Source organism: Mauremys mutica, chromosome 17 (assembly GCF_020497125.1).
Source record: "Mauremys mutica isolate MM-2020 ecotype Southern chromosome 17, ASM2049712v1, whole genome shotgun sequence".
Lineage (NCBI taxonomy): Eukaryota > Metazoa > Chordata > Testudines > Geoemydidae > Mauremys > Mauremys mutica.
In genome coordinates this window covers 26179682-26285557 of record NC_059088.1, presented here as the reverse complement: position 1 = coordinate 26285557, position 105876 = coordinate 26179682, and the positions used below count along the sequence as shown (strand labels likewise).

Sequence of the window (105876 nt, the reverse complement as noted above, 5' to 3'; positions counted from 1 at the left end):
CAGCTTGGAAAAGAGGAGACTAAGGGGGGATATGATAGAGGTCTATAAAATCATGAGTGAGGTGGAGAAAGTAGATAGGGAAAAGTTATTTACTTATTCCCATAATACAAGAACTAGGGGTCACCAAATGAAATTAATAGGCAGCAGGTTTAAAACAAATAAGGGGAAGTTCTTCTTCACGCAGCGCACAGTCAACCTGTGGAACTCCTTGCCTGAGGAGGCTGTGAAGGCCAGGACTAGAACAGGGTTTAAAAGAGAACTGGATAAATTCATGGAGGTTAAGTCCATAAATGGCTATTAGCCCGGATGGGTAAGGAATGGTGTCCCTAGCCTCTGTTTGTCAGAGGATGGAGATGGATGGCAGGAGAGAGATCACTTGATCATTACCTGTTAGGGTCACTCCCTCTGGGGCACCTGGCATTGGCCACTGTCGGCAGACAGGTACTGGGCTGGATGAACCTTTGGTCTGACCCGGTACGACCGTTCTTATTGCAAAGGCACCCAGAGCAGGCAGGAGACAGGGGAGACGCTTGGCACGTTTATTTCTTTAAAAATAATCAGGCAGAGGGGGAATGAGCTGGGCAGATCTTCCCCAGGCAGCTGGGGGGAGGGTGGGGGGTCTGCCCTGCCATGCACCTTAGGCCAGCATGCAAGGGTTTGTGGGGTGCTGGGGAAGGGGCATCCACCCAGCTCTCTGGCCGCCCCTCAACAGCTGCAGCTGGGTGAAGGCACCTGGCACCACCTTGCAGCCGCTAGCGCATCCGGAGCCGCCATCCATCCCCCCACCAAGGTACCGCTGGGGGGCAGCAGGCAGGGTGGAGTGGGGAGGGGAAGAGACTCATATTAACCCCATGAGTGATGGAATAAACAGAGCCCCTAACGCATTGGGGCAAGTGTGTGTGTGTGGGGGTATCCAGTTGGATTAACCCCATGAGTGCCAGACAGAACAGCCACATGGGGGGGTTCCTATTGGAAAGCATAAGAGGGGTGCAGAAAATGCACCCCAAAAGGCCCTCATGGTGGTGGGGGGGGCTCTGTTTGAACAATGAAAGGGTTAATAGCGGGATCTCTTCTCCCACACCCCCCATACCTTGCCCCACAGACACGGTGACTGGGTGCCAAGGGGCTGCGGGGGTCACCCCAGCCTCAGCTTCTCCTGACGACACGTGTTCCCCTTTCACCAGCTCCATCCGCAGCCAACTCCCTGTCCTCGGGCATCCGGATGGAGAGGGACATGGGGGGGGGGGGAGGAAAAGAGGCAGGATCCCATTTCCAGCCCCCTCCTGCTCCCAGCCGGTCCCTGCCGATCAAAGTCAATGCCCCTTCCCGCCCTTTGGGCCTCAGCAGACAGCGCCCAGCTGTCAGGGTGGGGCCAGGGGTGCCTCATCTCACAGGGCTGTGAGCATGGATCCCCCCTTCCCCACGTCCGGGGGCCGGGGCTGCCCCCCCCAGCTGATGCAGAGGGTGGAGGGGGGGCAGCGGGAGCATGCTGGAGTCTGTGGTTGGGAGACGGGTCTCAGGAGCAGCTGCTTCTCCGCCGGCGCAGCAGTGTCACCGGGTGGGAGGCCTCGTCCTCCTGGTCGCTCTCGCAGCCGCGCTGGAAAAGGGGGAGGCACCAGAGAGGGTCAGGGAGGGGATAGGATGGAGGGCACATGAGAGACGTGTACACACCTGCGTACAGGTGCACACCCAGGCTCCCGTGCACACAGACCTGCCCCCCCCTCGCACACCCAGGTCCCCCCATGCACACGTACACACACAGGCCCCCTGGTGCTCTCACACACACACACACTCACACTCCTGCCCTGCCGCCCCCAGGCAGACCCTGCACACGGCAGGCAAGGTCGATGCCAGCCCTGGGCACCCAGAAGCAGCCGAAGGGCCGGCACGAAGTGTTTCATTAACTAGAGAGCGGCCGGCCAGCGGCAGCCCTGACTAAATCCTCGGGGGGCCGGGAGCTCTGGGAAGGTGGGGCCCATTGGGTACCTGGATAATTAATGCTACCCTGGGCGCTCACCCCACCCCCAAACACTCACCCCACTCCGAACCCTCCAACACGTGACCCCCGACGCTCACCCCAACGTGGAACCTATCCCAGCCCAGAGCCCTGCCCCTGCCCCTGCCGCCATCACTCCCCCGCCCCCTACACAGGGAGTCCGGAGTGGAAGGTCCCAGCGCTCTCCCCCCAGAGCCGCCTGCCCAGGGAGCGAGCACACAAGCTAAGCAGCCCAGCCTCACCAGAGTCTCATCCTCCGTCCTCTGGCCACACAAGAGCTTCAGGCGGCAGAGCCGGTTGCAGGCAGACACCATGTTGTAGGAGAGCTGGGGGGGGGGGGAACACACGCAATGGGGCAGCTTAAGGACCCTCTGAGCCCCCGTGCCCACGTATAAGGAGGGTCCCCCCCACCCACACACACCCAGGAGCGATGTCCCCTATTAACGAGCCCATTGTTATGTGGCCTCTTTCATGCTGAGGGATTCCTTCCCCGCTGTTAAAATGCGGCCACCTCTGGGGTGGAACGCAGCAGCCGTTGAAAAGTTTAGGATGGGAAGCAAAGAGGGATCCTGCACCCAGCTGAAACGAGCCGGGGGATTTTAGGTCACGGAAACATAGCCAGAGCTTGGGGCTTGATGCCTCTGTTGTTTCAAAGAGTGCCAGGGAACAACGAACAGTCTTCCCCTAGTGTCGCACCTGCAAGGGGCAAGTGCCCCCAAGGGCTGCCCTGGGGCATTGGGCTCAGCGGGTTGGTGACTGACCGCGAGGGGGGAGTGCCCCCTATAAGGCACCCACCCCCGCAGCACAACACCCCCTAGCGCCGCACTGGGAAGGGAGAGCGCCCCCTGCAGCACCCCGGGGATGTGCCCCAGAGGGGCCGGGGCAGATTTACCTTCCATTTCCTGCGGGCGTTGAACTTGCGGAAGTTCTTCATGTTGATGGAGGAGCGGCTGCGGTTGGTGGCCTGCTTCCGGCTCAGGGGCTGCCAGGGGGCAAACACGTGAGCCGTCACCCCCAGCAGGTCACCCCAAGCCCCAGCTCGTGCCCACAGGCAGCAGGGAGACCCCGAGCCCGTTTCCCGCAGGGATCTGACTCCTGATGGTGCAGAAAACGGCCCCCTCCGAAGGCTTCCCTGCCACTCAGGGCTCATCCCGCATTCGATGGCCCCGGGCCAATTCTCCGCTGCCAGGCACCTACCTGCTGCCTCTGTGGCCTGCCCCCCGTCTTTGGCTTCGCACCAGGCTCCAGGCCCTCCCCCCAGCCTGGGCCCTCGGGGAAGAATGAAGCTACCAGGAGTGGCTGCCCTGACCCCCAGGGGCCGCAGCAGGACCCACCAGACACCGCCATGGGCGTCCCCCGGCTTGCTAGCCTGGCGGTCCCCACCTCCCCATGCACCCCCACGTCCACCTGGAAACGCGAGCAGCCCCCTCACCTTGATCCACGGGTGGACGAGGCTCTCGGCCGCGCTCATGCGACTCCTGCAGCGGGGAGAACGGGAACCGTTTGCTGCTTTCCCACCGGACAAGAAAACCCTTTCCCCCTCCTTTCCCCTCACGGTGCTTACCCGCCGAGCGCTCCCTGCCCTGCCGAGAACGTCCCATGGCAGGAATCTCCCCCCCGCCCCCCAGAGCATCTCCCCAGCCCGCCCATGTCCCACGTAGTGCAAAGGATTCAATCGTCCCCCTTCAATTTGCCCTCACGCCCCCTCTGCGTGCCAGCCCCTCTCCGGTGCCACCAGGGCACCCAGGCTATCAGACCGGCTGCTCCTCCTGCCCCCTCCAGCATTAACCCAGCAGCACCACCCCCAGCCGGTTACAGGCTGCGGTCCCGGCTGGCCTGCGCCATGCAGGACGGACCCAATCACTGGCCAGCCTGCACCCTCCGGGCCAGCCTCTCCAGCTGGGGCTTTGGGGGGGTACGTTGGCTTGAACAAACCTCCCCCCGCAGCTGGGAATCACTCCTGGCCGAGATCCTTAGGGGTGGAAATCACTCAGTGCCGGGAGACAGAACGAGGCCCCCTCGCGTCCCACCGGAGCCCTCTGCCAGGTGCTTTATGCCGGCAGCACCCAGCGGCGAATGTCACCCCCACCCGGCCTCCTCCAGCAGAGGGATTAAGGGGCTCCTGCTTTCCGAGCTGCTCTGCCAGGGTAGCCCCCTGCCCACGGCTGGCAGGTGCCAGCCTCAGGGTCCTGCTGCCCAGCGGGCTGTGGCGGGTGCCAGGCATTACCCAGGCTCCTTCACCAGCAGCTGCCGGATGAAGTCCTTGGCCATATCGGTGGTCTCGCTGAAGAATTTTTCCTCGAACTCGTAGTTGCCTGCGACGACGTTGGAGAGGGTCTCGGCATCCGTCTCGCCCTGGAACGGGGACATCCCGCTCAGCCTGCATGAGACAAGGATCTGTTGAGAGCCGGCTGAGTCCAAAGAGTCCCCGACCCACCCTGCTCTGTGCCTCAGTTTCCCCACTCTGTATAAGAATATTGACCTCCAGTGATGCGCTTGGGGGTGGTCTCTGGATAAAAAACCGCAAGCAAGGGCTAAAGATGGGAGGGTCAGACAAGAAGAGACACCCAAGAGGTCGGGTACTTACAAGATATAGGTAATAACGCCGATGCTCCTGAAATAAACAAAGATACATTCTAGGTTAGCCAGCCTGCGCCTGGGGACAAATCAGTGCGCACAGGCTACGTTGGTAGAAATCAAGGAGGGGATCCTGGTAAACAAATAGCAGAGCGGGGTAAAATTTCACCCGACCCTTCTCCCAAACCCTGCTGATCCAGCGTCACTCCCTCACTTTTACGGAGCCGTTTTCCACCCTGTGACGTGTTAGCCCGCTGCTCGCTTCCACCATTCCTGGCGTGCGACTGACCCCCCGCCTCCGATCGCACAGCCCCCGCGCGCTCCTGGACGAGACAACAGAACCTCTTTTTTAAGCAGAACGACAAACTAGCGGCAATGGGAGGAAAGTCAGAAAGAAAACAGGCGCCGGTGTTTGCTTCCCCCGACGGCACGTCAAACCCGTCACCTCTCAATCATCGTTCTGAGAGCCGAGCGGACTGAGCTCCTTGAGACAGTCGCTGTCGGAGCATTTTTGTGGCTCTTCAGTGGGCTGCAAGAGGCCGGGGACTTGTCTCCCAGCGGCGCTTGGCGCGTTTAAAACAAAGCCAGGGGACCCGGGAACACTGCCTGGGTGATGCCGAGAACTCGGCTGGGGCAACGACAGCTCACGTTACACCTCTAGCTACGACATTAATGAGGGGCACCACCCAGGCTCCCCGTCCTTACCACATATCTGTCGCCGAGCTCAGGGGCTCGTAGTTAATCACTTCGGGAGCTTGGAGGAGAAGAAAAAACAAAAATAGAAATACAGAATAGTCACTTTGCATCCCCTGCCTGACTCCTTTCGCCCCCTATGGGACACAAGACGTACAGCAAGTCAAAGCAGAAAGGACCTCGCTATATACAACCCCCGGGTCAGCCTGGACGCCCCTCACGCCGCTAAACCCTGCTGGGTTTCCATCTCTAAAATCCAGCCATTCCCACTGCTCCTGAGTGGTGCCAGGGGATGCTGGGCAGCTCTTTCAGACAGGCCAGGAACCCAGAGTCCTAGCCATGGGCGGTCCCTAAGATCCCCTGGTTCTTTGGGAAGGGAAGGGCTGTTCTGAGCCACATCTCCCCTACCCCGAAAACTCTGGTGCCCCCTTACACTCCACCCGCGCTGCAGGTTAGCAGGAAACAAGAGTCTCCTTCACTTCCCGCCCTAAAGCGTCTCTACGCTGCTCGAAGTACAGGTCTGTCGCATGACGCTGGGGTGACGTTCCGCTGTCAGCGCCTAAAGCGAAAATCGCGTAGAGTCAAAATTACATTGAGTGTAACGGCGGGTGGAAGCGCAAGAGACAAGGATCCGTTCAGAGCCGCCTGAGTCCAAAGGGTATTAAAATTGGGGTTTTTCCTTTTTTTGTTTGTTTGTTTTTGCCAACCACGTAAAGCTGAAATCGTGCATGTTAAATGCGCGCAAGATGCGACAGACCTGTAGCTACTGTGTTCTGCCCTAGCGGTGGCTCCATTTTAGATGTGGGTGAAATTCCTTGCTGTCAAGTATTCCCAACACGTGAAATTATTCAAGTCCCTGCCTAAGGCTTTCAGGAATCTTGCTACACCCTGTGCAGGGCCCTGCCAAATTCACAGCCATAAAAAATGCATCATGGACCGTGAAATCTGTTCTCCCACCATGAAATCGGGTCTTGCGTGTGCTTTTACCCTACAGTATACAGGTTTCACGGGGGAGACCAGCGTTTCTCAAAGTGGGGGTCCTGACCCAAAAGGGAGTTGCGGGGGGGGGGTCGGCTCGCAAGATTATTTGAGGGGGGCCGGGGCATTGCCACCCTTACTTCTGTGCTGCCTTCAGAGCTGGGTGGCTGGAGAGAGGGGAGCCCCAGCTCTGAAGGCGATGCCCTGCCAGCAGCCATGCAGAACTAAGGGCAGCAGTACCACAACACCGTGAAATTTCAATAGATTTAAATAGCGGAAATCATTAAATTTAGGATTTTTTAAATACTGTGACCATGAAATTGACCAAAATGGACTGTGAATGTGGTAGGGCCCTAAGCATGTGACTCAACAATATCCTGTGGCAGAGAGTTCCACAGGTTAACCCCAATAGCCTAATATGCCAATGAGTCCCACATGCTCCTGGCAACCTTCCCAGCAGATCATTAGTGCTCAGCTGTTTACCTATGTACTGCGGAGTCCCACAAAGGCTTTTGAAGGTTACTCCGTCTTCCAGCTTTTGGGCCAGACCAAAATCGATTATCTTGATTTTCGGGTTGGGGACTTCTTTCTCCAGCAGCATGATATTCTCCGGCTGTGGGGGAGGGAGACACCATGAGCCCAGTTCTCCGTCACCCCACACGGTCATTGACACCAGTGCAAAGCAAGCGCGGGACCATGATCAGATCGGGATGGGCAGCATCTCACACCCTTTGCACTGGCGCAAAACGGCATAAGGGGCAGCATCGGGGCTTACAGGATCGACTCGGCCGGCAGGCCCCACAGCCTCCCCCGTGCCCACTGCTGGGCTGCGGCAGCAGCGGAGGTTGGAATAGTCGTGCGGCGGGCGTGTGATTGGAGGGGGAGCCAGCAGGGATGACGGTGTGAACACACAAGGGAGCCGGGTTTCCCAGGCGAGTTCCTTCCAAGACTCCCGCCAGGCGAGGCTGAGATCCAAGTGTAGACGTGGGAGATTCATGCAGCCAGGGAGAACAGCCCCACTGTCTGGGCTGGATTTCAGTCCACGGCCCTGGCCCCATCTCACTGCCCCAGAGCAGAGGGGAGATCTAATTTCTACAGCTGCTTTTCAGCGGGGGTGGGGGGACTGCAGGTGTTTGAAACTGGCCTGAGCCTGCAGAGTTACCTCTGGCCAGCAGGTGTCAGTGTAAGCTCAGAGGCCGAGCGAGGAATTCGGTGAGAAGAGAATTGGGGCGAGGAGGGGGGGGGGAGAGTAGGGAAGGGGAGAGAGGAGATGGGACGGGCAGGAGACAGCTTGAGGGGAGAGCAGGCTCTGCAATGGGGCCAACCCACATGCATGGGTCCATTCCGGACCCCCTTGGACATGGGACAAGCCACAGGCTGGGCACCATGGGCCTGGGTCTCTGAGGCTGCTCTTGCAGTGTAAAAGGGCCTTGAAAGGGGTGGAAGCAGCCCCCTGACAGCCCCTCCCCGCTCCCATGAATGGGGCTTCCCTGGCAGGGGTGGAGCTGGTGTAACGGGCCCTGCACCGGCCCAGTCCCCAAAACAAGGTCGGATCGGAGGGGCGGCTGGAACAAGCTGCATTATGGGTATTCTCTGCTCCGCAGGGAGGAGAGTGAGCGTTAGAGCAGCCCTGAGGCTGCTCTGATTTACACTGAGAGCCTTGCAACGCTACAAAGGGTGTTTGGCCCCCTCCTGCATGCAGGGTAGGAGCCGGGAGGGACTGAGAATCAATGGTTAAGGGGGCAGAGGCAGTGCCCATGCCGGGCAGCGAGGGGGCTGGGCACCTTGAGGTCGAAGTGGGCGACGTGCCGCCCGTGCATGTAGGCGACGCCCTGCAGGATCTGCTGCAGGAACTCGATGGCCTCCGCCTCCGTCAGCGTCTCCTTCTCGGCAATGAAGTCAAAGAGCTCCCCACCGCGGATCCTGAGAGCGGAGAGGGAGAACAGGTGAGGCCTAGAGATATCAGAGGGCCCAATCGTGCTCCGACTTACGGCAGGGCCCGGGGAGTGGCTGGAGCCACGCTGGCCTGGGGTGGGGGCAGGACAGCAGCAAGCTCATGCTAGAGCTCCATTGCACCCTGGCATTGCAGGATCTTAAAGCCCTGACATAGGTGAGGTCAGTACCACATCCCTCCTGGGGAAACTGAGGCACAAAGAGGGGAGTGGTTTGTCCTGGGGTCACGGAGCAGGACAGGACAGCGTCGGGAATAGAACCCAGGCGTTCTTAGACCAGTGCACAGCCCACCTGACCACGCCGCCCCAATTCCACGCTGCAGTTCCTGCCATTACAGCAGCCACGTACCTCCTCAGAGGTGGCTGCATTTCAGAGCAGGGTGAGTGCTTCCCTGCTCAATGCTGCTGTTAATCAGCTGCAGTGCTCCACCTAAGAAGTGGCTGCATTTCAGTGCAGGCAGGAACGCGACCCCTGTACAGCCGTCGTGTAGAAGCCTTCTAGACAGGAGGCGCTATCCGGGCAGATTGTCATTCCGTACACACAAGGCAGACGGATACGAGCGTACAGACGGACAAACAGGCATGAATCACGTAGGGTCCTGGTCGCCTTGTGCAGTCACAAGGGGCGTGTGAAAGGTTACCACTACCCAGAGCGCTCAAGGCCAGGAACCCACAGCTCCACCGTGCCAGAGGACCCTACGGTGCTGCGTGCGGGGCGGATCTAAGCAACCTTGGGCCATCTGGGGCTTTGAAACTCATCACAAACACCTCGACTCACCCACGGGGCCGTGGCACAGAGCTCAGAGCCCAGGTATGACACGCTTGGGGACTGGAGCAGCTGTTTCCAGTCAGGTGAAGAGTGGGAGCTAGTGGTTAGAGCAGTGGGGACCTGCAGCCAGGACTCCCGGGTTCTATCCCCATCTCAGGAGGGGGGAGAGTGATGTATAGGGGTTAGAGCAGAGACCAGGATCCAGGACTCCTGGGTTCTTTCCCAGCTGTGCCAATGAATGACCTTGGTGAAAGTCTTGTCTGTTTCTCTATGCCTCAGTTTCCCCATGGGTGCAATGGGGGGATGATCCCCCAGCAGGGAGGGGGGGAGGGGCTATAAACACAGAGCATTATTACAGTGGGGTGAGGGGGAGCCCACGTGCCTGCCCCCCCCCACTCACAGCTCCAGGATCAGCACCATCTCGGCCTTGCTGGCGAAGAGGTCGTGCAAGCGCAGGATGTTGGGGTGCTCCAGCTGCTGCAGGATGCTGACCTCCCGCTCCACCTGCTCGCGGTCCAGCCCCAGCCGGCTCCCCTTGCACTTGCGCATCTTCACGAACTTGGCGGCGTAGAGAGTCCCCGAGCTCCGCTTCCGGCAGCGCTTCACCACCCCGAAGTGCCCGCTGCGGGGACAAGATGGAGAGACACCCTGGTGGGCGGGGGCAGGAGCTGGGCAGTGGGCCTCAGAACGGGTAAGTAGTGCCTCCTCCCCCAGCCACCACTCCCCTCCCAGAGCAGGGAATAGAACCCAGGAGTCCTGACTCCCCGCCCCCTCCCCCCACTCCCTCCTCAGAGCTGGGAACAGAACCCAGGAGTTCTGACCCCCAGGTCCCTGCTCTAACCCCTAGACCCCACTGTCTCAGACGCAGCAGCCAATGAACTACTGAGACGTCAGCAATTGTGTTTTCACCAACGTGATGAAAAAACGTGCAAAGGGGAAGAAGCCCATTGCACACTCAGATTTGGACCAGCCTGGCCTGACAGAGCAGGGGCCCGGCCAGTCACTGCCTGACGCCCGCCACAGCCTTGCCAGGGGTGGGATCTGGCTCCGTGACATGGGACCGCTACAAGGCGTGAGCCATAAAACTCCTGTGAGGAATGTACGTTCAGCATCCGGAGAGCCCTGGCGTTCCCCGAGCGCGGCCGCGCACGCAGCCTGCCGCGAAATCTACAGCTCCATAAACGCCCGGCCTTCCTGGTGTATCACATCGCTCCGTTTCCCCTCGCCGTGCCAGCCACGCTAACCGTTCCGCCGAGGCTTGGCCTGCGACACGCGCTCCCAGCCGCAGGCTAATGCCATCCAGATGTCGGCGGGGCAGATGCAAGCTCTGACATGGTCTATTGGAGGTAGCGTGATCCATGCACAGGAGCAGGCGGCAGAACTCCTGGGTTCTAGTCCCAGCTAGGGAAGGGAGTGCTGCCAGGGGGGGTCAGACCTCTTAGGATTCCCCCCTCCCTAGCTTTGGGAGGGAGTGCAGTGGGTCTAGCACAGAGAAGTGGGAGCCAGGACTCCTGGGTTCTATTCCCAGTGACGGGGGGAGCCAGGACTCCTGGGTTCTATTTGCAGCCGTGGGATGGAAGTGGTTAGAGAAGGTGCTTTAGGCAGTTGCTGGTGCTGGACCCTTGTGAGGCTGTTTGACCCTTTAGCTGCTCGGCTTGCAGAGGAACCCGTCTAGAGGAGGCCCAAAGGGAAAGTCGGAGCCCAGGAGCCAGCAGGCCCCGAGCTGGGTGGGGAGATGGTGAGAAAAAGCTGGGGGGAGGGGGGTTTCCTGTGGGGGCGGATCTGTGACAAGGGCAGGAGGGAGGTGAAGAGGAGTTTCCTGCTGTGGTTGTTCCGCTCCAAGCTGGGGGGAGAGACCCCGTCCTTAGCACCCTCGCTCTGCGTGCGCGAGAGACGCACACGTCCGCAGGAAGAAAGACAGAGCTACCTGAGCTCCCCCCATCGCCTGCAGAGCCCCGTCCAGCTCCCAGGCTGCACCTCCCACCCCCCCACAAACACCCCGCAACAGGGCGCGTGTGCAAAGGATTCTGGGTCGCGCTGGACCAAGAACCAGCCTGGACGCAGCGTGACGACCTGGCCTGCGGCCCCTCACCTGCCCAGCTTCTCCAGCAGCTCGTAGAGCTCCTCCACGCTGCCGGGTCTGAACGTGGCCATGGCGGTGGGGCTCAGCCGCTCCGTCACGAAGACCTCATCGTCCTCGGGCCAGCTGGTCTCCTGCGGAAGGCAGAGGGAAGAGACTGAATGCAACCATGGCTGCCCGGGGGTGGCTGAGCCCCTCCTTTAGCTCCGTGGGTAGAGACCCCTGTACTTGCTGCAGAAGGTCACCCGTTCAATCCACACCGAGCCACAAGCGGTTACAGAGTCCCAGGGGCAGTTCTCTCGCCCTGGCTGTGTGTTTAAGGCTGACAGCCAGGACTCCTGGGTACTGCCCCTGCCCGGGGAACGGGAGCGGGGCTATTTAGTTCAAGCAAAGAGAAGGAGGAGCCAGGACTCCTGCATTCTACTGCCAGATTTGGGACAGAGAAACTGGCTGAGAACTAGGACTCCTGGGTTCTATCCCTGGTTCCAGGAGAGGGGTGGGGTCTAGTTAGTTAAAGCAAAGGAGAGTGGAGCCAGGACTCCTGGGTTCTTTCCTGGCTCTGCTACTGACTCCCTGCATAGCACTGGGCAAATCACTTCCCTCCCCCCTACCCCACTCCCCCATGGGAAGGGGGTTACTAGCAGCAGGGGGTCTCCTGGCTGAAGCTCTTTGGGACCCATGGATGGGAGGGGGCAAAGCCCCCATTACCGAGGTTAACATCAACCCTGCCACGGTCACCCTGGGGGCCCCACGCCTTTAAGGTACCCCAAGAAACCGCAGGGTTTTCCCGCCCTGCATGGCTACAGTAACACAACAGGTTCACAGGCGGGGTCACTGCGTCACACGGATCATGCCTGGGGAATAACAGAGCTGGGGAGAGGGGCTCAGCTGTGATCCCTGAGAGGAGCCTCCTCTGGCAGGCCTGCATTCCCACACGCCATCCTCGGCCGCCCGGCTCGCCTCCGTCCACGCCGGCACGCTGCAGCATCTTCCATCCAAACAGGGCGTCAAAGACCCAGAGAATTCCCCACACAGTGAGGGACGTTAGAAAGCGCTGTCAGTTAGCGCACGCGGGTACCTCCAGGCTACGCTCCCCCCAGGACTTAGGACAGGGCAGCGCTGTGCTCTCTACCGGCAAATAGCGACTCTTCAGCGGTAACCAGTAGATGGGGTGGTTGCAGTGCAGCTACTTCTGGGGTGGGGCGCAACCGCTGTTGAACAGCACATCACACTGCTGCGCAGGGATCGTTCACCTGCCACTGAAAAGCGACCAGCTCTGGGGGGAGTCGCGGCCAAACCGCTCACTGGAACACCGCACTAGAATCATTCCCTTAGCACCAAAACGCAGCCAGCTCTGGGGTGAGGCACAACGGCACGGGAAGAATTGTGTCCCCACCTCACTCTCTAGGAGAGCTCACTCAACTCCTGGCCTCTCTGTCGAGGCTGGACCAGGAGCCGGTTAGCGCCCCATGCAATTGGCAGGAGCAACTGAACAGAGAAGAGCAGCCCAGGCCACCCTGCTGCCCTCCGAGGGTCACGGCTTGGAAGTCAGCGACCCCACGCGACGGTCCGTGTCGGCGAGGAGGCTGAGCCGCGGTTAGAAACTTGCCCTTTACTTTGGGTCAATTTCTAGCCACTCGTTCTGCCGCCACCTGGCAGATTAAAGAACCTTCTTCTACCAGCTGCCTTCTGCCCTGCCTCGTTCCAGGCCCCGGACCGCCCAGCTCTCACCTGGACACAAAGCCATGCCCGTTAATAGACCAGCACAGCACTACCCACCAGACCCTGCCCCTTAGCAGCGGGTCCACAGAGGGGTGAGCGGGGAGCTGGGCTGCAGGGACTGAAGGAAAGTTGATAGAAGCGACAGGCAGCCAAGAGAGGCTGGTCCAGCGGCTAAGCAACTAAGCAGGGGCTGGGGTGACCTGGGTTCAACTCCTTACTCTGCCACAGACTCTGTGTGTGGCCTTGGCTGAGTCACTTAGCTGCTGTGCCTCAGTTTCCCCACCTATACACTGGGTACAGTTGTCCTGCCTCAAGAATATATACGTTACTGGTTGGGAGGTGCTCAAATGCTGCAGTAATGGGCCCAGATAAGTATGTCAGATGCATTTAAAAGCAATTTTTTTAAAAAAAAGGGGCAAGATTAACCTGTGGAACTTGCTGCCACAGGATATTCCTGGGTCCCAGAGCTCTGCAGGACTGACTGGTTTCTGGTAGAGAGCTGTTCCCAGGAGACCCCACCACTCCCCCGCCATCCCCAGACGGGAAAACAGAAGGGGAGAAAGCTCAGCTGAACAGCCAGAACAGGGGTGCGGAGCATCATGCACCCAAGCCAGGACCCCCGGCCCCTCAATGACCCGAGGAGAGAGCAGATCCCAGCCACCAATCACCAGGGTCAACTCTCACCTTGACAGTGTCGGAGGGGCTCCCGGCCCCCCCATTGGCAAGGCCCACGGCCCCACCATCCTCAGCCATCGGCGGCAAAGACAAACGAAGGGCCCGGGTGAGCTGGGAAGAGACGTGGTGCTGAGGATGGGGCAGGGCCCTGCCGTCATGGGCTGAGCCTGGCCGTGAGCAGCGGCGCTTACAGTCACCTGCCAGAGAAAAGCAGAACGTGGGGCTGCGGATACCCCCCAATCCCGACCCACCGGCCCTCCAGCCCTGACGTCCCCCCAGCTCTAACGCCCCTTAACCCCGCCCTTCTGTCCAAGCCCTGAACACACACGCACAGCTCTGCCGATGCCCCTCAGCCCTGACCCAGCCCTGAACACGCACCACCAAATAAGCCCCCGCCTGGGTCCACGTCTCCAGCAGAGGCCACAGAAACTCATTTCACCTGTGACCTTCCCTCCCAATCCGGAGGGCCGGGTGCCCTTTAACCCTTCGCTGCCCCTGCTCCTCTCCAGCCCCCCGGGCTCCGGAGGGGGCCCGACCGCGGGGACGCAGAAGGACGCCCGCGTGAAACGAAATCAGAAGCCGAGACGAGCCAGCGACTCGAGGCACAACGAGGCGGCCGGAAAGCAAAGCCCGGGGAGACCCTGGCGAGCGATTACAAGGGAGATTACTCTGCCGGGTCACCGCTGAGCTGCCGAGGGATTTACAGCGTTACGGTCAGCGGGGGAGAAGGAATTAAAATCCCTGGGGGCGGCGGGGGGGCTCCCCCTCTCCACCCTCGGATCTTCCAATGGGATCACTTCTCCTCTGACTTATCACTGCCCGGAGCTCAGTGGGGCCGGAGCGTCAGCTGCATTAAAGCCCCTTTTCCAACTTCCTGGAGGGGAAAGTCACCAGCCTGAAGGCCCAGGGAAGCTGCTGGAGGGGCCTGGCCGAATGGGGGTGCTGATGGAGGGGAAGGAATCGGCCCGAGGTGTGTGGGAGCTGCTAAGGCTCATCGGGCGGGGGGAGGGGGAGGCCCACAGCCACTTCTTGGCCCTGAGTTAGTCCATGCAGCCTGGACAAAGGCCCAAACGACATCAATGGGGCTTTGCGAACCAGCTTGCAGGATCGGGGCCTTCATCGCTACACCCCCCCGGGCCTGAGCCTCAGTGTCACCAAGGCTCTGCCCAGGCCGCCCTGGCAGCAGAAGGGGGCCTGAGACTCCTGCTGTGCAGGGGCTCCCCAGGCAGCATGGAGCTGGCTGAAGGATCCTGCTCCCAGCCCTAGTGCACTGCACTATGGGCATCCTCTGCTTCCCAGGACCCCTAGGGGGCTGGGCATAAGCTAGAGCAGCCCCAAGGCTGCGCTAAATGGCCCCAAGAGCTGGGAAGGGCCCGCACAGCCTGAGAATACAGAGAGCACAAAGCCCTTAATCCCCACCCCAAGCGCAGGAACAGAGGATCAGCCCCCAACCCCGGGCTGTCGTTCCCCCGGCTCACCCATTGCCTGGGGTGCCTGCAGCACCGACCCCAGAGAAGTCACCCCCTGTGCAGTTTTGGCGACAGCAATTACCGTTTTGTTTTGAATCCCTCGCTGGTGAAGCCCCAAAGGCCCCCAGTGAGGTGAATCACAGCTCCTGCTGGGGGAGGGTCGGGGGGGGGGGGGGATGATGTTTGGAAACCGGACGAGCCAGCGTCTCCGGATTGATTTTTAATTAGATTTCCTCCCCTGAAATTACAAGCCAGCAGGTCTCAAATATCTTCCAGATCAGCTGGACAATAAACTGAAATCGAACACCAGACACCAGGCTTGCCAAGTATCCAAGCTCCACTCCTCCGTGGGGCCTGCCAGAGGATCCCGTCCCTAATGCCTCCTGAATCCCAGAGCCAGGGAGATAGGACAGAGACACAGGGAACCAGGCACGTTTGGGAGGAAACAGACGACGGCCTGTTTGCCTATGCCCCAGAGATCACAACGCTAGATGCCCTGCCACCCCCGCGCCCCATACCGCACATGCTAATTACAGCCCCCACATCCAGGCCACTCAGGCACCTTTCCCACGTGACCGGCCACCTCCTGGCATTGCGACCTCGAACCAGCTGATGGCCAACCTTCCTCTCCGGATGGCAAAGTGCCTAAGGCAACAGATAGGACTCCTGGGTTCCATTCCCAGCTCTGAAGGGGAGTGGGGTCTCGTGGTTAGAGATGGGGTGGGGGCAGGGCTGCGAGTCAGGACTCCTAGGTTTTATTCCCAACTCGACTAATGACAGTCTGGGGGAAGTCCCTTTCCCTCCTGGTTCAGTTTTCCCATCTCTGTAAGGGTGGGGTAAGAATGTTCCACCCTGTAGAGGGGTTGTGAAGCTAAACTCACTGACGTTAACAGGGCCTGGCCGCTCTGGTGACAGGCCCATAAATCCCGTGTGTCAGCAAAACAGTCAGGCACCCAGCCCTCGCTCCACTGACACTGGTGACAAAACCTCCCGGCGCCTCGTTAAACTTCTCCAAACACCTCGGCAGTGTCTGTGTTACCCAGGCGCCAATGACGGGCCAGGGAACCACAGTCGGCAGACAGCCCCACAGCTGAGTCCGGCAGCTATGGGACCCTTCCCCCCGCCCCAGGGGATGGGGGCAAGCAAACCCCAGGGTTCCCTCCCCTTCACCCAGCAGCGCAGGCTAGTGGCTACAGAGCCAGACAGGGAGTTGCGGCTTGTCTACATTTGAAATGCTGCAGAGCTTCAGCCTAGATGCTGCCCACACCGACAGGAGGGGTTCTCCCGTCGGCGTAGCCAAGCCACCTCCCCAAGAGGTGGGGCGGTGGAAGAATTCTCCCGCTGACCTGGGAATGTCTACGCCAGGGGCTGGTCAGTTTGACTGCACCGCTCGGGGGCATGGATTTTTCACAACATAGTGAAGCCCGCTTAATTTTCTAGCACAGACCAGGCCTTCGTTAGCAGCCCTTGCGGCTTTTATCATCTGCGGTGGTCCAGTGAAGCAGACAATGGGCTGGGACTCAGGAGAGCGGGGTTCTATTGCCACCTCCGACACTGACCTCCTGGGGGACCTCAGGCAAGTCACTTGCCGTCTCCGTGCCTTGTTTCCCCCCCCACCTGGAGAACAGGGTGCTGAGACCGGCTTGGTGCTTTGGAGAGCTATGCAAACAGAGCCGCTATCCAGAGCCAAGTGTTATCTGCCCCCTGCAGCAGTTCAACTGCTTGTTCAGCAACCCCAGGCACTTGGATTGGAGCCTCCTCTTTCTTACACTGGGGTAAATCAGGATTCGCTCCCCTGAAATCAACTGGGGTTAAACCAGCATAAGGAAGGGCAGGTTCTATCCAACCCTCAGCCTAGCTGCAAAACCTGTTTGGCACCCGACGCCGCTCACCCGCCAGGTCTCCTATCCAAACCTGGGCCCAGCTACGCAAAAGTGTTCGGACACAAGAAGCGAAAACCCTCCGGGCAATAGCGGAGGAGCGGCTCTGCTGGAGGTAAGGCCGAGAATCACTTGCCATTTAACTGCCGGTTTTAATAAGCGCCCTTAAATTCACACGCTGACTTGAATGGTCTTCAACATCACTGTGCCTCATAGGGGCCCGGGGAAGGATCAGTGGCCCAAATGTTTGAGCCAGGGGTTCCCGACAGAGAGCCCTCCCCCACACCACCACCACCACCACCACCAAAAAGCACATGGTATCAAAATGCTGTGGTTCTCTTAACCCGGGAACCAGGGCCGCCCAGAGGATTCAGGGGGTCTGGGGCAAAGCGGGGGGAGCTGTGGCTCTTGTACTCACCCAGCGGCAGTCTGGGTCTTCGGCAGCATTTCGGTGGCAGGGGGCCCTTCAGTCGCTCTGCGTCTTCGGCAGCAGTGAAGGGCCCCCCGCCACCAAAATGCCACCAAAGACCCAGACCGCCGCCAGGCCAGGGCTCGCAGGGCCCCTGCGGGGCCAGGGGCAAATTGCCCCACTTGCCCCCCTCCCGTGCGGCCCTGCCTGGAACACAAGTGCTTTGTGGCTAGCAATCACCAATCCAGAAAGTGAAAATGACTAGAGGAAGTGAAACTGACCGGCACTGCCCACACAGAGTGAAATGAAAATGTTAGAGTCTCATTGTTCTTCTGGGTCTGATAAGTTCAGGCCTTATCAGCATCACCAACAGCAGCATCTGCCTCCTAAATCTACTTCAGCGGATGGGTAGGGAAGAATAATGGACAAAAGACCCCAATGATTTATGGGGGAAACGATCACTGCATCTGTCATATATGTGATTCCACCCACTGTTGTCCACCAGAGCTTCCTGGTAATGCTGGGGACAGAACTTGGATCCTCCTGATCCAAAAGCATAGATTCATAGACTCTAGGACTGGAAGGGACCTCGAGAGGTCATCGAGTCCAGTCCCCTGCCCTCATGGCAGGACCAAATACTGCCTAGATCATCCCTGATAGACATTTCTCTAACCTACTCTTAAATATCTCCAGAGATGGAGATTCCACAACCTCCCTAGGCAATTTATTCCAGTGTTTAACTACCCTGACAGTTAGGAACTTTTTCCTAATGTCCAACCGTGCATGGGCCACTGCACTAAAGGAGGATCCCTGCTAGCTGTCTAGTGCTTATGACACTCCGCTGAGCAGTTCAGATGCCATTCAGCAGAGGGCAGAAAGCTCAATAGTTGTTCAGAGGGGTCACCCACCCGACTCCAGGGCACCCTCTAGCACCGATTCAGAGGGGAGAAGGCACGTATACCACGTGGTGACACTCACAGCCGTCTCCCACCCAAGAACTGACCAGCCCACACCTGCTTAGCTGAACAGTCCGGAGATGACCACATCCAGAGACAGGACAGATGCAAGAACAAAAGGTGCTACCCTGTGCTGGCCGATCAGCGTCTCCGCTGGGTAGTGCCAGTCCCCTCGGCTCTCAGACACAGCTGCGCCAGCGCTCCCAGACGGTGACACGTTTGGCTGCTCCACAGCCCCTGCTTAATTGGCATCAGCCTGCGTCCTCTCTAGGGAAAGGCAGGGTCAGGTTTCTCCCACGGAGACTTGCCCAAATGCTGTCTAGGAGCCTGGTCAAAGAACAATCCTCATAGTACCCAGCTCTTGCGCAGCGCTCCTCATCAGCAGATCTCTCAGCACTTTACAAAGGACGTGGATTATCCCCAGTTTATAGATGGGGAAACTGAGGCACAGAGAGGGCACGCGACTGGTCACCCAGCAGACCAGTGGCAGAGCTGGGGTAAAGCCCAGGCATCCCGAGTCCAGCCCAGTGCCTGACCCAGGGGAAGCCAGTTTCAGTTTTGTCCTCGTCTCCACTTCCTAAGCAACATTCAAAAGTGCCCAAGTTATTTTAGACTGGTAATTGCTCTAGGGGCTGCAGGAAAGTTCACCAGTGAGATGGGGTGACCACACAGTGATGGATGGCTCCAGGCACCACGTAGCTGGGTAACTATGCCTGCATCTGCGTGTTACAAACCCAGCCGTGCCAGAGGACTTGGAACAAAGACTGACCTTGCAGCATAAAACAGAAGTCTCAGCCTGGCACGGGGGTGGGTGGGGGAGGAGTCCAAGGTCTTAATGCAATTTATAAGACATGGCAAGAGCCAATCTACACTGCAAAACAAAATTAGTTCCCCCAGCACTGTTGCACCTGGGGTCCAGATGGACCCTCTCTGAGGTCACCGTGAAAAGTGACAGAAGCCAAGAAGCCAGCCCTCTGGATCACTGCAAGCAGAATTATAAAGGGACAGCCCAGCAGAGGTTTGTTTCATTTTGAAAAGAACCACCAGATATCAACAATACAGATGCTTCAGGGCACGAGCCACCAGGGGCGGTCAGGAAGAAATCTCTCTTCTTACAACACAGCACCGCACAATCGCGCGCCATCTGCAGAGAGTTACACCTGCCCCTGGCGCACCCACTCACTTCTAGAGAGGGGATACGAGGCTAGGCAGAACGTCCGAGCGGCCTGAGTGCGCAGACCCCAAAGCCCCGACCCCACACGCAGACACTGGGCCCAGGGACAAGGATAGCTTTGACAGGGAGAATTGTTCATTGGAAACATTTCCCCACCTCAGTGAAATCCAGTTTGGGGGGGTTTTGGGGTCTCCAAACAGGACTCCAGGAAACATGCATCTTTGATGACATGGAGGAGGGGGGTTAGTTGAAAAACCAACACAATTACCAGCCAAACCCACAAAAATGTTGGGTTATGGGCTGAAATTTTATAGTTTTTTTTTCCCCCACAACATTTGCTCCATTTTCTGACAAAACAAAAAACAGACCAGCCAACCCACCAATGTAGATGACAAAACCTTTTCTGTTTTCATCTCATTTTTTCTTGGGAACACAAAACCTGATCCCCCAGTCAGCTCTAAGCCTCCTCTCACCCTAGCTCTGCCCCCCGCCCCCAATATCTGAGCTCCTCACAATCTGTATCTATCCCCCCAGCACTGCTGCGAGGCAGGGCCATGTCACTAGCCCCATGGTACAGATGGGGAAACTGAGAAGCTAAGTGACATGTCCAAGGTCGAACACAGAGCCTGTGGCAGAGGTGGGACTTGACCCTCTAATGTCAAAGCCCCAGGCCCCCCCCACACTAACCACTAGGCCATCCTTCCTCTGCTTTGCTCTGCCTCCCAGCCCTGCTCTGTGCTTGCACCGGGGAGGTGCCTCGACCAACAATCTGGGCACAACAGATGCCCTGGGATCAATTATGTCACAGCTCCAAGGGGTGGGACCCTGCTCCCTGGAGCCCTGCTCAGAGCTGAGCTTCCTGCCTTATGGGACCATGTGCAACTGCCCTGTCCCCGAGCCCTGCGGGTGGGAACAGCACAGGATGGTGCTTGAGCGGGAAGATGCCAAGCAGGGATATATCTGCATGGGGGACCTGTAGGAGAGCGGTGCTGTGGTTGGGGGGCGGCAGGGTCTTGGATCAATGGATTTGAGCTAATTGGGGAATCCTCTGTCGTCATCCCCCCATTCCCCTCACCTCTGTAACACACCCACACTCACACCGTATCACTAGATCACACACAGCCCAGCACTGATCTGTAAACACTTTCCCCAAGCAACCCCCCCCCACCCGCCTCTGTGTGTTCCCCTGTGCAACACACGCTCCTCCTTCCCCTGCACCTCCAGGCCGCAGCAAAGATTAGAGACAACTTTCCCCAGCGACACACAACGCTCCCCACGCACAACAGCACAAAGTGTTACACACACACCCCCCTGCAAGTTCTGTATACACACAACACACACCCCTTCCCCAGCCTACACACAATGCTTCCAGTACACACCACACATCCCTCCCTACGATGTGCCCACCCCTGCAAGTTCTGCATACACACAACACACACCGCCATAGATTATATACAACCCGCTTCCCAGCAGGCACCCACGCCACCGCAAATTCTATAGACACAACACACACCCTGCCTCAGCATACCCACAAGCAGCAAAGATTACACACACACACCCCTTCCCCAGCCTATACACAATGCTCCCAGTACACAATACACACCTCTCCCTACAGTGTGTGCACCACTGCAAATTCTATAGACACAACACACCCCTTTCCCAGCAGACACACAACACCGTAAAGAATATACAACCCGCTTCCCGGCATGCACCCACCACTGCAAATTCTAGATACAAAACACACACCCTTGAGCAGCACACACACAATGCTGCAAAGTTCATGTACCCCAGCATAGTTTATATACAACCCGCTTCCCAGCCTGCACCCACCCCAGGCCAATTCTATCGACACAACACCACGCACCTCTTCCGCATCATACACACAACGCTGCAAAGATCTCACACGCACCCCTTCCGCATCACACTCCAACACACAACACTACAAACCCTTCTATGGGCACACCCCTTCCTGGCACACGCACCCCTGCAGCGCTACACCACACACACAACTTACACCGCTGCTGGAACTAGGGGGGAGCTGCCACCCCCCTGGCCGGAGGCGGTTTCCATCCTAGGCAGGGTTTGCAGTTCGTGTCCATGGCTCACAGCACCTCCCCACACACACACACATCGTGCAGGGCGCGGGGACACACACACACACACACACACACACACACACAGAGTTATGCAACACGGGCTACGTTGCAACCGACCCACACACCCACCCACCCCCCGCCCCTTTGCGCGCCTGGGGCTGGATCGGACGGACACACAGACATTTGCAGGACCCCCACCCGGTCCCAGCCAGGCCCTGGGCCCCCACCCACCTGTCCGGGGCAGGATCCCGCCGGGGCCCCCTTAAAGCCATGCCCTGGCCCGGCAGGGAGCCTGGACAAAGTGCTCCCCACGCAGCGAGGCGCAAAACTCCTGCGGGGGGGAGGGGGGGGTTGGCTGCCTGCCCCCTCCCGCCCCTGCTCCCGGCGCACCTGCAGCCCAAGGCTGCCGCTCACCTAACGCCTGTGGGCGGGGGGGGAGGGGGGGGGGAAGTCCCAAAGAGGGAGGTGGAGCCGCAGCGAGGGATCCTCTGAAAATTGTCACTCCCGGGCTGGAGCGTGAAAATCCTGCCCGGGGAGGGGGGGTCCTGGCCGGCCCTCCCTGCACAAGGACAGCCGCCCCCCCCCCGGGCCTGACCCCGAGGGACCCCCCCCCACACACACACTTCTAGGGGCGCTCACACCCCGGCCGGCCACTGGGAGTGTAAGTTTTTAATACAGGATCAATGAGGCAGCTGATCTGCCCAGAACCGGCTGGGCTGGAGGGAAGGGCTGGTGCTGGGCAGGTTTCAGTAAAACAGAAACCAGAGACACCCCCCTCCCCCCCGCCACGGCAGCCCTGCTGTGCTCGGGGCTGTACGGACAGGTGGGGTGACGCACTCCCGGCCCCAAGAGCTTCCAGGCGAGACAGAGAGAACACGTGGGAGGGTGAACTCAGGGGACGGGGCAGGCCCAGGGTCAGGTCACTCCAGCTCTCCTGAGGGTCACGGGGAGGGGGACCTGAGCCACTAGTCCCCACTGCCTCTCCCCTAGAGCGACCTAGGGCCAGAAGTGGGAATGACTCTCGGATCCTCCCCACCCCCAGTCCCACCGCGCACCCAAGGAGGGCTCAGCCTGGAAGCTACTTGTCTGTTCTGTGTTTGTACTGCACCTAGCGCCAGTTGGGGGGAGGGGAGAGTGAACTTAGGGTTAAATCTGGGGCGGGGGCTGGACTGGGGCAGGAAGAGCCCTTAAGATTCTTCCCCCCTCCCCAAGCTACAAAGCAGACCCCTCTCCTAGGACCACTGCAGAGCCGGTGACAGCCTCCGATCCTCTGCCCTCTCCAGGAACTGGTCCCAACAGGGCAGGGAGCCCCGATGCTGGATCATGGCCCAGCTATTCAACCATGGGGCAAGCAGGAGACCCCAAAACTCCTCCCTGGACCCCAATCTGCTCCCCCTACACAACACGACCCCACCACCCCAACTCCCCTTCTCAACAACGTCCCTCACACGCCTGGGATCGGCCCTTCGCAAGGCACCGAGACAAACACAGGTGCTTTGGGATCCATGGGGCAGCCGTCTGGCCGCCTGGCTGCCAGCCCCCTATGGAGAGAGGCCCCCACCTTGCAGGGGGGGTGGACTAGAGGCAGGAGCGTTGCATCGATCAGGATCCTGTCCAAAGCTGCTGGGGAGTGGGGAGCCCCCCGGGACAGGAGAAAGGCCGGGGCTGATAACTCGGGGCAGGGTCAGAGGAGCTCCTGCAGGGAGAGCTGAGTTCGAGGGGCAGGGTGCTTAGGCTGAGGTCCATGTTACGCATGGGGCGTCTGGCCCTCTCTCAGAGGCAGGGGCGAGACGCAGGCCGGGCCCGCGGAGCCTTGGCTTTCTCTACACACCTCCCAGCACAGCTCCCCCCGCCCGGGCCTCCGTGCTCACTTCCCCTTCCGAGGGCTGGAGGCCACCGGCAGGACTTCTGTATTCTCTAGTACCCGGTTCCTGCTCCCCCTCCCCTGCCTGGCTCTCTCGGCGGGGGGGTGGGGGGCTGCAAGGCCGGCTTGAGGTTAGATTAGTGCAATTTGGAGTAACCCTAATGCAGCCAGCTCTGGTGTCTCCACTGCCTGTAATACCCCCTCCGGCATTCACACCCCCTACTGACCCAGCCAGGAATTGCAGCAGGTTATTAGTGTGGTCTGCCCTGTCCCGCACCGAGCAACACAGCTTCAGTCTAGGGCGCTTATCTGAGGCTCAGGCAAACAACACGGCAAGAAAGAACCAATAGCAAGTTACTACGAGAGGCTCCGAGAGACCAGAGCGGCTGGCTCCATCTCACCACCCCCACAACCATTTCTGATGCTTGGTCAGAGCCCGGTGAACCGACAAGTCTTCAGTTCAGTGGCCAGTTCGGAAAAGCCTGGTTTTCAACCACCCAAACCGAGTATTTTTTGTTTAGTTTAGAGGAGGGAGGGTTTTATTTTTTTAAAAAATAGGTTTAATGTTTTTTTAGATCAAGGTGAAGGTAAATTTCTGACTCAACGTGAACCCGTTTCGACGTTTCTCATTTCCCACCCCACCCCCCACCCCAGCCGAAACTATTTAGCACATTCAGCCCAACTTTCCCCCGGCTCCGTTCTCGGTTCCTCCCGAGCTCCGAAAGAAAAGAGGAAAGATCCCACATACAAAAGGAAAATAGAGAATGAGCTTTCTTAAAGCGTATCCTTCCCCTGCCATTCTGCTGGGTCTGGCTCTTGTCTGCATGAGGCAGCACGAGCTAGAGCACGGATCCTCAAACTGGGGGCTGGGACCCTTCAGGGGGTCATGAGGTTATAACGTGGGGGGTCGCGGGCTGTCAGCCTCCACCCCAAATCCTGCTTTGCCTCCAGCCTTTATAATGGTGTTAAATATGCAAAAAAGTGTTTTTCGTGTATGGCGGGGGAGTCGCACTCAGAGGCTTGCTGTGGGAAAGGGGTCACCAGTATGAAAGTTTGAGAACCACTGAGCTAGTGGGTAGAGCAGAGGATTCCTGGGTTCTGTCCCCGACCCTATCCCTGACTTGCTGTATGACCCTGGGCCAGAAGGATTGTTTTGATTCCGGAAGCACCTACAGGGCTCTGTCCCCTAGGCCACCCCTGCCCTGCTGAGCACACACAAGGCCCTGGGTAAACAGCAAGTTCAAGGTAGTTCAGCTGCCTGTTCAAGGGCGGGGTCTTCCCCCAACAGGAAAAAACAACGCCTGGCTGATTGCCAGCCGAATTCCCCAGGCATGGAGCTGAGCAAAAGCCCCGAGATCCTGGGTAGCAGACGACCCATGTCGGGAGGCGCCGAACCGCTAAATGCTAAGAATGCAGCCCTGGCCTTTCCTCCAGGCAGGGCTTGTGGTGCAGGTGGGATTGATGGCCTGTTTTATCTCAAGTGAAAAGGACACAGTGGCCTGGATCCACAACCGGTGCAAATCAGCATCACTCTACTGACATCAAAAGGCCCAATTCTCATCCGTGCGTTGCTCTGTCAGCTGGCGGCATGAATTCCAGTGACACTCACTTCGAGACCGCGTTGCTCTGCCAGAGAGGGGCAAAGGGGTCCCAGCGCAAACCAGAATCAGGGCTTGAGGAGCTGCGTTGTTTGCACTAGCTGAGGATCCGGCCCCATGACTCCAGAAGAGGAAGAAGAGATGAAAAGGGGAATCTGTGGGTGCAGGGAGGGGAAACATGCCAGAAACACGAGGGGGGGTGGGGAACAGGTCTCTGACAAAGGACTAGGTGCTACAGGCTTCAGCAGCAGGAGCTGAAACGCTGCATTGCCCTGGGACTCTCGCAGGGCTTCCCAAACACTAACCAAGTCCTTTTGGGGTCCATCAGTTTTAGCCTCATTTTTCCAGATGGGGGAAACTGAGGCACAGAGCAGGGAAGGGACTTGCTGAAGGTTGCCCAGCGGGTCAGTGGCAGAGCTGGGACCAGACCACAGGTCGTCTGACTCCCAGCCTGGCCCCTGCAGCCCCTGGGCCATGTTCCTCCATTCTCTGATCAGCTGCATCCCCCAGCCCCTGCCCAGAGCGGAACGAAAGACTAAAGACAAGATGCTCATTCTGCCGCAGGGATTTCACTATCAGCCCCGTTGCAGCAGGGGGCTTAGCAGGAGCATCCAGATATGACAGAATGAGGAGAGCTTTGGTCCTGGGACCTGGTTCTCCCAAAGCAGGGGGTGCAGGAATGTGAGGGCGCAGGCTGGCCAGGAGAAGCCTGGAATAGCAGCTGGGAGTCAGGACTGAGGGGCATTGACAGAGCGGTGGAGGGGAGCCCAGGGTGGGATAGCAGGGGGCTGTGGATCGGCACTGAGGAGCATTAGAGGAGCTGCTGGGAACATCCAGATTTTCCAGAACTGTCCCTTTAACTTTAAGCCTGAATACAATGGACAGTCCCTTGATTAAGGGGGTGGGGAGGTGGCCCTAGGCTATATTTACTGACATGAAAATATGTTGCAGTTGCTAAATTCCAGACATTGTTTGTGCTTTAGTGGGATGAAACTTTGATGGGAAGATCTTGGCAACAGTGCGCCAGGCTGCCGAGCCCTCTGCCAGGGGATACAGATAATACACTCCAGTTATCTGACTCCGGGCTAGGGGCTGGGATCCCAGCTGGCTGGTAGAGGCCATGCAGCACTGCCCAGTTCCTGACTGGCCCCCGACTGGTGTCGGTGTCCTGCCCAGAAGGGAGACAACATGGCTAGGGCAACAGATCAGAACCCAGGCATCCTGCTTCCTAAACTCAACTGTGGGAGGAGGGGAGTGTGCTCCAGTGGTTAGAGCAGGGGACTGGCAGACTTCTGGCTTCTAGTCGCAGCTCAGGGAAGGGAGCACAGCTGGACTGGGAGTCAGGACATCTGGGTTCTATTCCTGGCTCCGTTTGACCCTGGCCAAGTCACTTGCCCTCTCTGGCCTCAGTTTCCCCTATATAAAAGGGGGTTAATAACACTCCCGGGGGGTTCAGAGCGTGAATGGGGGCTCAGAGACCACAGCCAAAGGAAACCTGCATCACTTGAATGTGAACGTTCAGCAGGCTTGTTTCTGAGGCAGGAGAGGGATCTTTGAACTAAAACCGAAGGGGTTCCGCCCTCCTCTCCCTCCCTGAAACCAGATCACCAAATATGGCACAGCCCTGCTGCCTTTACTAATAAATATCTACCCTCATTCGTCCCAGCCTCCGCTCTGTCCCTGCACCTCCAGCCTGCTCTCGAGCGGAGCATGAATTAAATGACAGAGCTAGGGGAGTGTTACTGTCCCCAGTCTAACGTTAGGGAAACTGAGGAACGAGACGATCAGGGACGCAACCCCCATGCTCTGGGCGGCCCTAAGCCTCTGACTGCCAGAAGCTGGGACTGGACAACAGGAGATGGATCACTCGCTAATTGTCCTGTTCCGTTCATTCCCTCTGAAGGATCTGGCACTGGTGGAAGACAGGACACTGGGCTAGATGGACCTTTGTTCTGACCAAGCATGGCCATTCTTATGATCCAGAGGCAAGCTCCAGATAACTGCCGTGGGTTCGTGATGCTTGCAGAAGGATGGGGGAAGGAGGGAGGGAGATGGCCGTTTTTTCACTGCCTGGGCTGAGAGTGTCTTGCCGATGGCGTGCGGTGCTGCTGTAATAATCCACAGGAATTCCATTAGGGAACCAGCCAGAAGGGAGGGGAGGCATGCGGAGTGGCTAAGAGCCTGAGCCGTACCCTCGGTTAAGCTTGAAATAGTTCAGCTGTTCCCGAGGAGCAAAAAATACAAACAGACCTTCCAGCCCGTCCAGAGCAAAGTACATTGAACATCATCCTGACCACCTACTGCTCATTGGGCACGTTTTGTCAGCAGAGACAAAAGGGATTTCCAAAGGAAGTCACGATCTTTATCCCCATTTTCCAGATGGGGAAACTGAGCCCCTGAGAGGCGAAGTGACTTGCCCATGGTTATCCAGAGGGCCAGTGGCAGGGCCAAGAACAGAATCCCAGTCCAGTGCACAGTCCACCAAATAGGAAGCACCCAGATTTGCTGCAATTTCAGAGCCGGGTCAGCTACCCGGAAGCCCACTACACAGCTTCCTAGCTCTCACTGGAGCAGCAGGAGACTTCGAAAACATGCAGGGCCAGGTCTTCAGCTGGGCAGCCAACGTTCCTCAGCTCTGCCCTTGCTGGGATCCCCTCAAACGGCGAACGGGGAATTAGTTCTCCGCGACCCAAGAAGATCACCAGCCAGAGCCAGTCAGTTACGTGCCATGTACGTTGACACTTGGCCTGCTGGAAGGCAAGCTGAGACTGACCCATTTCACAGAAGCCACTAGACACATATTAGAGGTTTCTGTTGCTCTTTTGGCCCAAGCATTTAGACAATATTCAGGGCCTCGCTGGGTCATTCAGAAACTGATGATATGAGGCAGGTATATTCTTTGCTGCAATCCTGTTTATTTACAAAGAGTGAGCACAAGGTCTCGTGCCCCTGAACACAGTAGGAACAAACAGTCCCCATTTTCCTTGTTCAGTGATCCTCGCGCCTGCCTCTCCAGTGTGTCCTGTGCCCAAAGAGCTCTGCCTCTGCTCTTTCTCAGTGCCACTCGTGACATTGCTTCTCTTGCTGTCTGCTGTTCACACACCCAGCTTGCCCAACACTCACCTTGCCCCAGCCTTTGCAGTCAAGGAACCCCTCAGCCCACACAATTTAGCATCTCGATCAACCCTTGCCATACATTGCCTTGGGCGGTGGCTTCTATTGTTTCCAGCTCTCACTGTGTAAAAGGGGGCTTACTTACTCCTTCCCTTTACCCTGGAAGAAGGCTGCTTGGCTTTAACCAGGTCTGTGATTGTCTTAGATCAAAGGCCTGCTTGATGGCCATTAACATATCCTGGCATAACAGTAACAACAGCAACCTACAAGAGAAAAGGCTCCATAACCTACACAGACATCGGTTTCCAGAAGGCTTCAAATGGGATTTAAAACCATTCAACACCCGGGGCTGGGGTTTTTTCAGCTGTGTAAAACCCACATCACCGTCAAGCCAGGGAATTGCAAATTAACTCAACAGCACTAGCAACCAAAGCTGTCTGCTCCAAACAGACCCAACCAAGCAAGGCAGAAGCTCAGGAGGTTTCTGCCGCATCTGCCACGGATCCCAGCGACAGGTACCGATCTGCTCCCCGTGATAAGAATCCCCTCCTGGTAGCTGATCCAAAAATACATCAGCACTCCCTGCCGCTGCCCACAGGGGCTGTTTACTGAAATCAGCCTCCTCTCCACTAAGCAGCGGCACAAAATAAATATTATTCGCATCAATCAATAAAGAGGAAAAGAAGCCAGCCAGGTTCCAAATATAGAATCTCACTGTCAGAATATCTTGGTGCCCAAATGAGGAGGGACGGCAGACAACAACCATCGGCGCTGTGGAGAAAGAGATGACTCAACCCTTTGATCCAGACATTCCTCTGTCTCCCTGTCCAACTAGCAAAAAGCAGGAAAAGCAGCCCATGGATGGGCACAAAGAGCTTTGCAAAATTCTGATCCATTCAGGCAAGTGAAAACATCCTTTGCTTTTTCTCTGGAGTGGGCAAATCATTTCTGTGCATGGACTAGTAAATGCTCCTGGCTCAGCAGGGGTGGGGGGGAATATGGACCTCTTGCGGTCCTTCCAGCCCTATATTTCTCTGATTCGATTTCTATGACTATTTTGCAGCCACTGTTCTGAAACTTGCCGGATTAAAAGGATCACAACAAGATGGTAGATCACCTCCCGCACCCCATCCCTGACTGTTCAGAACATCCCCTGAGATCTTCCCCCCTGCAGCAAAACCAGGCAAGGTCAGATCCCCGCTCGGGTAAGTCAGCATCACTCCGCTGACTTTGCTGCAGCTCGGCTGAATTACACCGGCTGGGGGTCTGCTGATTACAAAGCCAACCACCTGTTTGCTTTAGGTGGATGAGAACAAAGTCTGTGTCACGTCCATCCTTACTCACCAAGTTCTCGGCTCACGCTCCTCTTGTTTTTCTTTGGAACTAGCCTCCTGGTGGCTTGTGACCTCGTCCTTTCCAGAAATCCCACCGCACCCAGAACCAATACAGGAGAGTCACTCCAGAATTTTCCTGGACAAGAAGATGTCTTATCTCCCCAGTGTGTAGGCAGCTCAGATGAACCAGCTCTGGTTAGTTTTCTGTTGAGAGGCGATAGATATGAAAGAGCTCGGATCTATGACACCTCTCCTGGTGGGGAATTCTGGCCAGTTTCCTCCGATATTGACCAATCCCATCTGTTTCGTTCCTCCTCCTCCTCTTTATTTAACTACCACCCCCAGACTCAGCAAAGCAGGCTCCAAATAAAGTGACTCAGAGTTCCTAGATTTTCATGGGATTTAAAATAATAATAATAATAATAATAAGCAGCAGCAGCAAACTCTGAAATGAGCAAGATCCTGAGAAAACCTGTTAAAAAATATGATCCTTCCATCAAGTTCCCTTGAGACAGCCCTGAGATAGGTCTGCCCAGTGGAAAATCATGGCCTATAGCCAGCAGAAGCTAGGACAGGTTTGTTAACGTCCCTCGAAGCAGCATTGCCCAGTGCCTTGATTTCTCCCGGAGCTGGAACAGCAAATCCAAGGGAATTTGAGTCCGGCTGTTCCCAGAACCACAGGATCGCCTGCCTTCGACTTAGCAGTTGCTGAGCTCAGAGAGCAGGGCGAATCAGCTGTAAAAAAAGGCGTCTCTTCCCCTTTCTCTGTCTTTGCTCTGTGGCTCAGAAGCTGGGGGATTGCAAACAGGAAACCTGTTTGACAGATAAAAATATTCTAACCAAAATGCCCAGAGGGGAAACAGGGTACGGCTAGGAGGCTGCTGAGGTGTGAAGAGAAAGAGGAGGGACAGATCTCTTAAGGTAGAATAAAACTGCATGTCACATGTCACGGTGAGGGGGGACTGAACCCCCAGCCGGTTAAAGGACATGGGAACTGCAGGGATTCCCCCAACTCAGCCATGCCACAATGGCTCGAGGGTGCATTTGTAGCCCCATCCATAAAGTGCTAGGTGCTGTCCAGGCATTGACGAGGGGACAGAGCTTGCAGTCTTGTCCACCTGGGATAATTGCACTGTGTAATCTACAGAGAGAGTTTAAACTGAGATAGTAATACTGGTATAAGCCATTCTGAGATAAGATAATCTGGTGGACGGAGGTAGTGTGGCCTAGTGGATAGCATACTGGACCGGGACTCAGGTGAACAGTTCTATTCCTGGCTCTGCTGCTGGGCGGCCTGTAGCAAGTCACTTTGCCTCTCTGTGCCTCGGTTTCCCCATCTGTACAATGGCAATAACGACACTGAGATCCTTTGTAAAGCATGTCGAGAGCTATGGATTATAAGACCCAGGGGTATTATTTTTTCCCCAGTTTAATGTATGTTGCTTAAGAAGAGGTTTTAACTAAACAAACAAAAATACTTGGTACTTTGGTACTTGAAACAGTGTGTGCACATGAGGGGTTACGCTGTGGTAACTGGTCAAACTTTCCTGTGTAGACAAGGCGTTATACCAAAGTTATTAACACAGGGCTTCCGCCGATTTCACTAGCCAGACTGAATGAAGCATTTCTGTGCAGAGGGGCCCTGAAATGCCCAGCTGGGTAACTGCAGAAAGTCAGGGAAAGGGGCAAAACCACACACAACAAAGAAGAAATGAAGCTTGTGTTACCCCAGATAACCAGCCTGGCTGTCCAGAGTCACAGAACTGGGAGGGCTTCACAAAGGAGCATTACCCCCATTTCACAGGGGGGAAAGCGCCTGGGATTGGAACCCAGATCTCTGGGAACGATCGCCATAGAAACAGCAAGGCACCCGCTGAAGCGCATGGCATCACCCCTGAGCCAACTAATGCCTGGGGCCAAGGGGCAGGTGATCTAGCCTCAGCTGCCATTTCTGATCTGTTTAAACAACACTTGATGTGCCCTTCGTTACCCCAGGCCCGAGAGATGCAATTCAGATCTCTTTCTCTTCCCAGGATAGCCAGCCAGCGAGCAGGAATCCCGGCTGTCCCCAACTCTCCCTCTGCTTTCCCTTCAGCTGGGCCCACGCACCCCTGAATGTCACTCCAGATCCGCACAAAGGGGAACTCTTCCTGAGCCTCCGGGGGTTCCGCTGCAAACGTCCCTTTGCCTCTTGTATACTGAGACTGTCAAACTCTCTGCAGGGACCGTCTCTTCCTCTGTGCAGCACCCGCCACAATGGGACCCTGATCTCAGCTGGAGCCTTCAGCAGCTGCTGAAATAATCATCGTCATGATTATTATCCCATGGCTCCAATGTTAAATTTGCAACACACAGGGGCTAATTAGGCTGCAGGGAGAAGTTGGGCCCACTAGAGGGAGCCAGTGCCTTGCAGTTGCCTGCATTGAGTTGGGTTCATTTTTCCTTATAAGTAAATTATGGGATTTTGCTCTTTTTCTGCTTCTCGGTGGCTCACGACTCACCCCCTTTTCCTGCCAAGTATGAGCTGTTCAGACAAAGTTTCCAGCTTATGGGAGCCATTGGCGAAGTGTGATTGGCGGCCGCCCCCACCCCCTGGGACTGTTCCTCCCTCCTGGCTGGACAGATTGAAGACGACTTTGCACAGACAGGCTAAGAGCAAAGCACCCGGTTGGGCTGGCCTGGATTCGGGGGAGGGAAAATATTTGTATGAAGATCAGCAGGTGGGTGGGGCCATAACCTTTGCCCCCCCCCCCCCAGCTTTACGAGCTCTCCTAAATTTCTCTTTCCCCCAAGTCCGCTGAGAGACGGGGGTTCTGCTCACAGCCTAGGGGGCAAATATTTCACCCCATTTTGCGGGGGGGATCAGGCACAGAGCGGGGAAGACACTCACCCAGGATCACTGGCAGAGGGGTTTAAACCTAGGACTCCTGCCTGCCAGCCCTCTGCTCTAACCACTAAGGTCTCCCCTGCCAGAGCTCGGAAAGGAACCCAGGAGTCCTGGCTCCCAAGTCGCTTCCTTAACCCATCCCTGGCCATTTTTAAATCACGACAAGCTGTTTTTGCTAGAAGCTGTGCTCTAGGGATTGTTCAGGGGCCGTTCTCTGGCCTGGAGGTCAGACGAGGTAATCACAGTGGTCTCACTAGCCTTGGGATCTAGAAATCCCCAGCCCATCTGTGGGCTGGATTCGATAATCGAGACCAGGCTCTTTAAGTTGCCAAAGCCCTGGCCGAACATTAATTGGTTAATTGACAAGCCTCCCGCCGGGATCACAAAATACCCAGTCCCTTGGGAACTCTGGGACAGATTCTGGGCACCCAGAATGGTGGTGGAAGCTCTGAGCCTTGAACCCACGGCCCTGCCTCAGCTCTGCCGCCTCCTTCCTCAGGAAGAGAATTGGGTCACTCGCTCAGCTCTCAGCAGCACCGCCCTGCCGGTGAGGAGAGCGCCCCCTGCTGAGTCACCCACCCCACTCCCTGCAGCAGAGGGTGCCCTGCTCTCTCCGCTGCGCCCCAGGACACTTTCGAGGACTCGCCTGGCTCCAGGCAGCTTCCCTGGCTGATGTAGCCCAGGTCAGGCCTCCTAATAGTAAATGCACCTGATCTCAAACACCTGGCAGGATACTACCAAGGGGGTCTCCTGTTTGATGGTAGTTGTTTGTCTAGCATCAGCACCAGAGATCAGAGCCCCCTGGCACCAGACCCTTTGCCATAAACAGGGGGGCAGGGGCCATTTATAGTCTAACGAGAGAAAGGAAAGATAATTCTCCATTATACAAGGGGGGACTCAGGTCAAGTGATTTGTTTAAGGTCACCCAGAGCAGCATCTGGACTCGAACCCAGAACTTACGGCCTGGCACTCAGAAGACCCCTCTGAGCATCCCCAGGTGCCGCTAGCTGGCTGGCTTTTCAGTGTCCCAGACTGGCACGGAGGGGCTTAGCCTAGATAAGAATCAGGGCCATTTAATAGCTTACAGGTGCTGGCTGGCTGCTAGGTGATCAGATGTCCTGATTTTATAGGGACAGTCCCGATTTTTGGGTCTTTTTCTTATACAGGCTCCTATTACCCCCCACCCCCGTCCCGATTTTTCACACTTGCTGTCTGGTCGCCCTACTGTCCACAGCCACCCCTGGGAGCGGCGACCGAGCCCAGCCTTTCACAGCTGGTTCACACAGCGTCTCGCGGATCCAGGGACGTTCTCCCGTCACGCCCCTTGTGTCACAGGCCCGGGCTGGCCCGGCGCTGCGGTGACACCACCCTCTCATCTCCGGCCCCAGTACCTCGCCCCAGAACTCTGCCGCGGCACTTTCCTTTTCCATGACGTCGCCGGCGGCGCTCCTTTGCTCGCCCGTGAACGAGCAGCATCTTGTGGCTTCGGTAGCTGCTTCCTGCCCTTTGCATGCAGAGAGAGCGCGAGGAGGACTCGTAAGTGCCCCTGCCTCCAGCAGACATCGCTGCCAGGGTCTCGGAGCTCGGGCCGCCGCAGGGCATGGACTCCCAGGTCAAGGAAGGACCTAGGACAGGTAGGAGCCGCTGGGGAGCTGGGGGAGACAGGAGCAACCTCGACCACGCTTCACAGGAGCGGATTTGTTCCCTTAAGGGAAGTCCAGTGAAGAGGGACGTGGGCGAGAGCCATGGAGACCAGAGTCCTGCAGGCAGGAGGGGGGCAGCGGTGCCAGGGGAATCTATGCCCCATGCCACAGCAGGACAACTGCCTGCCAGGCCTTGGGCTGATCCAATGCATGAATCCTGCAGCTGTTCAGCCAGGGGTGTGACCAGAAGGACATGTCCCCTCAGGTCCCCTCCCAGGAGCCAAGCTTGGAGCGGAGCTCAGCCCCCACCCCCAGGCAATCCTGGGGCTCTTTAGGGAGGTTGTCCAGCAGTGGGGGCTGGGTTGGGGGAATGCAGACGCCTGCCTGGCAGGGGTCGCTCCGAGACCCACACCGATCGCTCCATGCCAGCCTCCAGGCGACATCCGCGCCCCGAGCTGCTGACCAGGGCCGGATGGTTCGATGGGCCCCGCTCCGGAGCCATCCCTGCAATGCTTCCTCCGAGGGGAGGGGTGAGCGCATCGCGTCTCCGTCCCAGCACCAGCGCTTTCAAAGATGGAGGCCCGATCCTCCTGCGCCTCGGGCTGGCCGTCTGGCCCAGTGCAAAGCAGATGGCAAACGCTGCCCGAGCGGAATGGGCAGCAGCCCACACTCCCGCCACGCTCGTGCTGACCGGGGGGCTGGGGACCTGAATCGGTGCCTTTCCTTTCTTAAAGGAAAAAAGGGGGGCAAAATGAGAGACAAGAGGGGGAGGGGATCTCTTTTAAGGGAACAAGTTCGGCTGGTGAAAGAGAGACACTTTTGAGCCCCGAAGAAGAGCTCCGTGTAGCTCGAAAGCTTGTCTCTTTTGCCAACAGAAGTCAAAAGTCCAATCAGAGATATCGCCTCCCCCATCTCATCTCTCTGATACCCTGGGTCAAACTCGGCGGCAGCAACAAGAAAAGAGGGTTTGGTCTCTTTCGAGAGAGGTGTCTCTCTCTTTTGCCCCAGCGTAGGCTCCGATCCTGGAGTCAGATCCCTGGAAATGCAACCCTGTCCCTGGGCAGAGCTCCAAGGGGATCAGCTTGTGGGCACAAACACGCCTTGATCACGTTGCAGGACTGGGGCCTTGCAACGCTGCTCTCCATTCGAGAGATGAGTATTATTAAAAGGACTCTGAAACATGCCACGGCAATCGCTGGCAGACATCTCCGGGATGCTAAGGAGGTGGGATGGATCCACCGGTTTAAATAATTACTTCCTGTTTTAATTAACCCTTATTAAACACTATTGAGAGATCTCCTGTAATTAGATCAGGATTAGAACACAACAGAACAATTGCATTTCCTGTGATTGTTACAGTAGCCTTGGCGGTCTCAGTCGAGGATTAGGGCCACAAGGTGCTAGATATACACACTGGGAGAGAGTCCCTCCCCCAAAGAGGTTGCGATTACATTAAAAGAACATTAAGCTCGCAAAAAATCAAACCCTCCAAAGTTAAGAAGTGCCCAGTTAAGGCTTCCCGTGAAAACTTGCTGCCGGGGGGCTGAATTCTGGGGCACTCTTTGATTACACAATCACACACAGGATGGGAAGCATTTTTTCTGCATGGGTAGAAGGACGGATTTTTCCCTACCCTCTTTCTCCAAAACAGCTCAACGTTTTTAGCAGAAACTTTCCCCAAGAATTCAGATACCCAGCCTGGGAAACTTCCCCCGAACGGCGGAAGTTTGGCAAAGTTTCAGAGCGACCCCAAACTGCCTGTTAGAAGGGAAAGCGTCCCGGGGCAGCTCTAGGCTTTGCTCCTGCTGCCTTCCAGAACAAGGGCACAGCGGAGGGGGTGGCTGAGCTGACCCAGCTGCAGTCCCAGCACAGCAGCTGTCTTATTGCATCCTCAGCGAAGATTCAGCAAAGCAGCTGCATTTATTTTGCATCTTTTTGCCTGGGCGAAGAAGCTGCTCAATGATCTTTCCGCCCCTCCTCACGCCTCTGGAGCGAAGTGGCTGCGTTTGGAAACTGGCTGCACCCCGAGGGATTCATTCCCTTCCCCTCCGCCCCTATGGCATCATGGACACCTGGGGAAAGCAGGCGCCAAGGGCTACCTGCAGGGTGCACTTCTGCCAACTCGAAGGGTTCGAAAGCCATGATTCAGAGCCCAGAAAATCATGACATTTTGTTTAAAACAATAAGACATTCTGGGAGCTTCTGATTTGCCGTCTAGTTTTCTGTGCCTTTAGGATTAGACCAGGGCTCAGATTTTGGAAAACAAAAATACACACACACCCCAAGCTAGAAATGTATTTTAACAAAGAGAGAGAGTTGGGAGCCTCACCTCATCACAGGACTCCAGGAGCTGGGGCTTGATGAAAAACACCCAGAATTGTGAGACTAGCGATAAAGGCCCAAGCACTGGTGGGTGTGTGAAGAACCCAGCACCGCGAGGCTTTAAGGAAGGGTGCGAGACGTACCATCTCAGAGCGCCCCCTCACAGCAGACCATGGCTTTGCAGCCATCCTGCCTCAGTTTCCCCAGCCTGCTCCAGCTGCAGATTGGATTCGGCAGGTAACAAGTAACAGCGTCCTTTACACTTAACCCAACCAGACCCCAAAACAAACTCCTTTTCTGCCAGGCTGTTCCCATCTGCAAGGGCTCAGGCTAGCCCCAGTCCTCAGCCGGCCTCCAACCCCCCCATAGGAGCAGAACAAAGCAGCCCCAATCAGCACCAGCTGCTGGGCTCTCCGCCTCTAGGGTCAGCACCCAGCCCAGGTGTAGCAAGGCCGGGCTAATGGAACAGGGCTGGCTGGCCTCAGGCCGCCCTGTTCCCAGGGCATTTTCCAGCTCAGAGGGCACTCCCTCAAGCCAGCCCGTTTGGCACCATTTCCCAGCGTCAGGGTGAAATCCTGGCTCCAGGGAGTCAGTAGCAAAGCTCCCATTGGCCTGGTCGGGCTAGGATTGACAGAGCCCTTGTCACTTAGGAGGCAGGGTGACCTAGTGGATCGAACACTAGCCTGGTACTCAGGAGACCTGGGTTCTAATTCTGGCTTGCTGGGGGTGACCTTGGGCCTCAGTTTCCCCCTCAATGGATACTGTTTTGGCTGGGAGAGTCCATGGGAAGCAGGGCAGTGGATGCCATGCAGAGCTACGTTGCAGGTCAGCTCCACCTCTTCTTCCCCCCAGTGCGGTCCCCCCAGCTGCCTTGCATAAAGGCCAGGCAGGAAAGAGACCTGGGGTGGGGCTGAGAGCTGCAGAGGAGAAGACTCTTGCACCCGCAGGGGGAGGGGAAGGCTTCTGAGCCCGCAGGGGGGCCCTGCTGGAGGATTGACCCATTTGTTTCCATCCCCAGGGGCTGATGTCTGGGACAATCAGGGACCCCTCCTCTTCAGCACTTTTAAACCCAACGGCCTCAGCAAAGACGACAATGTGGACGAGCCGGCCCAGCTGGACAGCGCCAGTGCTGGGCTCAGCAGGGCGCCAGTCGAGGCCCAGAATGAGGAGCAGCCGCCTGGCTGTCAGAGGGACCAGGGCACCAACACCAGGGTAGGGATCGAGAGCTCTCGATCCGGCCCCTTGCGGCTTCGTGTCACGGCACCACTGTCCCGGGAGGTGTAGGACTGGCCATTCTCCAGCTGCTCGGGGCTCTGCGGTGCGGGGGGAGCATCTGACGGGTGCAGAAGGAGGGGAGCTGGGGGAGGGTGCCCTGGGGGTCTGGCTGCTAGAGGGGGTTAAATAATGGAACAAATGTGTGCGCTGGGGGGAAATGCATCGGGTACCTTATTCAGCCCACTCTTCTGTCCACCTGTCCATCCGTCTGTCTAGCCGCCCATCGGTGACTGGCCATTCACCCTACAGTGTCCACCCACCCACCCACCCACTCCACAGCATCTGTCCATCCGTCACTAGCTGTCCATCCGCCCACCTTTACAGTATCTGGCCATCAGTCTATCCATCCATCCACCCTACACTGTCTATCCAGCCAACAACCCTACAGGATCTGTCCATCATCCAGCTTCTCTCCAGTATCCATCTGTCCATGCTACAGTACCTGTCCATCCGTCCATCCTTCTGTCTCCCCGTCCTATATCTCTCCATCCATCCATTAGTCTATCCACCCGAGAACCCTACAGTATCTCTCCATCCGTCCGTCCGTCCATCCACCCCACAGTCCCCGCCCACCGGTCCATATGCCTAGCCACCCTCCAGTATCTATCTCCCTGGGGTGTATGGGCACATGCCCCCAGCACGCAGGCTCTGAGCATGGTGGAGGCCAGGGGCATAAAGGGAGGATGTGAGCCCAGCTCTGAGCCCTGCCCGCAGACTCTGGACCCTCAGCGACCCTGGCACCCGCTTCCAGCTGATGGAAGCAGCAGGACGTGCTGGGTTCTGCCCAGCTCCGACCATTCCCCCATGCTGCAGGGGGGCCTGTTGCCTGGCTTCCCCCCACCCTCCAATGCCCACAGAGCCCTCACAACTGCCTTAGCAGAACACTACAAAGATGCCCCCTCCCTCCGGCTGAGCTGTTGGTGCTTTGCCACCCAGAGCTGGCTCCTGGAGGGGGGTTATTTTTAATCAGCCTGGGACGCCTGCCTGGCCCAGTCGCCCGCTCCTGGCATCTCGCCCGGGTTCCTTATCAGAGAGGCCAGGGCCTTTGGTCCTAGAAAGACAGAAACCCGCCGAGGATCCTCTCGGGGTCCCTGGAAGCAGAAGCCTCTACTTGAGAAGCAGAGATTAGCTCCCCGGCAGCGTCAGCACAAAGGGAACCCCAAGGGGCTGCCGGAAAGAAGGGGCTTGGCAAAGGGGGCGAGGCCTCTCCTGCCCTCGCCAGGCCCAGGCTCAGGCCTCGGCGCTCCGCCTGCCACATCCACCGTGCTGCAGGCGGTGCGGGGGGCTCTCCCCTCAGTCCCTGCTTCCCCAGCTTGGCACTAAGGGGGGGGTGTGGAAGGACATGGCCCCCATCTCCGCCCCCCTCCCCCTCATCCAGGCCTCTGTTGCTCTCACTCCCTTAGGCCCCTCTCAGCTCGTGGCCGGCGGCCAGCGCCAAGCTGAGCTGGTCTCTGCTCGGGGACCCCGCGCAGGGAGCGGAGACGCGGGCGAGGCTGGGGCCCGGCCTCGACCCCCCCGAGGCCCCGTCGGCGCTGCAGGCCTGGACCCGGGCGTGGTTCGAGCAAACACAGGCGAGCCGGATCCGCCAGCAGGGGGAGCTGCCGCCCTGGTTTCACGGCTTCATCAGCAGGAGGTGAGGGGCCGGGGCAGGTACCCCGGAGGGGTAGGTACATGGCTGCCTGCCCTGGGCCTCACAGCAGTGTCCCCAGGACCCTGGGGCTTTTCCCACAGGCAGCGCCACGTCCTGCTGCCACAAATAGGGCTAAGGAAGGAGTTTCACCCTCCTGCCTAAATGAAGGGAGTGACCGTGGGGAAAGCCAGGGAGCCAGGACTCCTGGGTTCTTTCCCCTACTAACAGGCTGGATCTGCCCCACTCGCTGCATGCTGGGACACAGGAGGCTGCGAGCCTGCAGGGGTCCCCATGCCTAGGCTGCCCCTTTCCAAGCTCGGGGGGCGGGGGGCTGCGATATTGTTCCCGAACTACCAGCAGCACCTACCCCAGCCCTACCAGGCCGCCTCTCTCACCCAGGAGCTGCTGCTTCCCGCCCGGGTTATTTCTGACCCCGTTTGTCCTTCCCGCACAGGGACACGGAGCAGCTGCTGCAGGAGAAGCCGCTGGGCTCTTTCCTGATTCGCTTCAGTGAAAGCACGGTCGGATTTGTCTTGTCGTACAGGTGAGGTCACCTGGCCGCCCCTTGCTCCTAAGCCAGCGCCGCAGGTGAGATCTCCAAGCTGCTGCAGCCCCACCCGCTGCTCTCTGTGCTCCGCCAGGCCCCCATCAATGCTGGCTGCTGAGCGTCGCACTGTGTAGGGGGGCCGGTCGGTCTCTCAGAGCTAGGGATCACTGTTATTACATGGCCCAGCTGCCTGGGGGTGGGGAGCACCTCTGCCACACACCCCACCCCACCCCTGGCCTCCCCAGTTCCTTGAAGACCTGGACGCCGCTGAGCCAGACGCACTGGGTGGAAGTGGCATAATTCCCATTCACTCCAGTGCGTCTGGAATTTCACCACCCCCGTGTTGATTTCTCTCCGGGCTCCAGGGGCAGGGATCGCTGCCGGCACTTCATCCTTGACCAGCTGGAAGACGAATGCTACGTGATCCTAGGAGAGGACAGCGCCCACGCCGAGCTCCAGGGCCTGCTTCAGCACTACACCACCGCCCCCGTCACCCCCTACTACGAGTTCCTGACAGCACCATGCCCCAGGGTAAGACAGCAACTCGCCTGGAGCGCCTGGCATCCCACTGCGCGTCCAGGGATCACTGGAATGCCGCATCTGCCGTCACAAGACAGGCACGGGAATGTGCTGGCTGGCTGGTGTCACCACTGCCCTCTGCTGGAGGGGAGCAGAATTGCTCCACTGTGTGTCATAGGCCCTGTACTGCTGATGGGGATTCTTCAGGGCAAGCAGCAAGAGTCTGGGCTTCTGCAATATCAGGGGCTGAGGTCAGCACCATGACAGCCATGGAATCTGAGGCAGTCACAGATGTTACAGTAATTAGCACCTGAATGAATCATCCCCCGGAGACGTGCAGCAGCGCAGAATTATCCCCAGTGCACGGGGAGAATTTCCCCACCATGAGGCAATTGAAAGGCAAGTTGTTCCAGGTGGCACAGTGAGTCAGTGGCATAGAAGCTGGGAGTCCTGATACCCTGTGCTCTGTTCTCCCCACTACACCCTGCACCCTAGGAAGAGAAGCCAGGTGTCCTGACACCCAGCCCTGTGCTCTGTTGCAGTTTGTTATTTTTATTGCCGTAGAACCTAGGCATCCCAGTGCTAGGTGCTGTACAAACAGCTAAAATATGGTCCTAACGGCTGCACCGCGCTCTCTCCCCTCTCTTCTAATGCCACATCTGTCGCTCAGCAGCTTTTCCCTTTGCCGCAGAGCGACAAGAGCCGAGAGAGTGGTGGGATCCCGGCTGGAGCCGAAGCAGGGTCCGGCGCCCCACCCGAGCCAGCAAATGTCCCCCCAGCAGCAGGCGGCCAAGCATACAGCCTGGTTCTCAGACAGCCCCAGGCGCCCGGCCAACAGACCCATCCCTGCCCGCTGGCTGCAGAGCAAAGGAACCAGGGATGCCCTTCCAAGGAGGTAAACATGGACCCAGAGAAAGTGGGGAGGAGGGCTGCTTAGACAGAAGCTGACCTCATTTCATTCCTCCCTTAGGCTCCCTGTTCCGTTCCCCTGCTCCCCGCCAAGGCTGGCCCCGCTCCGAGGCCGAGCAGCCCCGTGCCAGAGGCAGGGGCCTCTGCAGAGCCCTACGCCCACATCAGCAAAGCGCCCGTCCCCGCCGAGCAGCCCACGCCGGCCCAGCCCGCAGAGGCCAAGTACCAGCAGCTGATGCGCTTCCACACCTACGCCGAGCCCCGCGAGGGCTTCCCGCCCCGTGAACGCCACATCTACTATGAACCCGACGAGCCCATCCCCTTCTATGCCATGGGGCGGGGCTCGCTGCCCAGCCCCGACCCCGAGAACGTCTACGCGGAGGTAGAGCTGGCGTGCCGGTCCCGGCCCCCGGCTCTCCCCAGAGTCCTGCAGGACACAGCCTCCACCCTGCCTCGGGGCTCATCCAGACCTCCCGCCGAGCCATCCCCAGGACACCGCAGGCTCCTCCGGAGCACGTCGGGGCAGGGCTCCCGGAGGAAGCGGCTGCCTGCAGCTCTCACCGTCGAGGGGGGCCGGGGGAGGCCGTCTGGGCCATCCTCGGAGGTGGGTACCACATGGAAGGAAAAGTGGGGAGCCGCACTTTAAATGGCCACAAGGGGGCAGGACAAGTCGAGTCTGATGGGCCCTGAAACACTCTAGGTCGCTGGTTCAAATCCAGCTGGTTATTCACATGCACTGGTTCCTTGGGGACCTGTGTGCAATGAGTTTGTTGGGGCTCAGTCCCAATTCTAGTGGGTGGGGGTCTCTCCCACAGAACCCCCCAATGCTATTGCCCCCCTCTGCTGGTAGAAACCGCGGACTTAATGGGCCAAGACCGATTTCCCCCGAACCTTCCACTATTCTGGAGTATTATGGTAATGCCTAGAGGCTGCACCAGAGATCAGGGCTGCCATGTGCTGGGTGCTGCAGATACATAGCAAAAGCCTGTCTCTGTCTTACAGTCTATGTCGAGAAGACAGAGGGTGGGGAGGGGAAACTGAGGCACAGAGCAGGGACATGACCAAGCTCACCCAGCAGAGCAGTGGCAGTGCTAGGAACAGACCCCAGCTTCCTGACTCGCATGCCAGTGCCCTACCCACAGGCCCACGCTGCCGCTGAAGTCAGGGCTGAGGAATATTGGTGGGAAATGGTGCATGGTTGGGGTGGGGGAAGGGTGATCTACTGCTGTCCCTGCTCTGTGTGTGCACCAGGAATCCCTGTCCCCAGCGCTGCCCGTCCCACGCCTCTCCCCAGGGCCTGAATAGGAATGGCACGGAGCAATTCTGCGTCCCTTTCACTTTCCCCCTCTCCTCCTTCCTCTCAGACCCCGCTGGAGTTTGACGACCCGGTTTACGGCAGGAAGGCAGCCAGCCTGACCAGACCGGTGGCCACCAGGGGACAGGAAGGTCTAGAAAACATTTACGAGCTGATTTCTGGAGACCATCCTAGCCTGCACGCCTCGGGGAGCAGTAACGCCTAGGTAGGTATTAGGGAAAATCCAGAAGAAAGTAGGTAGGCAGAAGGGGAAAGTCAACCCTTATGCATCATGTCAGCCCACAGCTAGCGTCCACACCCACTGGGGCAAATGACACCGCAAGGGGCAGGGGGACTCGGGCCCATGGGCCAGATCCAGTCTCCATTGCAATGGGCCTGGATTTCAGCGGGGGTAGGATCAGGCCATCGGTGGCTGAAATTTCCCCCTGTGCAGAGAGAGGGAGAGCACGAGGCCCGTGCGCCACTGCAGTGCTGAACCTACCCGTGGGCGAGTGTCACTTTCGGGTTCTCACGCTCCAGCTTGCGGCCCTGCTCTGACCCTTAAACCCTTGAGGGATTGAAGAGGGGTGGCGGGGAGTGGATTTAATGAATCTCAAAGGAGAACGAGGAAAGGCATTTCGTGTAGTAGCCTTTTGGGGAGGAAAATCTGCTTTTTAAATTTAGAAAAGAACCACACCACTAATAGGCTAAACTGACGGGAGCATCACTTCAAAGGCATAAAAGGGAGGCAGTGTGGTCTAGGGGCTGCTTGTCAATTAACATCGGCTCTAGGCCCAACTCTGCCACTAGCCTGCTGTCGTACAAGTCCCTTTGCCACTCTGTGCCTCAGTTTCCCCATCAGTCAAATGGAGATAACACTACTGACCCATGTTGAGATGGATGGGTGATCAGAGCCGGAGGGCGATATATTATCAGTTGCCCCGTTACTGGGCTTGGATGGATTTTCAGCCATCTTTGCACTCCCCATAAGCAGGTGCTGGGCCCTCTATGGTTCTCCGGCCATGCCCCCAATTCACCTCCTACCCCGGCAGATGGGAGCAGGGCCCTGTCACCAGCTCCACACTACCCGGAGAGCTAGGAGCTCCTCAGCCAGCCATTTCCAGCCGCTCTGCGGCCCCTTTACACTCCAGGCCAACATCTGTGGGTCTGAGTTACTGAGAACCAGGCCCATGGAGCTGCAGCTTTATATTCATCGCAGCATCTAAATTTGACAACTCTTAAAAGACACTGGCCCGGCCTGGTTGCTAGTTAGTTCATCTGTAAACCAGTAGCACAGAATTAACACTGGGTGCAGTGAAAAGAGCCAGCCACGGCCACCCTCAACACGGGAAGAAAGAGAAAGGACAGAGAACTACGAGATGGAGGGGACACGTGGGGGGTCTTAACCTCTTAGGAAGTTGCTAGATTTTCTCACAGGCATTTAAGTTTTCTGTCACCTAAATAGCAAGAAGTCACATGCTCCATAGCTTGTGTCACTACACCCCCCCGCCCACAAGATGCCTGCGCCCCCTCATATCCCCCCATGAGCCCTGATGCCCAGCCCCTGCAGTGCCCGCCCACGCTCCCTGAGCTGGGAAGAGGAAAATGGCAAACACCCAACCCTTTGGGATGTTTGAGACAAGCATTTTCACTCTTTTCAGAGCCCTCCCGCATTCGAGGCAAGCCAGCAGGACACCCCCTGCCAAGGGTTCCAGGGCTTGAGAGCTGCCGGAGAAGACTCCTTCCCCATCAGCTGCTCTCTAGGACGCAGAGTTGCTGCAGACATAAGCCCTCAAGACACTGCTGCTCCGACCGCCTCTCTCACGTTCGTGCAGAGAGCAGCCTGCTCTGTGAATTCATTCATGCTCTCTCCCACTTCCAAGGGGGGGAGATTCAGGAAGCAGGCAAGATCCTTCCGTGGAAAGGACAATGAGATCCAACGCCAATAAAAAACCCAGCGAGGTCTTCGGCTCACAAAGCCTCTTCCTCACAGCTATGACACCAGCTTTGTCGGTCTTCCCATCCCTCCTGCTCTCAGTCAGAGGTTGCTTGGTACTCAAGACTCATGTCTTTTTTGGACCCAGGATGTCATCTCCTTCCCTTCTCCCCTTGGAGGGGGTCTTTGCTTCTTGGGCAGTCGTAGAAGCTGCTTCATGGGGTGGAACTACCAAGTCCAAATGGGGTGACGAACACCCTCTGGCATTGACAGAGATGCTCACTGACTTGACGCCGCAGAGCTGTTCAGATAAGAAGGATCCTTATTTTTAAATAAGGGGAATAAACAGAAGCAAATGGGATGAAATCGACTTGCATGCAGGGTGGGCAGCATTTAAATCCTGCTTAAATGAGGGGTGGGCCTCAGGGTTTAAGTTCCGTTAAGTCCTATGGACCCTCTGCCGCGTGATCTGTAACCATGATGGGCTGTATTTCGCTCTCCCTTCTCAGGGCAAGAATTGATCACCGCCAGGTGCTGTCTGTAAATAAAAGCAAGGGGCCTTCACTGAGCCGTGAACTGGTGTCTTAGCATCCTCAGAGAGAAGGAAGAGAAGGAAAAGTATTTGATCCGGATGCTGCTCAGCCCAAGCACAGCTGTAATTCCTCCTCTCCCCACCCCCACCGGGTCGGCAGGCAGGTTCAAAGGCAGCATTTTCAGAGAGGAAGGATGGTCTTTAGGCTCCGGCCCAGTAGCAGACAGGAACCCACGTGTCACCACTACTGCACGGAGAAGCTGCCAGTTAGGAGCAGCACGGGGAGGCGAGCAGAGGGTGGAGGTACTGGGGGATGTGGGAACAGAGTGGCAGGGCTACGAAATGGATGGATTGTGGACGCTGGCGGGCAGGAAACGCTGCATGCCACAAGGATGGTTTGCGAGAAGTCTCAGCACCTGGGGCTGAGGGTTGCACTAGGTAACATCCGGAGGAAAGGTCTAGGGAACGCTGCAGTTAGGAACAAAAAAAAAATAAATATCTAAGCCAGAAGATTCAGAGTGAAGGTGAAACTTCCATGGGAAAGGTCCCTAAGCCCCCCAATGCCCTTACCTCTGCCTCCTCCCTGACCCAGCTCCCTCCCACAGGGGGGGATCTGACTCAATATGCACCTGGTAACATGGCTACTAAGCAGCAGGTGGCCAGAGAGCTTCTGGTGTCTGCCGGATTCTTCCCCCTTCTCCACCCCAAGACCTACCACTTCTTTGCGGGGAGCGGAGCCGCAAACCCCACCACCAAACAGACCAGCATAAAAGCAACAGCTGGGCTGTGAGCCAGCATCTGGGCCAAGAGGCCCCTCCACGATTCAGCTCCGCCAAGAGAAGCCATTTGAATGTTCCATGGCCCTGAAGTCTCCCTGTTCAATTCCAGGGGAGGGGGGAAATAGTTCTGGTTTCCACCGTTCGCCCAGCAGGGTCCGATGTAGAAATACTGCCAAGACTCAGGCAAAGTCGCCCGTGTACATGTTCTGAGTAGTCCCCAGTGGTCAGGGTCCTGGCCTTGATTCGGCTTGGTCTACACTACAGACTTACGTCGGTACAACTGCATCGCCCCGGCATGTGGGAAATCTACACCCGAGTGCTAGTTACGCTGACGGGACTCCGGCTGTACCCAGCCTTACGTTGACAGGAGGGCTTCTCCCATCAACAAAGCAACACCTCTCAGGGAGGGGAGAGTACCTACACCGACAGGAGACGCTCTCCCCTGGCGGTGTAGGTAGCATCTTCACTTAAGCACTACAGCACTGTATGTGTAGACAAGCCTGAATGCTTTTTCACAGCTCTGGCAGAAGGGGCCTTCAAGTGGGTGTAAGTTACAGCCGTATCCATTGTAACGCTCCATGCCAGTAGGGTGCAACAGGGCCTTGGTGTACAGGAGTCAGGCCCCGTGGGTTCAGCGTATTAAAACCAGTAAGATCTAATCACTCCGGTGCCAATCCAGTTCCTGAGAGTGGCAACAGTGTGTGAACAATCCCATCCCCTGGAGAGGCAACCAGAGGGGGGGGTTTGGTTCATTTAAAAGTTTTATTCCTTTATCAAATCTCGTCAGAGGATTTCACTGTACAGATATGAATAAATTACTCAACAGTAACTTTTTTCTGGTCATTGGAACACTCAAAAGGGGCTTTGCAAAGTACTAAAACAACCAGGGAATTAACCTATAAACCTAATTTTAAAATACCGCCAGACTTCAGTCACCAGGTACTTTTTTTTTTTTTTTTTTTTGGAACAGTAGATGAGAGCAAGTTGCCCTTTGGCGTTTTTCTCAATGGAATTGCCGCAATCCACTGCTTTAGTTGTGGTACAACAAATAAAACCTTTGATGTCGGGAATGTGACTTAAAGAACTGGACCGACTCGCTCCTTGCTTCAGCATCGTAAGAGTTCGGCAGCAAACAGCGAACTAGGAAGCGAGGCCAGCAAGAATGGCTAGATACACACACCTTCAGAGAGCTGGCCCGTCTCTGCCTCGGGGAAGTTCAGCAGCTTAAGTGAAATGAAGAAACTCATTTTTCAAGTGTTCTGTGAAACACGTTTAAGTCTAGATATTGCCTCCCTTTTCCAGCCAGGTGGGTGGAGTTAACATTTAAACCAGAGCTGATGCCTCAGCAGGAGGTAGGAGTTATACAGATAGGCCGATAAGATGAAAAAAAAAGTGTGCTGTAGGCAGCTTTTGCCCAGGTTTGGATTATTACAGGCAATACTGCTGTGGCTTCAGTTCACTGCGAGCTGCAGGGCACCATCTCACCCCAGAAATACTTGGATTCAACTAGTATTTGGATCAGATTTTTACAGCGCTCTGGGCCTTGGCTTGGGAACACACACACACACCTACCCCATTCTTATATGTCCCAGAGCTTACAATAGCTTCTTGTGCTGGCAGAGGAAACCCGAATATCTTCCGTGGAGTCCAGAGATTGGGGGTATCTGTGCGCTGTTTTCAAACTGAAACAAGCACTGTCTTGTTAGCCAACATCCACCTTGAAAACAAAAATTTTCCCTCAAAAGTGACTCAAAATTTACAGGAGGACATGGCAAGGAAAACAAAATAACCAGACACACTTCAAACCTGCTCAGATTGCTTGTAAGAAGAGAAATGTGTCTACACATGTACAACTATCCCAAAGGGTTTTTCAAATAATACAAAAAGTTTGCCCTTGAAACTGCCTTTCAAAAAGGAAATTACACTCTTGACACACAGTAGGTCTAAAGAAAGGAGCAGCGTTGGACTTGGAAATTTATTGAGACTCTACCTAAGGTTCTGGTAACTAAAGAAAAAAATGGGTAGTCTGTACACCTACAGGACGAGAGCTCAAAACCTGGCGCCAGTCACGTCCTCTTCGGACAAGCCTGTGGCTGTCCAGCGGCAGAGTCCCCAGCTGCACGAACCAGACTTGATTTGAACCTTCTGCATTATCATTAAAAAAGTTACAGCGTGGGTTTCAGAAATGGTTAGTATTTAACCCTTCTCTTCGCAGACAGGGGAGTGCTGTATCCTCCCACCCACACAGTTAGATCCAGGGGCCTCCTCGATTCCTGGTAGGCCAGGAGGAGTCTGACATGGTAGGTCACCCGGGCTAATGCCCACAGAATAGGAGAGGTGCTAAAATCCGTATTTGGCTTGGGTCTGACGCCGGCTGAGTTTGTTTTCGGACCATGTGTTTTTCAGTTCCAACTCTCGCTCCTTCGCCTGCAGAAAAGGGGGTGGAGAAGAGGTCAAAATCAGAACGGTTGTTCATTGTTTTAATAGTCCTTTGCCCTTTTCTGTCCCTCACAGTGAAGCTCAGAGCACTTGAGTTAGTTCTCTGGTACCACGGTTATGGGATTTCGATCGTTTTTCATTTGTGGACCCCTAAAAAAATGTCAAAGGGAGATGCAGCCCACTTTGGAAATCTTAGATATAGCCTTCGGACCCCCAGGAGTGTGCAGACCACAGGCTGAAAACCACTGGTGTAATATAAATATCCTGATAGAGACCTGAATTAATAGATAAGGGCTGCTTAGGCATCATTGCTCCCATGCTTGAAATGCCACTTCCTTTGGGGGTGGAGCCTTAGCAGCCACACAGCAATGCCACCCGATTTAAACGAGGAAATGTATAATCTTGTATCCAGGGGGATGTAGAGAAGCCAAGCTGGAACAATGCTCGGAGTCCTGTGTCATGTGAGAAGTGCCATGGGATCCTGAGTGGCCCCAGGTGGCCAGGCCCGTCCCCAGCAGCACAGCACCCTTCAACTCGTGCTGGGACACTGGCTCAGTGCTGATTCTACAGAACCCTTCCTGCAACAGCTAGTTCCTTAGAGGTTTCACCCCAGAGACTGCCCAAGAGGTTCAATCACAGACATGCATCGAGTCTCAAAAGCCCTGTGGAGCAGTCATCCCCTCCCCCCTCCCCCCCGCAGAGTGTGAGGATGGGGGCCACGGTAGGTAATGTGCCTCAAACTCACATAGCGAGTCAGTGCAGAGCCAGGGACAAACCCCAGGAGTCCAGGCTCAGGCCCCCGTTCTAGCCACTAGTCAATATTCCCTTCAGCCAACTCTAACAGTGGGTGGCTAACCCAGTGGCCCCACGCCACTAACCTCCAAACACAAACCGATGACAAACCATCTCTCTAAAGCTCCACATCGGGGTGCTGGGCCTCAGGTGGGAGGAGAAAATATTCTGCTGAGGAAGGCAACTGCACTGACACCCTCACCCTCCAGCCAGGAGTGGTGGTGGTGGTTTCCCAGCAAAAGGAGGCCCTCTGCCATCTAGTGGCAAGTCACTACTGGCTTTAGCATTTGGTCCCATTACATGCAGCCCCAGACGGGAAGGGGAGGAGTGCGGGGAGGGGGGATGGCAGTGCGGGAGGTCAGGGGAGTTATCCGAGATCTACCAGAAATACCTTTCGAGGTACTGTCTGCCAGGATCCTCACCCTTCCCTCTGGCCTGGGCATGGCTTTTCCTAGTGTTACGGCTGTGCTGCCCACTAAGAGGCTGGTATAGCTAATCCAGTGTCTGGGGAATCCACAGAAGTTGCACAGTAACCAGCCTGATGTACATACTGGCAAGCTTGCCAAAGGGAGGTCCAGGCGGTAAACTGTTTGCATGAGCCCTCTCTACCTACCTCTGTTGTTCAGTTTCCCTATGTCGTAGGCATACCCTGTTAGCCTAGTGCCAAAGCTCCACGGCTGAGCTGTCTCTCATGGTGCAACAAATCCATAACTTCAGACAAGCATCAAAGCTGTCTGCTATTCCAGAGACACATGGCGTCACTGTACTCTTCTCTACCACATGGCTTTGTCGTCATCTCCTAGGGCTTTTATCTTCTGCAGATCAGCCATACATATACCAGCCTGCACAGCACATTCACCCCAGCTGGGGAGGACGGAAACAGGCAGAACGGAAGTGGCTTGCATTACCCTCCAATGACCCTTTCTGGCAGATGCATGTACATGAGAGTTGAGAGGGAGATGAAAGCCACTCAGGGCTCGGATGGGATCTCAGAAGACACCACAAATGGATTCAACTCAAGGGCAGAGATTATTGCTGCACCAACAGTGAGCTCAGCTCTGTGTAAGGAGCAAAGGAAGCCCTGGCCTCTGCCCCATACCACTTGCTGCAGCCCTCAATTCTCCCCACAAAACCACTGCAGGTTGCAATGGAAATTCTTCATGCATAGATTGAGGTCTGCCTGATGTAGGACACACTGGGGAGCCTCTCTCTTGTAACTGCAAAAGTTATTGACTCCATCAGCTCATTTCCACTGATAGTCTCTGCTCTTAAGTGATAGCACATTTGTAACATTGTCAAGGGATGTTTTCACACCCACAGTAGGCAGCTGACCTGGTGGATCAGGTACGTGATCTGGTGTTTTCTTCTCTGCTGTCCTGTGGGCTGCTCTCCTTTTTTCTAAAAAACAAAAAACAAATTCAAAGTGACTATCAGTGCTGGAAAGACACTGCTCTGCCTAGTGAAATCAGCAAGGGATGCTGTCACATGGACAGGAAGCCAATGCTCCAGAAACCAGAAGTGTTTGGCTTGTTTTAAAGCTCGTGACAAGGAGTGTGGTAGATTCTCCATCACTGGCGATTTTTTTTTCCTTTTAAAAGATAAGCTCTAGTTTAAAAGGGATTATTGTGGGGCAGGTCTCTGGCCTGTGCCATACAGGTGGTCAGACTAGATGGTCGTGATGATCCCTTCTGGCCTTGGAATGTATGAATCTATACAACAGATCCCATGTTGATGCAGTTCCTACTCAGTCTTCACTGCTCACACACTGGGGCTATGCACCTGTTTCAAGATGCTCTGCAGCCACACTGTGCCTGATTACTTTGTACTTACACAGCACTTTCCTCCACGTGCTCTGAATTTCATGAGCACCGATTAAGCCTCACAGCATATACAGAAGCTAGGTATTATATACCCATTTTACAGAAAGGGAAGCAGAGACAGGTGAAATGGGTTACAAGATCACAAAGAGTCAAAGCCAAGTTGGGAATAGAACCCAGATCTCCCAATCCCAAGTCTTCTGCTCTACTCCCCAAGCCACGCTGACTCCTCGTGCCTACTACATGGGAAGATTTTATTTTGTGATTCTGTGGTCAGTCAATTGCAATAAATAATCGTTTGTTGCTATTTCTATTAGGGGATGGCTCAGAGGCGCGGATTAGGAGCAGGGTCATGCTGTGCCTACAAATCCATTCTACGCTATACAGGGCTGCAGACTCCCTACATAACTGTAGATTCGAGTGCCTCACAATTCAAGGAATGGTCCCTACCCTGAGCAGTGAGCTAGCTGTGGGTTAAGTTCTCAAGGTCTAGCAGCACCTTGGGGCCATCACCAGAGTCTTCCTGCTTCAGTTGTTCACTCCCAGCAACTTCCCTGCTAACTTCATTGCTGTCTCATGATCGCTGGATTACAGTGATCAGCTTGGGAACGGCACCACCATACAGGCTGCACTGCGTTCCTGACTGCTTCCCAGATGCCCTTCCCTTTGCAGCTGGATAACTGGAAAGGCGTATCCTTTAATTTCTATTCACCATTACATTAGTCTCAGATTGTAAGGCCACAAGGGACCACTACATCACCTAGTCTGATCTCGTGTATTTCAAAGGCCAGAGACTCTCACACTGCTACGCCTGTGTTGAACCCAATAACTTGTCTCTAGCTAAACCATGTTCCAGAAAAGCATTCAGTCTGGATGTGAAGAGTTCAAGAAATGGAGAATCCACCACTCCTCTTGGCCATTTGCTCCTGATGGTGCGTGTTGTTCCTAATTTGTATCGGTCTGGCTTTAACTTTCAACCATTGGTTCTTGTTCTGCCTCTTTCTGCTTGAGTAAAGAGCCCTTTAGTACCCAGCATTTTCTCCCCATCATCTACACCATAATCATCTCTTGATCTTTTTGATAAATGAAAGTCTCTCACTTGTAAGACATTTTCTCCAGGCCTCAAATCATTTTTGTAGCTCTTCTCTGCACCTTCTCCAATTTTTCAACATTCCTTTTAAAACGCGAGCACAAGAAATGGATGCAGTCTCGCCAATGCAATCCAGAGATGTGAAAACAAGCTTCCTAAGGCTCTGAAGGGACAGCCGAACAGCAGCCCCGTGGCTTGCCATCCCTCTGCTACCCATCTACTTATCTGACCCGCACCCGAGTGGCTCACAATCATTAATGGATTTTATCCTCAACATCACCTTTTTACAGATGGGGAACTGGGACAAAAGCTTGATTAAATGACTTGCCCCTGGTCTGGGGCTGAGCTGGGAACTGAAGGCAGGCCCTTTTGCATCCTGGTCTAGTGCTCTACCCACTAGGCAATACTTCCAACCCATACCTTGCTGAAAGATTTCATGGTCTTCTCCTCTGTTAAGGATTTGGTCATCCATTGCTGGGCTCCACTCAGCTGATCATCCCCTTTGATCTCCACAAAGTTGATCTCTTCCCTCCCACGGTTCCGCTTACCTTGAAGACGCTTGAACTGAGAGAGGAATTAAAACAAAGGTCAGAAGAGAATTACACTCATATTACATGGCTCTGATACGCCATACCAAGCAAAGGTGACTGGGGCTTGGAACAATCCAGCTTATCACCTGCCGTGCTGGGCCATGACTATGCTCATCTTCCCAGCCAGAGAGTCCTGTGTTTATAGTATAACTCTGCTCTTCTACAGATCAACAGATCTCAAAGCTCTTTACAAACAGTGAGCCCCACAAACTCTCTCCCCCACATCTAACCCAGGAGGTAGGGAAATATATCTTAAAGACTGAGAGACAGAAGCAAGTGAAGACATTTGCCATAGTCACTGGCAAAGCCAGGAATAGAACTGAGCAGTCCTGGCTTCCATGCCCATTATAAGAGTCAAGGAAGCACTGAAAATGTTGTCATGGCAAATCCCCCTTATGCAACTGAACAGGTCAATATGGAGATATACCTGTCTCACAGAACTGGAAGGAACCTTGAAAGGTCAGTGAGTCCAGTCCTTCACAGCAGGACCAAGTACCGCCCCTGACAGATTTTTGCTCCAGATCCCTAAATGGCCCCCTCAAGGATTGAACTCACAACCCTGAGTTTAGCAGGCCAATGCTCAAACCACTGAGCTATCCTTCCCCCGCAGGGCTCCAAAGTAACACAGCAGGGTGGTGGCATATGAAATGAGCTGAGGCAGCTGGAAGAGAATTGCACACCACAGCCAGTGCTTTCTGCAGCCTCATTTGATTCCAGATGCCAGCTTTGCTGGCAGTTTCTGGACAGCGGCAGCAATTTGTCGTGCATTTCAAACGGATTTTGCGTTGAAGCTGCTGAGCCCTTGGGACATGAATGGAGCACACTGCTGCATTAAATAAGGTAGATCCAAGGTCTTTTAGCTGCAGTTTTTGTATTGCTTTGCAGCTGTAAGTCAGCTAGCACCTGTGCATACCACATACTATGTTGTGTGTGACATTCACTCCTTGCTACATCCTGAGCGAAGATTACACTGGACTTGCTGGATTGTCTCCTGCTGGAAATATCTGATATCAGCTTATAAAGTAAACACATCAGCTGGAGCAGAAGATCTGGAGATCACTGGAAGAGGCTGGGGTGTGAGAAAAATTGTGTCTGAGCTGCCCATCTTGCAATCAGTGATCTCATAACGAGGACTAGTATACAAGGAAAAAAAGGCAGGAAAGCCTAATGACATACCACTGGCTTTGCCAAACATTCTTCCAAGAACATAAACACAAGAATGAGATGAGTTCATGGAGGCTAGGCCCATCAATGGCTATTAGCCAGGATGGTCGGGGATGCAACTCCATGCTCTGGGTGTCCCTAAGCCTCTGAATGCCAAATGTTGGGACTGAAGGACAGAGGATGCATCACTTGATGATTGCCCTGTAAATTCCCTTTGAAGCAACTGGCACTGGCCACTGCCGGGGTACAGGATACTGGTATAGATGGACCACTGGTGTGACCCAGTATGATTCTTATGTACAGGCAACAAGGCCAGATTCCCGGCTGATGCAAGCTGGTGTAGCTCCACTGACTTCACTGTAAACCACTGTAGTTCCATCAACGTCAGCAGAGCTCCACTGACTTACAACCCAGAGTTAGTTTCCTTCTTTAGCATTTATTTATTTCTGGGGACTGGCGTGAGATCAGTTAATGTTAATACTGCTTCTGGTCTCTTCTTCTTTGGCTATGTTGCTTATCCAACTGGGGCGGGGGGGTGGGGGAATGTTTTTGTAAGGCACTCAACACCATTAAAAGCAAATGTATTATTGTTACATTTAAGGAATTCTTCCCTTTCCCCATGAGATATGGTATTACCAAACTGACTGTGTGTACTTCAAGGGAGCGGAGGTGGGCAGCAGCAGGTATCAACCAAGGCCCACAACAGGACGCTAGACCTGAAAGAACAGCCGCCAGATCTAGCATGGCAAGTAGCGAGGCACCAAGCTTGAGAGGCCAGTGTTTTGAGCTGCCAAGCAGAGCCTATGTTCCTATAACATCTCAATGTGAACTCTGTGGTAGGATATATAATAAATGCCAACCGCTTCATCATCCATGAAGGACGAGTCGGTGCCCATCTCCTGTGGTGGTCCAAGGGCTGGATCCATCTCTGGGTAATAGCCACTGGTGTAGTAATCCTGTAATCGAGAGGAAAATAGGCTTGTCATCAAGGTGTGATCAGACAGCTACTGGAACAAAACTGGACACAGATACCAAGATGCAGAATTGGATCTGGAACCAGATGCCCTCAGGGTGAGGTACCTTTAAAAGGCCGCCTTCAGGGATATCACCTGACCTTAGAGGTGTGTTAGCCTGTTGATGCACATGATGAGCCATTCACATGCCCTGCCCTGGGCCCAACAAGAGAATTTATTTCCTCGCTCAGAGGGAATGCATCCTGCTGTAAGCCCTTGTCCCTGGTTCATCACTACTTTGGCAGCGCCATCCGACTGAGTGGCATTTTACACATGTGTACATGGCGACTACTACCTTAGACTGCAGTCAATTCTGCTCTGGCTGGAACCACAGCTTTGTGTCTTCACAACCACACCTAAAGTGTCCCCACACCAACACTCTGATGTACTGTTCACTGCACCTTTGCCTACTTTCAGGATAAGCTGACATGCGTGGATTTCCTTCTGCCCTCAAAAGGACTCCGTGAATGTTTGGGGAGCTCCTGAACTCCACTACACGGACAATCTGTTAAGGCTTTCACCCCGCTCTTTGGCTTCATGTGGAAAGCAGATTAATGAGTGGTTAATGCTGGCAGGTGAGACCACAAAGGCAGACTCAGAAGGCTCTAGAAGCAGGGTCGGCTTGTCAGTACATACTGACTCAGTGGGAAGAGCACATCAACCTGCCCACGCTACCCCTGCAGTTTGAGCTGGGTGTGGTGTATGCTTCCTCCTTTCCTTTCCTAATGGTAAAAAAAAACAAAAAACACACACACTAGAGACCCTTAAAGAAGTTTCTAGCCCACCTTCAGACATTATGAAGCAGCACATAGGACACACACCCTGTTTTTTCCCCTTTAAGATCTACTTTTGGCTACATGTACTCAACTGCTACTTCCCTAGCATAACCCTCCTGCTGGATCAGTAAGAACCAATCCTGTTTCAGACACTGCCCCCAGGTTTTGTAATGGCCTTGAACAGGCCTCTGATTTTGCACCCAGACAATGGCTGGTGCAATTCTGTGGGTGCATTTCAAAAGCTAGGTAATAGTGCAGTCACGCCTCAAGACCTCCTCACAGCAGGGCCTCAGTGTGCTGGGGGGTTAGCCCGAAAGTCCTCGCACAGGCTCAAGCTCCAAGTGCTATAACCTGCTCTGGTGGGTAATTCACAGCACGCAATTCAAAGGCTGCTTTTGAAACCAAGCCCATTGTATTTTGCCCATGGGTAATCCTGGTTCTTACCTGATAGTATGCCCCGGGAGCATTGGCAACGCTGTAGCCAGGGAACTGGTTATATGGCTGGTTGCCACAGTCTTCTCCGGGCTTGGGAGCCCAGCTGTGCTGAGTGGTGCTTGAACCCGCAGCCGTCTTGAACTCCAGAGGGGCATTAGCGGCAGCATCCTGGAATTCAGGCTCCGGCTCCGTCCCAGGGGGCAGATCCTCCGTCACCACGGTGCCAGAATACACATACGTCTCCGCGCTGACCACGCTGGGCTCACTTTTGTCAGACAAAGAAAAGAAGTTCTCTGGCTCTAGCTCTTCGTCACTGTCGTCCTCCTCCTGGGTGATCTGCTTGGTCACCTGTAGGGCAGCACTCTTGGCAGCTGCCTTGATGGCGGATGGCGAAGGAGTCGTGGCCACCGCTGGCTTGGACAGAGGTTTTGGCTTGGAGGAGGAGGTTGGAGCCTTAGCTGGCTTCGACTCAGGGGCATTTTCTGCCGCTTTCCTCGAGAAAGCATAGGGCAAAAGCAACCGGTTTGTCTCTTTCACCGTCAAGTTTTTGGGTTGAGGAAGCAAAGCAGACAAGCCAGAGCCCTCGCTGAGTCCCTGGTCGTTTCATTCAGAAAAGATGGTTCATAAAAATAGGAGACAAGAAAATAGATGAGCGAGTTTATTTTCCTAACCCAGTGCCTAGTATCTCCCCCCATTTCACTTCTATCTAACCTTGCCAATGGGCACCTCCACTACTCAGCATGCACTGCAGGGACTGAAAATTACATTGGCCTGAGATACAAAGGAGGATATATTCTTCTCTGAAGCGGTGACAGAAAAATCTGACAGACCAGAGGACCAGGTTTTGCAGAATGCTAGCGCTGTGAACTGAGGCTTTACTTCACTTCTACAACGGAGAGGGGAAAAATGCCAGAGACTTCCTTACCCAAAATTAAGAGGGGGCTTTTAAGTGAATGTATAGATCTCAAAGGCATCAGTCTATGTTCTCCAAATTAAAGCCATGTTCAGAGCATTATCCTAAAGAAACCTTTTAAGATTAGACCAGTGGTGGGCAACCTGCCGCCCACCATTGCCTTAGACCCTCCAGGATGGGGTTTAAACCAACTTTCATATATACAGGCTGATTGCAAGTAAGGGACAGATTGATGAGTTGTGCGTTTGTGCCGGCTTTTCACACCACACAGCTTAGTCTTTACCCTGCAGGCCACTCATTCCAATGTAAGCATGAATAGTGCCTAAGTGCTCAGGGTTGGGAAACTCTCTGATGTGTTTGTAAGCCTGGCACAATGAGGCCCTGATCCACGACCGGGCCCGTCAGAGCTATTGTAATATAAGCCATAATAAATTCCATCATCACGTTCACATCTGGAAGCAATAGGAGGCAGAATACTGGGGGAGCAAGACACTAAAGATTCCCCTACAGCCCCATGCTTTTGAGCATGCAGTGATTAGATCTCAAAATACTTTACAAAGGAGGTCCCTATCATTATCCCCATTTTACAGAAGGGAAACTGAGGTACAGAGCAGTGAAGCCTCTTGACCAAGGTCATCCAGCAGGCCAGTAGCAGAGCCAGAAAAAGAACCCAGGTCTCCTGAGTCCTAGTTCCATATTCTATGCACTAGGCCATACTGCCTCTCATGTTAGGTGTTTTTTAAATAGATCAGCCGCTTCTGAACAATATTTAGACCCATATAGGACAGGAAGCAATAAACTGTTACCTTCAGTTCTCCTGTTTATCCAACCTATAATGCATCTGCAAGTATATTACTCTTTTTTAAACATTGCTTCTATTAGGAACTACCACCCATCTCTGGAGATGGGCTTGCTTGGCTGGTACTTTGAAAACACTGAAGTAACCAGCTTGTCTGTGGAGGTCTAGAGGCTAAGTAATTTGGCTAAGTAATAAAGAAATGGACCTAGGGTCCCTGAACTGAAAATTTTGCTGCCAAAGTGCAACAAGTTGCAGGATCTGGAACTAAGTCCCCAGAGTCACACAGAGAGTCTGTGACAGAGCCAGGAACTGAACCTACAATTCCCAAGCCCCATTCCGGTGCCTTGACCAAAAGGCCATCCATTTTGAAGTCAATGCAATGCCTCGATTTCAAAAGCAGCAGGGTTGGGCTTACAGTCATTTTTCTGAAGTACAATACTTTGAAGTCTGCTGCATTTTGATAATCAAGTGTCTGATTACTTTCCCGCATTTTTATGGGCTTGGAAGCAGGTTCAGAGTTCCAAGTGACTTGACTGTCTGCCAATTATTCTGTTTGCTACTAGAGATTAAGTTTCATATGTCATCTAACTTGTAGCAACTTGATTCAACTGACTGATAAAGTTTTAGTACCAGCCTAACCAGTTGTTGTAGAGCCTGAATATACCATACTTGTACACCGCAAAAACAGTCTCCTCTAGGAACTCTGGCAGTTTGCTACTGTACATTAGTGCCCCCTTAGTCCTGATAGGAGCCTGCCTGAGGGCCCCAGCTGTAAGCCCAAGATTGTGACAATCAAGTTCAGTGGCTCTCAAACTTTTTTACTGGTGACTCCTTCCACATAGGGAGGTCGCACTCAGAGACTTGCTCTTATAAATTAAAAACACTTTTAAATATATTTAACACCATTATAAATGCTGGAGGCAAAGGGGGTTTGGGGTGGAGGCTGACACCTTGTGACCCCCCGTGTAATAACCCCGTGACCCCCTGAAGGGTCCCAACACTCAGTCTGAGAACCCCATATCAAGTTGCTTCCACAGGAAGTATAAGTTTGAGAATTACATTTTAAGTCATTACCTGAAGAGAATTTTTCTTCTTTGATGGTTCATCTTCCTCTGAATCTGACTGAGAAAGAAAAAAAAAAACAATTTAAGTAGCACTTGTGACAGTTAAAAAAAGAAATAGAAGAAATGTCCTCATTATCAAAGAGATCATGTTAGCAGCAGGGCCAGCTTTTTGATTTGCAAGGACCCTAGCTGCTGAAATGGCGGTAGGAGATCGAAGTTCTTTCACCTCCAGTCCTGCTGATATGGGGAGATCAGGTCAAGAAGTGCTGTCTTGTTGAAAGCCAGCCCTGGTTACTATCATGAGAGATAAGCAAACTGTCCACAATGGAAGCAAGACTCTGCTACTTGCTGCTATGTTTAGCAACAGTTGTAACGAGCGCAGTTTGGAGAGGGCCATGTATAAAACACTAAGCTACTGTAAAAACGATAGCTATATAAAGACGTACACTGGTGTGAGAGCTTTAAATCTCATAAGAGCCATTTCAACACAACTGAACAATGCTTTGTCCAATTGACGATTAAGCTCATCTGTAAGGTATGTGGACCCAAAAAAACCATCCCATTTACTTAATTTTAAGTCAGGATTTAAAACATTAAGACTGTCATTTTAATACTGTTAGAAAGCAGGAGTGAGTGGGAGAAAATGAGAGGCACAGCTGACACCTATTTAGCTGCTCACCAGTGATTAGCACACAGCATACCAACAGCTCTGGCATTTTACAGTTTTTTGCTGGGATTTTTTTTTTTAATATAACAAACAAAACATTGAGGCAAAACTCAGTTTGAATCTTTCATAAATCAGGCTCTGTTTTGAAATCACAAAAAACACCCACCCCAAAACTGACAGCCCTCTGCTTGTGTGTTTAGACAACGTAAACCAAAGTGGAAAGACAAACTCATAACATTGTGGATCTGGTAATTTAGCGTGGAGATTTTTCAAAGGTGCTTAGAAGTTTTGGACACCCAAGTCCCATTAGAAATTAGTGTTTGGAGACTGATTCTCTTATACTTGAGGCCCCTTTCCACACTCTGCCATCATAACGGGGCCTTAGCGTACAAGGGAATCCAGCCCTAAAGATGTACAGTCCTATAGCTTTCCATGGTGATTTACAGAGATTAAGGGAGACATGGCCCTCGTCCCAGTTTACTACCGACATTATACAAACGTAGAAACATGAAGCTAGATAAAGTAAACAGATAAGAAGAGTCAAGTATTATAAGAATTTACATGATGAGTTCTGTTTTATGTTGAATTAGAGATTGAGGTAGAATTCCCCAGTGGGATGCAAGGTGAAAGAAGGGAATTTTGAAGAGGAGTTTGAAGGATTAGGGCGACTGTCACAATGGAAAAGAGGTACGGAGTAGTGAAGAATTAAGAATGGCCCCATTTTTATGCATTTCTTTTTACTGACCCTTGCTCATCAACATGATAGCCAGTGATAATCTGTGCCACATAAGTGTTCAAAGTTAATATGTTGCTACACTGGGGGAGGGGGAGAGCAATACATGAAGAGAAACAGATCCCTTTCATGTAAGACTATCCCACAAGAGTTGTCAATAAGCCTCCTCATTAACTTTACTGCAGTAGGTTGGCATCTGTTTTATTATGAAATGTCTGTTTCTCAGCCAGATGCTGTGAAGAAGGGAATAAGCAAACAGGGGGTGTGAGAGCAGAACATTACTGCTGAGTTTGCTAACAAGACTGATCAATACATTGCATTGCCCAACAGATGTACATCATCACTGGAGCCAGCAGAAGGGATAGAAATAAGAGGATTATGACACAGGATATTAGAGATGGATAGAGTGAAGCACACCTAAAGCGAAGCCATTTCCTCCCCCTATGACCCTAACTGGGATGGAGACATGCACATTGCAAAGCAGTGTGAAGTGGAATGAATGAATTGTCCTGTTGTCTGTCAATGTTTTGACTAAATTAAAGTTTGCTATAAACAGTCCCAAGGTATAGCAACAAGATATTCTCTGCCACATCTCTTATGTTTTATCTTGGCAGAGGGATTTATGGCTCTGGAATTTGTTATGCTAGGCCTCTTAACAGGTAAACCAGCGCCCTGAGTTGCTGGGACTATGGAGAACAATGTACACTCTTCAATGTCCCCTCTGACATCCCTGCAGACTCCTAGCAAGGTGAGAGGGGAATTGACATTGACACAGTTCCAGTTCTCCCAAGGCTAAGATGCTGGCTGACCAATTATATCCCTGCAACTATTTATAAGCTCATACTCAGAGTCCACCTCCTGCAGCTGCCTGTCTCAAAATAGACAGTCTGTGGTCTCTCCAGGACTTTGCTGATTATTCTTTGCATCCTGAGAGGCAATATAAAATAGGTAACCCCTTGACAGGGGACAGGGAGACAGCGTGCCAGTGAAAATGCCATCTTTCAGTTGAGACCTAAAACAAAGTCCTGACCCTTTGTGGGGTTTAACTACAATCTGCCTCCCTAAGCTTTTGCCACAACAGCAATTGGATTAGGATATTCTTCCACTTCCTTTCCTAGTCTTATAAAATCGTATTGCTGGGCACTGTTAAAAAGCTGTCGCTTTCCACTCAGGAGGAGGTTGCGTTTTTATTGGTATACAGATCAATCCCATTCCCACACATGGTTTATATTTAAGTCCTTATACTAAAATATTACAGATTCTTTCCAAACAGAAGGCATTGCTGATGGGCACAGTCCTAACCCAACTAGTTTCACTATTAGGTTTGACATCTGTATGTCCTAGAACAGGGATAGGCAACCTATGGCACATGTGCAGAAGGCGGCACTTGAGCTGATTTTCAGTGGCACTCACACTGCCTGGGTCCTGGCCACGTGGGGGGGGGGGGACTCTGCATTTTAATTTAATTTTAAATAAAGCTGCTTAAACATTTTTTAAACCTTATTTACTTTACATACAACAATAGTTTCGTTATATATTATAGACTTGTAGAAAGAGACCTTCTAAAAACATTAAAATGTATGACTGGCACACGAAACCTTAAATTAAGTGAATAAATGAAGACTCCGCACACCACTTATGAAAGGTTGCTGACCCCTGTCCTAGAATCAAAGGTTCCAATCCCAGCAACATGGACTATCTCCCTAATCCTTTAGCAGTAAAAGAACTGAGTTTTATGGAGGCTCTTTCAAAAGAGAAACTGAGGGCCCATCAGTTCTGCATACTCTGAGAATGACATTTTCTGCGGGAGTAGTTACCCTCTGTTCTTGACCAAGAATATTCTCCTCCCCTCCCTATTGTACAGCACCTAATCCGTTGCAATTTCATGGTGCTTAGGGACCCAGTGAGATCAGAAACACTATGAAAACACAAAGGCAAGTTACAGATAACCTATTACCTAAATGTCCCAGGGGGGGATCTAAAACCTTCAGATAATTAGTTTTAAATAAACAAATTTTAGTTTTGACATGAAATTTGGGGTAGCAAAATAAAAATTATTTTGGATATCCCAAAACTGGTAGAGTCAGGCTTCGACTCATTAACTAGTTAACTTTTCTAACGAATAAGCCTATGGATAATCTAGTTTTGCTGTATGATGATTGTAAATAAGGTCTCTATGCCAGCTTAATTCTGCAAAGCACTTTAGGATTAGAGTTACTGGCAAGGACATGTCTTCCTTGAGACTCTGCAATGTCAGTGTCAACTTTTTTCTGCACCTTCTTGTGCTTGGATGCTTGCGGTCATGACAATATTTCACGGGCACCTGACCCCGCCATGGGATCACCCCAATAAGAGAGGGAGAGTTGCAGGAACTCTCCCCCAAGGGGCTCTCCCCCCTCAGGGGCTGAAGACGTCCCCGCACCAGAGGCACCCCCATCCCATTATGGGAGATGCCCCTCTACGGGTGCACCCCCTGCTCAGGGTGTTGGCATCACTGGATCCCCAGAACACAAGACTTTATTTCATACTCACATCCCCCTTGTGCAGTTCGGGCGCCACAATCCTCTTCTTCGGCTTGGGGAGACCCGAGCCGGCCCCAGCCCCGGGGGGAGCAGCCGAGGCCATGGCAGGAGGGGGGAGATTCAGTCCAGCAGGCTCCCTGGGCGGGGGCAGGGGGAGCCCCCCAAGCCTGGGCTGCTCCCCCCCCAGGCTCCCCAAGGCTGCTGGCTCAGGCAGGCCCAGCCCCAGAGCAGAGGCCTGGGCAGGGCTCATGCCTGGAGGCGGGGTGCTGAAGCCCCTGACTCCGGGAGGGGGCCCCAGCATGAAGGGAGGGGGTGGCCCCCCGTGGGGCGGGGGCAGCAGGGGGAAGCCGGAGCCCAGAAGCTGGTGCGGGGGCAGCAGGGGGAGCTTGGGAGGGGGCAGGGCAGAGAAGAGCCCCCTGCCCGGGGGGGGCTGGACGGGCGGGGCCTCCTCTTCCTCGCCTGAGGCCTCCTCCGCATCGCTCTCCTCCTCACTGCTGCCATAGGCCACCAGGGACATGGCCCCCGCCCCGCGGCCGGCCGAGGGGCAGCCCTGGGCGGCAGCGGCCGCTACGCGAGCCCGGGGATCCGCCCGCTCGACTAGGCCGCGCCCGCTTCCTCGGTTACCGTAGCTGGGGGGCGGGAGGGGAGCGGGGCTAAGCCGCGCGGGCCGCCATGGCAGCTCCACCTCCGGCTGGAAAGGGGAGGCGAAGGCTCCGACCCAGCCGCTCTCAGCCAGCCCAGCGCGCACACAGCTAATGGCCGCCGAGAGAGACCCCCCTCCTCAGCACAACAAAACTACAACTCCCAGAGGGCACCGCGGCCGAACCCCATTGGCTCTCCGCAGGGGGGCCGCCGCGCTGCACCTTGGGAAGGGGAGACCATGCTCATCCAAAGGCGGGACGACAACTCCCAGCGTGCACCGCGGCTGCCGGTAGTTACGACAGCACTCCCCCCCTCCCGGCCTCCCAGGAAGAGTAAAACTCCCAGAACGCACCGCGGCAGACGGCCAATTAACGGAGCCCTTCAGTCGAGGGAGACTACCAATCCCAGAGTGCACCGCGGCAGAACGCCCTTGATGCCCACAGAGACAGGAAGCTGGGCATCCTGGGATCTGTAGTCATTTGGTCACGCTCACCGCGGTCTCATACGGCCACTCCCAGAGTGCACTGGGCCCGTAGGGATTTAATAGCTTTCCCAGACTCAAATATCTGTAACTCCCATCATGCACTGTAATTAATGCCCGCTCCTATCCCACCATTTATTATCTGGAAAAAAGGTCGGCTAGAGAGTTGCGTTCATAGAGACAGGACTACAACTCCCATGGTGCACTGCAGTGGGTGGACTGCAACGCCCACAATGCACCACGGCGAATTTTTCATTGGCTGAGAGGGGGACCTGACGCACTACGTGCCAGGACTGTTAGTTAATCGCCAAATCAGGACCCAGAGTGGCCTATGGCAGATGGACTACAACTCCCACAATGCCAAGGGAGACTCTTCTCAGTCCCTAACAGCAGGGGGCGCTGGAGTGCATGCTGGGACTCGTAGTAATTGCCCCGTGGCCACCAAATGGTGATCTCCCCTTTGAGTCAGTGCTAACTCCAGTGCCCCAGTGCAGTGCTAGGGGTGTAGGGAGCAGGTGAGGGGCTCAGTGGGCAGGCACTTTCCTCTCAGAGTCACTTAGGGTGACCAGATGTCCCGATTGTATAGGGACAGTCCTGATTTGGGGGACTTTGTCTTATATAGGCACCTATTACTCTCCACCCACTGTCCCGGTTTTTCACACTTGCTGTCTGGTCACCCTAGAGGCACTGCTAACCCCAAAGCCGAGCGTGGTGAGTGGTGCCAGGGATTCAGTTAGGGGCTCAAGGCTGCAGGGACCATTGGTAGGAGCCCTGGCTCCCAGTGTCGTGCTCATAATCACAGCCCCATTGCTCCCCTAAACTGTTCCATTGCTCCCGCAATGTAAAAAGCCACCGTTTTTCACCTTGGGCGCTGTTTCTGGTGATACAGCTGGGGGCATTAGCACTTAGCCATTTTACTATTTAGGTTACATATGTCAAACGGGGTGTGGCAGCAGGCCCCTGGCAGCACATAAAATAGTTATCCAGTAATTGGGCCCATCTTTGCACAGGCCTCCCAATCTAAATACCTACTTCCCTTACGCACACGTACTGGATTCCACGCTCCCCGCCTTTCCTTGTTACTGCACATGCTGCTTTGCCATATCATGGCACTGTGTTTACAGGAATACTACCAAGTGCAAATCACCCAGGCAAATCCCTCAGTGCCTACGATTTGGACCAGAAAGGGTTGAATCTGGGTTAGCTACAAACTGAACCAAAAGTCTCACTTCTCATCTTGCTTAGCAAAGGATAGTGTGGCCCAGGGATGAATTCTGATTGAAAAGACCATGGTTCTATTTCCATTTCTTCCACTGATTTGCTGCCTAGGCAAGCTGCTTCTTGCATTACTGCAATACAAACCAATAATCATAATAATCTCATGCATGCTGTTTTTACACTGGTATCACTCCACTGACTTCAATGGAGGTCCTCCTGACATACAAGAGCAGAATGAAGACTTGAGATATTATTATTCTTCAAAAATGTGGGGCCTGATCCAAAGCGTATTGAAGCCTATTTGCTAGTATGCTGTGAACTATTAACATAAATCATTAAAGTGAAATCAAGAGAAATTAGTAAAATGTCTTAATTTTTCCACTTTTGAAGGGTTGGGTATTGGCTAATCTGCAGTTAGTCACCACCCCCTAAACGTTAGCCTGAAGAACTGGCAAGTCCCTGCTGTGTTAAAAATGGGTTATGAAGACCTCGGGTTTCAGAAGCTGAAAGAAGGTTAACCTCCAAATTTACTTCTCACTGATTATGATCTTTATTGTAAATTTCTCTCCATTTCTTATGAACTGGCACAGCAAAATGACACTGGTTGGTTTCACTCTTGTTTTTAGTCAGTTTTACTCTCTTGGCCATGTTAGAGCATGCTAGAGGAGGACTGGTCTAGCGGTTAAGGTAGTGGTGTGGTACTTAGGAGATCAGGATTCAGTTCTTGCCATTGTTGCAGACTTATGGTGTGACCTCAAGAGTTGTTTCCCCTGTCAGTGCCTCAGTTCCCTGTTTGGGACACAGAAATATTAACCCATCCTCTGCCTAGTCTATTTCAACTGTAAAGTCTTCAAAGCAGGGCTGTCTCTCTTTCACTACATGTGTGCACTGTGCCTGGCACAATGCGGCCCTGATCTTGGGGCCTTTATATGCTACTGTACATATCCTAAAAGAGACTGGGTTTCCATCACAGCTGGAAAATGTTTAAATCGTCTTCCTGCTCTCCCTCTCGCTCTCTCCCTCTCTCTCTTCACAAGCTAATGAAAACCATTTCCACTGAAACTTACAACAACCAAAAAATCATGGAAGCTCTTATCAGGTCCACTTCTCAGGCAAAACTCCCACTGAAGTCAATATAAGTTTAGTGTCATGAATGAAGTTAGAGTCAGGACTTCACTCCCACCTCCTTTGATACTCATCTCAAAAATCTATCCTGAGCTTCCAAAGACTACAACCAGCAGTGCCCCTTCACAAGAGATCTCTAGAGCTCCCTTCATGTACCCATTTGATGCCATGTTCTGTAGTTTTCCTTCGCCTCCATGGTATTTTTGCCCGTGGTAGTTCCTTAAACACACCTGCTCGTAAAAATGTCTCTTGTGCAGCACATTTTCACTGTCTTTACACCACCAAAACCAAATCATTTCCCAGCAAGGGCTGTTTCAATGCCAGAAGTCATCAAAATCCATGCAAGGCAATGAAAACAAAAGAGGAGAGAGGTCATCCTGTGAGTTACTGTGTGGGAGCTTCTTTGCGATGTTCACAAGTCCACATCACTAGGTGGCAACGCGGAGCAGCTATGCCTCAGATTTATTGAGCTGTAACCTGGCGGAAGGGGCTTTGGTTACTATGTTTGTGATGTGGCTGGTTTTATATGGTTGTGTTAACTCTGAATAGTGGGGAGGAGTTATTTCTCCCTCTATACGTTTGGTTGATTTACTTAGATAATTATAATTATATTACACGATCACTGCCGGCAACCTGGTCTAGTGGTTAGGGCTCTCTAGACAAAGTCAGAGACCTGGGTTGTATTCCCAGTTCAGCTACAAATCTGCTGTTTGACCTTGGCCAAAGCTGTTCCCCACTCTGCATCGGTTTTCCCTCTCCCACTTGGTCTGTCTTGACTATTTAGACTGCACAGATCTGCAGAGCAAGGGCTGTCTCTCTCTCTCTGTGCACACACAGTGCCTAGCGTGGTGGGACCCTGATCTGAGGGTTGGCCTCAGCCAGGATCGGGGCCCTGTTGTTTTAGATGCTGTGTGTAGACAGAGGGTTAATTACCACACCCTTACTCACACTGAGTAGTACATTGTTCCTCAAGTAGCCCCCTTGACTTCAAGGAGATTATGCCGAGCATAAGGCACCATCTAGTGAGAGTCACAGGAGCACGATCTGGCCCGTGGTAAGAGACAGTCCCTTCTGTCTTCTGTCAAACTGGGAGGTGAAAGAAAGCAGCATGAACTTGAAAGGGGACTATTGAGCAGCCAACCACAATCACCCGATGGGATGAAGCATCCAGACTTTGGGGCTGAGCTAGTGACTCGGGAAGCAGACACGGACGATAAAGGAAACTCTTAAGAAGCTGGGACTGGGTCTTCTCCAGCAAGATAAAACGGTTGCCCTCCTCCCTCTCTTCCAGCAGCGAGATACTGTAGTTAGCAGCATGCGCATTACAGTTGTCATCAGGAGGCTTCAGAATGATCAACCCATTGAGATGAATGGGAAAGTTCAGACCTCTTGGAGTTATTGTTTCAGGTGGGTGGCAAACTCAGGGAGACCTCACTGATTCGGTTGACAGCTGGTTCCTGCATCAGAAGTTAGCTTTGCAACCACAAGGGCTAGGACTAATGGTAATACACATACCAAAATAATGAGAATCATTAATACTAATAGAGAATGAATATTTTAATTAAATCTGGATTGTCCACCTGCAAATGGGGATAATAGAATTTCCTTCTCCTCACCCTTTGTCCGTCTTGTCTGCTTAGACTGGAAGCTTCCTGGAGCAGGGACTGTCTCTTGCTGGGTGTGTGAATACTCCCTAACACAATGGGGACCTGCTCTCAGTTGAAGCCTAATGATAATTAATAAATCGTTAATAATTAGTATTAAAGTCGTGGCTACCGGCTTAAACTGAGAGCAGGTCCCCATTGTGTTACAAATACCTTCAATTCAACAGTGCTGCCAGCCATGCTGAACGGCAGCGAAACCTGGGCACTGACGAAGAGAGAAGGACAGTGACTGTCGGTAGCTGAACGGGCAATGGAACGAGCTAGGTTGGGAATTTCCCCTCCGGAGCGTATCCCAAATGAAATGATTAGCAAACGCCGCGGAGTGAACGATATTGTCACGGAAAGCTGATATAATGAGATACGATGGGCGGGCCACAGACAATGGGTGGAGTGCAATCATTCCTGAGTGGGACCCGCGAGAACAGAAAAGACCACCCGGTCGGCCTCCGAGAAGATGGGAAGGTGACACTGTTAAACGTTTCGGACGAACGTGGAGAAGAAAGGCAAGAATGCGAGAAGAATGGCGGATGTGTTGTGATCGGCGCAGTCTTGACGACAGCTGAAGACCGATCGATCCGGGGATTATTAAAGCCATTGGGGGGGAATTACCAGATAAGCTGATCTGGCACGGTACCGAGCACTCTGATCCTGACCCAGCAGAGCACTTCAGCACATGCTCACAGCTAAGCACACGGGTAGTGTTATTGAACTCCACGGAACTGATCAGGGCCAAAGCAGTCAGGCCGAGCTCCTCGAAGGTAGTTAGGTGCCTATCTCCCATTGAAATGAGTGAGAGTTTAGGGGTTTAATTATCTTCAGCCCCTTGCAAGATCAAGCCCTCAGCTGCCAGGAGCTCTCCCCATTCAACCCCTGGCCCTGCTATTTCGACTGTCCGTTAATTATATGGAAGGGGGAGTACAGAAGTGGAAATCCCCAATATTCAGACCTTCACCAGTTTCAGTCCTGATTTAAGTTGGCTGCTTTTAATTGTAGTGTTGGGGAAAAGTGTGGTAGAGGGAGCTTATGAATCAGACATTAACAATTCAGTAACCTCTCTGGTCTATTCACAACTTCGGCTGCCATCCTGCAAAGATTTACTCACAGACTTGACTTCACACGCTGTGAGTGGTCCCTTTATTCCAGGCCCTGCCCCTGGATTCGGATCCACACAAGCAGGTCCTTGGCTTCAAAATCATGCGATTGTGACCACCACCACATTTTGGGTTCTTTTGATCTCCCTTTTCATTTTAGAGCCTTGCAGGGAGGGTCATGTTTCCAAGCTTTTCGTTGCAACCAAAAGGGCTAGAAACATCTCTTCTTTGAATGAAAGCCAAGATTCTTACCTAATCCTATGACTCCAGCTTTAAGGAACACACTAAATACAGGCGGAGTTGGCCACATTGACACACACACATAAGTAGCTTCATTGCTGGGGCCTTAAGTATGTGGGCCATTGTTCATGAACTATAGCTGGAAACTTTATTTACTTATTTATTTGTACAGGACCAATAGCAGCTCTGAACCAGAACGTTCTGTCCATATAAAGTATCTTTAGCTGGACTGTCTTGTATTTTCTTTTTTTCCTACCTTGTTTGCAACAAGACACATTTAGGCCCAGCTCCCGCAAATCGCTGACATGAGTGAGTAACTTAAATACACTTTGTCAGCCTCAATGAACTCAGTGGGGCTACTCACAAATGGAACGTTACCTGGGTGCTTAAGTGGTTATGGAAATGAGGATCTTAACTACATTTATTTTTCTTGGTTTAAAACAAAAGCCTGAGCCTGCAAATTGTTTCAGAGCTCTTTAGAGTCATAGAATCTCAGGGTTGGAAGGGACCTCAGGAGATATCTAGTCCAACCCCCTGCTCAAAGCAGGACCAATCCCCAGACAGATTTTTGCCCCAGCTCCCTAAATGCCCCCCTTAAGGATTGAACTCACAAGCCTGGGTTTAGCAGGCCGATGAGCTATCTGTCTCTTTGCAAGACCAGGGTAGCAGACAAGTTGAAATCAGCTCAGGCCCTGATCACAGCCACATGCTTAACTTTATGCCTGGGCATAAATTCAATTGATGTCAGTGGGGTTGGTACATATGTGAAGTTAAGCAGGTGTATAAATCTGTGCAAGACTGGGGGTTAGATTTTGACTTAATTCTGGGGTGAGGAGAGAGGAAACTGTCGTTGGATATTTGTAGCTTTATCTTGAAAACTGTGAACCAAAACCCTGTATCGTTATTTGCCTGATTGTTCATCCTTAGAAGCTGGATATTTTATCATTAGCTAATTATGATGTTGCAACCAGCCAAATTTACCTGGAGGCTTCCATCCCCCCACCCCGAGGCTAAATAATTAGTATTGTCATTTGTTTGCAACAAGACAAATCTAGGTGGTTAGTCCCCCCTCCTAACCCCCCCAAAAGTCACCTGGATGCTGAATTCGTAGGAGTAATAATTGTATGGTGCAGCATGACAATATTTAGCTGGATTCTGCCTCCCCGGCCTGTAGGGTGAGCAGACAGCAAATATGAAAAATCAGGACAGGGGGAGGAATAGGAGCCTATATAAGAAAAAGACCCCAAAATCAGGACTGTCCCTATAAAATCAGGACATCTGGTCACCCTACCAACCGGGGAGCTGGACACTTCATTGATCAATTATTGATTTGCAACAACTGTAGCCAGATTTCCCCGCCCCCCCCCCGGATACTTGGTGTTAGGAATATTTTCTTTTGTTACAAGACAAATGTAGCAGCACAGACTCTTTCTTTGCAACTGTGTTTGCCTGCACCTGAGCGGCTGCAGCCTGGAGTCCCCCCCCCCTGTTCGCTCTGGGCTCTGCGCCCTCAGCCTGCGGACTGTCCTCCCCCCCCGTTTACTGCTCCTCCCGGGAGGGGGAGCGTTACACCAAGTGGTGAGTCTGGGACAAGGCAGCAGCAAACGAGCCTCCGAGCGCATCCACCGGGAGGGAGGGGGGGAGCAATTGAATTTCAAACACAAACAACTGCACGGGGCACCGACCCGTCTCCCGGGAGCCAACCTGCTGCTAGCACCACCTGGGCGCCGCTGGCTCCTGCTCCCCCCCGCCCCCGCCCCCAGGCCGCTTGCTCTCCGGAGGGGTGGGGGAGAGCCGCCCGCCTGCCGGATCGCTGGGCTTTGCCTCCAAACTTCCCCCTCCCGCCCCCCCCAGACGCACACCTAAGCCCCCACTTTCCAGCAGCCTGGCGCTCAAGGCGAAGATGTCCCGGTCCAACAGGCAGCGGGAGTACAAATGCGGGGACCTGGTGTTTGCCAAGATGAAGGGCTACCCCCACTGGCCTGCTAGGGTAAGGAGCCTGCAGGGGGGGGGGGGGATCGGGGCTGTGTGCAAAGGGGGGGGGATCGACCCTGCCCCCCCAGTTGCATAACGCGGGCTTTTTGCACGTTGCACGGGGGGGTGCAAGGCCGACCTGGCTCAGCGCCCCCGGCTGGCCCAGGCTCCCACCCACCCCCCTGCCTGTATGGCATGGCAGGGGAGCCTGTGGGTTTAGCTTATGGGGAGCCTGGGCATCTGGGACAGAGCCTGGAGCGGGACTCAGCAGCCCGTGCGTGGGAAGGCTGGGAGTTCGTAGGCATGGGGGCCCGGAGACCTGGAAGTGGGGCACCACCGGGGGAGGGGGATTTGGATTATAAACCCGCCGTGGCTCTGAAATTAAACGTAGCCAGGGAACCTGTGAGTCTTTCCTGGAAACCAGAGATTAGGTGATAACACTGCCGAACCTGAGAGAGAGCAGGGCCTGGGAGCCTGCCGATTAGAAATGGAGCAACCGCCTTCCAAGGATTAGAAACCCTCAGATTAGCTAAAGAACTCTCAATTTTACCCGTGCCCACGAGAGTGGTCTCTCGGCGTTCAGGTTTTGTAGTTCCTTCATAATCTCTTTTCAGCCATATTTCATAGGATCGGATTTCAGCTTCCACGTGAGAGGTGTATTTTATATAGTTTGTGTGAAATCAGGTCAGATAAATTATATGGAAAAAAAGAATTTCAGTGTAGATGCTGTTATCTGTGCCAGCGCAAAAACTGAAATTAGGCCGTATACTAGGGAACAAAGTAGATTTGTAACTAGGTTAATCCATTACTTTGTTTTAATGTTTGTTTGTATAGTCTGGCGTGTGCATTTTCATGCTGGACAATACATATATTGCTCTGAAACAAAAGAGCAGCTCATAAATATATGGAAGACAGGTGAATATTTAAAAAAAAAAGTGTGTGCACGAGAATCTGATTACTGTTCCATGAGTGTTTACATGGTCCTGTCTGTTTTCATGCTGTGCAATACGCGTCTCTGGGAACAGAAATTAGATCATACACCTGTATATGGGAAGCAAAGTAGGTTATAATAAATATATAGTGTGTTTTTGTGGCACATAAAGTATTTCACCTTTATCAGTTTTTTTCTGCGATCACGCATTATTATTCCGTCAGGGCTAAAAGCTGCTGCAACTTAAAAATAAATATCACTTGGTCTGTTGCCTGCTCATGAAAATGGTGCAGATTGTTTAAAAAGTGAACCCGGTTGTATTCAAAGTTTTCTGCTAGGAGGGTTTCTTGCATATTTTTTGCTAATCTCCTTGGAGACAGTAAGTGAAACTAGACTTTCCCTGTTGTGTTTTAGTGGGAGGAGGGGAATTGGAGGGGGTACCGATGGGATTGTCGTATTTCATCTTCAGTGCTACAAACAGAGCTCTTTTTCATTTTTGTAATATTAGCGGCCAAACAGAATTAAAGCTGTAGTCAGGGGGTCTCTGGTAACTGCTTTTGCAGTCTTTGTCAGAGCTTTAAGGGTTGTTTATTTATCTTGTAAATTTCATTTAAAGGCACGGTAGTTCCATGTAGGCCCCCTGGGCCCTGTGGGCCAGTCCCCAGCTGGTGTAAAGCAGCTACACCAGCTCAGGATCTGGCCCTTTGGGGGTTCCTTTGTCGTTTGATTGGTTGGAATTTTAATTTTGCACGGTACTAAACAGCAAATGCCCAGCTAGCGCTAAGAAAGTTTCTCTGCGAAGCTGTTGGCTCAGCCTAGGAAATGCGGGTGTAATTCTGGAAGCACGTGTGCTGGTCCGTTGCCTGCTTGTGGCGGGGAAGGTTTGTCAGACCAGGCCTGTGGACGACATATTTTATCAGCTGGTAACACAAACGTGGACGTGTGTTTTCTTCATTACTTCAAACTAACGGCAGAAAAAAACAAACCCAAACCCAAACCCGAACTTCAGATTAGACGTTTCCTTCTTATTTTGACCTAGTTTAGTTTTGTGCTTCTGTTAGAGTGAAACTCTATTAACAGACCTGGGACGTAGGCCCACAAGCTCAGAATTCTGACCGTTTGGTTCCCTTACTGGGAAGGGGGCCCTGTTTTGTGTGTGCGTGTGTGTTGCTCAGTTGTAACATAGGTCCCACGTGTAATTTCCAAGCATGTGTGGGGTCCTTGGAGTCACGTGGTGTGCCAGACGCCGTGAGGCTGGGGTAGGGAATTGTATCCCACTGGGATACTACATGGGTGACGATACACCAGTGCAAAACCCTATAATGCAGTTGTGCTGCACTGGTACAGAATGGGGTTAACCAGTGAAGGAGGTAAAAAATCAGTACAGGCCCCATGTTGCACCAGTGGAGCTCATGTATGTTGGGGATAGTGGGTAGGTGTTGCAGTGTCTCTAAGCACATTGATGTAGCTACAGTAGAGCAAAAATCCCAGGAGAGACCGAGAGGTGCAGAGCCCAGCCATAGGATTATGTTGCCGGAGAAGTCGTGCATTGGTTATAATTTAATTTCGCTCCTAGGTGGTGCTGCTCAGGTTAAACGTACTTTGTTATTTCATAACAAGCCTGATTTGATGTTACTGGCCGTGTCCGAGCAGCTGGATATCATAAAGTGGGATTCCTACATGATTGCCCCGATTCTGCAGTCCGATCAGTGCCTCTGGACCCCTGGCGTAGCTCCCATCTCCGGGTCTCTGCGGAGAGCCTGATTCTGTTGCAGCTGGCAGGAGTTCTGCCCTTGTTTGAACTGGAACCAGGGTGGGGCTGGTTGGCACGCGTGTGAACACCTACATTTTAAAAATCAATCTAAATATTTCGAGCCTTATGGGGGAGTGTTCTGCCGCTCCCCGGGCTGGGCCCATCCAAGCCAATGGCAAAGCCCTGATCCAGGCTTTTGGGCTCTGCCATAGTGGTGGTGGTTAATAATAACGGGAGTAAGATCGGGCCGAAGTCCTGATTCAGCAAAGCGCTTGGCCCACGTGCATAACTGAAGAAGTGGGTTTTTTACCCACGAAAGCTTATGGCCAAATAAATCTGTTAGTCTTTTTAAGGTGCCACCGGACTCCTCCTTGTTTTTGTGGATACAGACTAACACAGCGACCCCCAGATACTTAACTGATAGCTGGGGATTTAAGCATGTGTAACGGTTGGCAGAATTGGGGCCTGCACCCTGGCTCTCCTGAGCCCTGCTGATGTCCCCAGACATAGGTGTGAGCAGGGGCTGCAGCATATCTGCCCGGGGGAGTGAGGTTTTCCAACTGCTTTAGCTGGGCTTCTTGGGGCCTGATCCTGCTCTTACGGAAAGACAGCGAGAGCCTTCGTCATGCGCGTCAAGGGCAGCTCCAGATCTTTGAGAGACAGACTTGGCCAGGAATCCAGCCGCTCCGGAGCGAGAGGGTGGGGAAGGCAGACTCCTGCTTCAGAATACGTTGCTGGTTATTTTTAAGTGGTTGATGATGCAGTTTAAAATTTCCTTGGAGGATTTGCCCCCGCCCTCTTCCTCCTCAGTGGAGACAGGACAGGCTGAAACCGAAAGCGATTTCAAATGGAAAAATCGCCCCAAAGAGCAGCGTGTTTGAAAGCCATCGAGAGGGTTCAAAACCTCCTGGGTTTTGCAGCCCAGCCCCCCCCCCCATCTCTCTCCCCCCACCTCCTGGTTTTTGTGGAATTACTTGTGTTTGGTTTCATACCGAGTGGGGGGAGGGGCAGGGGGATACTAACTTCGCTCTGGCCTGGAAATGTGTTTGAAAGGAGCTTTTCTAGGAGGAGCCGACAAGTGATCCTCAGATTCTGAACCTTTCCAGCGTGGGGGGATGGGAAGGGGGCAGCTTGGGCCGGGTTCTTGTTCGGGGGCTTTTGATCTCGGCTTGAGTGGAGCAGCGATGTTGCTATTCAGATTTGTTCCGTTTCTCCCAGCCCGGTTAAGGGGCGCGGGAGGCTTGCTGCGTTTCCCCGGGGCCTCCCAAAGGGACGTGTCTTAATTCCCGGCTGGAGTTTTGCTTCAGGAGAGGAAAATCTCTTCCTTTGGCAGCGTGTGGCCTTGGGGGCTGCCGAAGGACCTGGGCCTGATTCTCCTCTTCGCTTACGCTGCCCAGAGAGGCCTAGGGGTGTGGAGGGGGGGAATGACAGGAGCACCCACTTTAAGGCCCCTTGACGCGCCTCAGGGCCTCTCCGCGGTGTCACTGGGAACCGGGCTCTGCAATTTCCGCTGGGAATTCGGCGGGGGGAGCCAGCTTGCCTGAGCTCCCTGGAGATCAAATTATAAAACCCGTGCGTGGGGCTGGGGGAGGAGGGGAACACAGGCAGGTTTCATATTGGGCATGTGATCAGCTCGGTGCACACAAAGAACTGCTCTCTCATTATTCTTAATTGTTCGTAGGCCAGTCAGAGCTCGAGGCCCCGGTCAGGGCCCCAGTGTGCCGGGTGCTGCACAGACGCGCAGCGAGAGACGTGCCCTGCCCCGAAGAGCTCACGGGCTGTTATTTCCCTGAACCAGAATCAAGTTTGTCCCTTTGCAGCCGTGTGAAGATGAGGGGCCGTATCCTCTGTTCCCTGCACCTTGTGCCGCCGCTCGCGCCAGTGCAAAGTGGTGTAAAAGGCTCCCACATCAGAACGGCAGTGTTGTTCTCTCTGTTTGCCTTGGGATAAAGGACACGACAGGCTTCAGGGCAGTGGGAATAGGACCCAGTAGATTTGCTCGTGGTAGTAATCACTGCTGTCGGGAGCGAATATCCTGCAACTCAGGGTCTAATCCTGCAACTCCCCTGCCAGTGAGCAATCCTTCGTCAGGGCAGGAAATGGCTGCAGGATGCAGGGCAGATGCTCCTGGCCATGCTCCTGGCCTTACTCCCACAGATAATCCCATTACTCATGCGAGTAGACCGAGCAGGGTTGTTCACAGAAAAAATGAGCCAATTTGTTTAAACCTTAAAGATTTATTTTTTGTTAATGTGTTTTGGTCTGGTGCATTCGTGCAAAATACCCCAGGTCTAAATCAGGTGTGAGCAGAATCTGAAGAGACAATCAATAAATTAAAATAGAGAGACATAAACAAGAGGGAGGTGTGACCAGAGGGGACTGCTTGAAAACCAGTTTGTTTAGATCATGGCTCATGTAGGTCGTCGGCTCTTTCAGGGCAGGAGGCGTCCGGGAGCCTGCACAGCACGTACCACAATGGGGTTCTTGGCTGGTCCCTAGGCTCTACTGTAATTAACATGACTAACCAACCTTCACTGTTCACGTCTCCTTAGTTTTAGGTTGAGATTTACCGGGATCCCCAGTGGGTTTAAACTCCCATTTCCCATGATGGGACTTGGGCAGCTTTGAGAGGCCCACCAAACGAACGTCATCATCACTACCACCTCAAAGAAAAAAAAATCCCAACAAACCTAACCCATGAAATAATATTTGTAACCTGAGGGATGGAGGGGACGGTTGGCCTTGTGGTTGAGATACTAGCCTGGGACTCAGGAGATCAAGGTTCAATTTCCAGGTCAGCTGGGTCCAGTTGCTCCAGCTCTCTAGGCCTCTGTTCTCCGTACTAATAATTACACCGATTATGGTAGCACTTAGAGGCCCCGACCAAGGCTGAGACGGTGCCAGGTGCTGTACGTACGTGTGATATGAGACAGTCCCTGCCTAAAGAGTTCACAATCTAAATATAGAGAAGTTGTAGGGGAAACTGAGGCAGTGAGAGGAACGGTCACCCAGAAGGCCTATGGTAGGGATGAGCATAGAACCCAGGTCTTCGTAGCCCAGCCCTTTAAGCACGAGGCCAATCTTCCTCTTGATTTTAGGTCCTTGGTGGTGTCCGTTCAGAATTCCAGCTCGGCAGAGCAGGAATCACCTCTCTCTCTGTCTGTGCAGCCCCTGGCACAATGGAGCCCTGATCTCTGTTGGGGCCTATCGGTGCAGGTAGCAATACGTGCAGCGCACGGCGGCTACAGCCGCTCTGCGTTCCCGACCTTAGGGACGTCCCCTCTGCAGCTGTGGGATCCAAGTCCCTTCTTAATTACAACCACATTATTTATTTACAGAGACTTCAGAGGAGGTGTTGCAGGTTTGCTCCTGATCCTTCCAGGGGAGCGGGGGAAAGGTGCTCAGCACCTTTCAGAATCGTGGCCCCAAGAGGCTCCTGCGGCTGGATGCACACACGGCTCCTAGGTGCTGAGGTTGTGGGGGGAGGAGGTGGATCTTTGGCACCCTGCAGGATTGGGCCCTTCAACTGTTCTTGGCGCTTCCTTCCTTGTGCTCCCTGCCTCTTTAAACAAGAAACCGGATCCAGTTGGCCTTGTTGCTGCAGGCTCCAGGCTCCGCTGCCGCCTTAAGGAGCTGGTCTCCGGGGGCCACGCGCGCCATTTGTTCTGAAAGGCAAGAAACTAGTCGGGAGCCTCTTAAAGGGAAACGCCATGTGAATCTGCACCCAGACCCCTGCTGTCTCCTGGCAGCGACACCACCGGGCTCTCTTCTCTCTCGATCCTTCTAGACCGATGCGGGACCCAGCCTGCCAATTCCTGACGGGGATCCCGGGTTTGGTCTCAGCCCCCGCATCAGAGCGAGGTGGCGGCCGCATCCCCAGAAGCAGTGAAAGGACAGGACTCGGCTGAATATAAAGAGGCTTTTTATTGTGGCTGCTGGACTCAGACAGACCCTGTGGTCCTCTCTGGCTTCCAGTCTCACCCCATGTTGCCGAATGCTCAGGCTACCTGTGCACCGCCCGCAGCCACCTGAATTTCCTCCTCTTGCCACCCCCTGTCAACCTCAGTTTCCCCATCTGTTAACGATAGGGGACTTGCCCAAGGGCATGTGGCATCTGTGGCAGAGCTGGGAATTGAACCTGGCTCTCCCAGGCGAGTGCCTGGAGCGCAGGACCTGCCTTGCCCTCTCGATCCTGGCCTGCGGGGCGAGTCCCAACGTTTCGCTCCAGAAACAAGCACAGAGACTGGGCGCGGTTCTGGCGTGGGAGCGGCTGCGGGGCGGGTGCCTGGGTCGCTGCGTTCTGCCTCCTGCAGCAGCCAGGCCCTCCTGGATAACGCTGCCTGAGCCACGCCCTTCTCAGTGGTGGGCGGGGCAGCTTTCTAGCCAGGCTGGGTCGCTGCTTGGGCCCTGCAGAGACAAAGTCGAGGCTCTGCTGTAGCCAGGGGCCACCGATTGCCGCAGGATCTGGTTGAGCAGCCTGCGGGCCCGATGGTGCCGTGGGGGGCGTAGTGCTGTGCGCTCTCGGCTCCCAGCGGCTTCAGTGGGAGACCCTGCCGAGGGCTGGACTCCCGGATCCCAGCCCTGTTAGCTTTGGATCCACCTGGGATAGGTCTCTTACCTGGTGCCTCTGGGCGGCCCTGATCCTCAGTGATGCTGAGGCCACTCTGGCAGCCGAAGGGGTTGAAATGTCCCCTTAAGAATTGCCCCCTGAGTAGGGGAGCCCCCTGGCTGGCGTGGGACTGTCGTAACCCTGCATCCACCCTGCTCCCAGCCCCTGTGAACTGCACTGTGGCTATTCCCTGCTTCCTGGGGGCACAGAACCAGAGTGTTAAATTAGAGCAGCCCAGAGGCTGCTGCGATTGGCAGTGGGGCCCTGGAATCTGGGGGGCACAGTGCCCCAAACCCAGCAACGGAGTCGCTGAGAACCAGGCTGCGCACGGGTGTGTCTCAGACCTGGCCAGGCCGACCCTGTTGGCCGTGTGAGAGAAAGGGGCTCCAGGGAGGAGCCTTTCCCAGCTCAGCAGCTCGAAGGGGAGCTGCTGCTGGGTTTAGCTGAGGATCTCAAAGTACTGTCCCGGCAGGACCGAGGCTTCGCACTTCCTCTGCCTGGTGGTTCTGGCTTCGCTTTCTCCCCCTGAGCTGTTTGCTCACCACTGTTCCCAGGTGTGACTCTTGCTTCGGGCCTGATTCCTCCTCATGCTCAGCCGCCCCCCGCTCGGAGACACAGGTGCCTCCGGCAGATCATGGGCTCTGGAGGGAGTTTTTTCTTTAAAGGATTTTCCGGAGCAGCCTGTTGCGGTTTCCAGGCTCAGCGCAACGTTGGATTCATCAGCATCCTCTCCTAGCAGCCTGTTACGTGCCTACAGGGTGATGGGAGACCCAGCATGTCAAAAATTCTGAACAGCTTCAAGGGCTGCTTGCAGAGTGGCCTAGTGGCTAGAGCACCAGACTGGGAGTCAGGAGAGCTGGGTTCTTTTCCTGGTTCTGCCACTGGCCTGCTGGGAACCTTGGGTGATCATGTCCCACTCCATGCCTCAGTTTCCCCATCTGTAAAATGGGGATAACGACACCGACCTTTTGGAAAGTGCCGCAAGATCTACTGCTGAAGAGCTTGGGGTTATTATTATTTAGAAATGGGGTGTGAGGAAGGCTGGCCTTGGGATTAGGGCCAGGAAGATCCGTGTTTGAATCCTGTCTCTGCTGCTGACCTTGGGCAAATCGCTTAGCCCTTGTCTACACAAAGCAGCAGAACCTTTGTAATAACACTGGTCTAGTTAAAGCGGTGCAGTGAGGGTGCAGGGCTACTGGTATAAAGGTGCTTAAACTGGGGGTAGCTAATCCCGTACAGGCAGGGGAATAAGCTATACTGGGCTAAGGTACCTTTGTACTGGCATTGCTGCATCTGTGCTACGAGTTGTGCTGGTATAACTAGATGGGTGAGAAAGTCATGCCCCTAGCTCAGGGGTCGGCAGCCTTTCAGAAGTGCTGTGCCGAGTCTTCATTTATTCACTCTGATTTAAGGTTTCATGTGCCGGTCATACATTTCAACGTTTTTAGACGGTCTCTTTCTGAGTCTATAATATAGAGCTAAACTATTGTCGTATGTAAAGTAAATAAGGTTTTTAAAATGTTTAAGAAGCTTCATTTAAAATTAAATAAAATGCAGAGCCCCCCGGACCGGTGGCCAGGACCTGGGCAGTGTGAGCGCCACTGAACATCAGCTTGGGTGCCATCGGTTGCCTACCCCTGCCTTAGCTGATGCAGTTATACAGGTGTAAGGATCGTGGGTAGATCCGGCCAATTTGCTTTGCTATTGGAAATCTCCCCCCAATACTAAAGTCTTGCTGGGTTTGGCCAGTGAGAGAAGTTCCCAAGCGTTTTCCTCTCCTTGACTGATGAGCGGAAGGGTCTTATCAGCACCGAATGAGGGGGATAAGTTAAGGAGATGGGATCTGAACGTACCAGGGATTCTAGCCAGGGCCGCCCAGAGGATTCAGGGGGCCTGGGGCAAAGCGGGGGGGCTGCGGCGCTTGCACTCACCCGGGGGTGGTCCGGGTCTTCGGCGGCATTTCAGCGGCGGGGGGCCCTTCAGTCGCTCTGCGACTTCGGCAGCACTGAAGGGCCCCCCGCTGCTGAAATGCTGCTGAAGACTCGTACCGCCGCCGGGCCAGGGCTCGCAGGGCCCCTGTGGGGCAAATTGCCTCACTTGCCCCCCCCACTCCCGGGCAGCCCTGATTCTACCATTAAGGTCCTGGCCTAACAGATCAGCTGTGATCAGGAGCTGCTGTTTAACCGGGCACCTAACCCACCCCCAGCATTGACCATGAAGAGAGAGCGCCCCCTACTGAGTGTCACGCACTGCTTCCTCCAGCACTATGGCTGAGGGGGAGGTTCGCCCCGACTCCGAGGGACACGTGGGTCCTATTGAATCACCAGGACCCCTTCCAGCAGGACGGTGGGTTTCCCATCCAGTCGCGGAGCGAGGCGGACCTTGCTTAGCTTGTACTGTGCTTTCTGCCCATAACCCACCACCTCCTAGGAACACCCCCAGGAAGCCAGTTGGGTCGGCCACGTCAGTGACGCCACCCCAGCGTTCCAGAGACGGCCCTGGGGGAACGGGCGGCATGGGCCGCTTCTCCTCAGTGCACTCCCAGGACATCGCTCTGAAGGCCTCACCCAGCCTCTGTTCCCCCAGGGCACGGTGCCCAATCTCAGGGTCTCCTCCGTGACTTCCAAGCTGGCTTTCGTTCAGCGTCGGAGTTTCTGAATTTCCCGCAAAAAGGAATTTTCGCAGGTTTTGTGGAAATGCTCGTTGTATTATCGCTTATCACGTCAACTGTAATTTAGGATGTCCAGTTTCAAAATGGAAAGTCAGCATGTTCTCTTCTGCAGATGGCAAAAATTGAGCATTACGACCTTATCAAAATGCTTCATTTTGATTTCCCTCACCCCCCCCAAAAAACAGACAAACCCTAAATTTTGTCAAAGTCGACGTGTTCCCGCGGGAAGTTTCAATTTCAGCACAATGGCGTTTTCCAGTGGAAAAAAGTCCTGCTGGAAAATTCTCACTCGGCGCTAGTCCTAGGGTGAAGTTCTCCTCAATAAACGAGACCACAACAGATTTTCCAGCTGGATCTCGGTCTCGGAGATGCTAATTTAATTCCAGAGTTTTTCTGGCTTTACTCTGAGATTAGAACCTGGCTGGTTTTCTGCGCATCCGCAGGGAGCTCCGGGACTCGCCGAGTAGCCTTTTGCCACCCACCCGAGAGAGTTGGTTTTGAGTCCTGCTTCGGAAGGCAGATGACACGAGTGTGTTTGCCCTCAGCCCAGTCTCTGCCTGTGCTGATGGACGTCTGTTGGCCTCGCACGGCGTGATCCGGGCACGGGAAAGGGTCGGGGTGCTGCTTGGAGGAGGAGGTGCAGAGGCCAGCTGTGTGGAGCAGATACTGCCCCAGAGCCTGTGGCAGTTAATCTGGTCTCGCCTTGCCCGTCTCTTCTCAGCACTGCTGGGAGCCTCCAAACTGCTCCCTGGGCTCCAATCCACCAGGGCCCCCTGTGCAGAGCCAGCCCAGCCCCCCTTCCCCTGTCCAGCGTACGAGACGTGCAGTAATGCAGACGCGTCGCATGCCAGGCTGGCTGAGGGGATGTCTGGGGCTCTCCAGTGGCAGAGAGTGAGCACAGTATTTTCTTTTCTTTGTCCTGTTCTTCAGGCCTGTCCCATTCCCTCCTGCCCAGCCCTGTTGTCGGGGGCAGTGCCCGGGGGCTATTGTTTGAGTAGTGTCCCTTGCTCTGACCCTCATCCCTCGCTGCAGGAGCCGGCCTCTCTCTAAAGCAGGGACTCTGGCTTTCAAGGATTCGGCGTGTGCTAAAACTGCTACGGTACCAAGCCCGGGATCACGTTCCCTGCCACAGCCTCTTGGCACGGCGTGGAGGCAGCGGAGACAGAACTCTCAGCCTCCTGTTCTGAGTGACGGGAGAATCACCCGCTTGTGGAGCGCAGTCTAGGGCCTGTGACACGCCACTGAACTGCTCAGATTCCATCCAGCAGAGGGCAGTGGGGCAGGTCTTTACCCTCCGCATGGTGGCAGCGGCTAGGATCCCCACTCATGGGCCAAGACCCCATTGTGCTCGGCGCTGTACGGACATATAGTAAGAGCCCCCACCCCCACTCCCCAACAGCTTACAGCCTAAATAGCCAAGACACAAAGAATGGGCAGGGGAACTCAGGAACAGGAGGGGAAGTGACCCAGCAGGGAGGCCAGGTTTCCTGAGTCCTAGCCATTAGGCCACACAGCCTGCCCACGACACTCTAGCTAAACAGGTAACAAACATTGTCAGCCTGTCACACTGCTACAGCATCAGTCTGAATTTTCATCGTGTGCCCCGTCAGGGTCACGACCTCCCCGCTCCCCCCATTGTACAGGTGGGGAAACTGAGGCACAGGCATGGCCTGGGAAGAGCTATGCCCGAGTTCCCATAAGAAGCGGTGGAAGAGAGACCCCAGTGCGCTCCTGGCTCGACTCCCGTCCAGCTCAGGATTCTGTGCTCTAACCCCAGGCCCCTCGTCAGGTGACTGAGTGGTTTAGATCACATGACCTGCCTCTTACCCCTCCTCCCCCCAAATTGCTGCAACTGGGAGCTGCAGGTGAGCTGGAGAAAGTCGGCCCAGGGAAAGCGACTGAGCAGAGCAGAGCAGGCTGAGCAATCCCCTGGAAAAGATAAAGGAGCCCTAGGTTAGTGCGACCTCTCCCTGCACAGAGCCTGCACGTGGCAGCTGGGTTGCTGCCTGACCTTCCTGCTGATTAAATGTAAACACGAAACCCCGGGGGCCTGATTCTCCTTTGCACCCAGGCTCCTTTACGCTGCTCTGGGGCCTTGTGGTGGGTGTCGGTTCCATTCCCACTCACCCCGAGCATGCTGTCAGCGAGAGGCAGGCCCGGTGCATCTCCCGCTGCTCCCCGATCTTGCAGGGAGCTGAGCGCAGTGGGCAGTTCCCCGGCTTGGATCCCTGGGCCAGGAGTCATTTAGACCCTCTTGAAAATGTCACCCGTCGTCTCTCAGCCCCTGGTGCCCCCGGGGATCGCGCCTCGTGCACATAGTGGTGCCCGGGTCGGGGTAATAGTGACTCACACGCACGTGGTGCTGGAGAAAATGGTTGTGCAAGGGAGCGGGGCCCTGCTGTAGAAAATGGGATTAACAACACTCGGGGGGGGGGGGGGGATGGAGCACACGGTCACGGATGCTTCTGGGGGGGGGGGGGGGAACACCCTGTCAGGACTGTGACAGCAGCTGAAGGCAGTGGGGTTTGCGAAGGCCCTGATCCTTAGCCCAGTGGAGTCAGATTCCTCTTGAGTCATGCACTGGAAGAGTGGGATTCAAGGTGAACAGGGATGCTGTGCTGCCCAATGGTGGGACCTGGGGGAAGCAGGGAGAGGGAATCCCAAGACTCAGCCCCATTTCTGCTATTGACTCTTACTTTGGGAGAGGCTGGGTGGACTAGTGGTTAGGGTTCTGCGCCAGGAGCCCTGGTGCTGCTCCTGGCTCTGCTGCTGCTGCCCTCTGAGAAGTGTCTTCCTCTCTCGCGCTGTCTCCGTTTCGTCTCTCATCCCGCCGTCTGTCTCATCAGGTCACGACTCAGCTTTTCGGCCCCTCACTACCTCAGTTTACCCACTTGTAAAAGTGGGTGTAATCCCTATTTCCCAGGGGTACCGTGCGGTTTGAATTAAGTGAGTCAGACTCTTGGTACATCACGTGTTTACACCAAGGCTCCTTTACGCTGCTGGAATGGTGCAAACACTAGAATTGGGCCCGGGGTCTCAATCCCCCCAGAGAGCTGTGGGCCAGGATTGTCCTCGGTGGGGGGGGGGTGTATGGAATCGGGAGCTAGTCTGCCGTGACTCTGAGTCATTGTTCCTTTCTCATTGCTGCTCAAGATTAGTCACAGCCACGCCGAAGCGGGGCCGAGATGTGGGAACACCTTTGGGTTTTCAGATCGGAGGTGGAGGGTTGGGGTGGAGGGAGGCAGGCAGGCAGTCCACGCAACACACATTCTTGAAGATTAAACCCTGTGATCTTGTAGTTTGCTAGCACAGCCTGGGGCGTGACAGCTGCGCGGAAGGGCGGGCCTGACCTTTGTCCCATCGAATCAGGCTAGGGAACCGATTCCAACCCGCATCAGCCGTGCTGGGGCTGCTGGTTGGCAGGGGCCGGCCCATCGCCAGCTGCTGCCTGGCACGTTCCTGCTCGGGCAGCAGAAGCAATGGGGCCTTTTCATATAGCAAACCAGAGACTAGCTGATCAGCTGAGGATCCCGGAGCACTTTGCGGACACTCAGCCTCCCAGCACAGCCCGTGAATCAGGGGAGGCCAGGAGAGTTGTGGGCACAGTTGCCAGGGGAGGGGAAACTCAGGGATTGGAATAGCAGGGGGTCTGCAAATCAGGATTGGAGGGGGCACTAACAGAGGTGGGGGGGGGCACTGCAAGTTGAGATTGCCTGTGTGAGTGGGGCTAACGGCAGGGGCAGCAGGGGGGCTGGGGCGGGATTGGAGGGCACACGCAGAGCAGTGCCAGGGAAGTTTGCCTATCGTCTGCTATCGCATGTAGCAGAGGCAAGTTCGATTAGTCACCCGCCTTGAGTCACTTCCCCCCAGTCCGTACGTGACCGTACGACAGAACTTTCTGTGCTCAGCCTGTCTGATGGGGGGGCGGCTGGCGCAGGAGCTTTGGACTTGCCGGGCAGCTGAGCTGGGTTCGATCCCCGCTCCCACAGCCCAGGCCTCTTACTGTGAGCGGGTGGGACTCCCCGGTGCCATGGAGGAAAGCAACAAGCGTCGCTCAGCGTTGCCCCACTCGGCTTCTGTCTAGGGCCCCGCCTCAGCCGTGTTTTCACGTGGTTCGCACGACTGAACCGCACTCGCCTCGCAGGGGCGGCTCTTATCCCACGGGGCTGGGCCTGGCTCCCCGCCCCAAGCATGGCGACTCGGCATGTGGGGTCACAGCCTGGCCCTGGTTTGGCCCGGCCGTTGTGATGGTTTTGGGGGAAGGGCTCTCAAATGGGGGGGGCCTGAGGCAGACTCCCTTTGCCCCCTCCCCCCTGCCCGTGTGCACGGCTGCGGGCACCACTGCTAGTGAAAGACAAAGGCGTGGGGGGGAGATGCAGAGCTCTGGGTGCTGTGATATCTGGAGTCACAGACCTACCCCCCGAGGTAGTGGGTAGGGTACCAGACTGGGAGGTAGGATATCCTGGGTTCAGATCCCAGTATTGCTACGGACTCCCTGATGGACCTTGGGCCAACCATTTTGGCTCTGGTTTTTAAAGGCACTGAGGCAGTGTTGCAAACTTAACGGGTTTAGGAGCCTAAGCCTAAAAAGGGATTTAGTCACTTGAGACTTAGGCTCTTCGAGGCATTACGTTTGCATGCTGAGTCCTTAAAAATCTGGGCCTTGGTTGCTGTGTGCCTGAGTTTCCCCATCTGTAAATTGGGGATAATCCTTCCCAGCCTCCCGGGGAGGATGAGAGGAATGAAATCCATTAATACGAGGGGTGGAGGGTGGTGAAGGAGTGTGAAGATACTTTAATACAGTAGCACTTAGCTCTTATGCTGGACTTGTCATCAGCCGATCTCAAATGACTTTACAAAGGGGGTCACTGTGGTTTAGCCTAATTTTCCAGCTGGGGAAACTGAGGCACAGTGTGGGTTGACTTTGCCTACAGTCACCCAGCATGTCAGTGCCAGAGCTGGGAATGGAACCCAGGTCTCTGCATCCAGTACTCTATCCACTAGGCCACACTGTACCGCCCTGCAGCTACTGTAATAGCATACATAGCTGGAGCCTTACCGCGTGGGTCCTCGCTCGCGGCCCTTGCTCCTAACCTTTCCAGATAGTAGCCAGTCTCCATCACATAACTCCTTATTTGCATCTGGCCTCCCTCCGGCCCTGGTTATCCGGTACCCACAGACACAGAGGCTTCGTTTATCAGCGACGCTAAGACTCTTGGGCTGGGTTGCTGCAGGCTCAAGGGATCAGTGGATTTTTTTGCACCCACATCGCTGCATCCGTGCAAATCCCTAGGGTAAATTCCTTTAACCTGGTGCAAGTTGCACGGGAGCCAGTCACTTTTTTTACATCCGTGCAGCACCTGTTACACTAGGGGGTTGCACGAGTGCGGCGATGCCACTGGAATCCACCCCACTCCCACCGATGCACGCTGGCATTAAACAGTCTCATGCAGTTAAACTGATGTGGGGTCAGGAAGTTTCCCTCCACCTGGCCTCAGCCTGTGCTTCTGGCTCCCAGCCCTCTGTGCGGCCCACCCCTCTCGGCCCCGGTGTGACGAGTGTTGTAGGTTGGTCCTGCCCCGGGGGGTGAGATCTCAAAGCGGAGCCAGGCACAGATCCATCTGGGGAACAGATCAGAACAAGAAGGCCCAGTCCAGGGTGTCGCTGAAGCCAGCCTCCCCCCACACCGGAGCACAGAATCCATGTGAAATGACTTGGGTCTCCATGATTTTCTAGGTGGCTGTGGGGCGGGGGGGGTCAGGGAGGCAGCAAACAGCCTGAAATCGAAAACTCTGTTGCTTCCTGTCTGTTGCGGGCTAACAGCTTCCCCGGCTGTGGTTACAGTCCCTGGGCAGGTATATTTCGTGATCCTGCAGCTTTGGCGCGTCCTCTCCCAGCAACAGGAGCGAGGAGCAGAGGAGAGGCGACCTGACCCTCTTTTCCACCCCCTTCCCCAGGACGAGAGCCAGGTAGCTGAGGTCCCACTGCACGCCAGGGGGAGCTGAGCTCCAGCCCTGCACATAGGGGCAGGGGGCATGTTGCAGCTTAGTTCCGCCACCCCAAGCGATGAGGCTCACGGGTCTAAAGCGGCCCTGCACTGGGACTCAGGAGTCCTGCATTCTCTGCTTGGCTCCGCCACAGACCTGGTGGGTGACCTCGGGAAAGTCATTTCCCCTCTCTCTACCTCAGTTTCCCCTCCCATCTTTTTTCTACACAGACTGAAGAGTTCTTCAGGGCAGGGAATGTCTCCCACCCGGTGTATGTACAGCACCTGTCATGCTGGCACCGCTAGGCAGTGCTGTAATAATAAAAATGGCCAGACCAGAAGACTGGGAGCTGGAAATCAGTGAGTTCTAGTCTTGGCTCTCGCAACGCTTGGACTGGTCCTTCTCCTGCTCCGTGCCTCAGTTTCCGTGTCTGTTAAACAAGGATGATGATCCTGATCTCCCTGTTTCACCAGCCCAGGAGGGTAAAGTCAAGTTGTTGATATGTGCATGGAATTCAGGGCTGTGGAGCAGCCTGTGCAGTGAACGCAGCACCTTCATGAGCCGACCCCTCTCCTCTCTGTGGTTTGTGTGTATTAAAGCAGCCACCTAGAGGCACCAGCTGAGATCAGGACCTGTTGCGCCGGGTGCTTCCCCCAGGGACAGACAGTCCCTGCCCTGAAGAGCTCACAGCCTAAACAAAGGATGGGTGAAAGGGTTGTTATCGATTGATAGATGGGGAAACTGAGGCACAGAGAGAGATCATTGTGACAGGTTGGATCACAGAAACCCCTTTGGGAACTGCCAGCTGATGTGTCTAGACTACCTCGGAGCCTGTTTTCTCTGCTATCTTGGGACTTCAGTGCCTTGCCTGGTTTGAGCCAGACACGCTTCCCTGCTGCAAACGCAGATCCAAATCTGAACCACATTCCCCACATGCTGCAGGGTTAACTGAAAACAGCTTAAGAAGTGCTCCTGTCTCCAGCACTCAGATACCCAACTCCCAAGGGGGTCCAAACCCCAAATAAAACTTTCACCCTCTATAAAGCTTACACAGGGTAAACTCATAAATCGTTCGCCCTCTGTAACGGTGATAGAGAGATGTGCTCCGCTGGTTCCCTGCCCCCTCTCCCCCCATACTCTGGGTTAATTAATAAATAAAAAGTGATTTTATTAAATACAAAAAGTAGGATTTAAGTGGTTCCAAGTAATAACAGACAGAACAAAGTGAATTACCAAGCAAAATAAAACAAAACATGCAAGTCTAAGCCTAATACGGTAAGAAAGTGATCACCGCTGAAATCTCACCCTCCGAGATGTTCCAATAAGCTTCTTTTACAGACTGGCCCCAACCTAGTCTGGGTCCAGCAATCACCCACACCCCTGTAGGTACTGTCCTTTGTTCCAGTTTCTTTCAAGTATCCTTTGGGGGTTGAGAGGCCATCTCTTGAGTCAGCTGAAGACAAAATGGAGGGGCTTCCAGGGGCTTCAATAGACTTTCTCTTGTGGGTGGAAACCCCTCTCTCCCCGTGTGTAGAATCCAGCTACAAAATGGAGTTTGGGAGTCACATAGACTATCAGGGTTGGAAGGGACCTCAGGAGGTATCTAGTCCAACCCCCCTGCTCAAAGCAGGACCAATCCCTAGACAGATTTTTGCCCCAGATCCCTAAATGGCCCCCTTGACGGCTGAACTCACAACCCTGGGTTTAGCAGGCCAATGCTCAAACCACTGAGCTATCCCTCCCCCCTGCATGACTCAGTTTTCTAGAAAAGCTCAAATGTGGATCGGCATCTATCAAGGTTCATTGTTCGCCAAGTACTCCCAATTACTTGAATAATCCCTTCACACTATGTTGGCCAAATCTGCCTTAGGTGCTTTCTACAACAAACACTTTCAATACAAGCATAAAGCCAACGCTCAGAACTCCAGATATGAAAATGATACATGCATACGGATAGGACGAATACATGCAGTAGATAATAACCTTTGCAAAGATATGTTACATGGCAGATCTAGAATAAAACATAGTCCAGTTGTGTCATATTTACTCTCATAAGCATATTTCTAGAAAGCATTATGGAGTGCAGCGTCACCATCATGGCCTGATTTCCCAGGAGCTCTGGACAACGGGAGCTGAGCTCTTTTGAAAATTCACCCCTCTGTTTGGGGTGCATTTGAAAAGCCAGCCCCACGTTAGGCATAGAACGCACGTGTCCCAGTGCAGTACACTGCCCACTGGACTCCACTGCCCCTCTGCCTTGATAGTGACCAGAGACTGCGCTGAGTAGACTCCCAATCTAATCCATCCTCAGTCTGGACGCGGGGAATTGTCCTGGTTTGGCTGGAATCGGTTTTCCTAGACGTGAGCACTTTGCCCATTCAGAACACGCTGTACTCTGGGTTCCCCCGGGCTGAAGTCCATATCGATTGATTTGTAATTCTTGTTAGCAAACAGCTGCAAAGAGTCCGGGTCTCCCCAAGGCTCGTTGGCTTTGGGGTCAGGGGCTTTTTAAATACTGGGGTGGGAGCGGAGAGTTAACGTTGGTGCTGTAATAACCTGTTAGTGACCCAGGTTCTATCACCAGAGCAGAACCAGGATCGCCTCCCCAGGTTGCTAAACAGCAGCCCTGCTTCACCCTGCAAAGCACCTCGGCCAGTCTTTAACGCGCTCTCTAGAACTGTCATTCGGGCTCTGCGCTTGTCCAATAAAGAATCCGTTACCTTAGACATAATTTATTGCGTATGTGACATTAAAATGTGCCCTAATATCATGCTGTGCCTACACAGCCTTCCCGCCAAGGATTACTGAACCCCTTTTCAAACCTTAACTAACTCCCCGCAGCAGCTCTGTGATTTAGATAGGTCTGTTGCCCATTTTACAGGTGGGGAAACTGAGGCACAGGGCAGGCATGTGACTTGCCCAAGATCACACGGTGAGTCAGTGGCAGAGCCCAGGAGTCCTGGCTCCCAGGGGTCAGTGTTTTTGATTCCAACACCTCTCTACCCAAGAACAAGCTCTGATTCCTCTGAGGTCCCACCTGAGTTGTAGGAAACTGACCCTTCTCACAGGCTTTCGTCTGGCCCTCTTTGGTGGCTTTCTCTGGACCTTTTGGCTGAATTAGTTCTGGCTGAAACGTGTAGCTATGTTTAGAAGCTATAAAAAGCTTCCAGAGAGTGACTTTTCGCTTTTATTCACACATGGGTGGCTGGGTGGCGTGTGTGTATGATTTTTATTTGCTGAAACAACAGCACCTGCTGTAAGCTTTAACTGGCTGTCGTTGGCAGAGGATGGGGGAGAAGGGGATGACTAGAGAGGAAAGATGGTTCAGTGCTTGGGGCACTGGCCTAACGTGCAGGAAGATTCAGGTTCGATTCCCTGCAGTGCTATGGACTTATGTGACCTTGGGCAAATCATTTAGACTGTCCGTGCCTCAGTTTCCCATGTGTTCAAGGCAGGGTTTCCCTATCTCACAGGGGGTGTTGGGAGGATAAAACGCACTAAAGATTGTCGAGTGCTTTGAGATCTACCAATGAAATCGCTATGTAAGAAACAGGCTTTGTTAATGAGACCTGAACTCGGTATAAACACCCTCTGTGGGAGGATGATCCAGACTTGCAGCCATAACCTGAGCTGGTGTAAACGGGCGCTGCCCCACTCCCCTGTGATGATTCATACCATTGGAAGATCTGGCCCTTTACCTGTAGCTGCGCCCCAAGCAAGAACAGCCATCCTCATGGGGGGTGTAGTCTGGCCAGGGAGCCAGACCCGTCGTGGAAAATTGGGACAGGAACCAACCGAACTACAACTCCCAGAAAGCACTGCGGCAGTTTTCCAAATGGAAATATTTTGCCGTTCGGGGTTTTTCAGCCAAAAATAGAAGCTTCCTGGGGGGAAAAAAATCTTTTGGTCAAACCTGAATTTCCTTTGCCCCCAGCCGGAGTTAGGAACCCTCCTAGCCAGTCGCTGGCTGCCTGGTGTTAGGACAGATCTCCCCGGGACGGACAGGCTGGGCCATCACTGCCCGTTCCCGCAGTCCGATGCCTTCCGCTGCAGCCGGTGGTGCAGGAGGCTGGGCGGGCCAACAGGCTGGAAAAAATCACGGAAAGCCTCTGCCCCACTTGGCTGTAGTCATTTAGCAAAGAGGCCAAAGCTCTGAAGGCCCATTTTGCCCACTAGATCCGGGCTGAGGCATGTGCTGGCAGAGAGCAGGGCGCATGGGAAACTGACCTTGCCTGGAGGTGTCTGCATTGGGCACAGACAGAGGCCTCTGTTCTCCATCCTAGCCCACTTGCTAGCTTCTGCGTAGGGGGAGGGGCGATTCTTGGGTCAGTCCCGTCCCCCCCCCCCCCCCCCCGTGGTGTTGTGTTGCCAGAGCGTCTTTATCCCCAAAGGCAGGTGCAGCTTGTGTACCCGGCTCCCCAGGGAGATCTCCCGCACCTGTGCACAGCCAGCCCTGACACGGTGAAGATGAAAGCCGGGGAGCTTGCGATTTTCTTTTCCTTTTTAAACAAAGAGATTAAAAAGACGAGGGATGAATAGGAGGGAGATTCTGGCCTGGCCTTGGTCCTTCTGGCCAGAGCCATCAGCAGTGGCCCCTGAATGTTCCTGATTAACTCCCTGTGCGGATGCTCTGATTCCAGAATCAAAGCACCTGATTCCGAATTCCACTTGGTGTGCTGCCCATGCACGCAGTCATTGGGAGTAGTTAATCCCCTTTACGTTCACACCCTGCTTTATTGCAGATTAACTCTCACGGGTAGCCAAGTCCTTGGGCGGGGGAAGGGAGCGGTCATTCTGCGGCTAGCGCAAGGGACTGGGAAGTGGGAATCCTGGGTTCTAGCTCCGGGAAGGGAGTGAGGGGTGCCTAGTTCTTAGCGTGGTGGGAGGAAGGACTCCTGGGTTCAGTTCCCAGCGCTAGGCAGGGATAGGGACTAGAAGCAGGACGCCTGGGTTCTGTTGCCATCTCTGCCATCAACCGGGGAGGAATAAGCTGGGGGAAGCCTCCTGGACCCTCCACAGGTGCTGCCCTTAGGGTGGGGTTCAGGGTTAACCACTCAGTTGGGACTGACCCAGCCTGGCCCTGTTACCTGCTTGCCAAGGGGCTGGAGGTGCCCTCTATGTTGGGCGGGGCACAGAGTTGATTTGCTCTGTAAGGGAGACATTATCTTGACCCCTGCCTGCAGCATAACCTGCTCTGGCACCAGAGGGAGATAAGGGAGGAGGGCATGGGGGTGCAGGAGGGCTGGAGCTTTGCTGGATTGGTTCCCAAAGGGGGATATTCCCCCCATCAAACAGTGGGATAGAGCCGCCGGTGGAAATGAGATCATAAGCCGCAGCCAGAACGTTTAGCCCTGAGAAAAGCAGACGGAGGAAGGGACCTGAGAACAGTCTTCAAATATATTAAGGGCCGTTAGGACGGGGACGGAGGTCAATGGTTCCCCATGGCCACTGGAGGCGGGAGCAGGCGTAACAGGGTGAATCTGCAGCAAGGGAGATTTGGGTTCGATATTGGGAAAAACTTTCCCCTTACGGGGGGGTTGAGCTCTGGAGGAGGCATCCTGGGTTAGGTTGTGGGATCCCTTCGCTGGAGGTTTTTCAGAAAAGGCTGGACAAACCCATCAGGGATGGTCTAGAATAGATCAGTGGTCCCCAACCTTTTCCGGGTGGCGGGCGCCGGACGACGAGCCACCGGGGACCATGGCTGGCGGACAAGCATCCGCCGAAATGTCACCGAAGTAGTGTCATCAAGAGGCGTCGCCGCCAAAAATCAGCGCTTTTCGGCGGCATTTCAGCGGATGCTCGTCTGCCGGCCAGTACACGGGCACACATGGAGGCCCCGCACCGTGTTGGGGACCCCTGGTCTAGATTTACTTGGCCCTGCCTCAGCGCAGGGGGCTGGCCCTGATGATCTCTCGTGGCCCCTTCCAGCTCCACATTGCTCTGATTCTAGAATAAAACCCAAGGCAGGTGTAGGCAGCAGCTCCTCATCCAGGGGAAGGATGTGGGGGCCTGCACCGTCTCCCCCCTTCCCCCCGTCCCACTTGTCTTTTTCCTGAGGACTGTTTTGTTTTTGTAGCTTTGAGCTGTGTAATGTTGCTTCTGTTTGGTTTCCACCTGGATGCCTGACCTCACTTCCCAGCACTCTGGCAGGAATGTGGTCTAGAAATCCGAGCATGGGGAAGAGGAGCCAGGACTCCTGGGTTCTATTCCCAGATCTGGGAGGGGAGTGTCGTCTAGTGGTCAGAGCATGGGGTGGGGGGCAGGACTCCTGGATTCTCGTCCTAGATCTGGGAGGCCTGTGATCTGCTCCCTAATAATAGGGATGGGTCCAGCCTGAAACCTCCAGATCCAAACTCCCCTTGGCGGGGATGGAGAATAACACCTGAATTCTGCAGCGGGGGTCCGTGCTGCCGTTCTGGCAGACACCCTGCCCCTGCTCCTTCGGCTCTCCACCCAAGCTGCACGGGGCGACTCGCCTGTTGCACTGTTGATTTGGGCGCTTGCGGGTTTCCCTGTCAGTGAAACTTTCTTTTCCTGTCTGCGTGGATGATCCCCGGGAGGTGGGGGGAGGACAGAGAATGTGGCTGGGGGCAGGGGATCGGGCCCAACCAGGAGGTTGTGGTTTCCTTTGTGGCGTCTCTATCAGGCCTGGCAGTGGGTGGCGGGGCAGACGGGGCTACATTTTTTCCACGCTGAGTCGGCGGGGGCTGGGGCAGCACGGGGAGCCGGTTATTGGACTGGCCAGAGAGCCAGGGAGAGGAGCCCAGGGTCGCATACAATGGTGTGTGTGTGCATCTGGGTGCGCATGCAGGTTCTGGTGTGATAGTGGGGGCAATGGAAGGATGCATTGTGAGAGTGGTGGGGGCCCGGTGTGTGTGTGTGTGTGTGTGTGTGTACACACAAGAGGGGAACTGCTCTCAGAGGGGGAGGGGAACGAGTGTGAGCGTGTGGGGGAGGGGTAGTGTGATATGTTGTGAGTGTCTGAGGGGGAGGGGGCTAGGGGGGTGATTGTGAGCGAGCGACTGTGATTGGCTGTGGAAGAGCAGGTGTGACAGTGCTGGGAGCTGGTGTGTGGGGTCACCTGGCGGGACTGGGGGGCCGGGTTATGTGGTGGGGGGGGTGGAGTTGTGTGTGTGTGTGTGTAGGGGGTTGTGGGGGGGGCAGGGTGTGTGGAGGGGGCTGGGTGGGAGGAGTTGGGGGGGGTGCAGGCCCAAGACAAGGGGGTGTTCAGGGTGCTGCACTTACACAGATCTCAGAGCTCTTTATAAACAGCTTATCCCCCATTTTGTAGATGGGGAAACTGAGGCAGAGAGAGTGGCGCGAGTGACCTGATGAAAGCCACACTGCACAGCAGCACCAGAGCTTCCGGGAGGCCTGACACCCAGGGCCTTTTGCTCTAACCCACTGGACCATGCTTCCCTCCAAGGCCTGGGATTAGAACCCAGGAGTCCTGATTCCCAGCCCCCCCGGCTGCATCACTTGAACAGCGCCCCTCGCCTTCCTAGATGGTTTTTAGCCGATCCAATTACAATTGACCACCTTCCCCCACTCCTGCCTCCTTTCTGAACCGAGGGAGTGGAGGGCAGACATTGGAGGAGTGATTATTTCTTTCTAGGAGAGGGGCTTTCTATTCCCTGCATGCAAAGGGCCCCCGGGATATGACCTCCCACCTCCTAGCTCCCCCACCCCACCCCACCCCAGACATCCCGCAGGGAAGCCTTTGATCACCAGCCAAGTGGAAAAGCTGCATTGTTATCCCAGCCTGCTATGGAGAATTTTAATGTTGTGGTTGAAGTCAGACACCCCATGCAGCGGAGGTGTGTGGCGGCAGAGGAATTTCTCTGTGTCACGGTGTCGTGTTCCCTAGACCAGCTGCTGCTGGGACGGGCGATTTATGAAACAAGGGGGTTGGGGGGGGGGATGCTTGGGGTCTTGCATGTTGTATTCTGCCCAGCTCGTTTTTCCTGGATACCAGCACTGCTTCTAGGAACATTTTGAATGTTTGCCGTGGAAATGACCATCCCTCTAGGCCTCCGAAATGCCCGGATCTGGTGCTGCCAGGAGAAAGTGATTTGGAAAAGGGGCCTTGACCTTGGCTTGAGCCTTAATCTAAAGAAGATACTGCGATGTTTTCTTGGAATCAAGACTATTCAGTCTGCTCCCTCCCCTTGCTTATTTTCCTACCCCCCCCCCAAGCCCCCCCCCCCCCCCGCATCAGTGCAAACCCCTTTGGGCAGGATTTTTGCAAAGATCTAAAAGGTCACATGCGAGAATCGTTTTTAAACAGTTTGACCCTGTCACCGCGTGGGGCCCGGTTCTGAAGAATCCTGGAAAACGGAGGAATAACCAGAAAAATAAACGTTTCTGGGCATTATTGGTGTTTGCAGTACCAGGTAGGGGCCCTGCGCAGTGCTCCCTGGTGCCACGCACTGTGCAAACACAGACCCAAAAGACGCTCCCTGCCTGCAGCAGCTGCTGGAGCTGGGGAGGGGGCTGGGTGGGGAATTCCAAAGCTTGGATGTGGAGATTGGTGCAGACCCTCGGGCGTGGGCGTTAGGGCCGGTTGGAGGCTGCCTGCCTATGCGCATTTGCGTTAAATCTGGCAGTGAAACGTTCGTGGCCGTTTCGTTGGGCCAGGAGAGAGAGCAGCTTGTTGCTCAATGGCGTGTGGATTTGTTTGGCTCTGTTGCCCTCTTAGGCGGGTTGTGTTTGGATGTGAAAGCCGTGCCCCCTTTGCAGCTGCACCGTTGAATCGCCCAGCGGCCAGCCCGGGGGATAACGCTAGTGCTGTGGAAGGGACCTCACTGCGCAGGGTTGGGTTCAGATGAAGTGGCAACAAATCAAAGTGGCTCCCCCCCGCCAATGCTCTCTCTGGCTCCCAGTTGCTAATGGACTCCAGCCCAGCAAGCCAACTCCAAGGCCATGGAGTTACACCAAGTCCATGGGCCCTCTGCCAGTTTAGAGCCACGGATCCTTGCCCCCCCACCCCCCCACCCCCACAACCTTCAGATCTATGTATGTTTCAGACCAGCGGCTCTCAACCTTTCCAGACGACTGTCCCCCTTTCAGGAGGCTGCTTTGTCTTGCGTACCCCCACGTTTCACCTCTCTTAAAAAGGACTTGCGTACGAAATCAGCCCTAAAAATACAGCCGTGTCCCAGCTCATTGTTACTGAAAAGTAGCTGACTTGCTCATTTTCCCCATATAATTATAAAACAAATCAACTGGAATATAAATATTGTGCTTACATTTCAGGTATAGTGGGTAGAGCAGTATAAACAAGTCATTGTATGAAATTTTAGCTCGCACTGACTTCGCTAGGGCTTGTTCTGTAGCCGGTTGTAAAACTAGGCAAATATCTAGATGAGTTGATGCACCCCCTGGAAGAGCTCTGTGTCCCCCCAGGGGTATGTGTCCCCTTGGTTGAGAACCCCAGGGGTGTGTGTCCCCCTGGTTTCAGATCATGCCTCCCCGGGAGAATAAACAGGGAAGTGAAAACACAAGCAGGCCCAATTCAGTTGTACGGGAGGAAAAAGCAACTGATAGTTGGAAATTTCCCCTTCCCCATCTCAGCGCTGTCCTGATTGGATCTGATCTGTGGGTGGGGTTTTTTTTTTCTGCTTTGTTACAACCGTCCCCAGATTCTCTGAAACGGACATTCCTGTTAGCACACGGCCCCAGCGCGGGCCCGCGAATTTGCTGAGCTAAATATGTCTGAGCCAGTCTAGACAAGAGCTTACGGTTGGCTAGGAAAACAGCCAATCCTAAATCATCTCTCGCGCTTCGGGGCCGTGCCCTGTGTTGTCACCAGTTGCAAAGGCTGGGTTTGGAGGGGGGGGCAGGGGAGAGCAGGAAAATTAAGGTTTTTAGCAAGAGGGAGGCTATTTCTGTAACAGGCATAATTTAGCAGCGAGGAGTTAATTGGCTGCCGGAGAGCTTGTGGCTGTCCAGCAGGAATCGGAGTAAAATGTCCATGGTCACTGTGGAGGTTATTTGCACACGTGACCTGTGCCTGCTGGGTTCTCTGGCTGTATTTCATTCCTGCTCCCTGCCTGCTGGAGGCGATCACGCCAGGCCGGATCCTTGGGGGTTTGGTTGTGTTTCGGCCCCCGGTTTTGCACTGGTTTGAATGGCTGTGCGAGGGTGGTAGAGGATCATGCCCCTCTTTGCAAGGTTCAGTATATTCATGTCTGCAGGGTGAATGGTCTAGGAAGTTGGGGGCCGCTGACCGCCCAGGGATCAGAGCTGTGCTTCAAAGCTATAGCTGCTGGCTTGATTTACCCCATCCACTGTGCCCAGGGACAGAGAACGGTTGGAAACTCTTTGGGGCAGGGGCTGTCCTTTTATTCTGTTTTTGTACAGCGCCTGGCGCCACGGGCGCTGTCGCAAAGCAAGTTAATCATGTTGGTACAAAACCAGCGTGCAGGTCCCGTCCACACTACAGGCGCAGCAACGTATCCTCGCACTGCTCTGGCTGACGATGACCCGTGTGGGGAAGTTGTGCTGACGGGCAGCTTTGGTCCCAGCCCTGCCACAAGTCACCTGTCTTGGTGCAGCTGTACTGCTACCAACCACAACACCTGGCTGGTGCCTTCTGGGGAAATGGTTAATAATTCCAGTAATGTTTCGCCAGTGCTCAGAGGCCTCAGCCGGGATGGGTGCATGCACAAAACAAGAGCCAGTCCCTGCCGGGTGTGGGGGAGCTCTGGGTAGCTATCCCATAATGCCACAGCAAGGACAGACCACCTGAGCAACACGCATGCAAAGAAGCACCAGCAGCAGGTGGGGCAGTGCATTCTGGGATGGCTGGTGTGTATAGCCCAGGCCTCAGGATGTAAAATCCCCCTTCGTGCTGGGCAGAGGAAGCGTGGCTAAGAGCCCTCTGGGAGAAGGGGTGGGTGTGTGGGGAAGGCATTGGGCTGGAGAGCTGGCTTTAATCCCTGGTCCTGCCCCGTGCCTCAGTTTCCCTTCTGTAAAATGGAGGTCATAAATCCTTCCTTTGTCTAGACTGTGAGCTCTGTGGGGCAAGAACAATGTCTGGCCCTGATCCCTGCCTATGCCCTGATCCGTGCACGGCTCAAGGCCAGACAGGTCCTGCTAGCTCCTTTCTGCTAACCTGGCCCTCGGCTCAGGGCACGCGAAATAATATTCCCTGCGATTGTTATGTTAAGATTCTCATCCCCTCCAGCACCTCCCCTGCCAATTAGCAAATAATTTAATTTGCAAATAAATGTTTTCGTTCCTCATCTAGCCCTGCAGCTACTTGGATACTACGTCTTAAACACATTATTTGCTTTTTTCCTTTTTGTTTGTCTGTCAGTAAATGATTCTTTTCCAAGTAACTGGAAACCGGCCCACGCCATGAGACGTCACTTAGCGCATCCACGAGGCTGCACACACCTGTCTGTCCCGGGCTGCTCTTTGCACAATCTCTATATCCTGGGTGACCTTGGGCAAGTCACTTCCCCGCTCTGAGCCTCGGTTTCCCCATCTGTAAAATGGGGCTAATGACACTGACCTTCCTTCGTGAAGCTCTTTGAGATCTGCCAATGAAAGGTGCTCTGGAAGAGCAAGGCTCTGTACAAAGACAGGAGATTTGGATTGTTCAAGCTCATACATTGACCCTTGCTGAAGGGTGGAGGGATGCTTTCCATCGGCCTCTAACACGTGGCCCAAATATTTCCATCTTCTTTCCTGGAGAACTTTGGAGATCAAGGGGTGCTGATCTCCCCGGCTTTTGTTCTCAATTCATCTCTGAGCATTGTTGTGCCCGGCTGAGGCTCGACTGTGCCGGGTAAAGATTGGGGTGTGCTGGCACCTCAACAAACCAGGCTTGAGGTGTGTGTGTGTGTGTGTGTAACTCTTGGGTGAGAACACTCGGGGGGGGGGGGAGCTGCGTCGGTTCAGCCTGGCTTTGGGTTGGGGTGTAGGGGGCTGTTCGTTCTCTGTTTCTCACCCCACGATTTGTGTCCCCTGAACAGATCGACGAGATGCCAGAAGCCGCCGTCAAATCCTCCTCCAACAAATACCAAGTCTTCTTCTTCGGGACCCATGAAACGTGAGTGAGATTTTTAAAATGGGGGCAGGCGGGGGGAACACACGTGTGTGTAAGGGCAGGGGAATGTGTGCGCGTTGGGGGAGTGAGACGGGGGTGTCAGTCAGAATCACGTGAGCCGGGTTAAGGCAAACGCATCAGTTGGCCAAGGGTAGGGTCTTGTGTTCAAATCTTCGCAGAGCCATCAAATGGCAGCCAGTCTTTTTCCAGCAAGACTCCCCCACCGTGCTCTTGGGAGATGAGGTGTGCCCCTCTCCGGACAGCCTTCCTCCTTGTCAACTGCACTGGGGCAGAGGGGAGATGGTGATGAGGGAGCAAGACAAGAGGGAGGCCTAGCATGAAACGACACCAGAAAGGAAAGGAAATGGTCTCCGTTGGTGCCTTCCCCTTTCCTGTGGTGTAACCAGAGCTGTCCCCTGTGGGTGGGAGCTTCCCTCCTCCAACAGACTGGCACTAAAAATAAAATGAATGTAATAGACCAAGATATTCCCATTGTAAGCTCCTTGAGGCAGGGACCAGGTGTTTGTACAGCACCTAGCACCATGGGCTCTTGGTCCATGGCTCGGGCTCCTAGGAGCTACTGCAATGCAAATAATAATAATAATAATAATAATAATAGAAATGTAAATATCCCCCCGACCAGCGTAGGTCTGTCTGCCTCCAACCCAGCAGCAGCCTTTCCCAGTGCCTGGGTGGGGTCACCTCAAGGTATTTAATGCCAGTGGGGGGTGGTTTGATCATTGTGGTGCCAGGAATGTGTCCAGGTTTGCTGTATAGGGGCGGGTGGGGGAAACTGGATCGTGGAGAAGTTTCAAGAGACCCCTCCCCCTCCAGTGATGTAACAACCCCCCCAATGCAGAGTTCTGTTGAAGCAAAGGAGGGTTGTTTTTAACAAGCCCCAATATTGAATTCACCGCCAAAAAACTTGGATAAGGCGGGTGCAGGAAATCAGAGCAGGGATTTACGAAGCTCCTAAGGGACCAGCTGACTTTCTGGACAGGTCGCGGCTGGAACGTTTGCCAGCAATCCTCAGCCAAGGGGGGTGCTGTGGAGGCGTCGCGCCCGTGGCCTGTCATTACTGCTTCTCGTTTCCACCGTGCAGGGCGTTCCTGGGCCCCAAAGACCTCTTCCCCTACGAAGAGTGCAAGGAGAAGTTCGGGAAGCCCAACAAACGGAAAGGGTTCAGCGAAGGCTTGTGGGAGATCGAGAACAACCCGACCGTCAAAGCCTCTGGGTATCAGGTGCGTCTACCCGTTAACCCTCTCTGCTGGCCCCGGCTGATTCCCGTAGGGCAGCGCGTGTCCTCGGGCAGAGGCCTGCGCATCCTTTGCCCAGAGGTGAATTTTACCTGTAGCAACTCCGCTTTGGGCTTCTTTGTTATACAAGAAAGTCGTGGCCAGTCCATGCTGGCATTATGGCTTTCGGCAGGGATCGAACCCAGGACCTTGGCCAGCAAAAACCCCAAGCGTCTTCCACTGGAGCGAAGTAGCGATTTCTCCCCGGATGCGCCAGTAGCAGGTTGTTGTAGTTGCTGGGGCCAGGCACTGGAGAGACACGTCCTACATACGAAGTCAGGGTTTTGGGGAAGGTGAGCGGGGCAGTTTGAAGGGGTTAAGAGACCCCAACCCAGTGATCTTTTCAGGCATGAGCTCAAGATACCACTCTCCTAAAGACAGGTAATCCTCCAGGGAGAAAGGGAATTTAGTCATGTGGGTGAAGTATGGGGCTGGAAGTCAGGACTCCTGGATTCTGTCCCTGGCTCTGGGAGGTGAGTGGGGTCAAATGATTAAAGCAGGAGGTGCTGGGAATCAGGACTCCTGGAATTTATTCCCAGCTCTGCCTCAGTTTGCTGGGTGATCTTAATCAGTTACTGTCCCTCTTTGTGCCTCAGTTTCCCTGTCTGTAAAATGGGGATAGGACAGGAAAGCTGACTTCAATCTCTCCTGCCCTGATCAAAGTTGGTTGAAGTTAACGAGAGCCTTATTCCTTCAGTCCCTTACAGGGGGGGAGGGGGCGAGTGAAGACAGTGGGAAAATTTCTCTTCCCTCCCCCCCCCACCGATGAAAATTTTTAGACTAAAACTTTGTTGAAAAGTCAAAATCCCCAAAACTGAAAATTTTCTGGTTTAAAATAAAAAAATGTTGGCTTTCAGCTTTTCAGTGAAAAGCCATATTATGATGATTGTTTTGACAAAAATAGAAGTTTTTCACAAGAATTTCAGTTTTGCTGAAAAGCCGCTTTGGGGTAGGGAATCTCTACAGGAAAACTTCGATCAGCTTCAGGTTCAAGGACTAATCTGTTTTAATTGTCCGTTAATGATGATTGTTATGACAGTACTAGAGACCCCAACCGATAGCAGGTGGGAGGAGCTGTATGTCCAACACAGTCTGAATACACCACAAGAGCAAAGCGTGGGAGAGGAAACGGAGGCTGCGGGGGAGAGGGGGCGAATTGCTCGAGATCACCCAGTGGTAGATCTGGGAATATAACCAAGATCCCTTGAGCTCTTGTCCAGTGCTTGAACCATGGGGTCACGCTGCCTGCCCTCTTTACCCTGTCAAGAGTAATAGCTTACTTAAGGTGCATGGGGCGGGCGGTGCAGCTCTCAAGCCAGGTGCGTCTTGCATGACGTGAATCAGTGAGTGAACCCGCTGCACTAACGTTTCGGGAGTGGGTTTTCTCTGCAGGCTGCAGAATGCTCTGCTTTGCAGTCACTAAAATATTCCTCTGGGTAGCCTGCAGCAGCCCTGCTTTCTGCTGCGATGCTGTCAGCTCTTATTAGCTAAACGAGGGCTGGGCTGTGGATCGGAGACCTCCAAGACATTCTGGGGTTGGGGCATTCACAGAGGGGCGTTATTCTCTGGGAGGCAGTACCCCAGAGAGTGCTTTGCTTCTGGGAGGTGCCATATTCTGGAAGATGGCTAAAAGCAAGGACTTGTGGTCATTCGAGACCCATCTTTTCATAGGCATCGAGGGTGTTGGCCCGAGTCCTGGTCAAAAATCGGCAAACTCAGTCCCACCTCCCTAAATTCCCCCTGCCATTTAAACTTTTCTGCTTCCTCCCCCACGAGCCGTTGTCCCGCTCCACCCCAGCAGTGGCTGCAGCTCTCTCTGTGTGTCCTTTGGCCACGGCTGCACAGTGCTTTGAGAGGCCACCAGCTGCAAGGTGCTATCGTCGTGGGGGAAGAAATAGGCTGGGTAGAACCATCCCTGACCCTGGACAGCAGCTGGCACCGGGGAGCAGCTGTCGGGCGTGAGGGGCAGAGACAAGGGCACTGATCTTCCTATCACCTTGCAATAACTGTATCCCCCTCCCATCTTCCTCCGTCTGTCTGTCCTGCCTCCCCCGCCCCCCGTGTCCTCCTGCAGCCCACCCAGAAGAAGAGCTGCCCACAGGATGCGGAGCCTGAGCAGGAGCCGGAGGGTGACGGGGAGAAGAAAGGCAACGCGGAGGGCAGCAGTGACGAGGAGGGCAAGCTGGTGATCGACGAGCAAAGCAAGGAGAAGAACGAGAAGGCTGGGATCAAGAGGAAAGCGGAAGATGCCTTGGAGGTAGCGGTCCGGGGGGAGGCCCCCGGTGAGCTGCCCAGGGAGGGAGCGGGCTGTAGATCGGAGACAGACCAGGGCATGGGGACGGTGCTGTCTGGAACTGAGCTCAGGGAATAAAGTTTGGGGCCCGTCCCTGGGACCGGGGAACAGGGCTGGTCCCTGAGATGGGGGTTGGGGGATTGCGCTCTGAGAAAAGATCAGAGACACGCCCCCCACCAGCACCGTGGGGGGGTATCTGTGCCTGCAGGCAAAGGCCTAGCATGAGCCAGCTCAGGACCTCGCTCAGCGCCCGGGCAGGGAGGGGGCGGCACCGCCGTGGATCCCGGTTGACCCCGCTTCCCGTTGGCAGGACTCCCCTAAACGCGCCAAAGAGGCGGAGGGCCAGGAAGGGGAGAAGAAAGTAGAGAACGAAGAAGCCCCCAAGGAGGGAGAGAAACAGAAGCCCAGCCCCCCCGAAGGGGAGAAAGAGAAGAACAGCGACCCCGCTGGAGTCCCGGACGCGAGAGAGGCCAAGCCAGAGGGGAAGGAGAAAGCCGCCGCGGAGGAAATCAGAGATCACAAGGAGAGGTAGGGCACTGGAGGAGGGCGGGGTCTGGCACGTCACCCCTCCAGAGGAGGGAGGCTTGGGGGTCTGGTTCCCATCACAGCATCAGGCCCTAAGGGTCTGGTGCAGGTTGCATGGAAATCAGCAGGACTTTGCCCGTCTGTTTCGGGGGGAGAGGGATGTAAGAAACGGGGGAGGATGCATAACAAGGCCTCTGCCCTTCTGCTGGGGTCAAAGGGCCAGGCTTGGTTACTCCTTGGATGGGAGAGCTCCAGGCAGGATCCAATGGCAGGAGCAGAGCCCCCCCCCCCTCACCCCCGTTATCCTCCACCGTGCGGCCCTGATCCTGATTGCTGCCACCGCAACGTTCATCGCCCTTGATGTTCTTCCCTGTTCCTTCTCCGCTCCCGCAGTCTGTAGCTGGCCGGCCTTCCCAAGCTGAGCTGATCGTCTGGGCTGTTCCTTTCCCGCTGGGCTCCCTGGGTGCTAAACAGTTTCGTTCCTCGTCGGCTCGTCGCATCTGCAATTCGGGAAGAAAGAAATAAAAAGAAACCAGTAACACGAACCATCCCGTCCCCCGTCCCCTGTCCCCGCCCACCCGTAGCAGGGCGCATGCTTGTAATAGTGATTTCTAGGGGGCGCTGATCAGTTGATTTGAAATAAAAGCGATTCATGCCTTTTTAAAATGTTTCCTATCACTTCCTATGAATTGCATCCTCTTCAGTGGCGCTTTCGCAAGGGTTTAAAGTCAGGTGATCACCGGAAAGCCGGGGAGGAGAGGCAGAGTTGGAGTCTGTCTCTTTCAAGAATTGCTGGATAGTTTTGTTTTGTTTTTGAGGGGTTTCCTCGATGTCCGGAAAATTTAGATGAACTGGGCCTCATTCTCCTTTACACTAAGGCCCCTGGATGCTGCATGAGCTGTGTGAAAAGGACCTTAAAGTGCGCACGAAGGACCCTTTGCATGACCAGAGCAATGTCAGGCGTGTAAATCATGGCCCATTAGTCTGTTTCCAGTTCTGAATCCCGGAAGAGCAATAGCAGAGGGAGATGCACCAATCAGGTTTGGGAATCTTGCTCTTGTGAGGATGCACCACAGAGATCCCTGACCTAACTGCATGCCCTGCTCCATGAATGGGATTCACCATTGGCTTCTGCTTCTTGCTCTGTTAATGGGCACGAGTCCCTTTAAACAAGACCAGAGGCATAATGTCCCGCTTTGCCCCAGCTGCTGTTTTCCATAGCCCCGGTCCGTCGGACAGTCTTAGGTCTCGTTCCTTGCAAGGTCTCCCCTCGGACTCAGTGGTGAGTGATGCTCTGCTGTCGGTGCCCAAACCCCAGCCTTGCTGCCATCCTAGGCTGACTACAGGACGTGCTAGCCACGTGCACCTCTGTCTTACCAGGTCATCTTTCAGCGGGTCGTTTGGCTGAGCTGGTACAGGATGGGATTGGATGGCTCAGGGATAGAGTTGGCTGAATTTTTTTTTTTTTTTACCGCTGTGGAAAATTTAGATTTTTTGGCAGGAATTTCAATACCAGTAAAATTTGGCCAAAAACTGGAAAAAGTCAACTGGGAAATGCTGTGGCAGAGGCTCATGGGAGTTGTAGTTCAGGCCAGACTCCCTGGTCAGAGTACATCTCCCATGACGCACCAGAGTCTTGCTTCTTAGAGAGAAGAAGCAGTTCATCCTGGGAGCCCCTGGCCATGGTGCATCCTGGGAGATTCCCATGATGCACTGTGGCGGCATTTCCAAATCAACATATATCTGTTTTTGGGCATTTGGTTGTTCAGCCTCCCAAAAAATATGGATTCAGAATTTCCACAGCAAAACAGAAATTTTCCCCAAAATATTTCATTTAGCCGCAAACCCAATTTTCTGTCAAAAACCAGCTTTGATGGAAAAAACTTTCAGCCAGCCCCAGACAGGAGATTAATGGGAGGTTGTGAAGTTCTTTGTCTCGGGGGCCCATTTTGGATCCAGTGCAATGGAGGATGGTTGTGCCGTTTCGTGGCTTTCATGTGATGATTGACGGTGCTCGGACCAAGGGACAAGTGTGTCTGAAAGCCGTCACCATTCGCCCCTAAATTGCTGAGACTGCCAGAGAAGCCAATGCCCGAATGAGCCTCTGGGGAAACATGATGGAATGATGTGTGTGGCCCAAGCTTATGAATCAAGTGGCCTTGGGCTGTCCCTCCAGTACCTTTCACCCAGCACTAAATTCATTTTCAAAATTTCAAAGGCGGCCGTGAGGATTGGCCTATTCGCCTATAAGGAGTTTTATCCGCCGTTTCCATCCTGTCTGTGATCCCAAGAATCCGGACAGTCTGTCCCTGGTGTCATTCTGTAGGTTTCAGGGGAAACTACAAGCAGATCTGAACTCTTTTGACAACAGCTCACAAACCCTTGCCTCCAAAATGTTCAGCTGATCAGAAATCCCTCAATTCGTTGCACACTCTGCCCCCTCTTCCTATTGGGGGAGGTAATGAGGGGGGACTAGATGGCCTCCTGAGGTCCCTTCCAACCCTGATATTCTATGAGTGAACCCATGGAAATCCATGAAGTGTGCACTCTGATATAGAGACCGCTCTTACTTTATTTCAGTAGGGGTTTTTTTATTATTGTTTTTAACTGAATTGCTAAAGTGTTTTAACGCTTCTAGCATCCATGTGGTGGTTTGGAATTAGCGGAGACCTGTGATCGCTGCTAGTCCTAGGTTGGTCTGATCAGTGATATTGTGGCCGTTGGGCTGGACGGGCATGTTGCTGTGTTTTATCTGGGTGTTTTCTGACGCTGCTGATGGGCACAAGATTTCCAGAATTTATGGTGGGGGGAAATGAGGAAAATGCTGACCACTTGCATGCAATGTTACCTGTATTTCAAGCCGCTATAGAGCTGATTGACAGATTTTAAACTTTCAGTT

The 105876-nt window shown here is 54.2% G+C and overlaps 4 protein-coding genes across 10 annotated transcripts; 2 read left to right on the top strand and 2 right to left on the bottom strand.

Moving 5' to 3' along the window:
- Positions 1 to 525: 525 nt before the first annotated feature.
- Positions 526 to 29484, bottom strand: LOC123352222 (death-associated protein kinase 2-like). 6 transcript variants are annotated; one of them, XM_044992067.1, is made up of 13 exons: positions 29347 to 29474; positions 13452 to 13639; positions 11058 to 11179; positions 9366 to 9587; positions 8029 to 8167; positions 6728 to 6857; positions 5279 to 5327; positions 4584 to 4610; positions 4224 to 4376; positions 3429 to 3474; positions 2889 to 2978; positions 2239 to 2322; positions 526 to 1597 (listed from the first exon to the last, which is right to left on the bottom strand). In XM_044992067.1, the coding sequence occupies exons 2-13, from the start codon at positions 13518 to 13520 to the stop codon at positions 1517 to 1519; spliced, it is 1212 nt and encodes a 403-aa protein (XP_044848002.1). In that variant the 5' UTR covers positions 13521 to 13639; positions 29347 to 29474; the 3' UTR covers positions 526 to 1516. The 6 variants fall into 6 exon arrangements, with proteins under 6 accessions (XP_044848002.1, XP_044848000.1, XP_044848003.1 ...); XM_044992065.1 differs by lacking the exon at positions 29347 to 29474 and adding an exon at positions 21658 to 21807; XM_044992068.1 differs by lacking the exon at positions 29347 to 29474 and adding an exon at positions 21345 to 21473.
- Positions 29485 to 33732: 4248 nt separating this feature from the next.
- Positions 33733 to 45267, top strand: SH2D2A (SH2 domain containing 2A). 2 transcript variants are annotated; one of them, XM_044992063.1, is made up of 9 exons: positions 33733 to 33857; positions 37207 to 37400; positions 38867 to 39096; positions 39548 to 39637; positions 40006 to 40171; positions 40851 to 41054; positions 41130 to 41672; positions 42433 to 42588; positions 44024 to 45267. In XM_044992063.1, the coding sequence occupies exons 1-8, from the start codon at positions 33824 to 33826 to the stop codon at positions 42586 to 42588; spliced, it is 1617 nt and encodes a 538-aa protein (XP_044847998.1). In that variant the 5' UTR covers positions 33733 to 33823; the 3' UTR covers positions 44024 to 45267. The 2 variants fall into 2 exon arrangements, with proteins under 2 accessions (XP_044847998.1, XP_044847997.1); XM_044992062.1 differs by lacking the exon at positions 33733 to 33857 and adding an exon at positions 35865 to 36425.
- Positions 45268 to 47408: 2141 nt separating this feature from the next.
- Positions 47409 to 63261, bottom strand: PRCC (proline rich mitotic checkpoint control factor). The gene is made up of 7 exons (XM_044992064.1): positions 62434 to 63261; positions 58512 to 58559; positions 55735 to 56319; positions 54362 to 54457; positions 52168 to 52311; positions 50173 to 50238; positions 47409 to 48036 (listed from the first exon to the last, which is right to left on the bottom strand). Exons 1-7 carry the CDS (start codon positions 62938 to 62940, stop codon positions 47950 to 47952), a joined length of 1533 nt encoding a protein of 510 aa, XP_044847999.1. The 5' UTR covers positions 62941 to 63261; the 3' UTR covers positions 47409 to 47949.
- A 7236-nt stretch (positions 63262 to 70497) lies between these two features.
- On the top strand, positions 70498 to 103643 carry HDGF (heparin binding growth factor). Its single transcript, XM_044991230.1, has 6 exons — positions 70498 to 70874; positions 98791 to 98867; positions 99967 to 100105; positions 102234 to 102416; positions 102763 to 102980; positions 103371 to 103643. Exons 1-6 carry the CDS (start codon positions 70788 to 70790, stop codon positions 103375 to 103377), a joined length of 711 nt encoding a protein of 236 aa, XP_044847165.1. The 5' UTR covers positions 70498 to 70787; the 3' UTR covers positions 103378 to 103643.
- Positions 103644 to 105876: the final 2233 nt, after the last annotated feature.

Bases quoted from the DNA above. Each gene is read 5' to 3' on its own strand.
- LOC123352222 (XM_044992067.1), bottom strand. From the start codon at position 13,520: ATGGCTGAGGATGGTGGGGCCGTGGGCCTTGCCAATGGGGGGGCCGGG. The intron at 8,168-9,365 runs GTGAGTGGGGGG...CTCCGCTCTCAG, and splicing joins ATGGTGCTGATCCTGGAGCT to GATCCGCGGTGGGGAGCTCT. The intron at 3,475-4,223 runs GTAATGCCTGGC...TCCCCGCTGCAG, and splicing joins CTGCTGGTGAAGGAGCCTGG to GAGTCGCATGAGCGCGGCCG.
- HDGF (XM_044991230.1), top strand. From the start codon at position 70,788: ATGTCCCGGTCCAACAGGCAGCGGGAGTACAAATGCGGGGACCTGGTG. The intron at 98,868-99,966 runs GTGAGTGAGATT...TCCACCGTGCAG, and splicing joins TTCTTCGGGACCCATGAAAC to GGCGTTCCTGGGCCCCAAAG. The intron at 100,106-102,233 runs GTGCGTCTACCC...GTCCTCCTGCAG, and splicing joins TCAAAGCCTCTGGGTATCAG to CCCACCCAGAAGAAGAGCTG.
- SH2D2A (XM_044992062.1), top strand. From the start codon at position 36,227: ATGAAAAACACCCAGAATTGTGAGACTAGCGATAAAGGCCCAAGCACT. The intron at 36,426-37,206 runs GTAACAAGTAAC...TTCCATCCCCAG, and splicing joins CTGCAGATTGGATTCGGCAG to GGGCTGATGTCTGGGACAAT. The intron at 41,055-41,129 runs GTAAACATGGAC...TTCCTCCCTTAG, and splicing joins AGGGATGCCCTTCCAAGGAG to GCTCCCTGTTCCGTTCCCCT.
- PRCC (XM_044992064.1), bottom strand. From the start codon at position 62,940: ATGTCCCTGGTGGCCTATGGCAGCAGTGAGGAGGAGAGCGATGCGGAG. The intron at 54,458-55,734 runs GTAAGAACCAGG...TCTCGATTACAG, and splicing joins CTCCCGGGGCATACTATCAG to GATTACTACACCAGTGGCTA. The intron at 48,037-50,172 runs GTCAGCTGCCTA...CCTTTTCTGCAG, and splicing joins TCACGTACCTGATCCACCAG to GCGAAGGAGCGAGAGTTGGA.